This window comes from Canis lupus, chromosome 18 (genome assembly GCF_011100685.1).
Source record: "Canis lupus familiaris isolate Mischka breed German Shepherd chromosome 18, alternate assembly UU_Cfam_GSD_1.0, whole genome shotgun sequence".
Taxonomy (NCBI): Eukaryota; Metazoa; Chordata; class Mammalia; order Carnivora; family Canidae; genus Canis; species Canis lupus.
This window is the reverse complement of record NC_049239.1, coordinates 38,470,102-38,604,254: the sequence shown is the minus strand read 5'-3', so window position 1 is coordinate 38,604,254 and position 134,153 is coordinate 38,470,102. Positions and strand designations below refer to the sequence as shown.

The window sequence follows — 134,153 nt, the reverse complement described above, 5'->3', positions numbered from 1 at the left end:
TCCAAATCCATCCCTACCAAATTAGCTTCCCTGTTACTCACTGAGAATGGAGCTGTGTCTTAGATTGGATAAGGTTTGGAGCCTAGGAGCTGGAGGAAATGGAGGGCTGGCCCACAAGGATGATGACCAATTCAAACCATATTACCTGGTTCTAACCCTGCTGGTTGTTATTCTATCACATACTGGGCTGGATGAAACCGGAAGAGAGAAAATTACAGATCTGCCCAATTGATGTTTCTGTAACTGAGAAGATTCTGGAACCATGTTAAGCATGATGGTGTAAGAGGCAAGATAGTTTATCTTTCTTAAAATAAAAAAAATTATTTTTCTTCCTAGAGTGACAGTCAGTGTAAAATGTTAAAGCAATAACAGTGTTATGTAAATCCCTGCATTTTTTGAGACAAAACCCACTATTTTTATTACATACTGTTGTATAACAAACCACCCCAAAATGTAGGGACTTAAAACAAGGACAGTCATTTTACTGTTACCTCTCACAGTTCTAGGAGTTGACAGGACTCAGCTAGGAAGTTTTCACTTGGGGTCTCTGGTGCTGACAGCCCATGTGGACACTGGATCAGCTAAATGTTCTCTCACTCCCATGATGGAGACTGATGGGAGTCACCCAGAGACTCAAAGGCTGAAACAGCTGGAGCTCCTTGGGCATCTCTCTCTGACTCGCTGAGACCTTTCCACATGGTCTCTCCAGCATGGTGGCTTCAGAGTAGTGGGACTTTTTTACAGGGAAACTCAGAACTCCAGAGGTGCTGTCCTGAGAAGCTGGAAGATGGAGGCTGTACTGGCTTTTCTAAGAATTTTAGAAATCATGCAGGACAGCTTGTAGGGTGCTCTATTAGTCGAAACAGCCCCAAAGTCCTCCAGGTTCAAGGAGAGAGACACAGACTCCCATTTTTTGATGAGGATGTGGCAAAGTTCTTCAAGGATGGAAATATTCTTGTGACCATTATTGGAAAACACGATCTGAAACAACCACTGTCAATATTCTGTTGACTCTTTTCCTAGGCATCTCTTTCTGCATATGCTATTCTACATAAATGGGTTTTCATGATAATGCTATTGTAGTATCTTCTTTGTTCATATTAGACCAATTGTTATATTACAGAGAAAGAAACTGAGGTTGGTAACATGGCTTGTCACACAGTAAGTTAGCTACAGACTCCAAGTCTCTTGATTACAAATATAAGACTCTCTACTGCTTTCTGTGTAGTAGTGAAGGCAGGGTTCATGTGGGAGCTGTGGGTGGAACTGGGTGGATTCTGAGGTATTTGAGGAAGGACTAAGAGGCTAGTTTGGTAACTCATATAAAAGCAAGTGGATTTTAAATTTATAATGAAGACTCAAATTAAGCATAAAAGTTTGAGATACCAGAGAGAAAGGTGGGTGGCTGATTATATATTTCCTCTTAAAGAGGTTAGATTTTTATAAGTTTAGAGAAGAAGAGAAGTCTTATTAGATTGGGGATAAATAAACATAGTTTGGTAGGGCAAGTGGATTGAGATTGGGAGCCAGGGGACAGTTACAAAAGAGGAATACTTTTTTTTTCCCCCCGAGTGTCCATGATATACTAAGAACTATGGTAGTTGTCTGACATACATGTCCATTTAGCCACAAACAGCTTAAGTAAATTAAATGATTTTCCTTGGATCACGCAGTTGAATCACAACTTCCTGAAAAACCAGGATTTAGAACCAAATCTCCTCTTACTACAATGCAATTGTTAGAGGAATTAGATTAAATAACTAGTAATAGTTTGCTCCAAAGCTGAAAATATTTTTTAAAAGAATCGGACAGAGAAAAAGACCACGCTCTTCTGGGAAGCTCTAGAGTATATTTGAGGTAGAGATATCTGCAGCAGACATCTCCATCAACCAGTTGGCATCCAGATTCGCAGAAATCCCAGAGCAAGAGTGGAACTCAGAGTTCATGTGGTTCAATAATGCTTTAGGTCACCTGAGGGAAGTTTCCAGAATATAAGAGCCCGATTCCTTCGCTGGAGTCTGGGTTAGTAGGTGCAGGGTGAACTTTGGAAAGCAAACAGTAAAACTTTGTTTGTAGCCTTTCTCAGCCTCAAAGAAGTCTGAGGTTTGACTGTTGGTCTAATCCCTCTTGCAATAAGTTCCAAAACTGTCTACATGTATGCTGGTTCCAAGAGGCAGGTCAGCTGTGCTGTAATGGTTTTGAAGCGCTTGACCACTTTTATCTGTTTGTTAAAATTGGTTGTGGAAGAGTCCGTATTTGATGAGAAACTTATGTTTGCTGAGATGCAGCTGCACCAGAACAGGGGTAGTCATATACCCTTAAGGGGACTGTCAAGAAAGAAGGCATAATGCCTAAGGAACCCCAGAGCTGAAGTTTTCCTGAACCTAGGTGGTCCACACCCACTGAGTACTCTCTCTCTCATGACCATGAACATTCCAAGTATGGAAAGACCAAGATATTTAGAAGCTGTGCCTGGGAATCATGAGACCTCTACTGTGATGTCATTGTGTATGTTATGTGGCTGTCCTGTACCCTTACTTACAGTTTTCTCAAAGCTTGACAATTGGTATATATTGTGAGTTTAATTGCCAAACTGAACCCAAGACCACTGCAGCTGGTTGAGCAGAGAAGGCACCTGCAAGGTCTGAGAATGTGCATTCCTTTAGGAAATTTCCTCTAGGTAATTCTAATATATACCCTCAGTGGGAAACAACTGGAACCAATGGCCTTATTTTATAGATGAGAAAATAGGCTGAAAAAAGTGAGTTGACATGCCTTACATCTCATAACTACTCAGGGAAGAGTCAGGACTAGACCTGATGCCTTCTATATGTATGCTCTCTGATTTTTCATTGAATGCATTTTCCCAAATGTGCTTTGCATACTGGTCCTATGAACTACTTTGTGATGAATCACGTTATATATGATTAAGTTTAGTTTTTAGAATTGCTGCATGCCATACTATCCTCCTGGAACTGTATACTATACCAAAGGCTCTGAGAAGTACCAAATGTCTCTGAGAAGACATTTTGCTTCATTGAGCTCAGGGTTGCCCCCAAATTATTTGGATGTGGGACCTTTCTATGAACATCTTACTGGATAGTGGTTTTGGCAAAACAAACTTTGAGAAAAATTGACCTAGAAAAATCTATATTGAATAAAGGAATTAGTAGCAACTGTTTTCAAAGCTGTAAAACAGAGACTGTATGTACTACCTTCAGTTGATATTGTCTGAGGTATAAACAATTTTCACCCATTTGTAGTAACATAGATTCGAATCAAGATATGCATTATGCTTGTGACTTACCAAGGGGGTTAGGGCTTTGTTTCCAAGACCAGAGCTATGTGGAAAAGCCCCAACCCCTCAAGGGTTAGAATAGGAGGCAGATCTAAAGCTGAACTGTCACATCAGTGTCACAAACTCTGGGCAGAATCATTCAAATGGTTATGAGGATAAAAAGAATTCAGATGTCCAGGGCATCAAAGACAGGAATGTTTTCTATTAATGAGCTTTCTTAGGGCAACTTTCATGTCCTTGTTCCTCAGGCTATAGATGAAGGGGTTTATCATGGGTGTCACCACAGTGAAGAGCACTGCACCAATCTTATCTCTGTCATCAGGGTGAGTGGATGAGGGGAAGAAGTAAACCCCTATAATGGTCCCATAGAAGAGTAATACAACAGTCAAATGAGAGCCACAGGTGGTGAAGGCTTTCCGTTTTCCCTCCATGGATGAGATTCTCAGGATAGCCTTGACAATGCAGATGTAGGAGAAGAGAATTAAGGCAAAGGGGAAGGTGACAACTGATGAGCCCACGATAAACAACATGAGTTCATTGATACTTGTGTCTGAGCAGGACAGTTTGAGCAGAGGAGCCAAGTCACAGAAGAAGTGTGGGAGAATGTTGCTGTCACAGAAGAGCAATGGAATGAGCAGAAGGGTGTGTGTTAGGGCGACCACGTTACTGAGGACCCACGGAATGACTGTGAGCAAAACGCAGATTCTGGGTTGCATGAGGGTCACATAGTTCAGAGGGTGGCAGATAGCCACAAAGCGGTCATAGGCCATGACTCCCAAGAGGAAATTGTCAATAACAACAAACACAATAGAAAAGTACATCTGTGTGATGCAACTTTCATAGGAGATAGATTGAGTTTTGGTCTGAATATTCATCAGCATCTTGGGGACTGAGGTGGATATGGAGGAAATATCAGCAAAGGACAGATTGGCAAGGAAAAGATACATGGGAGTGTGAAGGTAAGAATCCAAGCCAATGGCCAGAATGATGAGCCCATTCCCGACCACAGTGACCAGGTACATACCTAGGAAAAGCACAAAGAGAAGCTTTTGGTGCTCAGCCTGGCTGGAGAGTCCCAGAAGGAGGAACCCAGAGATGGTGGTTCGATTTCCTTGATGCATATATCTGCTGATCTGGAGAAAGAAACACAAAGTCTTCATGCCCCCAAAGAAAAACCAGTATGGTACCATTTGGCTATGGCCATTGCAAGGAGGTGGAGTTTGTTTTTGGCAAAACAAACTTTTAAGAGACTACTTAATAAGGAACTATGTCAGCAGTGCAGACACTCAGGAAATGCCTTAGAAAGGAAAGACAGCCATCACCATAGACACTTCTCCATGAACACATTTTAAATTTTTTTTTTTTAAATTTATTTATTCATGATAGTCACACAGAGAGAGAGAGAGAGAGGCAGAGACACAGGCAGAGGGAGAAGCAGGCTCCAAGCACCGGGAGCCCGATGTGGGATTCGATCCCGGGTCTCCAGGATCGCGCCCTGGGCCAAAGGCAGGCGCCAAACCGCCGCGCCACCCAGGGATCCCATGAACACATTTTAAATTTGAGCATGACTCTGAGAGTGATGGTTATGTTAAATGTAGTTAAATATAGTTAAATGTCTTAAACCAAGGATAACAGACGAGATGTACTCCATATTCTAAAGATGCTAGATATCCCTGAAAGGAATTACTTAAAAATGAACAGAATGGCCCTATACCCTTCCTCAGCATTCACTTTCATCTTGAAATCTAAGAAGACACAAATGGGAAGAGTCATTGAGTGAAGCTTTTGGGAAGGAGACATGAGGTGGGGGTTAGGAGTGCTTACTGAAATACACCGCCATGTGGGTGCTCCTGCACACTCTCGTTAGGGGGAGGCCGCCAGAAGAGCTGCTCTTGGACAATGTGTGCAGGAAGGGAAGCCAGACATTTGCTTCACTGATGGCTAGATGTTAGGTGAAGAACGGAGAAAGTTTAAGGGGCTTCTTAAGAACCTGAAGACTTGTGTTTGTGTCCCACTTCTAAAGGTGAGAGGCTCACTGGATTAGGCCCTTGTGGCAGGGGTGGGGGCAATTCTGCACCCTCACCACGACATGGCATGAATAGGTGAGTTTCCCACAGGTCAAGTAAGTGCTGTCGGTTGCTGTTGGAACTCCAGCCAAAAAAGTACCTGACAGAGGAGAGGAAGCTGTAGCAGTGAGGTCATGGAATGGCTCTTTCATGAAAGGGGGATCATAAAAAAATCAGGGAGAAAATTCATTGCCCTGAAGCAGTTGTCTGGGAAAGGAGGCCTCTGGAGAACCCCAAATAGTGTCATGACAGAGCATGCCTGCCACATTAAACTCACCCACTGCCAGTCTTCCATGGCAGCAGACTTGAAGACTTTAATCCTAGTACCCACTCCCATTCTTCCTTCCCACTACGCATACTCAGGCTACCTGAGCTCCGGGGGTAGGACCCATGCTTTGAAGCATGTGAAATTGAAGTTTGAAATTGGGCTAGGCTTTTGAATACCTGGAAGTGGGTCTTTAGTACCAAAGTAGAAGTTATCTTTAAAACTAAAATTGACCAGGAAGCTAGAACGACCACCCAAGGTGTAGCCCAGAGCCAGGGAAGGGAGACTGGACCCAGTCTGGTTTCTCTGTGGCCAATTGAAAAGAACAGTGGCCCCAGAGCCAGAGTGTTGGGTTCCTTCCCATCTTTCTGCTCTCCTCGTATTGCCTCCTCTCACTCTTCCTGTTTCTTCACTAATCTCTGAAAAGTTAGGGATAGCCACAACCCCAAATGGCTTTTCCTTCCATGAGGAAGCCAAAACCCAGGAATCCTCCTCCTCTGGGATTCTGGAAAACCAAAGGGCAGTGGATACCGAGAGTAGATCTGAGCAGGTCTCCTTGCCCCTGAGAAGCTTGGCTTACAAATCCGAGAGAGGAAACTTACCTACAGAGGGGAGACTCCCACCCAAAGCTACAATGAGATGAACTGACATACATCTATATCTAAATCTCAGGACAAGACACAGACCTGCTTTAGAGGATCCTGTGTTCACCGAGCCCTGGGTTTGGGCTTGACTAAAATGGCAAAAGGCGACATGTGTAGTTTTGAGTGACAATCTCTAATTTCACCTTCCTCTGCTGTCTCTCCCACTGCCCCCCAGTCCCACACTAATTGTTTTGAGTCCCTGAGGCACTTGTCTATCTGGTGAAGAGCAGCAGTAATGTCTAAAAAGGCCCACCTCTGAAGGATGGTAAGATCTCCGGAAGTTACTGGAATCTAGACCCATTAGCTTAACTGACTGTTGACAGGGTAGCAGGGGAGAGCCTGAGAGCTGCTCTTATGTATTTTTCAGAACCAAACTCTTTGCCCAAGTACAAGTCCTGGTGCTGGGCTCTCAGGGGACATTAAGCTCTTTCGATGTCACTGGGGATCATATCCCTGAAGCATTTTCCTCAAACAGACTGTTGTTTTCAAATCTCAGCCTCAGTGATGTAAATGGGGAATAGATGGGCAGCTCTGCTTTTTTTTTTTTTTTTTTTTGTTTTCAGGTGTCTTTTTCCACTTGTGCTTTCCTTGTTGCTGCTCTTTGGAGCAAGTGAATAGTTTGCTGTGTATCTTGTGTTCTCAGAGATGGTAAATATTTTGAACTCCTTCTGTTTCCTATGTAATGCCTAGTAGAGGAGGAGCACTTAGTAAATACCTCAAGAATTGAGTGAAATTCCTGCAGTAGGGGTTATGACTCCAAAGAGATGCCATCTGTAGTGGAAGGGGAGATGCCTTTGTACCACTTAAATGGATGGTAGTGTTGGAAGGGAATCCCGGGATTCAGGAATTCAACAGTCAGGGCTCTTAGCTGTGACTAATGAATGAAATAAACTCTGGGTTTTAATATTGAAAAGAAACATACTGGAGGCACCTGGGTGGCTCAGTGGTTGGGTCTGCCTTTGGCTCAGTTTGTGATCTTGTGGTCCTGGGAGCCTGCTTCTCCCTCCGACTGTGTCTCTGCCTCTCTCTGTGAGTTTCTCATGAATAAATAAATAAAATCTTAAAAAAAAATACTGACATGATTTGGGGTGGTTCACAGATATACTGAAATGGGCAAACCCCGATATGGGCAGGAGCAAGGAATGCTGTATAGCCAGAGATAGGGCTTAAATCAATACATCCCTTTTAATGCTTACATGTGCCTCCTAACATAGTGCAGGTATTTCTTGCCCAAACCAGGAACACTCCCTCCCTCCTCAACAGGAAATGATTTGACCTATAGACTAACTGTATAGTTATTCACTGGTAATATTTAAAATAACTGGGTAATGGAGAAGAAAGAGAGGGCGAGCTATTATTCTATTGTCTATCCATCTGGTCAGAGCTAGGTAGGAAATGTGGGTGGAACCATAGCATTTATTTCTGCACCTTGCCCATGAGACATAATTATGAGTTCCTTCTTCTACTACTGCTATGGTCTGAATGTTTGTGTCCCCCTTAGATTCATATGTTGAGACCTAACCCCTGGAATGGTGGTAGTAGGAGGTTGGGGAGGTGTCTTTTGGAGGTGATTAGGTCATGAGGTCATCTCTCTTGAATGAGATTAGTGCCCTTAGAACAGAGACCCCAGAGAGTCCCCTCTCCCTTTCTGCCATGGAGAAGACAGCCATCTATGAGCTAAGAAGTGAGCTCCCACCAGACAATGAATCTGCCCATACCTTCATCTCAGACTTCCGACGTTCAGAAGTGTGAGAAATAAAGCTCTGTTGTCATAAGCCACCTCATTTATGATAGTTTGTTATAGTAGCCTGAAATGACTAAGAAAACTACTATCTCAGCATGGGTCTTCTAGAAAGCAGACCTGGGAGCACGAATTTAGATCTTGACATTCTGTTTGGAAGATAGGGAGGTGCAGACATCAGAGGGAAGGAGGCAAGGCTAGATGCAAACAACATGGCAAAATGCTTTACTGCAGGGAGATTGCACATAAGCATGAAGGGACCAAAATCAGTTAGCAGACATGTTCACTCAGCATGTGGGACTCCACTCCAAGGAGATACCACAGCCAGGAGTTCAGGGAGGAGAAAAGGAAGAGATGCTCCTGAACCTTGTTCCTTGTCATCTCTTGCTTCTTGTTGACCGTGGGGACTTGACTCTTCTGAACTTCTAGTCACCCAATTAGGCCCTTCATGGTGTTAAAAGACAAAATTCAACCAAGTACATTTGAAAATCTGATTTGCTTTACTAAGGGATTCATGAATTGAGTGCCATTGCACTAGCAAGTAGAGGAGAATTCTGAGGAGCTGTACAAAATGGAAGGTTTTTAAAGAAAGTAGGGGGATAGACAAGGAAGTTCTTAATAAAAGAAAAGGATTGTTTCAAGGCAAGGCCATATTCCCTTAGGAGGAAGGGCTGGAGATCTTATTGTATAGTTCACCTCATCTTCTCATGGGGAACAGAACCTACCTCACGGATGACCTCATTGCTGCTGATCAGATAATCCAAGATTGGTTTAAAATTCCACTCCTGGAGATGTTGAAACTGCAATGAAGTCTTGGGGCAAGTGACTCCAAAAGCTGTTGGCCTGGATTTGTTTCTACAGGCCCCACAGGAAGTCAGCAACCATGTTCTGAAACATGGCTATTAATCTGAGTCCGGAAGACGAGGGGAGCTTTGTGTTAGCAGGTTTGGTATTTCGGTTCTTGTGGATGTCTGGTGGCTCAGAGGCCTTGGAAAGAGAGTTTGGGAGGCAAGCAGTGTCCTTAGAAATGAGACAGTATTTATAGGGTTAGTGTCTAATTCACCCACCTCTGTGCTACTCAGATGTACTCATGCTGCTTTCATCTCTACATTTCATACCATACTGTGGGGCCTCCATTTTTCCAAGAGAGTAAAAATACTCCGAGAAGGGAAATAGAAGCTCTGTCAGTCAAGAGCAGCATTTCTCAATCTTGTATTCATTATTGCCCAGGTACTGGTTCAGGATTTCTTTTCCTTCAGTGCATGGGGTTCTTGGAGAGGAAGAGGTAGGCAGATGAAGAGTGGTGGGTAGCAAAGCAAAGTTTACTGGACGATAGTACAAAGCTCCCAAAGAGGGAGAGCACCTGAGGGGTTGCTGTTGGAGTTTCTAAGTCTAGGGATTTTATGAGATTGTTGGTGAGCTGTTTTAATCTGATTAACCCTCCATGCACCTGTCACCCAATAAAGTTTTTGTTCACATGCTCATCTACCCATCAGGTAGTTGTTTACTCGACTCCTTTCAGGGTGGTGTGGAATAACAAGATGGGATCTTTTTCCATTTAAGGGTAGTTTCCTCTTAGGATAGGGCCCCTATCCTGCCTTTCTTCTGACTATCCTCCATTAGTATTCTCTTAAAGACCCTTTATATCTTTTATCTTCAATCCTGTCCAGCTCCTATGAAATTAAATACTACAGAATAAGATTTTGTCAGATAGGGATGAGCTTTGGAGAGCCACAAATGGATAAAATATTTAAGATTTTTGGGGTGCCTGGGTAGCTCAGTTGGTTAAGTGTCTGACTCTTGATTTTGACTCACTTCATGATCTCTGGGTTATGAGATCTAGTCCTGCACTGGGTTCTGTACTGGGCGTGGAGCCTGTTTAAGATTCTCTCTCTTTCTTTCCCTTTGCTTCTCAACCCCCATTAAAAAAAATAAAAAATAAAAATAAAAATAAATCTAAGATTCTTTTTTCAGCTCCAAGTACTAATTTTTGCCTACGTGGGGGTGATAACGTCCCTGTGGAGATCCCTGCAAGGAGGTGGTGAGTCTTGATCTCTTGGAAAATTGCAGCAAGAGTGTTAGCAAAACAAGTCACAGTCCTCCTGCCTGTAGCTGGCCCTAAAGGCTCTGACTGAGATTCTTCATCTCTCTTCTTCATCTTTCATTAGATTCCCTAGCTCTTGGCTCACATTTTGGCTGATCTCTGTTGTCTTCTGTTCCCCTGAGGGGTATGAATACTTAGTTGTCCTGACCTTTCAGGTTCTGGTTGTTGTGATTGTTCATTACAGTCTTTCCTCCAGAGTTCAGAATTACCCTGATTCAAGGTTTCAGAAACTGGGAGTCCCTTTTCTCTGCCATGCTGTGAAATTGTGAAGGTAGAAACTAAGGGTTAGCCCTCTCAAAAAAGGACTTAGGAAAATCTCCTAAGCTTCCAACTATATTTGATCTGTTCAAAGTTTATTAATAAAACATTACTTGAGCTTTTCTCCGTATCCTGTTCTTGTTCTGGCCTAAGTATTATGGGGAAGTCTGAGGGCTAACACTCAGGTTCTACCTTCCAGGAGTCTATAGTGGACTTGCAGATAGAAGATGTGATCAAGAAGTAAGATCTTAAAGTTACAAATGGCAGGTGGAGACAAATACAGTGTTTGCTGTCAGATACCAAGCATGGTAGGGAAAATGCTGCAGGAATTCAGAGAGAGAACTATCTGTAGACTGGGGTAATAAGTAAATATTTCATGGTGGACATAAACTAGAGGCATTCTTTTAACATAGGTAGGGTTTATATAGGTGGGAAGACACAGAGAGGGAGTCTGAAGCTGGAGGATGGTATGAGCAGAGGCCAGGCTGTAGGACCATGTATGCCATGATCTGGGTTCAGTAAAGAGACCAATGTTGCTAATATGGAGGCTTCTTAAAAGAAGAGTAAAGTTGAAATGTTGTAACTTGGAACCTGATCCTGGCACGCTTTTAATGACGGGGAAAGGTGCTGCTTTTGCATTTACCATTTCCTTACTAATCATTTCTAGTCACTTATAAATTCTGCAGTGTGGAGTTATTCCACAAACAGTCATGGAATCTAGAGCTGGAGGGCACTGCAAAGCTCAACTAAGGCATCACTCATTGTATAAATGAGTAAATTGAGGGGTGGATGACTTGTTAACGTCAGTTGATTAGTTTTGGCTTAGAACCAAAAGTAGAACCACATTAAGTGGTTTCTAATCCAGTGTTTTCTGGTTATGCTCTTTGATGCAGAGGTAGTAGAAGCAGCAGGGACTTTGAAGTGAGACAGACCTGGCTTTGACTTCTAGCTCTGCCACCTAATGGGTGTGTGACCTTAGGCATGTCACTTAACCTATAAGATCCCCTATTTGCATACCAAAAAACTGGTGATTATGGTCCCGGGAACCTACTTAGCAGCTCAACAGACACTAGGCCCTTCTCTTTTGTTTGTTCTGAGGTGTCAGCAGCCTTGGGAGTATATCTTAAGAGCTCCACACTCCCAGCCTCCTCTTTCAGCTGGTCTGAGATAAACACTGATAAAAAGCACCAACAGCTCAGATAACAAAATATCTCCAGAAAGGTCTGGTTGAGACACGTGTGTTAGGCTCTGGCCTGTGGAGCATGGGAATGCAGAAGATCTGGATTATGGGGGTCAGAGTACCCATCCAATGATAAGTGCCCATTTCATGTGTCAAGCATAAGAGATTCAGAAACAGGAGTGCAGAGGAGACATTAGAATCAAGCTTACAGTGGGTAAAGAAATTGTATTAACAAATTGTGGTATATTCATACAATGGAATACGATTCAGGTATTAAATAGAACAAATTGCTGAAATACACAGCCACCTGTACAAGTCTCAAAAACATCATGTTAAGTGACAGAAGCCAGATGCTAAAGAATACTTACTATATGAGTTCCATTCATATGAAATTCCTGAATGGGCACACTTGTCTTTGGGGATAGAAGTCAGAATAGTGGTCGATCGGCATGGAGAGGGATTGATTGGAAAGAGGAACAAGGCAAATTTCCAGGGTGATGGAAAGATTTTATTATTGAATACAATTGCCCATATACGTCAAACTGAACCATTTGAAATCTATTGCCCAAATATGTCAAACTGAACCATTTGAAATCTATGTATTTTATTGTATGTTATTTACATTTTGATTAAAATATAATAAAAACAAAGTAAGCTCACTACATTTTCCTTTTTGCTTAAAGTGAAATTTGAATTATGTTCACATTGGAGTTCATGGAAAAATCTTTTTTTGCCTTGTCTTTTCTCCCAGATAAGCAAAGGGTGAGATATTAAATCTTGGGTGGAATTTTTGGAAACAGAAGCTAGGAGGCAGTGTGAAGCCAAGGATGCTCTTATAGTAACATCCAGAGAGAAGCTTTCATCCTCCAAGATGGTCTAATAGGAAGTTAGTCCACACTAGACAAGAGAGGAGACCAGATATGTGGCAGTTTCTCAGAAATAAGAAGGGTCAAGATATAACAAGCCAGTGGACACTTACATATACTTACAGGGATTTGCTGGAGGCTTGTGGTCTCATATGTGCAAGTGGAAGGAATCTTAGACATTTTGGAGTCAGTGTTTCTAAGAGCTCCTTGGTCATGGAAAATGATATAAACCTTTGAGAACACATGCAAAAACTTACCAAAACTTACATTGAGGAAGACATGGGCATATCTTATACCATGGGCTTCTTGCATATATTATTCTTCTCCACTTTAGAAAAAAAAAGATTGACTTATAATTGTGTGTTTCTGTTCCCCATAGTTGGTAGCCTCCTTGAAAGCAGGTATCTTATGTTTTGTCTATGAATTCAAGCATATAGCCCAGTACCAGGTACATAATATAGGCTCTTTATCATTCCCAAGTCACCATCCTTCAACACTCTTCTTCTTTATCCCAAATCCCTGCCCTCTTCTCCTTATTTTCATAGCATTTGTCTATTTATGTATTGTCTTTTTTCTCCCTCATGAACATTAGATCCATGGAGTCAGAAACTTTGGCAAATAGTAGATTCTCTCTAAATATTTGTTTAAAAATGAGTAAATGAATGCCCACAATAAATATTTATTGAAGCAATTGTATTATGGCATCAAAGTGTCTTTCTAAAATAGTTTCATAAAGATCACCAAGTATATGATCTGTGGTCTCTGGGGATGGTTACACAACATTGTACACCATCTCTGTTGAGTAGCTTCTTTTTCCCAGTGCTATGATCACCATGCTTTTTCCTGCTTATGAGAGCTGGACTGAAATCAAGAAGAAGCAACTAGAACAAGTCTCAGATTGGAGCTGGTGGGCAAAAAGAGGCTCAGGCAATACCACCATATTTCAAGCTTCTAATTATTTTCATTAGAATCCATAATTTTATAATGTGGTTTTCAAAGTAACTACTAGGAGAGGGAAAAGGAGAGGGAGAGAGGGGGTGAGGAATGGGAATGTGATCGTCATTATGAAAATGTCTGTTGCAATGCTTGATGGAGTGATACTGTAGTTTATTTCTGGCATATAATACCCACAAAGCAAACAATCTGCCCAAGATGTGTTGTTGCTTCATCTCTTTCATTCCATCCTTCTCTTATGTAGCCATCTCTCCATCTGCAGTCATTAGCTGTAACTGGACAATACACACATGCACAAACATACACTCCTTATATGGTTTCCTTGGTCTTCAACATGAGGGAAGGAGAAATTGGAATTCCTAGAGATTTTCAGGAATGCAAAAAATTAAGCCATGTAAAAAGATTCTCGCCATTCTTTCTCCTCTTTACTCATTATTATAGGTATTTAAATTTTAATAATTACAAATATTAGGTGTATTGGTATTTACCAAGTACTCCAGACTGCAGAAAATACTCAAATCTGGAAAATTCCCATGAACATTACTGGGTGGTATCTGTATAAATAAACATTCAGATCTCCCTTTAACTTTAACAGTACTGTGCAGAATCACATGTCAAAACCACCGATCTAAGGACTTATTTGCTTCCAAAATGTGTTATTTCTTGGAAAATCACTCATAGGATTTGTATAAAGTTTCCTAGGCATATACACTTATGAATGTTTATTTTATTTGCGAGGATGATTCACTGTTAGCAGCAGACAGGGCCATGAACTCACACATGGAAACAGCTACCAGCAAGACTGATCTAGTTATGACTCTTTCTCACCCAGTGCTTCTTGTCCTCATTGCTGAAACATAAATTTAACCTTTGACTCTGAGTGTCATGTTTCCTGCTCTTGTTTTGCCCTCAACTAGAGTGGATTCCTCTAAACCAGTAGCCTCTCTGTGTTGCTTACTATACTTTAGTTCTTGCAGGAGAGTTATAATACCTTTTCCAGTTTTCCAAATTTCTCATCTACCTTTTCTGAGAATTTGGGTTTGAAAATAAATAATTGTTTTTGAGAAATGCTGGGAAGAAATTCCCACATGAAAACCCTACTCCCACCACTGTGGCTAACCCTTCCTTTCATGTACTGATTGAATCATAAGAAAGGAGCTGGAGAAATCCAGTGTGTCAAGGTACCAGTGATAAAAAGTTTAAGAAGACATGATTATTCTATATGCTGGCAAGTTGAGCTCCAATAAAAAAAAAATACAAAAAAAAAAAAAAAAGAAGAAGACATGATGATGTTTCTAGCAAAGTTATTTGTAAACACTGTCATTTCAGGGAATGGAAGTGATTCTCATGTTGTACTGCATGTAATGTGGTGTTTAATTTAAAAAGAAAAAGGAAAAAAAGAACTCTAATTCAGCTAAAAACTGTAGAACAAGGTAACTGGGACAGCAGCCTAGGATTTCAGCTGAAAGGACTGATCATCGCTCTAGAGCCTTCTTCCTGATAGAGTAACAGTTCATCTTCTTTTTGGGTTCCAAGTTAATTTTCTATATGATTTGTGACATTAGATAAAAATGAAAGAAGGCATGGAAACACAGTTGGAAACTTTCCTTGTGTTTGCTTTTCCAACAATGCCTCGCACAGTGTGTACATTTAATGATTCATTCTGTCCTGATGTGGCTTGGCCTGCGTGGGTTGATAAGCAACCTGCCAACCAAGGAGTTTTTTTCCTCTCCTCTAGCATTCAGGTAGAAGCAAAGGCATTTCTAATACATTGTTAAAACCCATGACAGTTCCCAGAATAATTAACACTGTGTAGTCCTTTTCCTTATTCCCATGTGGTATCATGTAAAAAATTAAAAGCATCAGGGTGTCTGTATGGCTCAGTCAGTTAAGCATCTGACTTCAGCTCAGGTCATGATCTTGGGGTCTAAGGATTGAGCCCCACATGGAGCTCTGAGCTCAGTGGGGAGTCTGCTTGTCCCTCTCCCTTTGCCCCTCCCCCTGCTTGTGCTCTCTTTTTCTCTTAAATAAATAAAATCTTAAAAAAAAACTAAAAGCAATAAGGGAAGGGAAAAGAAATGTGTGGGAAATATCAGAAAGGGAGACAGAACATAAAGACTCCTAACTCTGGGAAACGAACTAGGGGTGGTGGAAGGGGAGGAGGGCGGGGGGTGGGGGTGACTGGGTGACAGGCACTGAGGGGGGCACTTGACGGGATGAGCACTGGGTGTTATTCTGTATGTTGGCAAATTGAACACCAATAAAGAATAAATTTATTATAAAAAAAACTAAAAGCATCAAAAACAGTAGTTTCAAAGAGAAATAACTGAAACAAAAAGTGCTAGCCTAGGAAAAATATGAAAGGTGGAGGATCATGCTCTGAGTTCTGTGGCAAAATAAATCTATATTAGCCTTGGATTCCTTTCAGAAATTATCATTTTTCTGCTTATGAGAGTAATACAGCTTCATTTTACAAAACATGGAAAAATGAATAAATTATTAAAGAAGAAACTATTGTTTATAATTCTACAGATCACAGATGAGAACCATTAACTTTCTGGTGTTCTTCTGTTCATTATTCTGCACTTATATTTTTACAAAACTGGGCTCTTGTAAATGCAGTTTTATACCTAGCTCTTATCACTTACTATTATAATGATAAGTATTGTCCCTTATTATAAAACATCAATTTATATACAATGGTAAGTATGTTGTAGTCATGTGTCCAACACTGGGAGTGAGATTTTAATATCTTTTCATTTTGTAAATGTCAGCCTTATAGTTTCAGTTTTTGACTTAATTTTTTGGGGTTATGATTTTAGAACAAGAATTATTGAATCAATGAAAAGGAACGTGTTTAGGGCTTTGGTATAATTAGCCCTATGGCATTTAAAAAGGTCATACCAAGTCCTGACATTAATTATAGTACTCACTGGAGGACACTCTCGCTCTTCCTGGGATTGCTAACTAAAGTCACTTTGTGGGCTGGATCCAGACCCTTTCCTGACAGGCCCCAAGCTGTTCTGGAGCAGGTCATTTCTGGTTAAGAACTGTCCTTGGAGCTCTCTTTACCTCATTGTTCCGCAGGGTAAATGAGAAGGTTGGGCAGCGTGATGTCCGCTGTGCAAAGCACAGAAGAAGCCAATTCTACAGAGGGTTGTTTGTGGTCCAGGCACAGGTCCAGGAGCAGGGAACCACCACCTGCCAGCAGGACGTGCTGCGGTGGCAGGACCAGTGGCGCCACCTGCTGAGTGGGTCTGCAAACAACAACCATTCAGAAAGCACAGATAGAAGGGAGGAAGAAGAGCACAGCCATGTGAAGGCCAGAACAGATGGCTTATACAGACATCGAGCAGATGCAGCTTCCACACCACAGCATGAGTGGCTCCCTGTACGTGCTTAGTCAATGGATGCCAAGTCTGACCACTTCCTGACACCCAGGAATGAAAGACAAGGAAGGGCACCAGTCGGGATGTATGGAAGGAAGGAAATTGATGCATTAAATATGCTCCCATTTCGGGCACCTGGGTGGCCCAGTAGTTGAGCGTCTGCCTTTGGCTCAGGTCATGATCCTGGGGTCCTGGGATTCAGTCCTGCATCAGGCTCCCTGCATGGAGCCTGCTTCTCCCTCTGCCTATGTCTCTGCCTCTCTCTGTCTCTGTATCTCTCATGAATAAATAAATAAATAAAATCTTAAACAAAATACACTCCCCTTTTAATCTAAAACAATAATCAAATATATTTCTTTTAGTAAGATATATGTCTCTGTGAATAGATCTTAGCAACCTTGCCCTCATAGGAGGCAGGGCGTCAGAAGGTACCAGGCTTTATTCATAGCATGCATGGGGTGGGGGTAGGGGTCCTGATGGAGCAATTGCCATGATTGAGCCGTGAACCTTTAAAGTAGGGCCAGCAGGGGATCCCTGGGTGGCTCAGCGGTTTAGTGCCTGCCTTCAGCTGGGGCATGACCCTGGAGACCCGGGATCCAGTCCCACATCAGGTTCCTGCATGGAGCCTGCTTCTCCCTCTGCCTGTGTCTCTGCCTCCCTCCCTCTCTCTCTCTCTCTATCTATCTATCTCTCATGAATAAATAAATAAAATCTTAAAAAAAAAAAAAACTGTAGGGCCAGCAGACTTGAGGTCCCGCATTGAAAGTTTTGCCTAAAATTTCCAGTCTTATTCAGAGCGCTTCAAGGAACTAAGTGCAGAGTGGAGACATGGGGACAAATATGGCAAAAGAATGAGCAACTCAAAGTGTGGGAAAGTAAGTACTCTAATTCTGTATTTGTTGCTCAGAGTTCATCGTCATGGCAACCGACAGACAGCCTCCCCAGGCCCCTGGAGCTTCAACTGGCACCAGAGGCTGCTTTATGGAGGACGGCATTCCTCAGGGCACCTTTGACATCCTTGTTCCTGAGGGTGTAAATCAGCGGGTTGAGGAGGGGGGTGACGAAGGTGTAGACCAGGGCAATCTGGCGGTCCTCGTCCACCGAGGAGCTGGAGCGGGGCCGCAGGTAGACGAGGCTGCAACAGCCGTACTGCAGCAGGACCACGGTGAGGTGCGAGGAGCAGGTGGAGAAGGCCCGGCGGCGGCCCTCGGCGGAGCGGATGCGCAGGATGGCCGAGGCGATGAACACATAGGACACACAGATGAGCAGGAAGGGGACGGTCAGCACGAGGATGCCCACCACGTAGAGGACAGCCTGGTGCACGCGGATGTCGGCGCAGGCCAGCCGCAGGACCGGGGGCACATCGCACAGGAAGTGGTTGATCTCCCGGCGGTGCCCGCAGAAGGGCAGGGTGAAGATTAAGGACGTGAGCTGCAGGGAGAGGACCAGGGCCAGGCCCACCGCGCACGCCACCATCTGGGCGCACAGCTTCTGGGTCATGATGAGGGTGTAGTGCAGCGGGTGGCAGATGGCCACATAGCGATCGTAGGCCATGATTGCCAAGAGAAAGCAGTCAGTGCTGCCGAGGGTGACAAAAAAGAACATCTGGGCCCCACAGCCAGCCAGGGGGATGGGCTTCGGGGCCCCCCAAATGTTGGAAAGCATCAGAGGCACCACCACCGTGGTGTAGCAGATTTCCAGGAAGGCCAGGTTGCAGAGGAAGAAGTACATGGGGGTGCGGAGGGAGCTGTGCGTGCACACCACCCAGATGATGGCTGTGTTGCCACAGAGGATCATCAAGTAGAGGAGGAGGAAGAGGAGGAAGAGCAGGGCCTGGAATTCTGGGACGGTGGTCAACACGCGGAAGAAGAACTCAGGGGGGCCGGATTGGTTGAGGACAGGGCTCCTAGCGAACATGTGTCCTGCAAAGGAAGAGTGGGGAAGTGCTGAATCTCCCTCTGCCAAACTGTTTTGTTGTGGGAAGAAAAGCAGAATAGTAAATTTGATCTTTGATTTAGCATTTAGTATCTACTTTCTGATTTCAGCACTTGGGGTGATTCCCACTAGAGAGTATGGAATCTTTGTCCATGGAAATCTCCATAATTGACATAGCTACTCCTCTGTAGAACTTTCTGATGTCAAAGACGTGTAGCTATTCTTGGTGAAATGTCTTTTTTTTTTTTTTTTTTTTTTTTGCTCTGATATTTTACATCTCATTGACAAGGGCTAATTCTTTGCTTGTATTTAATGGAAGAGTTGTGTAGTTGCAGATATTTTCAAAATTAGACAAATGGATGTATTGCTCACTTTTTTTGTAAACATTCTTATTGAAATATACAGAGAAGTTCATGAATAGTAAGGTACAGTTTTTGTTTTTTGTTTTTTGTTTTTTTTTACATAGTAACTACACTAGTATAACCATCACCAACATGAACAAACTGAACAATTCCAGGAAACCTACAAGCATCTTTTCTTTTTTCTTTTTGTGATCATGGTATCTCCCCTGCCAGGTAAGTATCTTTTTTCTTTTTGTATATTTTTTTTATTGGAGTTTGATTTGCCAACATATAGCATAACATCCAGTGCTCATCCCATCAAGTGTCTCCCTCAATGCCTTTTCATCTCCTTTCTACCTCACAAAGGTGAATTATTCTTTGACTCTTGTCACTGTAGATCAGTTTCTGTTTCAATTCATATGTGTAATGATAGAGTATGTATCATATCTTAACTGGCTGCAACACTGTGTCTACAAAAGTTATTCTTGGTGTTCTGAGTACCAAGACTCTGCTTTCTGTTGTTTTATAATATCCCATTTTATGGCTGGGCTATAATTTATTCATGAGTTCACTTCTCATCCAGTTATTTTGGCTCACATAAAACTGGGCAAACCCCTTTTATTCCAATCCTTCCGATATACACTTTTATTTTATTTATTTATTTTTAAAAGATTTTATTTATTTGAGAGGTACAGAGATAGCAACAGAGATAGAACAGCAGCGGGGAGGAGAGGGAGAAGCAGACTCCTTGCTGTGCTGGGACCTCCCCCCCCCAATGCAGGGCTCAATCCCAGGACCCCAGGATCTTGACCCACACTGAAGGCAGATGTCTAACCAACTGAGCCACCCAGGCACCCCCCAATGTGCACTTTTAATATAAATCCTCTTGTTTGCTTATTTTTTTTTTCTAAATTTCCAGTCAGGAACCTAAACTTTTGGACTTGGACAGATGCACATAGTAGGGGACTGTAGGGACTAAGGAATAATTAAGTTGTGGCTGCCCAAGATAAGAAAAGACAATAATGAAATGAAAAATACAATAACAGGATTGAAATAGACATCAGAACACACAGGTGAATAAGAAAAGAGCTTTAAAAGCACCTGGGAAGGGAAAAGTACCTATAGACTAAGCAACTTCAGTTCAATTGAACTCCAAAAAATATATACAAAAAAATACTACAACTTTTCAATGTAATAACCCAAGAGATGATAAAGTAATATCTATAGTTCTAAGAAAAACAAATTGGTGTGAAAGAATTCTGTACCCAGGTTTTAGTGACTTATGTTCAAAAGCAACAGACAGACTTTCTCAGACTAAATACAATGAAAACAATTCCTCAACCAAGACTCCTGATTGCTGGGGGATTAATCAGAGCACATAATCCAGGACTGGAGAAGTTGTAATGTAAAAATTGGATTTGAGAAATCAAAGAGTCAAATATATATTTAACACCAAATGCTTGATGCAAAAAATATTGTTAAAAAATTCTGAGGATAGTTCTTGAAAATATTCATAATGCAAAATGCAAAAATTAAAATAACCCTGCACATTTAAAACCATGAACTGTAGCATTAGGAAATTGATAGGGAAGGATGGGGGAAATAAAATAATCCTGAAATAATTTCCACAGCCTATATAAGGAAAGACTCAAGAGATATTTCATTTAGATGTGACTAATCAGAGAAATACCTATTCAAACATATATTTCTGAACAAGGATCATCAGTAGAATAAAACTCAGCATATCCATTCCAAATGATCTGATTTAAAAAGTAAAGATAGTACAGGGAACAGAAGGCTCAAACAAAGAAAATGTGAGCAAGCATATAAGATAAAATAGCTTAAATAAGAAAAGTAAATATTTAACTTCTGAAAATAAGTTTAAATGAAGTTTGTGTTCTATTAAAGATGGAATTTCATATTTATATAATCCACCAGGTGCACATACAGTGACAAAGGAAGGCTAGCATTGCTTTAGTTTAGCGTGGTGTGTTCTGTGATCTAACCAATGGAAGGAGACAAAGTTAGGCAGGAGTTAGATTTGACTATCTAGCTGAAAACACAACAGAACCAACTGAAAAATTTGGACTAATAAAATATTCATTGGAGTGGCTAGATCCAAATGACATGTAGCAGAGGATCTCTTAACTAATAATCTTCACTGAACTGCTGTTTCAGATTAATCACACTGTTCATTACATCTATTCAACATACTAAATGATGACCATGATATGCTGAACACAAGAGACCTGTTGCTATTTTACTATGTCTGAATTGCATACATGGCAGTTGGATTTTCCCCAAACCAACTTATATTGCTTGTATTTGTGTTGTAATTATGTAATTTTCTCAAGTATTACAAAATCTAAGAGTTGAATGCTTGATAATTATGAGTTGCCAAAAATTTTTGTGGAATAACATATGAGCTGGACCACAATAAAAGACTTAGAGGGAAATTTGGAATAACTTAATATTTATATTGAACGTGAGTCTAAATGTTCACTCTGTTGTTACAAAAGCTAACACTGGAATTAGTAGATAATGTCTGAGAAGAAAGGCTTTGATTTTAGGTGATACAAACTCAAAGCCCCTGGCTTTATATCAAAAGGTTGATAAATAAATGCCCATTGGAATATTTTAAGTTAAAGTAAAATGATTAAGTATGTAGTCCATGCTTTGGATTGTAGGACTTTCTGTTTTCTATCAATGTTAGTTAGAAAATGCCCTTCCCTCAAACAACCACCAAAATGAGTAGGTGAATAATAAATAGGCCAGTGAATCAACCTAGAAACTAACAAGCAGGAACTACTTGAAGAAAACTGCTAAGCTTTGTGTGTGTATATATATATACCTGTATGGAAAACCCAATATTTTAGTGTTAATTGGCTCTGAAGTAACGTGTGACTTCTATATAATTCTATCAAAATCCGTGGAAGAATGAACAAGAGAATGTTAAAAAAAAGTGCCAAAACAGAACAAAATTTGCATCACGAGACATTAAAACATATCACAATCATATGTTATAAAATATATCCTATGTTATATCATAAATCAAAATGGTATCTGCAGAGCACTAGAGCTCCAGCACACTAGAACAGAAAGAACCATTGATAGTAGCCAAGTGTTCTATAGTACTCATTGGGTCAGGCATTAATTTGGGCACTTTCCATTTCTTAATTTATTTCACAATGGTCTTCTAGAAAGGGGTTCTTACACTTGCTTTACATATGAGAAAATTAATGCACAGAGAGGGTAAATGACTTACCCAATGTCACACAGCTAGCAAGTGTTGGAATGACAATTTAAACATGGGCTGGAAAAAACAAAACAAAACAAACAAAGAAAAAAACATGGGCTGGCTCCAGAGTCTCTTGTCTTAATCACTGCATTATATTTCCTCTATTTTTTGCATCAGTTTTATCATCTGTAAAATGGATCTGAAAATAAATGTACCTATTTCTCAGGTTGTTGTGAGACTCGAATTATTTTGCAAAAGCACTTAGAACAGTCAAGGCATAGAGTACACAGTCAATGTATATTCACTATTGTCACTATTCAAATCAGTTAGAGAGGATCAATTTCCTAATATGGACTTAGGGCAATGGGTGAATCATTAAAAAACAAAAAAAGAACTCCCTAATGCGTTATGCATCAAAATTTATTTCTGGTGGACTTGAGATTCAAATATTTAAAAAACAGGAAGAAAACCACAAGATAATGTAGATGAACTTTTTTCAGACCTAAGACTACAAATGATTTGCAAGCAAATAAGCAGAATCCACAAAAATGTTGATATTTTGACAGAATAAAAATTTAAAAGATCTGTGGGTCAAAAATACACTAAGCAAACTGAGTAGAAGATGAAATTTTATATAATCTGGCAAAAATAAATCCCTCATTAGAAAAAAGGAATAGAGGACCTGAATAGGCAATTCAAAAAAACCCACAAATACAAACATGCAAATTCAACCTCATTAATATTCAAATAAACATACAATGAAGCAGAATCAGATACTATTTTCTACTTACAAACTGACAGTGGGAAAAAAAAGATAGTATCAGATACTATTTTCTACTTACAAACTGACAGTGGGAAAAAAAAGATAGTATCTGCTGTTGTTAAAGTTGCAAGGAGAGACACATCCCCAAATATTGCTAGTGGAAGTATAAGGTGCTAGAAAAATTTGTGAAGTGCAATTTGGTGATATGTAATAAAAGACTTAAAGAGATGCATATGCTTTGCTTCAGCAATATTATTTTAAGGAATTTATTCTAATAAACTAACCATGAGTCTGTGCATAAAATTATTCCACTGTTCTATATTGTGGTGAAAACTATCAACCAAAATATCAGTAATAGGAAAAACCTTAAATTAATTGTGGCCTCTCCATGGGATAGGACAAGCAATCATTTGAAAATGATGCTGCAGAAATATACTTAATAAGATGAGGATGGCTCATGAAAAGCAGGTTATAAAAAAGCATTACATCATGATTCCATTAAAAATAATGATATCTGTTCATAAAAATACGAAAGAACATTTTTGAAAATATTAATAATGGATATTGCAGAATGAGTAGGATTGCGAATCTTTTTGTTTATGACATGCTTTTCTGCATTTACAAATTTTACAATGAACATGTGCAATTTGGCAAATATATAGTAAATTAGCAGGTTTCCTTTATTCATTGGTATTTCAACACGGTGTTGGGAAGGAAAGCTGGTAGGGTGTCAATCACATGGATTTTTGGATTCAATTAGATATGGAGTTGAAATCTAGTCCCTTTATTTGCTAATTTAATTTTTTTTGCTAATTTAATTTTATGCTAATTGTGTTGCTTGGTAAGCCTTGGTTCTTTGATGTGTGATTCGGGATGTGAATATGGAAACTTATACGGAATTTGTGAAGATTAAATATTTCAAATATATAATGTGTCTGGGACATAACAAGTGTCCAATGAATGTAAGTGCCCTCCCCTGTTTTTTTCAGGATGGTGAGTTTCCCCTAGATATTTACCCTTTGGTTCTTATCTTTTCCAGAATGGATAGTGAGATTCTTCTAGAGCTGAATCCCTCCAGGCCTTTCAGTTGCTCTGCTAAACTGTGAATAATAAAATGAGCAACAGAGAAAATAAAACAAAAAAGAAAAGAGATTTTAGTGAAATAATTTTAATTATATATGATGAAAACCACATAAGCTAGATCTGGATTCAGGAAAACATTTAAAGATGATTCTATCTTAGTAAGACATGAACCTCAAATGAGCAACATCGTACCTAAATACGAACATACAACATTTGGTGCAAAACATAATTTGGAGATAAAGCAAGACATGTAGCATTTTGAGAGTGATGTCTGCTAGGACAAGTGACTACAGAGTGATTTCAAGGACAAACTCACACACATATCCAAGGTGAGACTATAGCCTATTGAAAAACCAAACACATCAGAATTTGTATTTACAAATTAGGATTTTCCTCTCCAGCGTTCACTTTCAAAGGTTTTTCACTCTACTATTCTGAGAACCTCCCAACCCTGTTACCATCATTACCTGTGAATTCACTCAATTTTGGGTGCTTGTATTCCTTCCTTGGAGATTTGATGTTTAAACACTCCACTCTGGCAGCACCAGTCTGAGAAACATATCAGTCAGGGCCATATTTAGGCTCTACAAGGGCAAGAACATCTGTCTTGTTTACCAGTATATCCCTATCATGATTGATTTGATTTGAACTAAATTGAATTCTTTTGTAGTTAAATGTCATGCCCTTTAAACTTCCTTTCAGAGCCAACACTCAGTGGCTCTTTCTACAGCCCAGTTATCCTGCAATTACTTCAGCTCCACATAGACTGAGGCTTTCTCAAGCCAATGGTCATTTATCCACTACACGTTGAAGGGCTTGGGTAGTATAGATTCAGTTGACAAATGAATGGTGGGAAGGCTAGTAATTAAACTCTTGATGTACTTGTTGAACCAATAAGTTTGATAATGTTGGGAAATTCAAGGAACCACGAAACCCACAGCAAGGTCTAGTCATAGGTTAAATGTGTGCTCATTTATAAAACATACAGAAAGTCAAATCTATCTGGGAATTGTAAGGGGACTCAAGAGTGACCAGTTCTATCCTTTTGTATCCTACATGCAAAAACCGAGGTCTGTCAAGACTAAGCCTGCCCAAAAGCATATGGCTGGTGATGGGCATACCTGAGGCCAGCATCCACATTCAGTGTATTAGTTAGCAGAGACTGGACTCTATATATATCTCTATAGCTCACTTTTTCATTTACATCAAAGGCTACTTAGAGGGTGCAAACATCCAGGCAGAAAGGATAGTTAGTGTGAGTCTGGTACTGCTACTGAAAAGCATGTCCAGACTCAGGTGAGCACTGTGCACACCGGTAAGGGAAGAAACATCTTTTATTGAATATTTTGAGAACTCTTCAGTACATCTTCTGCCCCAAGGTCTTTCCCGTAATGGTGCCCACCACACCATTATCAAGTTAATTATGCTTTTAGGAGATATTTGATCTCCCAACAAGAGTGAGTGTTCTGGTTCTGCGATAGACTAGTAATCTCAGAATTCTAAGTACACTTTAGTTACCTTTTGGAGCTACGGTGAGAATTAACAGTAGTGTGCATTAAATGTTCTGCCCAATTTCTAAGAGTTGCTCTTTTCCCACTCTCTTTACTGCTCTTTCTACCCCGGCTCTACAGAACACTTTCAGTTCCTTTCCATGGTCTTGTTCTGGGGAATTCACATTATCTGTTCTGGCTACTTTGTACAAGAGTATCCCTTCACACTCCCTAGATACATCCCTTTGGAACTCAGCCCAGGTGACATCTCCCCCAGAAAGCTTTCCCTGATTGTCATTTTCCCCCAAATCTAGAGATAGGTGCACCTTCTATGAACCTCTAGAGAACCTCCTCCTCACCCCAACTCTAAGATACTGTGCCCTACCCATAAATGAATCAAGCGAATATTTATTGAGTGCCCATTATAAACTAAAGTCTTGGGCTCAGCTATGTGGATAGACATAGGAAAATTATGACATAATTGCCAACTTCAGCCTCATAAGGAAACAGGGCACATAACAAAAGAATTTAAACATTTGGGACACCTGGGTGGCTCAGTGGTTGAGCACCTGCCTTTGGCTCAGGGGGTGATCTGGGGTCCTGGTATCCAGTTCCACATTGGGCTTCCTGCATGGAGCCTGCTTCTCCCTCTGCCTGTGTCTCCACCTTTCTCTCATTCTGTGTTTCTCATGAATAAAATGAAATCTTAAAAAAAAAAAATTTGAAACATCCTTTGAGGAACTAATTCTTAAACTTTAAGAATTCTTAATTCTTTAAGAATTAAGAAACTCATTCAGAAATGAGTTTTCATGAGAAAATTGAAAACATTGTCACTTCCTTTCAAGATTTCCAATGCATATTAGCACAACAAAGTTCTCTGAGGTCCTATTGTAGAGCAAACAGGTTCTTTTACTTGAAAAATTTCCAACTCTTTTGACCATGGACTATTTCCCCCTCACATAGCACCATTGAATGGTTTAATAATGCTTAGGGTTTAATAATGCTACTTGAAAAAAGTGAATATCATGCTATACTCTTTAGGGTGGTCCCATGGAAGAAATAGTGAAAGAAAAGGCAAAAGACCTATTTTATTATGGCTTTACACTTACTAGCTATATGATACTGAGCAAATCAACCACTTATCAGAGTTATCTTTTCTATATCTGCACAAGTGGATAGTAACAGCCACTCTGATAACTCATTGGTTTTCCACAATTCAATATTGATATATAGGAATGTTTTTCTCCAGTAGTAAAACCTTAGAGGAATTTGTGTCTCTTATTACCATTTTTATTTTTTATTTCTTAAAGATTTTATTTATTTATTCACGAGAGACACAGAGAGAAAGGATGAGACATAGGCAGAGAGGGAAGCAGGCTCCTGGTAGGGAGCCTGATGTGGGACTCCATCCCGGGTCTGGGATCATGCCCCAGCCAAAGACAGAGGCTCAACTGCTGAGTCACCCATGCGTCCCAGTCTTATTACCATTTTTAAAAATCAAATCAAAATCAAATCAATCAAAGGAATAAAGTCTCTTGAGATGCTCCCTTACCGCTTTGAGATTTTCTTCAATCCATCAGCCACCTAAGGAAATTCACTAAAGAGAAGGTTAACTCTTTTGCTGAGATGTTGAGTTCTTGCCATGGAAAATAAGGAGAGCCCACTGACTTTTTTTAGGGTAAAACAGAATGAAGATCCATGGACTTTGTGTTGCACAGTATCTTCTGGAGAGGACAAGTAGATGTATATGATACCTCTGTAATGTCCAGATAAAAACAGAGAAGTGTCCTTTACATACTAAAAGCCAAGAGAAGAGACATCTCTTATAAATTTATGATCAAGGTGGAGCCGAGTGAGAGACCTATACTCTGGAAGGATGATACTATGGAATAATCCTAATTCAAATTCTGAATTCGAAGAGCTGTCTCTTTCTTAGTGATAGAAAATAGATTCTGATACATCCACTCAGAGTCCAGTCTTGCCTGATTTAATCAGATTGTTCAGTGTCCTTTATGAAATGTCTTTAAAATTAATGGGTCCCCAAAGAGGAGGAATTTCCCCCGTGGTTTTCCCTTCAACTGAACCCAAGTAGAAAGAATTTGAGGAAAATTTCCCAAGTTGATCAACTAAGCCAGATTACTGGACAAGTCTTCTAAGTGGTCACTATAGACAATTACTATCTGGGAATTCCATGAGGGTATCCTCATTCCTTACCTGCACACACTGGGGAATTTTTCAATGTTGTATTCCAGACAACCACCCACTGAGCATTGTTGAATGCACACATTCATTTCAGCCTGAGCTCATGGCCCATGTGTGATGCACTAATTCAGCCCTAGCCTAGGCATCTGGGGATCTGGAGTCCAGTTAGTGCTCTGTTGTGTGGTACTTTGACCAGGCAAGTTATGAAGCTCTCATGTGGGCTCCTGATTTGGGATGTGAGGTATGCTATTAAATGGATGTCATGAATCCTTATAGCTCTAAAGTTATGTGAACGGTGGGTACCTTTTTCTTGAGAAGCAGAAAATTTATGAAGGATTTTCCCATAATCATTCCTTCTGACCTTTGGCTTCATTTTCTTTTGTTTGTTTCTTGATCAAGGTTTTTCTCCTGTCGATACTTTCCTACTCATTGAAAGGTGTTGTTGTTGTTGTTGTTATAGTGATATTTCCAACTCTGCCTTACCATGTTTTTCTTCTCTGTTTCTTCCTTTTCCACCTTCCTCCAGACTTCATGGGCTTAAATCACATACTTTCTTATCATTGCTGCCATTAATTTTTAGCCATGTTCAGCCTCCTTGTTTCATGTCCATTATCAAAGATGAGTTTTTATTCAATATCTAACAAATATTTATTGCATTCCTGCGGTCATCCAGGCCCTACTTCCAATCCTTGGGATCCTTCAGAATACAAAACAGACAATGATTTTATCCTCATAGAGATTATGTTCTTGGAGGGAGGAAGACAGATCATAAGCAATAAATAAGAATAAGCTCATTTAATAATGTGCTGGAGGAATGGGTGCTATAGAAAAGAAGCAGAAGAAGGTAAGGGCAATGGAAGAGACAGTGGAAGAGAGTGATGTTGTAGACAAGTGGGATACAAGGGTTACTTACCCTGTGTCCTGGGAAGGCCTCTGCCAGGCATTCAACTAATCTATGAAATGACGTACCAGCCAGGGGAAAGAAGGTAAAACTTAGGGTACAGGCAACTTCACATGAAAAGATCTCCTCTAAAGTCAAAATAAAAAAAAAAATAAAAAAAATAAAGTCAAAATAAGCAAATCAAACTTATCCATAAAGCTCCAAAATATCTAAAGTCCATGTGAATGAAGACAGTTTGCCTTTTTATATTCATGACAATGGAATGTAAGTCTATGCCAGTTCTTATAACTGAGGGAGTGGGCTAGTGCATAGGGAGGTTGCATTCAGATTTTTTTCCTTTTTTCTCCCACACAGATACATTTACTTGTTCAGATGACATCATTCCTACAAACATTTTACACTCTTGCAATAGTTTCCATGTAACAGTATGTCCCCTCCCTCCTTCCCTTCCTTCTTTCCTTCCTTCCTTTTCTTACATTCTTTCTATCTTAAAAGATTTATTTATTTTAATGAAAGAGAGAGACATACACATACACATACACATACACACACACACACACACACACACACACACACGCAGAGAGAGTGCGAGTGTGGAGAGAGGGCCAGAAGGAGAGGGAGGGAGAAAATCCTCAAGCAGACATCCCTGCCCCGTGCAGAGCCTGATGCAGGCTTGATCCTAGGACCCTGAGATTGTGACTTGAGCCAAAATCACGAGTTGGATGATCAACTGACTGAGCAACCCAGGTGCCTCTAAATGTCTTTCCTTTTATTTTTATTTTATTATTTTATTAATTAATTTTAAAAAAATTATTTATTTATTCATGAGAGAACAGATGGAGAGGCAGAGACATAGGCAGAAGGAGAAGCAGGCTCCCTCTGGGGAGCCTGATGTGGGACTCCATCCCAGGACCTGGGGATCACGACTTGAGCCAAAGGCAGATGCTCAACCACTGAGCCACCCAGGTGCCCTGAATGTCTTCCTTTTTAAATATTATGTTCACACTTACACTTTTTGCGACTAATAAGTAGTATTGATATTCCACAATTTATTAAACTATTCCCTAATATTGGACATTTAGTGGTTTTTATTTTTTAGTATTTCAGATAAATACGTAGCTAATTTAGATTGATTCCTTTAATCATCTGAAACACTTACTTATTGCCCCTATACTTAGTTTACAGGGATATTTTTGAATGATTTAGAAGGTAATTATGATATAGTATACACTTCACATTTCATAGGATAAATTTCATGTTGTGTTCTTGCCACAATAAAATTTTTTTAGAACCGCAATAAATCTTTTTAAAATACAGCAAGGGTATTTTTAAAACATCAGGAAAAGTTCTATAGAAATCATTTATGGTATTTGCCAACAATGGTATCTAATTAGCTCAATTATAGTAAGTACATATCAATGATCTTTATAGACTTATTTGCCTTTCATGAGGACTCCTTGATAAAGTTCCAGGTTTTGGAATTCAGTAGAATCAGCCTCAACAAATTCAATACCACATAATCAAGCATGCTCCAGAGTAATTGCAATGACACTGGTCCAAGCTTAGTATCATGAAATCTTCTGTGAGGTCCCTGGCTCCAGTGCAGGGGGAATAGCTTATAACATTGCTAATATTTTCTGAATATTTCTGAAACTTTCTACTGTTTACTCTATGCCAGCCAATTGCAGGAATTTTAAGTATATATAAATATACAAATATATTAAAACTACGGCATCAAGAGAGATTACTTTAAGAGGTGAGTGAAGTCAGAAAGAAAAAGACCAAGGACTGAGGCCTGGGGTGCACCAACATTTGGGTGTCAGGACAATAAAGAATCCAGCCAAGGAGTGTGAGGAGGATGAAAATAAGGACAGGTAAGCTTAATGAAGTACCATCCAGGTATTGGTCATTGTGAATTTGTGATGGTACCAGCCTTCTTTTTTTCTGATCTAGATATCCAAAGCATATTTCAAATGCAACATACCTAAAATTCTTGAACAATTCTTGATTTTCTGCACTAAATTTTATTTTCTCATAGGATTCTCAATTTTAGTAAATAGCATCTCATTATTCCACTTTTACAGGTCACAAAATTTTGGAGTCATCTTTGACTCCCCTCTTCTACTCACATCCCATGTCCAGTCTGTTTAAAATCCTATTGGCTTTGCCTTCAAAGATATCCAAAATATGATTACTTGCCTAGATTGTTACAATAGATGCCTAACAAGACTCTGATCCCCTCTTTCCTCTTTAATAGCATATTTTCTACTCTGCAGGCAGAGTGAATCACTTAAAATGTAAGCCTAATAATGCTTCTACTCTGCTCAAATCTCTTTGGTGGCCTTGCACCTTATTTTGGGTAAAATCAAAGTTCTTACTATGATCTATAAATTGCTCCATGATTTTGACTTTCTGTAATCTCTTATCTTGTCTTCTGTCATATTTTATCTTATCTCCTACCATACCAGTCTCTGTTGCTCTCTGCTTCACCCTGTGTCTCAAGTAACACTGCCTCCTTGCTGTTTGGTTCACTGGACACTGGACACTAAGCTGTTCTGGGAAGAGCAATAGAGCATATTGATTAAGTGTATGGACTCTGATGCCATATTGCCTGGGTTTGATCCCTGGTTATGTCTTCTACCATTGTTTTTTGTTTTTGTTTTTGTTTTGTTTTGTTTGTGTTCCTACCCCCACCTCTCTGTTTAAATGTTGAAGCCTAATCCCCACTGTCGCAGTATTTGGAGATGGAGTCTTTGATAGATAACTAGCTCATGAGGGTGGAGCCATAATGAATGGATTAGTGTCCATATAAGAAGAGAAAGAGACTGGAATTCTTTCTTTCCCCACAATATGAAGCGACAATAGGAAGACAGCTGTCTGCAAACCAGGAATAGTGTCTTCACCAGACACTGGATCTGCTGGCACATTGATTTTGGACTTCCTAGCCTCCAGAATATAAGGATTAAACTTCTACTGTTTCAGCACCCCAATTTGTAGTATGCTGTTATAGTAGCCCAAATTGACTAAAACATATGTATTTTGTTAATCATTTCAATAGATTTAGGTAGAATGAGAAAGGTTTCCTTTAAAATCACTACATCCAGCCAACTGTGGAAACAACCTAGGTGTTCATCAACAGATGACTTGATAAAGAAGAAGTAATGTATATACACAATAGAATATCACTCAGCCATCAAAAAGGATGAAATATTACCATTTCCTTTGATGTGGATGGAACTGGAGGGTATTATGCTGAATGAAATAAGTTAATTGAGAAAGACAATTATCATATGGTTTCACTCACATGTGGAACTTAAGAAACAAAACAGAGGATCATAGGGGAAGGGAGGGAAAAATAAAATCAGACAAAATCAGAGAGGAAGACAAACTGTAAGACACTCAACTATAGGAAACAAACAGAGGATTACTGGAGGGGAAATGAGTATGGGGATGGGGTAACTGAGTGATGGGCATTAAGGAGGGCACTTGATGTAATGAGCACTGGGTGTTATATGCAACTGATGAATAACAGAAGTCTACATCTGAAACTAATGATTTACTATATGTTGGCTAATTGAATTTAAATTAAAAATTAAAAAGTCATTACATTCATTACTACTTTAAAAATTACAATTAAAATACAATTCTTTCACCTCAAAGTATCTCAAACGGCTTAAATTTTTGGTAAATTCCCAAAATAAGGAATTATCTCAGGTAAATTTACCTTTCATTGTTATTGCTAACACCCTCAAGCCTGAAAATGGTGTAGAACTAAACTCTATTTGATGAACTCAGCAGAACATTCTGAGGGAATATAGAGAAGATGGTTGGGGAACCTCTCATAACATCACCTGTGAAAATATTCTCTCCAATTCTCTTCCTTTGTTTTACCTCTGTGTACCCAAAATGATAGTAATAATAATTGATATCATGTATATAGGGCTTATTATAAAACCTGTATTAATTCATTTGATCCTTTAGTGATAGATTTATTGTAATTTCCATTTGATTGAAAATAAAATCAAAGTATCGCGAGTTTAAGTGATTTTTCCCTTGTCACACAGGTAGAAAGATACAAACCCAGGTAGTGTGGTTTTAAGGTTTGTGCTGTGCCACAAATCTTTTTTCATTGCCTATCTGTAAACTTGCATGAAAACCACTACTTTAATTATATAACTAGAGATTATTGACTATAGAAAATCACTGATAAATGAACTTACTAAGAAGTCAATTGCTACCTAAAATGCTAGATGACATAGAGAATATTAAAAAAAGACACAAAAAAATCATCTCATTAAAAACTTCAAACACTGACAAGATAACAAAGTATTACCACATATAAGTGATGGGAAAACAAGAATTCAGTAAGGTAGCATGGAAGTTACTTTTACTCTTCCCGGAAAATAAGAGTTGGTTGGAGGACATGCATCAGAGAGCAGAGGGTCTGAACAATATTGTTGCATACATTAATTGTTTAGCCAATACTTTATTATGGGATTATTAACATATTTTCTTTTCTACATAAAATACTATATAATAATCTTTTTCTGGTTATTTTCTGCTTGCCCCTAATTCTCAACGTCCTTTTCTGCACTGTCTTGCTCCAATAGGCTAATTTCTGAGAACTGAACATTTGGTCAACACTGCCCCCTTGCTTCCAGTTGGGTTTGGCCAATGGGAGACAGGATAAAGGTTTAGGATGGTATGAGCAGGGAGATGTTGGGGTATTTACCTTCCTACTCTCTACTTGCATGCCTGTAGTTCTGTCAATTGTTACTTTTCCCGCCTAAAGCCACAGTTACTCCCAAATGTTTTCTCTCAATAAATCTAGCTTTTACTGATCTCTGATAATACTGTATGCTCTTATGTGCCTGAGGTCTAAGAGTTATCATGACTTCCTGCTATGGCTAGTATGTAAGTGTGTTGCCATCCATGTTGGTTCCTTTACTCATACTTCTCTATATAATCCTCTTATTATTTTATTTCAGTCAGAATTTATTGACTGAGCTATCTCTTTCCAGATGATACCTGAGATGCTGTGTTATACTTGTCACTTCCTATTGTTATGCTCATTTGTTAATTTCCTTTCTAGAACAGAATTACCAAGTAAAATAGTAGAAGCATTTTAAAGGTCTCTGGCACACATAGCTAGATGGTATCCAGATAGTTTATACCATTTTTTAAAGATTACTTTTAACATTGTCTGGGAGAAATCCCAGTGGCATGGAGATTTGCACGAGTTGGAACCAAACTCTTTCCTGAAGGTTGTACCCTCCCCTAGTTGTTCTGGGAGAGGCAATTCCTGGTAAGAACTCTCCCCAAGGTCCCCTTCATTTCACTGTTCCTCAGGGTGTAGATAAGTGGGTTGAGCAGTGGGGTTCCCAATGTGTATACCAGTGAGATGAACTGATCTTGCTTGGGATAGTAGCTGGAGTTGGGGCGCAGGTACATGAAGGCGCAACAGCCATACTGCAGCAGGACCACAGAGAGGTGGGAAGAGCAGGTGGAGAAGGCCCGGTGACGCCCAGCTGTTGAGTGAATCTTGAGCACAGCAGCCACAATGAAGGTGTAGGAAGTGGCAATGAGGAAGAAAGGCATGGCAATGGCCAGTGTGGCTGCCACCAGCACTGACTGCTCATGGACATGGCTATTGGCACAAACAAGACGCATCACTGGTGGGACATCACAAAAGAAATGCTCGATACTCCGAGCCCGGCAGAATGGCAGAGAGAAGATGAAGGCCACCAGTTGTGTGGACAGGAACAAGCCAATCACCACAGAGGCCATGACCAAGCGGACACAGAGAGTTAAAGTCATGGTGAGAGGGTACTGCAAAGGGTGGCAAATAGCAACATACCGGTCATAGGCCATGGCAGCCAAGAGGAAGCAATCGGCACTGCCGAGCCCGATGAAGAAGATCATCTGAGTGGCACAGCCCAGGAGGGTGATGGTCTTCTCTGGCCGTAGGATGTTGGCCAAGATGTGGGGCACCACCACAGCAGTGTAGCATATTTCTATTCCCGAGAGGCTTCCCAAGAAATAGTACATGGGTGTGTGTAGGCGGGCTTCTGTCTGGATGGCCACTACAATTAGAACATTCCCACTGATGATCAAGGTATAAATTAGGCTGACTCCAAGGAAGGACAAGACACGGAGCTCTGGGTGGGAGGGATAGGCCAGGAACCCAAATTCCATCAACAGTGAGCGATTTCCCCAGGTCATTGAGTTAACAGAGTGTTTTCTGCCAAGAGTTATAAAGACAGGAAGAAAAATCAGACCAATATATTATTAGTTCACACTCTGAGCCATATTCTAATATAATAGGTCTGGAGTTAGAAACTTAGAATTATTAGAGCTAATTCTTTCTTTTCTTCCTCTTTCATGAAATCTCCTGACATAAGTATCTACAACCTAATTTCTAAGTCCCAAGAGTTGTGTAAGAATTTCTTGAGAAAAAGAGGCAAAGTAAGTTTATGGTCTTCAAAATGATTTTTAGTGGAAGTGCAGTGAAAATTAATTCTTTCAGTAAATTCACAAGTGTCAAGAATTCTTGAAAATGGGGGTCATTAAGGAGAGGGCAGGAAGCTATTCATTCATTCACTTGTTCATTCATACATTTATTTACACACAATGCCTCCTGAGGTATTGACACATGTATATAGATGTATCACTGAAAAGCTAGTCTAATGATGGAAAATTAAGAAATAAAAAGATGCCCATGGACAAAGAGTTCACATAGGTCTGAGATAGATGTATCAGAGATGAACCTCGGAATACAAAACCTTCCCTCTCCTGGTTTCTCTATCCATATCCAATCAGAAGTGTAGGACTTGAAGGAAACAGGGAGATTTATCATAGGGCTCCTCCTGACTTGTGGCGGTATAGGGAAATGTGTGAACATAAGCTGTTGGAGATCTAAGAATCCTCCCCCTGAGTGTGAGGGTGAATAAGAAAGACACTCAGTCTCCCTCTATTTTTCTTCTCTTCTAAGGAGCTAAAGGGAAATCCAGCTTCCTTCTTGGATTTGCTGTTTCCTTAAAAACTTTGAGATAAACAGACATAACTCTCATAGGGCATCCATTCCACTATTTTCCCAAGATCACCTCATATTCAAGAAGGAAAAAGTGTGATATTGTTTCAATTTGCCTATTTTCAACATTAATTATTTATGATGAGCTTTGAAGAAAAATCTTAATCCAGAAGCACCACTCCAGGACAAATCATCCAAATAGACCCAGCTCTGTGTTACAAGCATAGGGGGAAATGTAATTAGACTGTCACAAATATTCAGAACACCCAGGGCATGAAAAGCTATTCATTCTCTTTTCCTTTTTTGAACTTCAATCATGTTCCAAATGATTTCTAACATCGTCTGTCATATTCAACATTTTATTAAAACATGAGGAGTAGGGGCAGTGCATCAGTGTGTGAGATGAGTTTTGAAATTAAATGATGTGGCTTGTATAATCCCAAATCCTGGCTCTGTGATGCTAGGCAATATCTAATTTCTCTAGGTCTTAGTTTCTTTATTTGAGAAATAGGGATAGTATTTATGCTTAGTTCTGGGGCTGTTGTTTGGAGTAAAAGAGATCATTATGTAAAGTATCTACTGCAATAGCAAAAGCAGCCTAATAACAGATTATTATTTTTTGTAAGTTCAAGGGCAGCCATCTTCCTTGAACTACATTTTCATCTCCCATATCACCAAGCCTAATGTACATATATTTTTTTCATTTTCCCTTTTACTTTTGAGATGATTTCATAATCAAATCACCTATTTAAGAGCCTCATGGAAAACAACATGGTAACCAACATTAGGCTGCATTGTGGAAAAAATGCTGCCATTCAGGAACATAACATGTAGAAAGTTACAACAAACACATCTAGGGCTAGTTTTCCACTTATATTTGCTAGAGGGCTTTGGAATCTGTGTGCTAATGATGACTTTGGAGAATTTTATGATGACACTGGAACTCCAGGATCAGGCCCTGAGCCAAAGGAAGGCAGACGCCCAACTGCTGAGCCACCCAGGCATCCCTGAAATTGACATTTAAAAAAATTCCACAATTTGTGACTTAACTATCCTTAACTATCCTTCCTGCAATCCCTCATCTTTATTTTGTATTGATTAAGTGCTAAGCCCCACATAACAATGGTAATCAAAATGGCACAGTTGTGCCAAGTAGTTGTATATCCTAAACAGAGAGGCTGTTAAAGAATCTGCTGTATTTATATTTGTATTTATGATTGATAATATATTACATATATCTTATATGTTTGCTATTTTATATATATATATATATATGTGTGTGTGTGTGTGTGTGTGTGTGATTAAATGCTGTAAAGGAGCAGTGTGTTATAAGATTATACACCATGTGGCTCTGGCATAGTTTGTGATTAGGAAATTCTGAAATGGCTTTCTAGAAGAAGTAATATTTAAGCTTACATCTGAAAAGCAGGAATTAACTAGAAGAAGAGAGGTAGGCACAGTAATGGGGTCTATATTCTGGACAGATGAAATAGTAGATTTTGTGGCTCAAAGAGAGTGAAGGTTATTAAATCCACATATCATCAACTTGTTATTCCAAGTTGTTACTAAACATGTTGCCTAGGGCAGATGTGAAATAAAAGTACTTTAGCATCATCTCTGGAAATCTGTCTAGGCTGGCATCTGTTCATGAATTCACACCTGCCTCAATGTCTCCAAGTCACATCCCACATCTGTATCTGCATTTTCCTTCTTACCTCTCCACCCAGTCCAGCCCCAGGTGGCAAGAGTGTCGTGGGAAACCTTGTCCATGTGCATTCTGGAAATACAGGGAGTCTACACTAGAGTGGCTCTCAATATCAAGTTTGCATTGTGTAAAACAAGGGGGTTGGTGGATTTGGCAATACCAGGTTGAGGTAGAATCTCAATCTACTATTAATAGCAATGTCACTGGGGAAGATCAACTCATATTAATTTCTGTTTCCTTATATTTAGAAGATGTAAGTAATAATATTCCACCTAATGGAGCTGTGGTGACATTAAATGGGATAAAATACTTAGTAACACTTGGTTTGATGTGTGAAACCTATTAAGTTGCATAATAAATGTTAATTTTTCTCTCTTTTCTTTGAATCTTTTAAAGGAATGATATTAATAATACCTGCTTCATAGCAGAGGATTAAATGAAGTGCTTTTTAAGAAGAGGGTTTTTATGAATCCTGAAGCCTTTTCCAAATTTACGTTAGCTATTCATTCAATATTTTTTAGGCTAAGATTAGTTATTACCATTTTAATCAGAAGAACAAGCCTTCCAAGTGAATTCAGAGAAATGCTGTAAGCGGTTGGCTGAAGGAGCTCTGAAATCCTAGAATCTCTATATGTAAACATTACTTATTTTCTAGCCTGGTATCACCGAGTGCCTGGATTATAGTGACTCTAGAAGGAGGCAGAAAAAGACTTCCTCTTACCTTCATCATGAGAAGAGAAAGGAGTGTACCAAGCCAGTCTCCTTGGTTATGCCCATAAGGGATGGAAACCAGCAGGTGAGGGCTGACTGCTTTGGTGAAGAGAGAGAGAGGAGGACTGTGAGCCTGGAGAACCAAAAGCTGTGGGAGGAGTAAATTGCTCTGCTATTTAGAGTCTTGTCCTATAAGTTCCATCTCCCAGGAGGTAGTTGGATGGTTGTTGATCTCCCTTGTTACTAGATAATGAGTCCAAATCAAAACTGTCCCTGCACTTGGGATCTCCTGTCAATGGAAGAGCTGCTGTATGCTTGTCAAAGTGAAGACCAGTATTAAACCCTTTATCAACATTCTCAGCATCCAGTATAATTTCCTGAGAAATAGGAAGGCTGCTAATCAAGGTCATTTGTGCCTCCTGCTTCAGGGAATTGACTCTCATCCTATTGTCATAGCTGGGCCAGCCCAAGTCCCAAATTATTATCACCCTGGGGAACTAAGACTGTATTTTATATTTTATACGGAAAAAGGGGCCCTAGTAACCTTGGTTGAACATAAAGGAATGAATTGAGGGGGTTACTGGGCAGATATTTAACTTTCCTGTTACTTTTTGAATAACTGCCTTAGTGTGGTCTTCCAGAATTTGAATAAACCATATATTTTCACTTGATGTACCATACAGACTTTCTAGCTTCGATTATGTCTCTGCTCAGATATTACTTTGCTATACTAAACTTGCAAATTTTTAATATCTTTACCTTTATTGCATTTCTCTTTCCCTTGCCTCCATTAGTCTGTTAGATCTTTCACAATGGAACACACAGTAGATACAGTCTTTTTGATAGTTAATAATTACACAGACTTAGGGTACACTCATTTAGAGTTTGGTTCATCATTGATTGATTGATTAAACAAGTATTTATGTAACATGATGTGCCCATCACTGTTGAGTCTGGGAACAAAGACAGATAAGACAAGCAAGATTCCTGCTTTCAAGGAGCTTACATTGTTGTTAGTGAAACAGGCAATAAACACGGTAAATAAGTCAGTTAGATATTATCAGATAGTGATGATTACCATGAAGAAAATATAACAAGTTAAAGGGATAGATAATGATTAGAGGAAGAAGGTCATCAAAAACCTTTTTTTGAGGAGGTGACACTTGACCTGAAACATATATGATAAGAAGTTAGCCATGAAATCTTGGGAAGAAAGCAATTCAAACAGAGAGAAATGCAATGGAAGTAATAAAGAACTCAGAACTGAAAAATAAACAAACAAAAAACAAACCCAGCATTCCTAAAATAAAAAATACTCCTAAATATTCCTAAAATAAAAATTTAAGCATATCCAGGCATGAGGACTTTGGAGATCCTATCATCCAGGGACCTTCATTAAGAAAATGAGATACAGAGAAGTGACCTGATTTGTATAGCATCCAACAAGTCGGTGGCAAAAATAGAACTAACTTGGTTCTTGTGATTTCATCTAATAATGTCCACTGAATATTGAGCATGAAAACTCAGTGGTTCAGGATCCCAAGGGAATTGAGTAGAGAAAGATTATCTATTTTTAAAAGAATGTCACACTGCTTTCAACAACTTAGACTAAAGCTTTAATCTTTTTCTGAAGATTAAAACTAATCAGAGTGAGAATTTTTTGAAATTCAATATAGTTCTAAGACCTAGATGACTGCATATTTTGAAGTAATACTTTATGAGTTCCTAGTGAATAAAATGCTGTTAAAGGCATTTCCTCACAGTTTTATAATATAGAAACATAAATAATGCCACTGTGATTTGAAGTTATATCAGATCCTTTTTTGTCATTTCCTGGGCTTCAGTAGTCAATTTTATGTGTTAACTTGGCTGGGACACAGTCCCTAAATATTTGATCAAATGCCAGTCTGGATATTACTTGTGAAGGTACTTTTTAAAAATTAAATTCAATTTGCCAACATATAGTATAACTAACCCAGTGGTCATCTCATCATGGGACCTCCTTAATGCCTGTCACCCAGTTACCCCATCCCCCCCTCCACCTCCCCTTCTGCAACCCTTTGTTTGTTTCCTAGAGTTAGGAGACTCTCAAGGTTTGTCTTATTTTCCTGAAGGTATTTATAAGGTAGATTAACCATTAAATCAGGAGGATTTGAGTAAAGCACAGTACCATCTCTTATGTGGATGGATCTCATCTAATTAGTTGATAGCCTTAAGAGAAAAAAAAACTGGGCTTCCCTGAGGAAAAAGGAATTCTGCCTCTAGACTAACTTCACATTCAAGTTGTAACATCAACTCTTACCTGGGTCTTCAGCCTGCTGGCCTTCCCTGCAGATTTTGAACTCACTAGACCCACAGTTGCCTGAGCCAATTCCATAAAATAAATTTTTCTTTTTTCCCTCCTCTTTCTCCCCATACAACCTATTGATTCTGCTTCCTGGAGAATCCTGATTCTCAACTGTTGCATAAATGACCTGAAAACTTCCATGTCTGCCCTGAGAGACCAGTGTGTCCTATAGTTGCAGAGCTGAGGTTTCTGAAAACCAAACCCAGAATCTCATTCTGTGAATGGCTGATTTGCAATGCAAATGAGATTCCCAACCTCACAGGGTTTCCTCCTGAAACCCAAAGGCATTAATTGGGAAGGAATGATGTGGATGGAACTGAAGGGTATTAGGTTGAGTGAAATAAGTCATTATCCTTGGAGAAGGATAATCATCATATGGTTTTACTCATACGTAGAATATAAGAAATAGTCCCTTGATAGTCCTTTATAAAATTCAATTTGCCATTTTTTTTTGAAGACCATCTTTTTATTCTTCTGTTCACTTGTAGAGAATATTCCATCAAGTTCCCCAGGCCAGATTGTGAAGTGAAGCTAGGCGGCAGAGGTAGTTTCAGTGTAGACGTTGCCTTTTCCAGGAAAGGGCATGCTGGGGGGTGTGCTGAGGGATGTGAATCACTAGTCAGAGCAGTGTGGGGCTTCTAGGCCTCTTCCACCTCCACCCCTGGGTTTGGTACATGACTAAGTCGCTGGCCATTTAAGGGAAAGGAGGGGAACTGAGTGGGAAAAATTAGAGAGGGAAACAAATCATGAAAGACTAACTCCAGGAAACAAAGGGTTGCCAAAGGGGAGGGGGAGGTGGGTGGGTGGGTGGATGGGGTAGCTGAGTGACAGGCACTGAAGAGGAAACTTGATGAGATGAGAACTGGGTTTTATATGTTGGCAAGTTGCATTTAAGTTTAAAAAAAACTGAAAAAAATAATTGGGAAGGAATGGGATCTTGAAAGTTGGAATGGGGATATACGGGATAATGCTGATGAATCTGGGGCATAGAACCTCTAAATTCTGAGTTTTCTTTGCCAACAGAATGAGCCATACTACTCCCACTGAGGAGATTAATCTTACACTTGTCTGTAATGGTCTCCTCTGAGGGATTTGTCTTGTGAGACACTGCTGGTTTTCCATAGGACTCATTCCCACAATTCTTCTTTGCTTCTAGACCTATAACTAGTCTCAAGTACCCAGTGAGGTACAAGGTCTAACCTATTATGAACAGGTATTGCACTGTAAAAGAGCTACATGATTTTTTACAATTTACATAAATATCTGTGGGAATATGTGTAGAAATGGATATTACATATGTGGGTTAATGATGGTAGGTACACAATGCTGTATCAGGCTGAGCTTAATGACATGGGCCAATCAAAGCATGGATTCTAGATTAATTTTACAGCTTGGGGGATTAGAAAGGGCTCTAACAATTTGATTGTTAGGTGGTCTACACCAAAATGAGTTGAAATACCAGCCCTGTCTTGGTATACCATAGAGAAAATAATTCAAAGGCTTCAGGAGATAGGATATGAGAGTGGATTTGTCATTTAAAACCTGCTTATCTACCCCAGGAGAGTCCAGAAGACACACCCTTCATAATGATAGTGAGAAAAAAATTTGTAAGGGGAGCCCCAGTATTTTTCAAGAGCTGAGTGATTGCTTTTTTCTCTGTCAGAAAACCTTGATAGATGCCTGGGTGGTTCAATCAGTTGACCTGTTTTTGGATCAGGTCATGGTCCCAGGGTCCTGGGATGGAGTATCATGTCCAGCTCCCTGCTCAGCAGAGAGCTTGCTTCTCCTCTGCCCTTCCCTCTGCTTATGCACATGTGTGTAAGCACTCTCTTTATTTTAAATAAATAAGTAAATAAAATCCTAAGAGAAAGAAAGTACAGTAAGATCTGCTGCCACTAAATTGGGAAATGTACAGTAAAAATAGTTGGATCCCAGGGTGGTAAGAACCAAGTGATAGTACATAATTGTGAAAGGCAAGGTGGGTGTGGTTGCCATAATGCACAGAGAGCCAAAGCAGTGGTCAGAATTGTCTGATTACAGAGACCTATGGCCTTGGCTAGTGGATCACAGTGTTCCTAGAAGTGAAATGGTTGAGAAGTCTACTACCTTCTTACTTGATCTGTATATGTGGAGTAGTCTCAGGTCAAGTAAACAAAAGTCTAACTGGAATCATAAAACAGAGAATCAATTCCCAGACATAAGTTAGTGTACAGACCTAGAACCCCTGGAATGAAGGGGAGACTAAGTCCTCATGAGGAAGGATCTCAGTGTGCTGCCAAAATTTATACCATTAAGCTATTCCCCTGAATTCTCCAAACAGACCTATAGACCTTTAGCAAAATGACTACATTGTGAGGAAGAAAATAATCAGAATTTTTAGGACTGCTATACCCCAGCAGTGAATGACACTAGCTCCAGGAAAACCAGAAGTTGCTGGAATCCCTAGTCAGAGTAGGTGCTTCTGGATGCCACTTGATTAATGGATTTTTATTTTTTTTATTTTTTTTTAATTTTTATTTATTTATGATAGTCACAGAGAGAGAGAGAGAGAGAGAGAGAGAGGCAGAGACACAGGCAGAGGGAGAAGCAGGCTCCATGCACCGGGAGCCCGATGTGGGACTCGATCCCGGGTCTCCAGGATCGCGCCCTGGGCCAAAGGCAGGCGCCAAACCGCTGCGCCACCCAAGGATCCCCGATTAATGGATTTTTAAGCCCAAATTTATCACACAGTGTGTCCAGTGGGTCCCTTATCCCATCCTGTGGTTTTCTCCTGGTTTGGGAAGCATACTGGCACTTACTCTGGATATGAGTTTGTCTTCCCTGCACATAATGCTTCTACCTAAACTACATACTTACAGAGTGTTTCTTTTACAGTCATGGTGTTCCATACATTTTTTTTTTCTTAAGGAACTTACTTTATAGTAAATGAATCACATAAATGGGTCCATGTTCATGGTCTTACCATGTTCTGCACCATTCTGAAGTATCTGGCTTCGTGAAGTGAATGACCTTTTAAAGATTTAGTTATGGTGCCAGCTAGTCCTTCCATAACGAGGACTTACAAATCAATGGGTGGAAATGGGAGTGGCACTCTGGTTATCCACTTGCAAAATTATTGCTTTCTGCCCCCATGACTTTAAGTTCTGCTGGTCAACAGGTCTTTGATTTTTTTAAAGATTTGTTTTCTTTATTTATTCATGAGAGACAGAGAGAAAGAGAGAGAGAGAGAGAGGAAGAGACACAGGCAGAGGGAGAAGCAGGCTCCATGCAGGGAGCCCAACGTGGGAGTCAATCTCAGGTCCCCAGGATCATGCCCTGGGCCGAAGGCAGTGCTAAACCGCTGAGCCACCTGGGCTGCCCAGTCAACAGGTCTTTGTCAGGTCTTTGTACTAGTGGGAGGAATGATTCCACCAGGAGATGCAAAAATGATTCTATTGAACTGGAAATTAAGGCTGTCACCTGGCCATTTTGGGCTCCTCATGACCCTGTATCAACAGGTAAATACACATGACTCGGGTACTTGATCCTGATTATGAAGGGGGAATTCACTGCTGCTCCACAGTGGAGGTAATGAAGAGTATGCCCTTAATACAGGAGATCCCTTCAGGTATTTCTTAGCACTACAATGCCCTGTGGTTAAAATTAATGGACCACTATAATACCCAATTCAAGCAGGACTGCTAAAGTCCTGCTAAAGTCCCAGAGCTTTCAGGAAGGAAAATTTTGGTCACTCCACTAGGCAAAGAACCATAACAAGCTGTGATACTTTCTGAGGAAAAAGGGAATATGGAATGGGTATTGGAAGAAGGGATTTATAAATACCAGTTTTGAACACATACCATTTGCAGAAATGAGGACTATAATAGTTGAGTGTACTTTTCTATATTTTTAATGAATATGTTTGTGTGCATGTATGTGTGTATTTTGTCCCTCTCTCATCCTGTTGCAATTTAACATAAAATGTATTAACTTTACATAATAGTGTTTAAGTTACAGAGTAAAAAGGAGAAAGGTGAACATCACCCAAGGACTTTGCATTCTTTTCTGGGGAAAGTGCTAGCAATATTTGGTTATATGCAGGATAATTATATCAGGTGAGCAGATGTATGGCTTTGTTCTTGTCTTTATGAGATCAAGTATGGTTTAAGGAGATGAGTCTGAGTGCCAAACTGACAAGGGGTAGTACTTGGCTAGGCCATAGTATTCAGTCATTTAGTCAAACACCAATCAAGATGCTGCTGTGAAGGTGTTTTTTTAGATGTGATTAACATGTAAATAAGTAGACTTTGTGCAGAGCAGCTTACCCTCTATAATGTGGATGGGTCTTATCTAATCACTTAGGTCTTGAGATAAAAGGCTGAGATACCTAGAAAAGGAAGGGATTCTTCTTCCATTGCCTTCAAACTCAAGATGGCAACAAAGAGACCTGCTGGAACTTCCAACCTGCTGGCCTGGGCTGAACATTTTGGATTTGCCAAACTCCACAATCACATGAGCCAACTGCTTAAAAACACCTCTCTCTATCCTATTGATCCTGTTTCTCCAAATCATGCTGACCAATACAGAGGAGGACCACTAGAGAGTTTGACTGTGACGCTTGATGATCCACTCTTGTTTTCCCACAATTTAGGGTCTTATGTTGGAAATCTGGCAGTTTACTCTCAACACATGTTAATTCTCAGAGCAAACTGGCTCTGCTCCACCTTCCCTAATCTACTTGTACATTCCTGGATTGAAATGTAGGAGCATAGATTAGACCCATCAACAGGGACCTTGTAACATGTGAAAGAGGCTTATAAAGGAAATGGGTAAAATGACCAGGCATTTACTTATCATACTTTAAAGACAAACACAAGAATAAGGCATATTAGGTGAAATTTCCTTATGAATATTTTTCAAGGAATCAATGAAGACCATTGTTTCTCAAGAGGAAAGGCTTCTTCAAAGATAATGATGTTGCTTCAAAGGAAATGTAGACTTTTAATTTGTGGCTAACTGAACAATAGCCTACAGTATCCCTGTCCAGTTTTCAGAGTTTTAAGGTTTCAGAGAACTTAAAAAAAAAAAAAAATGAAAATGAGGTGTAGCAACCAAACATGTCAGGAACAGAGTTAATGAAAATCCAAACTTTGGAGAATTAAATGTATATCTGGCATTTGTATGTAAGAGTTCCCCTGTTGCCACATGCTCAAGCACCTCCTTCAAGTCCCTCTAAAACCTCAGAGACAATTGGGAATTTAATGAAACATAAAATATAGATGATGTTTCCAATGTGAACTCAGCATCTGTGCTGTAAGTATAAAATATGCATTAAATTCCCAATTGTTCCAAACAACCTTAAAATTTTTCCAATAACCAAAGTGAGAGCTAAAAAATATTGCCCTTTAATATTTGTATCCATATTGACAAAACTGGTCAATGAAATCTTTATGTATAATAATAGAAACAATTTATGCGCCTGTTGACATGTGTACTACAATACAATAATAATATCTTGTGCCATGCAAGATTAAAGTGAAATATAATTCTGTCAAAACAATAAAGTTGTATCTAGTAAAAAGAAAAAAAATTAAAAATAAAACCTCAGAGAGCTTCAGATGCTGCTTTGCTACTGATGGCCTTTTTCAAAGCACCTTTGACATCTTTGTTTCTGAGGGTGTAAATCAGCGGGTTGAGGAGGGGGGTGACAAAGGTGTAGACCAGGGCAAACTGGCGGTCCTCGTCCACCGAGGAGGTGGACTGGGGCCGCAGGTAGACCACGGCACAGAAGCCGTACTGCAGCAGGACCACGGTGAGGTGCGAGGAGCAGGTGGAGAAGGCCCGGCGGCGGCCCTCGGCGGAGCGGATGCGCAGGATGGCCGAGGCGATGAACACATAGGACACACAGATGAGCAGGAAGGGGACGGTCAGCACGAGGATGCCCACCACGTAGAGGACGGCCTGGTGCACGCGGATGTCGGCGCAGGCCAGCCGCAGGACCGGGGGCACATCGCACAGGAAGTGGTTGATCTCCTGGCGGTGCCCGCAGAAGGGCAGGGTGAAGATTAAGGACGTGAGCTGCAGGGAGAGGACCAGGGCCAGGCCCACCGCGCACGCCACCATCTGGGCGCACAGCTTCTGGGTCATGATGAGGGTGTAGTGCAGCGGGTGGCAGATGGCCACATAGCGATCGTAGGCCATGATTGCCAAGAGAAAGCAGTCAGCACCACCAAGAGTGAGAAAAAAGAACATCTGGGCCCCACAGCCAGCCAGGGGGATGGGCTTCGGGGCTCCCCAAATGTTGGAAAGCATCAGAGGCACCACCACCGTGGTGTAGCTGATCTCTACAAAGGCCAGGTTGCAGAGGAAGAAGTACATGGGGGTGCGGAGGGAGCTGTGCGTGCACACCACCCAGATGATGGCTGTGTTGCCACAGAGGATCATCAAGTAGAGGAGGAGGAAGAGGAGGAAGAGCAGGGCCTGGAATTCTGGGACGGTGGTCAACACGCGGAAGAAGAACTCAGGGGGGCCGGATTGGTTGAGGACAGGGCTCCTAGCGAACATGTGTCCTGCAAAGGAAGAGTGGGGAAGTGCTGAATCTCCCTCCGCCAAGTTGCTTTATTGCTTGAGTAAAATAAAGGATCACAAGATTTGTTTTGTGAAGAAACAATAGCTCAATTACTCAAATAATCTAGTATGTTAAAAAATTAAAATAAAAAGTAAGTGTTGGGTATTTTGTGATATAAAAGTCGTGAGGAGTAAAACATAGTAAAACACTATTGTATCTAAATAATTCTTTCAAATATTGTATTATAAAGAACAGAAATTTCAGATATAATTCTTAAGACATTCATTATGAAAAATAAGGTTTAATAGCAATCCAGATCTAAAGCCTCTCAATTGATATAAAAAAATATAAGAAATGGGGAAGGGAAAGGAGAGAGAGGAAAGGATGATTAGAGAAAAGTTTATTCTTTATTCTTTAACAATTTAATACTAATCGCTTTACTGTTAAGCACAAAATACTATTTTTCTACATATGTATAATATACATATATATGTCTTTACCCAAAATTGAAGAGAAAAATGAAAGAAGGAAGGTATCATTCAAAAGAAAAAGGACAAAATGGAAGCAGAATTCCATAGAACAAAAATCTTTTAAGCAATGTTGTCAGATGCAGGATGACACATTATCAATTAGGACAATAGATACAGATGGGCATTATACTGTATTAAAACATAAAGATGTTCAGATTTAGTTAAGAAACAAAATATTTTTAAGAGGCAAAAATACAGTGTCACATAAAAACTACCACTCTTTTTATCTGAACATGTTCTGGAAATTCCAAAACATGAAATAAACCACAATCCCCAACCAAAAGACATGACAGGCATCTGATTGTCTCCATGAAAACCCCAATGTGGCCAAGAGAGAAGTTGTTAGGACGTATATAAGGAAAGGTTTTACGATGGCTAGTAGTTAACTGATTTGTACTTAACCACTTGATCTCCTTTCTGTATGTAAAATATCATGTTGAGTGTTCACAGCACACTGAGTTAATTCTAGGTGAGTAGTCTTCATTTCCATACATCTGAGCATTTACATTCCCTCAGTTGAGGTTTTGCTTATCAAGTCCATTGTTTTTGTTTCCAACTGTAATAAGCCAAGTACATTTGATATTGTTCAAATTAATAAAATAGTGTACAAAATATTGAACTATGAACATGAAAAAGATTTTTTTAATGCATGAAATCATATGATACTTGTCTTTTTCTGACTTGAAAATTACAAATGATGACTAATAAGTGTGGTTTAGGTAAGAAAACACTGCAGTTTTCAATAATCAGCCAACCAAAAGCAAACACACAGAAATGGTTTGGCTGGGGGTAAAAAAAATGCAATAATATGTTTTGCATGTGTTTATGGAATTATATGTTAAAAATTGCAAGGAATAAGTAAATTTAAAATTAATTTTTTGGTAACTACTTTTCAATGAACTGATTCGGCACTCTGATTGCTTTGCTGTAGGGCTTTTACTTTACATAAAACACAAAAGTTTTCTCTGTATCAGCAATAAGTAAGTACATTCTAATCCCAATAGCATACACACACAAATATAAAATGTCAATAAATATAATTGTAAGACAAATTTAAAGCAACTGTTTACAGTTGTTTTTGATGAGAAAATTCAATATTTTAGAAATAGTATGTATCTTAAAAATAACGCATAGTTGGTATGAATCTGATAAAAATCCCAAGATAATTTGAGTGTGCATTTGTGTGTGCTTGTGTGTGCATGTGCATGTGCTTCATAATGTGAATTTAAAGTTTATTTGGAAGAACAGCCAAATGAGAATAAGTCGATATTCATAAAAGAACAAGGTTGAGGCTTGCTTTAAATATTAAATTGTAGGGCAGCCCGGGTGGCTCAGCAGTTTAGTGCGGCCTTCAGCCCAGGGCGTGATCCTGGAGACCCAGGATCGAGTCCTGCGTCGGGCTCCCTGCATGGAGCCTGCTTCTTCCTCTGCCTGTGTCTCTGCCTCTCTCTCTCTCTCTCTCTGTCTCTCATGAATAAACAAATAAAATCTTTAAAAAATATTAAATTGTAGCATAAATTATAAGATGTCATATATCAAAATTATATCAATTAAAAAATCAGTGCAGGAGTAGAGAGTTCATAAAACAGAAAATACCCATAAATATATGAGTCTCCAATACATGATACAAGGCAGCATAGCAGAATGGTTAAGAGCATATTTTTTTGCCATCAGACTGATTGAGTTTGAAGTAACCATGAAGATTTTACATAAAGTCTGTGTAGCTCAATTTTAAAATCTATAGCACGGGAGTGATAATGAATGCACTTACTCTATAGGGTTTCTGTGACTATATAGTGAAAATACATTAAAAGCACTTGATATGGTGCTAGTCCCTATAAACATTCAGTAAGTGTTAACTCTTATGATTTTTCAGATAACCACAGTATAGAATAATGGACAAATGTTCATTTTAACATTAATTTCTTGACCCTATACTGAAGTTGATTTGAATAGCCAAAAAGCATATTCTTCAAAAGTGAAATTGTAAGGGAATTAGAAGAGCATACAGTTAAGAACAAAATGAAGACTTTGACTCTGCTAGGTTGGCTATTAGAAAGTAGAATCTACCCTATACTTTTTGGTTCTTGGATTTTGCTCTTTTAGCTTGTATCAACTGCTTTGTAATTTAGTCCAAGACATCGCAAAGACCTACACAGAAAAGATAGATTAGCCAGAACAATTCTGTTGGAGCATCTGATACAAATATCAAACTCTGTCTGGATCTATGCATGTTGGAGAGGGAGGAAATCTACACAGGGTGATGTGAGAAGCCTGAGGAAATCTCTACTGTCCCATACTGTCCCCGTCATATTGTCCACTGACCACTGTGAAGGAAATTCTTGAGTTAATTATTCCTTTGAGAAAACATACAGGCTTTAAAGTCCTTCTGCCTGCGTTTGAATCCAGGCTCTGCCACATGCCAGCTCTCTGGCCTTGGACATTTACTTACTCAATAAGTGAGCCTACAAAGCTCAATTTCCTTAGCTGACAATCTGCAGTGTTCATATGCTTGTTAATAAAAATGTATACAAGACGGTCCCATGAGCAGGGTGACTGGGTGGGGTAAGTATCTTGACTTCAGCTCAGGTCATGATCTCAGGGTCGAGATAGAGCCCGGAGTAGGACTCTGTGCTGAGCATGGAGCCTGCTTAAGAGTCCCTCTTTCCCTCTGTCCCTTCCCCGCTCTTTTAAAAAAAATACACACGGAGTGCCTTGTGTTGTACCTAGCTCTTCCCACCTCTCAAACATTTCTTACTGTAAAATATACATAATACAACATTTACAATTTAAGCCATTTTTTAGTGTATAGTTTAATGGTTTTAAGTATGTTTATATTTTTGTGCAACTATCAACACCATTATTGACAGAAATCTTTTCATCTTGCGTAAGTCAAGCTCTATTACCATTAAATAACTCACCATCTCCCTTCTTCCCACCTCCTGGCAACCACCATTCTACTTTCTACATCTATGATTTTGACTACTCTGGGTATGTCATATGAGTGGTCTGGGGACCATATAGTGTGACTCTTTGTGACTGGTTTATTTCACTTAGTATGTCTACTTTTAAAACAGGGGCTCATATCTTCCCACTGTTCACTCTCTCCAATCAGTTTAAAACTATCTTGTATCTCCTGAAATCATGGAAAGCCCTTCAGCCTGGATGACTTTTCCTTCCATTCTTCCTAGTTACTTTCTGTAGGGTCCTACTCAGGAATCAACTATCCAGGAAGCATTCCTGATTCTCATCCTTTCTGCACTTCTGGACAAGGTGCTGTTTGTATGAACTACTGCAGAACTGTGAGTATATCTCAATGGCAAGACTGTTAATGCCTGCATCAGGCTAAGTAAGCACTGTCAATCAATCAAGGAAGCTAGCTAGCATATACTGGGTGCCTAATGTCTACTGAAATCTTAGTCTCAGCTCTGGGGAAAATTTGAAAAAATATTAAAAAATTATCTGTGTTTAAGCATTCATGAAACATTTATTATTTGACCATAATTGTGAGAAATTTAAAAAAATAAGGGGTTCCTGGGTGGCTCATTCAGTTAAGCATCTGTGTTTGGCTCAGGTCATGATCCCAGGGTTCTGGGATCAAGCTCCAAGTTGGGCTCCCTGCTCAGTGGGGAGTCTGCTTCTCCCTCTCCCTCTGCCTGTCCCTGCTCATACTTTCTTCTCTTAAGTAAATAAAATCTGTTGAAAAAAAATGATCTGTGTTCTTAATCATGCAAGGGAGATTTGATGTTTAACAGAATTTGGGAAATACTCTTCTAAGTATTTAGAATCATATTGGAATCATATTCAAACATAATAATAAAAGCTTGTGCCATAAGGTGAAGGTATTCTTCTAAATTCTTTGCATGTATTAATTCAGATGCACTTCACGACTATACCATGAGGCAGGTAATATGTTATGCCTATTTTACAGATGAAGAACTGAGGTCCCAAAAGATTAGTCTGAGATTAAACAGCTAGTTTAATGGTGGAGTTGTGATGCAAGCTCAAGCATTTTGGATCTAGAAAAGAAAGATCTAAGCTTGAGCCCTGGCTTCACCACTTCCCAGTTACACCATATTGGACAACCTAAGCCTCATTTTACTTATTTGGGAAGTGCAGATAGTTATACCCAAACCATTAAGCCTTTTTTTTCCCATTAAGCCATTTGATTTATTTAACCCTTCTTACATGTACGTTGAAATTACTCCCTTCACTCTAAAGTGGAGATTAGCAAGCTTTTTCTATAAAGAACCAGATAGCAAATATTTTAGGTATTGTAGTCTACATGGGTTCCTTGTGTGTTGTGTATCTCCCTCTGTCCCTCCTTCCCTCTCTCCCTCCCTCTCTACCTCCCCTTTCTCCCTCTCTCCCTCTCTCTCTCCCTCCCTCTCTACCTCCCCTTTCTCCCTCCTCCCTTCCTTCCTCTCTCCCTCCTTTCCTTCCTCTCTTTGTTCTTCTGCTTCCCTCATTCCCCACCTCCTCCTTCTTTCTATCATTCTTTTCTCTTAAAGTATAAAATACATTCTTAGCTCAAGGGCTGTACCAAAAGAGGCTGAATTTGGTCTGTAGTCTAGTTTGCCAACCCTTGCTCTAAAGTATTCCACACAGCAAGTTAACATCAATTAGGGAAAAAACAATCATTAGTTTTTAGAAAGTGAAGTCTCTGAAAATGTTTCCTTACCTCTTGGCAATTCACTGCATTCTGTTAGCCATCAAAGAACACTCATAAAGGCAAATTTTTTGTTTCTGCCTATGGATGATTAAGGCAACTCTCCCAGAATACTTCCTGACCCTCTGTATTCTGTTCTTTAAGGATGAAACGAAATAAGGATACATGGGATCCAGATGTGTATAATCCCCTAGAAATGAAAAGTGACCAATAGGTGATGTCTTTGTAACATCTAGATGTGCATGGGAAAGAATGTGCTGGTGTTCAGGAAGAGTCGGGTTTTAGAAAGCCATTCTCGGGATAGGGCAGGATGAAGAGGAATACAAGGGAAGTAGGGATACTTTGGAATTATTCTAAGCTGGAGTCCTGCATGGAGGACCAGGATCCTTTTCTGCACTCTTCTCTTTACTCAGAGGCCATTCTTGCCTAATTTAGCCAGATGTTTTAGTGCCCTATAGGATGTTTTAAAATAATGGGTCCCCAAGAGGAGGAATTTTCCCCAGTGGCCTTTCTTAAACCAAATCCAACTAAAAAAAAAAAAAACCTGGGAGGAAATTTTCTGGGTTGATCAGCTGTGATAAAGTTAATGGGCAACTCTTCACATGATAATCACAGAAAACTGTCATCTGGGGACCTCAGGGTTGTGTCCTTCTTCCTATCTATCCAATGCATAGGAACTTATGGATAGGTATCCTGGAAAATTCAATATGTGGGAAATTTTCATGCCAGCTCAGGGTTCCCAGAAGTTGTAGACTGCATTAAAACTATCCTTGCCTGGGCAATTGGGAATGTGAATTTTAGGTTGAGCTTTGCCACTCAAATGCTAAGTTACCTCAGGCAAATTTTAAAGATTTTTATATTTGAATTTTCTCATTTATATTATGAGTGGTTGGACTAGATGATGTTTATGGTCCTCTCTCACCTTAAAACTCTACAATTTCTACTTCTTTCTCAAGGAATACAGAACATGTGGAAGAACTGTGTCCCATCTCTTACTTGTAGGTTTCTCATTTCCCCTGTTAATCCCATCCTACAATGGGGCTGAACTCTGCCCCATTTCCATTCATTTCTGTGATGATAATTAATTTGGAAATTACATTTACAATGAGATACCATGTTTGTGCTTATATTTATAATTTCATGCCCCAAGCAATGGGTAGCTTGACTTAGCTATTGTGTATTTGAATACCTTGGCCATGAGCAAGCATGCTATTTTGGCAACCACCCACCTAAGTTACCAGAGCACTTTCAGCCTATCATGAGCAGGTTATAAGTTCTGTCATAACATTTGAGCAAAAGCATGTATTTTAAAATACATGGTATACAGTTTCTATGTATTTAGAGTAGTGGAAGAAGATTTTTCTCATTACTTTCTTCTTAGATGTCAAATGGACAATTACTGATGAAATTTCACTCGATCCAAAAAGAAAAATATTGATAAGGATATCCACTCAGTAAATGCTAGCTAGCTTCCTTGATTGATGGACAGTGCTTACTTAGCCTGATGCAGGCATAACAGTCTTGTCATTGAGATATACTCACAGTTCTGCAGTAGTTTGTACAAACAGCACCTTATCCATGTTGCAGATTACCTTCATTGGGTTCCAAATGCTCTAACCCTCGAATCAGTAAGGTTTATCCCAACTTGAAGGTATGAGCACTGGGTGTTATGCTATATGTTGGCAAATAGAACTCCAATAAAAAAATATATACAAAAGACAAAAAATAAAAAAATAAAAACAAAACAAAACAAAAAAAAGAATTTCAGAAGTGTTTGCCTGTATAATGATGTTGACACACTCATGGTAGAGTTTGGAATTGGAATAAATGATTCTTGATGAATTCATCAAAAACTATATGGAAGGGTTTTCAAACAACTCGAAGAAGCAACTTCTTCATAGCAGGATGTGATGGGAGTAGTCTCTCACATCCACACGTACTCAGCATCATCTCTGCCCCATCCTCCCTCTTCTTTTCACCCTTCACCCACATTCTCAGCAAATAGTACTCCCTTGGGAAAGCCATCAGTAAAATGCACACATGCTACGGCAAAGCACACCTGGCTCTCTCTCGCTAGAACATTAGAAATGGCTACTTTTATGAAGTACTCACAGAGATCACAATATGAAGCCTATCTTCACTGGGTGGGTTAAACAAAGTCAGATGGAGAACTTGGTCTTTGCTATGGTTTCCCCATATGGTCCTTGGCCCCAAGAAGATGTCCTCAGGTGGAGGTAGTATATAAACAAAGGTGTGGGGCAGAAAGTTCAAGAACCTGCAAGAGAGGAGAAATAAGGTGAGGTGCTTATGAAGTGAGAATGGGGCAGAGAGATTCATGGTCCAATTCTGCCTCTATTACTTTTGCTAAAGGTATAATAAAAATAATTTTAAAATTTATTTCTTGACAGTATGCCAAGTGCTATACTAAGTATATAAAATGTATTGTCTCATTAAATCCTATCCCAACTCTAAGAAGTAGACTATTATTATGCACATTTGCAAACATAGTAACTGAGGCACTATTAACATGGTTTGAATCCAGATTGTCTCATATCAAAGGCTTTTAACTATTGCATTAGTACTCCTTCCTCTTTCCCTCTCTTCCTTCTTTCTTTTTTTTTTCTCTTCCTTCTTTCTTTCTTTCCTCTATCCCTCCCTTTTTCTTTCTTTCTTTCATGCTTGCTTTCTTGCTTCTTTCCTTCTTTCTTTCTTCTCAACTACTAGAGCAAGAGACTCCTTCAAAATAGAGAATTCATGAAACAATTTTTCTTATGGTTGTAAGGCTGTTAGTGCTTCCTTTTCTGAATGTTTATCTTTCTAATGAGAATTCCTGAGAGAAAAAAAATGTCTTGTCCTTGCAGTCTGATTTTCAAGGAGTGATGACTTGAGCTATGAGAATTCCATAAGGAATAAAGACTTTCACTGTCATCTAGACTTGAGAGTATCTCGCACTATTATGGTGAGAGCCTTCAATGGATGCTAATTCTTATCACCTCTGCTTTCCTTTCTGGCTATCAGGCCAGGGGGTAGAAAAGATTGAGTCATTATTTTTTTAAAAGATTTATTTATTTATTTTAGAGAGAAAGAGAGAGATAGTGCACAATTGTAGGGAGGGGCAGAGGGAGAGGGAGAGAGAATACTCAAGCAGACCCCCTCACTGAGTTCAGGGCCAGATGCAGGGCTCGATGCCAGGATCCTGAGATCACAACTTGAGCTTAAATCAAGAGTCAGCCACTTAACTAGGCACCCTAGGTCTTTTTTTTTTCTATTCCATAATTACCTGTAGAGGTTCTCTTATAAGGGTTGGACATCCTGTTATTTATTGTTTCTATGTTAGACTCAAACTAATCATTTTTAATTTCTTGAATTTCATGATCACCTGCAATGTCTCAAAAGCTTGCAGGGTGACAGGTGGACTCTATTCTAACATATAAGCATTGGGTTTAGGTAGTGAAAAGGAATATGGTTTGTACTTCTATGGGATGAGGGAAGAAAGAACATTGCAGGGTGATCTGAGAGATGCCTTCTATTTGGGCACACAAAATGAGCAAATCCTGAGTCCTGTAATTAGCTATTAGGGATCCAGTTTGCTGCTAACTCATTTACTCAACCTCAGTTCATTCACTCATTCATTTATCCACTTGTGTAATCATCCAGTCACACATTCCCTCACTCATTAGTTTAATTTTCCACTGAATAAGCATTTAATGGTTCCTATTAAAAATCAAGACTGGTAGAGATGAGAGAGTGGATGTATGAGTTAATAGCAGCTCCCCGGCGTGTGTACAATTCCCATCAGATGCCAGGTCCAGGGATTATCTTTTGACTCTCTCTTGGACTGACTGAACCTGACTGGCTAAGGATATCATTTAATTCTTCTGTGGCTCAACTAAAAAGATTTTCCCTCACAGTTGATCTGAAGTTCAGTGTCTTGTTAAAATCAAAGTCACAGTTACTAGTTTGAGGGAGGGCTTGAGTTCATTCGGCTGTTCCTAATGCTTCCATCTTAGTTCACTCAGATGGCTGTAACAAAACATCATAGATTGGGTAGTTATAAACAACATAAATTTATTTCTTCTCACAGTTTTGGAGGCTGAGAAGTCCAAGTTCAAGGCACTGGAAAATTTTGTGTCTGATGAGAGCCTGTTTCTTGATTTGATTCATAGATGGGTGTCTTTTTTGCAAACTTCAGCACATGGTGGAAGGAGCAAGGGACATCTCTTGGATCTCTCTCTCTCTCTTTTAATTAAAAATTTTTAGAGATTTTATTTATTTGAGAGAGAGATGGTGAGAGGGAGCACAAGTGGAAGAGAGGAGTAGGCTCTCCACTGAGCAGGGAGTCCCCTGCGGAGCTCAATCTCAGGATTCTGGGATCATGACCTGAGCCAAAGGCAGATGCTTAACCAACTGAGCCACCCAGGTACCCCTGGGATCTCTTTTTTAAGAGCATTAATCACATTCAACAGACACTTAAACTGCCTCCTCTGAAACACCCATCTCTTCCTACCATCACATGGGGCGTTAGGATTTAATATATGAAAGTTGGGGGCACACATTCAGTCTACAGCAGGTCCCATTCCCAGAAATAATTTGACAGAAGCTTTTAGTTCCATACATTTATTACACACTTTTATTAAAAAGTTACAGAAGCATCTTTGAGAGGAGATGAATTGCTACATTACTTTATTGATGTCCATGACAGGGTGTTAGACTTGGTGTTAGACATGGTTAAATCAGTGTCTAAACCTGCCTGCTGAATGTGCGACACAGCCCTTGTGACTAATACCCCATAACCAGCCCACGGGGACTTTGAAGGTCAGGGCATGGAGGCTTTCTGGGCACACATTCGCCTTTTATTTTATTTTTCCTATTTATTTCCAATGAGGCAATGAGACATTTGGGATTTGGTGAAGGCGAGCACAAGTGATGTTCAGGTTCATGGTTTGCCACCTTACTAAGAGTTGATATTCACTGGAGCACGTAGGATTCCCAGCTAAGCTTCTTTATTTAAATGAGTATGTAGCACAAAACTTCTAGAAGATAAGGATGACAAGCCTTTCCAGAAAGCAAGGGATTCAGTGTAAGTAGTAGCAATGCATGAACAGAACACATGGCTCATGTGTTGAGTAGCAATGCATGAACAGAACACATGGATTCAGTGTAAGTAGTAGCAATGCATGAACAGAACACATGGGCTCTGGTGCCCTTTACACACCTCTCATGGCCTCAAAGACTAATGTTGTTTAATGTGCTCCTGCTTTGAGCTGTGATGAGCATGGGGATTTGGGGTCTTGAGAATGTCAACACAGAAGGAGATTTAAGCAGTTGCAAGGAGATGTTAGATCAATATTATTGTGATTTTTCATGTCTCCTTGTGTCCTAGTGCTTTAGTTACAAAGATAATTGTGTTATACTGAGAAGACTAGTGGTCCTTGATAAAAGAGAAAACTTCTTTTCAAAAAAGTTTTAATTTTTATTTCTGAGGGAAGGGCAGAGGGAGGAGAGATAGAATCCCAAACAGACTCCCCACTGAGTGTGGAGACAGGGCTTGATCCCATGACCATGAGATCATGATTAGACTGGAAATCATGAGTTAGATGCTTAACCAACTGAGACACCCAGGTGCTCCAAAAGAGAAAAATTCTTCATCTTTGTATCCTTTATGCCCACTACATTCTATTATGGTGTTAAACAATTGTTAGCTGAACTAAACTGGAGAGGGTGTGCTTTGGAGTCGCACAGATTTGGGTTCAAAATTCTCACTTTGCCACCATTTGCCTGTGTCTAAGCTGCCATTTCCTCATCTCTATATGGCCGATGCCCTCAGAGGTAGTGTAGGATCTGAATGCGTTCACATATGCAAATAATGAGCAGACATTGGATGCTAAATAAATATTATCTCTTTTCTTTGGTCTCAGGCTTTGGGGAAGTGACTGCATTTGACAATCTCTTGGTGGCCAGATCTTATCCCTAGATCTATTTAACCCTATATTCTGGAGATGGATTCAGGCAGCAGCATTTTAAAAATCTCTTCTAGATTATTATTATATGCAGCCAAGGTTGAGAAACCCTGTTCTACATTAGTGTTTCTAGGTTGAGTCCAGTGGTTTCCAAACCTAAGCATGCTTTGTAATCACCAGAAGGGCTTGCTAAGGCACAAATAGCTAGACCATACTCCTGGAGTTTCTGATCCTGTAGGTGTAGGATGGGGGTTTCTATAATTGGCACTTCTAAATAACTCCAGGTGAAGCTGATGTTGCTGATCTTGCAATGATACTTTTGAACCACTGCTCCAGGGAAATAATTCTCATAGTGTGATCTGCATACTGGACTCATCTGAAATATAGGTGAAACTTGTTAAGAATGCAGGCAGTCCTCCCTATCCAAACGCTCTTATATGAACTTTATGAGAGGTAAGGAATAGGTAGGGATATATTTTCACCCTCTGAACTATATTTTTCTTTATGAAATTCAGGGGCTAAATAGATTAAGGTCACATAGTATCCCTCATTATTTATACTCACCACTGGCACTTTGCTAAGTTCAGGATCCAGGTATATGTGGATAGTGGGGGATAATTCTACAGATTTCTAGGCTCTACCATAAATAAACTAAATTATATTATCTAGATAGCTCCTGGAATTCTGCATTTCAATGTCTCTCAAGGGAATTCTTAAGAGCATGAATATCTGAGAATCATGCCTCTATACCATGTACAAAAATCATAAAGTTATTTTGAATTCTAGTAATTAAAAATATAATTCTGGTATCATACACTTATGAGATTCATCTGCAAAGCTCTTTAGACAATTTGGTGTGAGATCTTACAGTATCCAGGGTTATAATCTTCACTTTAAGATAGAAGCAACATTCTCTTTCTGGAAAAATATTTCGAAAACCTTTCCTACCCAGTCACATTCCCAAAGCATGAATAGAACCAGCCTTATTTGGGAGGAAACTTCTCAGATAAATTAAAGATGAGAAAGAATTAAAATTAAAAAAATTCTTAGATACTAGAAGTCCAATGGTTTGCTTGCTATTTTTAATTAGTAGGCTAAACCCACTGAAGACTTTGCTTTTCCAACCACTTTCTGAAATGCACTCTTGACCTCTTTGTTCCTTAGACTATAGATCAAAGGGTTCAGCATGGGGATGACCATGGTGTAGAATATGGATGCCATTTTGTCTGTGTCCATGGAATGACTAGAAGTTGGCTGCAAGTACATGAAGATGATTGTCCCATAGAAGATGGAGACAGTGGTCAGGTGGGATGCACAGGTGGAGAAAGCCTTCTTCTGTCCCTCAGCTGAGTGCATTCCCAGGATAGCAATAAAAATGAACAGATAAGAATTCAAGATAACCAAGAGGGTGAAAAGGACATTGAATGCTGCCAATATGAAGAGCACAATCTCATTCATGTAGATATCAGAGCAAGAGAGAGCCAACAGTGCGGGAATGTCACAGAAAAAGTGATTAATTATGTTGGAACGACAGAAGGAGAGGTGAAAGGTGAGGGCAACATGGATGGAAGACTGCAAGAGTCCAGAGATGTAGGAACCAGTGGCCAGTGAGGTATACATAGCACTTGTCATGATGGTGGCGTAATGCAGGGGTTTACACACTGCTGTGTGGCGGTCAAAAGCCATTGAGGCCAAAAGAAAACTTTCAATAGTGGCAAAGGCTGAAAAGAAGAACATCTGGGCAGCACATGCATTGTAGGAGATGATCTTATCTTTTGTGAGAAATCCCACCATTACCTTGGGAGTGACAGCTGAGGCATAAACACAGTCTACAAAGGAGAGGTTGCTGAGGAAGAAGTACATGGGAGTGTGGAGACGAGAATCCAGCAGAATCAACACGATCATCCCAGCATTCCCAACCAGAATGATGAAGTAAATGATAGTGAAGACTGTAAATAAAGGGACCTGCATCTCCAGGGCATCTGTTAACCCCACAAGAATGAATTCAGTCACCTCTGAAACGTTCTCCATCAAAGTCATTCAGGAGTCGTCATGAGAGGCACCTATGAGAAGATGAGCAAACACAAGATAATGCTGTTTGATCACTAGCATGAGAACGAACTGTGAACAGGGTCTTTTGCCCACATGTGTCAGCTTCCTGTCAAGGGCAGGAGCCTGTGTGCAACCAGTTGGGCTGAACACCAGGTAGGGGTGGGTTAAGTGAGGCCAATCATCTAGAAGTGATGTGGAAGGTCACTGGAATGTCCTTGCTGACTGTGCTGCCACAAGGGGACTATATTATGACTCTGGAGGCACATTTCAGCTTGCCTGCTGTATGGTATGCTTTATTACACTAAACTAACAGGACTCCTTCACACTACTTGCTGGATCTCACAAGCACTCTTATTACAAGTACGTAGAAAGCTTAATCAACAGAAAGGAAAAGAAAGTCATTGGCATGTGATAGGATAAGCTTCATCAAATACATTTCCTGTCTCTGAGGGACCCTCAGAGTTGTTCATAATAGTTGAAGATATACAGTGATTTGGGACCCAGCTCTGCTCTTTCTAATTCACCAGGGCCCTTAATCAAGTGCTCCATTTTAACCATTGGACCCTGAAGGAAGCTTTATGATTACTGGCATTTTCTTAGCAACATTTTGGCATCTTTCAGTAACTCTAAAAAAGAAGGAATGATTTTTTGAAAGGTGGAAGCAAAACTTTAGTTGTTTTCTCTTTGTCACTGTCTTTATTTTTCTCCCAGGCTGATGTATTCTATCTCTTTGTCTTTGATTTATTCATGAGGATGGAGAATAAGGGAGATAGAAGAGTCACTTTCATTCTCACCTAGAGACTTTATATCCTCTGCCAAGCTGTGGATGTCTATCCATGTCATCTGCTCTATCTGGCTGTGCTCACCTAACAGCTTACTGTGGGTTTCATGAGAATAAATATGAGAAGCCCTCTCAACCCGAGAGTCTCTTCTTACTCAAATCTATCACATTCATTTCTCCTGGATTAAAAATCCTTCATACTAGGCAGCCTGGGTAGTTCAGCGGTTTAGTGCCACCTTCAGCCCAGGGCGTGATCCTGGAGACCCCAGATTGAGTCCCACACAGGACTTCCTGCATGGAGCCTGCTTCTCCCTCTGTCTGTGTCTCTGCCTTCTCTCTCTCTCTGTGTCTCTCATGAATAAAGAAATAAAATCTTTTTAAAAAAATAAAAATCCTTCATACTGAAGGAAGGATATGATATACCCCTGCCTTTAAGAATAGCCTAGTGAGTGCTTGCTTTGGCAGCACATAAACTAAAATTGGAACTATACAGAGAAGATTAGCATGGCCTCTGCGCAGGATGACACGCAAATTCTTGAAGTGGTCCGTATTTAAAAAAAAAAAAAAAGAATAGCCTAGTGAAAGGGGTGCCTGGGTGGCTTAGTGGTTGAGTGTCTGCCTTTGGCTCAGGTTGTGATCCCGGGGTCCTGGCATCAAGTCTTACATTGGGCTTCCTGCAGGGAGTCTGCTTCTCCCTCTGCCTATGTCTTTGCCTCTCTCTCTGTGTTATTCATGAATAAATAAATAAAGTCTTAAAAAAGAGAATAGCCAAGTGAGAGAGACCTATTATCCAAAAGATATGTTCATTCTAATGTATTCTTAAAGTATTAGAGGTATGTATGTCCAGGGTGCTTTGGAAGTAGTAAGGATGTATGATAAGCCCAACACAGGGACTCAGGAAAAACTCTCTGGAGATGATTACTCCTGAGTCGTGGCTTTGGAAATTCAATAAATATAATAACGCTTATTAGTTATTATAGTAACAAATACTTAGTACTTGCTTTGTGTCAGGAAACTGTTCTAAGCTGTTTACATATCTTAACTCATTTAGCAATTCTGGGAGGCAAATAATGTTATTGCCCCCATTTTACTTTAAATGGAACTGAGGCTGAAAGAAGTTACTTGCCTAAGTAGCAAATCTGGTGGTAGAACTGAGATTCAAACCCAGCCAATATTGTCTAAATTCCATAATATTAAATAACCTTCTAGGGGCACCTGAGTGGCTCGGTCAGTTAAGGGTCTGCTTTGGCTTGGGTCATGGTCCCGGGGTCCTGAGATAGAGCCCCCACATCAGGTTCTCTGCTCAGCAGGGAGCCTGCTTCTCCCTCTCCCTCTGCTCGCCGTTCTCCCTGCTTGTGCTCTCTCTCTCTCTCTGTCAAATAAATAAATTAAATTTCTAAATAAATAAATAACCTTTCTCAAAATAGTGGGTCAAGGTAATGATCTTTCCTGTAGTTCGGGTTCCTGATTTTTCAAGTGGGAGTGATCACAATTTTCATCTTTTGAAATAGATGAATAGAATAACTTAGATCATGCAAAGCACTTAAAATCATGTCAATTACACAGCAGGTACTCAAGTAATTCAAGCTGTTACTACCACTATTACTATACTAGACAGAAGAAACATCGTGGATAAAAGCATGGACCTGTCAGCACAATTGTATAAATAGGCAATTATAAGTAGATACATATTAGTTATTAGTAAAATACATGGAATAATCAAAATCTCAATTAAGGAGTGATGTGCAAAAGTAATTGGTAGAAATGAGATAGGTATGAACCCTAAAAGAATGAGTGGAAAAAATGTATCTGGTGATAGAACAAATACAACCTTTTAGAAGAAGAGCCCAAGGTGACTATTTATGCCACATATAACAGAGGCATATAAGTATAGATAATTATCACTCAGTGATTAGCAACCTAGATAGAATGTAACCTTGGGAACTTACTTATACTCTGCAAACCTCAGTTCATTGTTTGTGAAACACCTCGTTCATATAATGCCCAATATATCTATTTTACACAGCTGAAAAGATGAAATTAAATGATTTATGGAGCCCTACTAATATGATGCCTGACACATGGCATGTATTCAGTGTTAATTCCCCCTTGTTCTTCTCATAGCTGGCTTTGCACATAAGCCACCTCTGTTTCAGCAGCTGGTATTACAAAATGAATAACAAGATTCCCAACTTTCTATAGGAGGTGAGTCAGCTGGCTTTAGAAATTACTCTCCCAAAGTGATAAGTACTTTTATAAAAGTGTGTATAAAGTATTACAAAATGATCGTGAAAGTGCCCAGAATGTGCCAGAATACCCTATTGACAATGAAGTTACTTCCTCGTTCCTCTTCCATTAAAGATTCCTCGATTCTTTAATGTATTGCTAGAGTTTCCAGATTTGGCCCAAATGCACAAACATGCAAATACAACTGTACTTATTTTTGAAAAAAAATTAATATCTGTATTCCACTGATGTACTAGGAATGGCCAACATATTGAACAAATTTCGTATCTATATGGTCTGTAGTTACATTAGGACACAAGAAAGCTCCTTTTGATGCAGGAACTTGAGGTGTAGGGGTGTGGCTATGATTGTACCACAAATACAAGCTCAATTCTATCCTAGTTCTGCTTATAACCAGTTGGGAATAGACTTGCTGCTGGCCATATCTTCTTAATATACAAGATGAAAAAGTGCTGTCTATCTCCCTCATAAGCTGCTCTCCTGCTCTGATGTGACAAAAAATATGCAAGTTCTTTGAAAAGCATAAAAGATGCTAACATTTTAAACAATCCGAGCCATTACTTTCCCTGGTCTATCTCATCTCTTGATTACTGCAGGATATTCAGCCAATAAAACTGAAAGTCTAAACTTTGACATTCCCATAGAAAATGACTTTACACTTGAGATACCCAAACAGATGTTGAAAGTTCTACAACCCCTGAGATTCAGAAAGGGAGCTATGATATTTGCACTGCTATTCCTCTAGCATGTTCTAAATAAAAGAAACAAGAAGGCATAGTCTCCCCTTTTGACTCAGTTACTCCAACCATTCATTGAAGATATCTGATTGCAATCAGTGGAAAGAGTGGTGGAATGAATAACCAGCTAGCAAGGTGTTTACGATCTAGCTGATTTGGCTTTGTTTTCCTCATTTGTAAAATGGACATGATTGGACCTTCTAGAACTACCCTTTCCTTTCTAATAAGTTACATTTGTGCGTTTTCTTGATACTTACTTCTGTCCTAGGATCAGACAAAGAAGAGTACAAGGCAAGGAGTATGGAAAACCTTCATGGTCACACTGGTGACCAGAAGCCCACATCCAGAAAAGTTTAATGCCGGAGAAGCTCGTCCCCACCTGTGGAGCACTATGTTGTGGAACCTAACTTGCGCTCTTACAGATATCAGGACTGAGGCAGTGATCTTTTCACACCACACATCTCAGGGGAACATTTAGTGTTGTGTGAGTGGATATCTCAGGAGGCTCCAGATCCAGGATTAGTCCTCTTGCCCTGAACATGACAGGAGCTCTCAGAGAATAATGTCTGAGAGTGCTTTTGAAGACACGAGGAAATGGAAGCTTAGAGAGATCAGCAAGGCAGCACCATAGCCATGCTGGGCAACAAAAATAAAAACCTCACTAAAATCTTGGCTTAGGTGATATCAGAACTCATGCTGGATTTCTCAAATCTATGTCTTTCTTAAAGGCTTACAGTTGTCCCTAGGAATGTTTTTTATTTAAAAATTTTTAAAAAGATTTTATTTATTTATTTGAGAGGAATGGGGTGGAGGAGCAGGAGGGAGAGGGAGAGAGAGAATCTCAAATCAAGCAGATGCCATACTGAGTACAGAGCCTGACATGGGGCTTGATCTCACAATCTTGAGATCATGACCTGAGTTGAAATCAAGAGTCAGATGCTTAACTGATTGAGCCACCCAAGCACCCCTCCAGAAATGTTTTTTTTTTTTTTTTAAATACTCACTTGTCTTACTGCTAAAGAGCTGGTTTGGGGATATTTAGGGGACTCCTGCCCCTCTATTTTTAGAACTAAAGGTATGGATCCATTCTTTTCTCTGCATAATCATCTTTGACCACAAACAAGCAGCAGACAGAATTATATATCCTTCATAAATGCCTTCCAGTGTTGCTGCTGTAAGTTTGGGCTGTGCAGTCATGGGGCCTGCTTTCAAATTCTAGTTCTTCCATCCGTTGCAGGATGGCCTTGGCCAAGTTATTCAGTCTCTCAAGACTTTAAAGTATCACCTATTAAAAGAAGGATAATACTATATATCCCTCATAGGAGCATCCTAAAGATTAAATGAGATGTCTAGCACATATCAAGAGGTCAATAAATTTAAGTCGTACTACTTTATCATCAGTAAAAATGATACATTACATGGAACAGAAATAGTGGTGCTCAAACATTGCATCTGCTCCCCACATTTCCTTGTCCCCTAGCAAGTAGGTAGAGCCATGAACCAGTTCCGCATAATAGGTCGAAAAAGAAGTGATGTGTGTCATTTCTGGGTTGAAGTATAGAAAAGCCAGTGCCCAATTATGCAATGCCTCTCCCCTGCCTTGATACCTGAGGAGGCTTCTTCTTCCAGACAGTGTAGCTACAGATGGCAAAGCCTCATTGGCTGTGTTTGAATGAACATACTCAGAAAGACTTCATCTTTCCTGCATAACCTGTGAGTCCCATGTAGTAAGAGAAGTGAGAACTAAGCCTTTGTTGTGTTAAATCCCTGGACTTTGAGGCTGATTTGGTATTGCAAATGATATGGTTTCTCATGCCTAATACACATATAATAAACTGTGCATGTTTTGTTGTCTGTGTCTTTTTTTTTAATCCTTGAGTACTGATCCCCTTACCATTATTACCTCTTTTTAAAATTACAGCGTTACTGTTATTATAATTAAGAAACTATAAAATTCACCCCTTGGGCCCTTTGGGTGGCTCAGTCAGTTGAGCATCCAACTCTTGGTTTCAGCTCAGGTCATGATGTCAGGTCATGAGATAGAGCCCCATGTTGGGCTCTGTGCTTAGCAAGGAGTCTATCTCCTTGCTAAGCATAGAGATTATCTCTCTCTCTCTCCCTCTGCCTATTTTGATGTGTGATTAAAGCTAGTGAAGGATGTCCTTAAGGAAACACTGCCCTCTCCCTCAACTTGTGCACACACTCTCTCTCTAGAAATAAATAAATAAAATCTTAAAAAATAAAATTTACCTGTTAAAGTTTATAATCCAATGATTTTTTAGCATATTCAGAGTTGTGTATCATCACCAATGTTCTTAAATTGTTAAGAACATTTTCATCACCTGCGAAAGAAACTGTACTGATTAGCAGTCAGTGCCATTGCCTTCCACCTGCACCCCAGCCCTAGGAAACCACAAATTTAATTCCATCTCCATAGATTTGCCTTGTATGGAAATTTCATATAAATATAATCATACAATATGTGATTATCTCTGAGTGGGTTCTTGCATTTGGAATAACATTTTCAAGGTTTATCCAGTTTTTACCATATATCAATACTCCATTTCTTTATGTCAGATTTTTATCTAAGATTTCAAATAGTTCCTTTCATTTTTGCCAAATGATAGATTGACTTATCATTTTCTAGATGGTGCTTTCTGAAGTATAAGTATTTTAATTTTGATGAAATCCAATGTACATATCTTTTCTCTTGTTGCTTGTGCTTTTGGTTATATATGTAAAAAGATTTGCCCAACCGAAGTTTACAAAGATTTATTCCTGTATTTTCTCCCAAGAGTCTTAGAGATGTAACTTTTATATTCACGTTTATATTTTGGGTTGATTTTTGTATGTGGTGTGAAGAAGGTCCTCTATTTACTTCTTCTTCTTTTTTTTGGGGGGGGGGGGGCAGCCTTAGTGGCTCAGCGGTTTAGCACTGCCTTCAGCCCAGGGTGTGATCCTGGAGAACCGGATCGAGTCCCACATTGGGCTCCCTGCATGGAGCCTGCTTCTCCCTGTTCCTGTGTCTCTGCCTTTCTCTCTCTGTCTCTCATGAACAAATAAATAAAATCTTTAAAAAAAGTTTTATTGGAACACAGCCACACCCGTTCATTTACATATTATCTTTTTATTTATTTATTAAAAATATTTTTATTGGAGTTCGATTTGGCAACATATAGTATAACACCAGTGCTCATCCTGTCAAGTGCCGCCCTCAGTGCCCGTCACCCAGTCACCCCATCCCCCGCCCACCTCCCCTTTCACTATTTGCAATATTTTTTATTGAGATATAATTCACATAAGATAGACCATTTCAAAGTCTACAGTCACCTTTCATATTTTGTAATTATCATATGTATCTTATTCCTGAACACTTCCATCACAGTAAAATTAAACCCAATATACATTAGCGTTACTCTCATTCCTCCTATTCCTTAATCCCCTGTCAATGAGTAATAAAATTTTTGTTTTTATTGGCTTACCTATTTTAGCTAATTCATAAAAGTGGAATCAAACAATATTTGTCCTTTTATGTCCAGTTTCTTTCACTTAGCATAATTTTTTGAGGATACACTTGATTTCATCAGTTGTGGATATTTGGAATCTTTCAACTTTTTGGCAATTGTGAATAATGCTTCTATGAGTGTTATTGTACAAGTGTCTGTATATTTTCAATTCTTCTGGACATAAACCTACAAGTGAAATTATGGGGTCATATGGTAACTCTATGTTCAACTTTTTTTTTTTTTTTTGAGAAAGAGAGCGAGTATGAGTGGAGGAGAAGAAGGAGAGGGAGAGAGAGAATCTCAGGCTCCATGCTCATGCACAGCCTGATGTGGAACTTGATCTCACAACCCTGAGATCATGACCTGAGCCAAAAACAAGAGTTGAATGCTTAGCTGATTGAGCCACCCAGGAACCTCTATGTTTAACTTTTTGAGAATTATCAAATGTTTTCCCATAGCAGCTATACCATTTTTCATTCTCAGCAATAAGATTAATTAGAGTTATTTGTCCACAACCTCTCCAAAATTTGTTGTTCTCATTTTCTTTTTATAGTCATCCTACAAGATACATAGTGGTATATTGTGGTTTTTATTTGCATTTCTCTAGTGACTATGATGTTGAGCATCTTTTTCTGTGCTTATTGGTCACTAGTGTACCTTATTTGAAGAACTATTTAAATAGCATGCCCATTTTTAAATCGAGTTATTTATCTTTTTAATATTGATTTGTAAATGTTCTTCATATATTCTGGATATTAGTCCCTTATCAGATATGTGCATAACAAGTATTTTCTCCCATTTTATGGGTGGCCTTTTCACATTCTTGATAATGCCCTTTGATACACATTGCTAGTTGCATGTGTAGAGTCTTTCTGAGGTGATGGAAATATTCAAGAATTAACTAGGGTAATGATTGCACAAATTTGTAAGTGTACTAAACACCAGTGCATGGTATACTTTGGTGACTTTTACGGTATATGAAATACATGTCAAAAAAAGGGTTTACAACAGGAACCTACTACTGTTACAAGCAAGGAAATTCATGTATCTTAATTGCATTATGCTAAGTGAAAGAAGCCAGACTCTAGAAGCTGCATATTGTTTCATTCCACTTATATGATAATCTGAAAAGGAAAACTCTATGCAGGGGTGGAGGTGGTCAGCAGATCAGAGATTATGAGGGTCTGGAGGATGGGAGGGGTTAACCACAAAGGAAGCAGAAGGAAGTTTTGGGTGGATAGAACTGTTTTGTATATGAATCTGGGTGGTGTACTATATACATTTATACAGACTCTCAGGAATGAGCAAACTGAAAAGTACAACTTTATATTATATTACTTATGTCTTTCAAAAATAGGAAAAGAAGAAATGACAACATACGGCAAATGTATCTGTGTGCTCATTTAACAAATCAAGCAAAGTCCCTAGAAACAGTTTAACTGTTTCTTCTTTAAGGAAGTTGGATGAGGGGCAGCCCAGGTGGCTCAGCGGTTTAGCACCACCTTCAGCTCAGGGCGTGATCCTGGAGACCCGGGATCGAGTCCCACGTTGGGCTTCCTGCATGGAGCCTGCTTCTCTCTCTCTCTCTCTCTTTCTCTCTCTCTCTCTCTCTCTGTCTGTCTCTCATGAATAAATAAATAAATAAAAAGAAAAAAAAAGGAAGTTGGATGAGGAACCCTGGATGCCCTCAAAGGAGTCCTATTCTCCTGAGAACTCCAAGTGTTTAGAAGTCCCTTCTGATTCTTATTCATTAGCCTCTGAAATCCCAACATGGTTCCACATGATGTCATTCTAGAGGGACATACTGTTTGCAGAGCCTCTTTGGTCATTAGTTCGCAATTAGGTAGAATCTAACTTAATACGTGCAGTACTGGGAAGTAGAAAATCAAAAACACCAATGAAAAGAATCAAGGAGAAGCTATGCAGCAGTAGAGATATATCATGTTCATGGATCGGAAGACTTTAATATGTCAATTTCCTCATGCTTATTTACAGATTCAACTTAATCTCAATCAAAATCTGAGGAAGAATTTTAGAAATGTTGACAAATTGATTGAGTAATTTACATGAAGGGGTAAAGCTACTAGAATACTTAAAGTAGTTCTTAAAAAAGAAGAAAGTTGAAATATGCTCCTTACTTTATTTCATGACTTACTTTAAAGCTCTATCAATTCAGTAAGTGTATATACTTTGTCTTTGTATGATTTCTTAAATAGAATTGGTTTCATGTGTTATATGCCATTTGATGAGAAAATTTTAATTTAAAAGATGGTTATATTATCCATTTGGCAATGTAGTTTTCAAAAGATCAATTTTTCTAAAAGTGGAGAATACACGTAGTGAATGAGAAAATAGAAGGAAAACTAGTTGTGTCTATGAAATGTTTTAAAATTCTTTTCTGAAGAAAAAGAATTATATAATAGGTAATGAACTAAATTATCCGTGGTTCAAATATAGTAACTGTTGGACTCAAAGTTTAATTAATTGATTAATTTAACAAACGTTTACTGAGAAATTAGTGTGAACTAGGCTATACTTTATATGCTGGGGATGAAGTTGTTAGTAAAGAAGACAAAATCATTTTTTTACAGAGTGTACATTCTAGGTAGATAGGTAAATAAATAAATGAACAAAAAGATAAATAAAAATAGTTGAGGAGTGATCAGAACCATGAAGAATAAAGCAAGTTTGGAACAGAGCCCGTGGGGGCTGGGGAGTAGATTGACTGTGATACAGTAACACTTAAAGACATGAGGGAAGTGAGGGAGTTTTTCAAACATTGGCAGTAGCAAGTACAAAGGACCTGTGGCAGGAGGGAGCTAGGATTGTCCAGGAACAGCAGGGAACTCAGTGTGAATGATGTGGAGGAAATGAGTAGGAGAATGGCAAGACATGACATAGCTCATCTGAAACTAAAATGTCCTTGAATGAGAGGCACTAGCATCTCATAGTATTTTCAGAGAGAAAAAAGGATGACATCATTATTACTCCACGCATTTATCTTACAAAATTGAAGAGTCAGTAGTCCTATATAGAAAAATTGAGAAATTTCTTTATTATCACTTGATATCCTTTTCTCATTCTCTGGCCTTCCTTTGAAAGTTATCATGTGACCATACTTTTTCTACCTAATGACTTTCTACCTACTTAAGACACAAATATTAACTGCTTCAGGATTTTAGCTCTAGAAAAAGTGTTCCAACAAAAAGTACATATTTTTGTTAAGAAATTCATATCATGTTATTAATTTTTGAATCTTGTAGGAGTTTTTAGAGAAAAAATAAAAAATGCTAGACATCAATTTATTCTGTAATCCACAATCAATTATTTTAACCTTTTATTAAAAACTAGCCATATTCCAGCTAATTTGTTTAACAAAGTTCCCACCTTTGTGTGTATGTGCACACATGGATCCTTGCAGTTGTCTTCATGGGTTTGAGCCCTATTTTACAAATATACTTGCATTAGCATATGGTGGAGAAAAAGTGAACATATGAATAAATTAAATATAATTCATAAAATGCATGATAAGCATGAACATTAAAATTTTAAGGTATTCATGAGTATTCTCATCCAGATGTTACACAACTGGACATGCTAGCTTTTTTTTTTAGTGACAAACTTCAGAGAGGGAAATACCATGTCAGTAATTTAAATGCTGGGCTGTAAACTGTGAGTTTGTGCATGATGAAGATCTGACAAAGATGAAACCGGGTCACTGTGGATTCTACAGCCCTAAGAGGTGAAGCTTAGAGACAGTTTTACCTTCTCAACAACCTTCTTGAAAGCATTCTTTACCTCTTTGTTCCTCAGGCTATACACCATGGGATTTAGCATGGGGATGATTACAGTATAGAACACAGATATGATTTTGTCTGTGTCCATAGAGTGGTTGGAGGTGGGCTGGGAGTACATGAAGATGACTGTCCCATAGAAGATGGATACTGCAGTGAGGTCGGAGGCGCAGGTGGATACGGCCTTCAGGTATCCCTCCACTGAGGGTATTTTCAGGATGGTGATAAAAATGAACAAGTAGGAAATCAAGATAATGAGGAGAGCAAGAAAGATGTGGAAGCTTGCTACAAAGACAAGAACCAGCTCACTGACATGTCTATTAGAGCAAGAGAGAGCCATGACTGCAGGAATATCACAGAAAAAGTGATGGATCACATTGGAATTACAGAAGGAGAGATGGAATGTATCTCCAACATCTACAGAAGCATTCAGAAAACCAGACATATAGGAGCCTATGGCCAGACGAGCACACACACCTGTCGTCATGGTGGTGGTGTAATGGAGGGGTTTGCACACGGCCACATACCGGTCATAGGCCATTGAAGCTAAGAGGTAACTTTCCACTGTTGCAAAGGCTGCAAAAAAGAACATCTGAGCAGCACATGCATTGTAGGAGATGACCTGGTCTCCTCTAAGTAACCCAGCCATGACCTTGGGAGTGACAGCTGTAGAGTAACCAAAGTCCACCAGAGACAGGTTGCTGAGAAAAAAGTACATGGGAGTGTGGAGACAGGAGTCCAAGAGAATCAGCACCACCATGCCCAGGTTCCCAGCCAGAGTGAAGAGGTAAATGAGGGTGAACATGATAAAGAGGGGGATCTGCAGCTCTGGGGTATTGGTTAGTCCCGCTAGGATGAACTCAGTCACTTTTGTGTTGTTCTCCATGGACGTTGTTTGGGAATCACAAGGTGCCTTATAGAGATGAGAAATAAAAGGACAGAATCATAAATAAATTGGGGACTGAAGTGAAATTCATACATATACATTTACACAATCCTTAAATACACAGTATTTCATTATAGTAATAATCTGTACTTCAAGATTCTCCAGATCCAAAATATGGATTAGATAAAATAATTTAAGGCACAAATTATCAGTTGAGTTTCATGCTTTGAAGTCAAAGATCTTCACAGATTATTTTCCAAGTTTTCAATTTTGTAAATTCATAAGCTGAGATGTAGAAAATATAACATCTTGATTATGAAAGGTCTTGAATGAATCTGTCAGTTCAGTTCTCTGAATCAAGAAAATGCTTATATCTACACTTCTTATGGGCCAGGAACTGCTCTAGATACTTTATCTGAATAGTCATTTATTACTTTCAACAAATCCATGAGATTCATTACTTGTTATCCCCATTTAACTTATGAGGCACAGAGCTTGAGTTTACAAAATTATTTTTTAAAAGATTTTATTTATTTGTTCATAAGAGAAACACCGAGAAAGGCAGAGACACAGGCAGAGCGAGAAGTGGGCTATCTGTAGGGAGCCTGATGTGGGACTTGATTCCAGGACTCCAGATTCATGACCTGAGCCAAAAGCAGATGCTCAACTATTAAGCCACCAGGCGTCTGGAGTTTACAAAATTATTACTGGCAAGCTGAAACTTTTGCCCAGGCAGAGTGATTCCCAAGCCCATTGATCTCAACTGAATATAAATCAAATTGAATTTAACTCAGTTAACAATCACTCTATGTCTCCCATGTCCTGAACTCAGAGTTTGGGGTTTCACAGTGAAGTAACAGAGAGAAATGTGCATAGACCATGTGCTGGGATATGGCAGCAGCAGGGTCTCAGACAACCAGCAGAGGCAGTCTGAGGGGTGGGCATCATCTAGAGTAAAGCTTGGACTCTGGGACCAGGGACATGTCAGCCCTACCATTCTCTCCTGAAGAGTCATTGGTACTACCTTAACTCCCAGAACCTGTTTTTCTTCATCTACAACATGGAAATAGTAATGAGACCTCACTCAAGGTATTATTAGAAGAAGTAAATGATACATAAAAGCCAGTAACCAAAATGCCAAGTATTTAACACAGCCTGATCAGTGTAAGGTATAATGTCAGTATTAGGATGGAAAGGTGGCCTTTTTGGTGTTTTCAGAAATGTCAGGGGTGATGTACAAGGCTTGGCTAGCCTCCATCTTCAGTATGGCTTATAGCACACACTTGGTCCCCTGGGATCTTCTGTGTCCTCAGTGTTGCTCAATCTGTCTGTCCTCTGCCTGCCTGAGTGGCTGTTCCAGCACCTGCATGTGAGTCACTGTTTTTGTTTAATTTTTTTCTGAAGAAATTAGCTTGTGTTGAAAGTGTCCCCACCTTTTATTTTATTTTATTTTTTTAAATTTTTATTTATTTATGATAGTCACAGAGAGAGAGAGAGAGAGGCAGAGACACAGGCAGAGGGAGAAGCAGGCTCCACACACCGGGAGCCCGACGTGGGATTCGATCCCGGGTCTCCAGGATCGCGCCCTGGGCCAAAGGCAGGCGCTAAACCGCTGCGCCACCCAGGGATCCCTGTCCCCACCTTTTAAAAAAGATTTTCTGCATTTATTTGAGAAACAGGGAATGCTCATGATGAAGGAGGAGGGGCAGAAGGAGAGAGAGAAGCAGACTCCCTGCTGTGCAGGGAGCCCAACTGAGGGGTGGATCCCAGGACCCTGAGACCCTGACTTGAGTTGAAGGCAGATGTCCAACCAACTGAACGATGCAGGAGCTCCAAAAGTGTCCCTTTAAACTTATTCTTTCTCTCATTATGGTTATCTCACAGTTGAATCACAGGGATCAATGGGTGGAAGTATCTAGCTTGCTGGTGTCTTTAGCTTGTAGATCTATATTTGGGCCCACTATGTGTCTTAATATAGTTTATTTGAATGTAATCTTGTATGTAAGAATCTTCTTTTTAATACTTGCATTTGACTTGGAAGACTTGGAAGGGCACTTGTCACTTGCTAATTATCGGTTTACTGCAGGCCTCCTTAGTTCTTTAACACCTTCACTGGACATGCCTCCCCTGTAGAGTCTTTGTGCTTTCCAACACTGACGATCACAACCACTTGTAAGTATGCTGTGTTCCACAATCAGTAATACCTACATACATACACACAGGGGCCTTTACATTTAATCCTCATGATAACATTACAGATTTTCCTTGACTTACACTAGGGTTAAGTACAGATAAGCACATCATAAATGGAAAATATCATAAGTATAAAATGCACATTATACACCTAACCTATCAAATATCATAGTTTCACCTAGCCTACTTTAAATGCGCTCAGAACACTTACACTAGTCTGCAGTGGCCCAAATCACCACACACAAGGCCTATTTTATAACAAAATATTGAATATGTCATGTGCTTATTGAGCATTGTACTGAAAGTGAAACACAGAATGGTCATATGGGCCCAGAACGGTTGTGTGTTGGTTAGTTACCCACATGACCACGGACTGACAGGCAGCTGAGACTCACTGCGGCTGCCCAGCTTCACAAATCAACATCATACTGCATATCGCTAGGAGGGGAAGATCAAAATTCAAAATTCCAAGTGCACTTTCTCCTGAATGCATATCACTTTTCCACCATTGAAATGTGAACATATAAAAATCAAGTCATCATAGGCCAGGCACTGCATAACATAAACACTATTATTCTCATTTTACCATGAAGGGAACTGAAGCTCTGAGATGCTGCATAAAGCTCTATAATTGCAGTTCATGTGAGGAAAAGTCAAGATTTAAGATTCAAACCCGCTGTGATCAAGTCAAAGGCTGTGCTTTTAGTGACTTCACTGCAAGTATTTATAGATGTGTTAGTAATAATTACAGTGAGATTATGGGGAAAAGGAGATGGACCTCTCTAATTCAATTACAGTCCTTTCATAGTTTAAAGGAGGCTTATTTCACCACATTCATCTTTTCTTTTCTTTTTTTACCTTCAATGAGAAATCAAGATACAGTAAATAAGATAAAATTAAATTAAACCTATTCAATCTGAGTAGGTTTTTTATCCATTTACTATTTATCCATTTACTATTGTTTTTACTAATTTCTTGCAGAAGAGAAACATGATAATGTTTCAGAGGTATCACTAAATTCCTTTCTGATGGAAATTTTGATGTTTATGTCCAGCCTCAACTGTTTTATCAAAATATTTTAAAATTGATTATAACTTATAGCAGGTACAGTTAGGCATAACTGTACCACTGCCCTTGCTTGAATTGCATTTCTCACTAAAAGTGCAGATAGAACACAGAAGCTTACCTTGCTATTGGAAAAGAAGGGGCAGTCAATCCTGAAGAGTGAGTTTGGAATCAGAAATTCAGCCATGGGATGATGCAAACATAATGTGAGAGGTATTCTCTACCTGTTGCTGGTCAAATAGTTCCAAGATCGCTAAGGTTAATGACAGGAAGAGCACAATATGGAGCCAGGAACCCATGTTCGAGTGTTGAATCCACCACGCATTCTTTGTATACCCTTGGAGAAGTTCCTTATCTTATCTCTAAAACAAAACAGAAATTACTTCTCCTACACAATTCAAGGAATAGTGTTGATGAATAGCAAATGAGGGATCCTCTATAAAACACCTGCCTGAGAGGTTGTCATTCTAAAGTCAATGAGTATAATTTTAATCTGAGGTGTTTTCCCTGGCCATGATTGGAGGTTCATGACAAATCCTCAGGTCAGAATTTGGGGGTGAGAGGAGAGTACTGCATGTACTAACAACTCCTAACCTTCAGACAAATAGATGAAGGCCAGAGGGGCTCAGCACATGTTGGGTCCTTCTCAAATGAGGTCACATTGAGTCATCTTGGGAGTTTTAGAGACTAACTCATAGGGATCAGGAGGGAGTTCCAAAGACATGAACTCTCTGGGGATGTCCCCTAGGAGGGCATTTGTAGCTCTTATTTTCCTACTAAAGAATAAATTAAATTGCCTATGGGGACTTAGTTGGATGTGTTAACGGTGCATGCATGTTTTTGTTTTCCCCCTACTTTCTAATTAAAGTGTAATTTATAAACAGTAAGTTTTTTAGTATATTTAAATTATAGTTTGAACAACTGTTCAAAGTGGTCAAATTTCTATGGTTATGGAATCACTAACACAATCATGATGTGGAAGAGTTCCATCATCTAAAGAAAATCTCTGAGCTTCTTTGCCATCAACCCCTTTCCTACCTAATGCCCATGGTGACCACTAAACCTTTTCCTGATCATATTGCTTTGTCTTTGCAAGAAGGTCATTTTTAAAAAAGATTTTATTTATTTATTCATGAGAGAGACAGAGAGAGAGGAAGGGACACAGGCAGAGGGAGAAGAGAAGCAGGTTCCATGCAGGGAACCTGACATGGGACTCGATCCCGGGTCTCCAGGATCATGCCCTGGGCTGAAGACAGTGCTGAGCCACCCAGGCTGCCCAAGAAGGTCATTTAAAGAGAATCTTAGCACATGGAGCCTTTTTGACTCTGGCTTCTTCCAGTTAGCATGGTGCATCTGAGACCCATCCATACTGTTAGCTGTAATTAGTTTCCTAGCACTGCCATAACAAAGTACCACAAACTGAATGGCCTATATAATGGAAATTTATTGTCTCACATTTCTGGAGCTAGAAGTCTAAGATCAAGGAACTGACAACGTGGTTCTGTTGGGTCCCTCTGAAAGCTGTAAGGGAGCATCTGTTTCATGTTTTTCTCTTAGCTGCTTGGTGGTTTGCTGGCCATCTTTGGTGTTCCTTGTCTTCTGCTGCCTCATCCTGATCTCTGTGTTCATCTTCCCATGGTGTTCTCCTTGTGTTATGTCTCCAAGTTTTCCCTTTTTATGAAAACATCAGTGATATTGACCCAGAATTCCACTCTGTTACAGTAGGACCTCATGTTAACTAATATAACTAAGATGACCCTACTTTCAAACAATATGACATTCTGAAATACTGAGGGTTAGGACTTCAACATATAAAGCTCGAGGGACACAATACAACCCATAATGTGTTAGTAGTAAATTTTGTTTTTCATTGCTGGCTATATTTTATTATATGGACACTATAGATTGTTTATCCAATCCCATTTGGGAGACACTGGGTAGTTTCTAATGCCTAGGAATTAAAGTGTATCTAAACAGTTGTCAATTTTTTTTTCCTAAAAGGAGGTTTAATTTCATGTGGGTAAATATCTGATCCTATTGCCTGGAATGTATAATGTTACCCCATATAGCAAATACGTGACTATTGTGGTTAATATAAGGGTATAGACATTGGAGATCATCATGTGTTCATTGGTGTACCCTAAAGACAATAATCATGTCTTGGTCATAAATTTGCAATGAAGTAGAATCTAACTTAATATGTGCAATACTGGAAAGTAGAAAACTAAAAACACCAATGAAAAGAATCAAGGAGAAGCTATACAGCAGGAGAAGAATATCATGTTCATGGATTGGAAGACTTTAATATATTAATTTCCTTGTGCTGATTTACAGATTCAACCAATTAATCTCAACCAATATCTGAGGAAGAATTTTGGGAATACTGACAAGCTGATTGAAAATTTACATGAAGGGGCAAAGCTACTAGAATACTTAAATAGAAGAAGTTGAATTATGCCTCTTAGTTGATTTCATGACTTACTCTAAAGCTCTTTTAAACTGACAGATGGTAGCTACACTTGTGGTGGGCATAGCATAATGTGTAGAGAAGATGGATGTCCATGATGTATACTTGAAACTGATGTAATATTGTATGTCAACTATACTCAAAACAATTTTTAGAAATTTCTAAGAATGAGAATTGCCTTTAGAACTAATTACAAGACCCTCAAGAAATTCATTCTCATTTACTAATTGTTACACTTAATTTTTAAGTCAAAATTTGTGACCTTTAATGCCTGTCTTAATTGTTGATGTGGTTCTAATTGGCATGTGGGCCATTCCCAAACACCTTGTCTATACTTCAGTGAACAAGATCTATTTCAACTGAATAAATCTGAACATGTGCCACAGGCTATGAAGGCAATTGTCAAGCATCCTTAAAAATCTTTTGAGGATATTTTTTCAAAGAAACTATGCACACGTTTACATTCTGGTGTATTTGTTTTAAATTAATGTTATCACTTAATATTAGCAGCGCATAGATAGGTATTGGAGCAAAATAAATTAAGGTGAAGCTAAAAAAAAGTGAAAGAGTAGATACTTAAATCAGTTGAACAGATCAGAGATCCCAAAAGTAAAACCACACAATATAGTCAACTGATTTTTGACAAAGATGCCACAACAATTAAATGGAAAAGTAATATTCTTTTTTTTAAACTTATTTTATTTAAATTCAATTAGTTAACATATAGTGTATCATTAGTTTCATATATAGAGTTCAGTAATTCATGAGTTGCATATAACACCCAGGGCTCATTACATCATGTGCCTTCCTTAATGCATGTCACCCAGTTACCCCATCCCCTCACCCAACTCCCCTCCATCAACCCTCAGTTTTTTTCCTATAGTTAAGAGTCTCTTATGATCTGTCTCCCTCTCTGATTTCATTTTATTTTATTTTTCCCTCCCTGCGCCTATATTCATTAGTTTTGTTTCTTAAATTCCACATATGAGTGAAATGATATGGAATTTGTCTTTCTATGACTGACTTACTTTGCTTAGCATAATACCCTCTAGTTGCATCCATGCCATTGCAAATGGCAAGATTTCATCTATTATCTATCATCTATCTATCTATCTATCTATCTATCTATCTATCATCTATCTCTATATCTACCTATCTTCTATATATCTATCATCTATCTCACATCTATATCCATTCTTCTGTTGATGGACATCTGGGCTCTTTCCATAGTTTGACTATTGTAGTGCAATAAACATTGGGTGCAGGTGCCCCTTTGGCTCACAACATTAGTGCTCAAGAGTTGATGTCCATATACAAAAATAAAGGAACCTCAAAATCTACCTCACATCTGTATTATAGCCATCCACACAGGTGTAAGGTGTGAGGAGGATAACTCATTGTGATCTTTATTTGCATTTTCCTAATAATCAGTGATACTGAGCACCTTCTCATATGCCTGTTGGTCATTTGTATGTCTTTTTGGAATAATGCAAACTCAGGTATTTCGTTGTTTTTTAAATCCAGTTATTTCTATCCTTGCTATTGAGTTGTATTTGTTCCTTATATATTTTGGATACTAACCTATTATTGGATATATGGTTTGAAAATATTTTCTCCCATTCCATAGGCTGTCTTTTTATTTTGTTGATTGTTTCCTTTGTTGTGTAGAAACTTTTTATTTTTTTATTATTTTATTTTATTTTTTTAATAAATTTATTTTTTATTGGTGTTCAATTTGTCAACATACAGAATAACACCCAGTGCTCATCCCGTCAAGTGGCCCTCTCAGTGCCCGCCACCCAGTCACCCCCACCCCCCGCCTACCTCCCCTTCCACCACCCCTAGTTCATTTCCCAGAGTTAGGAGTCTTTCATGTTCTCTCTCCCTTTCTGATATTTTCCAGTTATTTTTTCTCCTTTCCCCTTTATTCCCTTTCACTATTTTTTATATTCCCCAAATGAATGAGACCATATAATTTTTTTCCTTCTCTGATTGACTTATTTCACTCAGCATAATACCCTCCAGTTCCATCCACGTTGAAGCAAATGGTGGGTATTTAAGTTTCTAATGGCTGAGTAATATTCCATTGTATACATAAACCACATCTTCTTTATCCATTCATCTTTCAATGGACACCGAGGCTCCTCCCACAATTTGGCTATTGTGGACATTGCTGCTATAAACATTGGGGTGCAGGTGTCCCGGCGTTTCATTGCATCTGAATCTTTGGGGTAAATCCCCAGCAGTACAATTGCTGGGTCGTAGGGCAGATCTATTTTTAACTCTTTGAGGAACCTCCACACAGTTTTCCAGAGTGGCTGGACCAGAAATTTTTTAGTTTGGCATAGTCTTGAGTTTTGTTTTTAAAGATTTTATTTATTTATTCATGAGAGATAGATAGAGAGAGGCAGAGGCCAAAGGAGAGGTAGGCTCCTTGCAGAGCAGGGACCATGATGTAGGACTCGATCCCAGGACCCTGAGATCATGACCCGAGCCAAAGGCAGACGTATAACCAACTGAGCTACCCAGGCACCCCTGGCATAGTCTTGTTTACTTATTTTTACTTTTGTGCCTGTGTTTTCAGTGTCAAACCCAAAAACTCATTGTTAACACCAATGTCAGGGAGATTTACTTTTGTGTTTTCTTCTAGGTGTTTTATGGTTTCAGATCTTATGTTTAAGTCTTTAATCCATTGAATTCATTTTTGCATCTGGGTTAAGATGCGTGTCCCATTTCATTCTTTTGCATATGGATATCCAGTTTTCCCACCACTGTTTATTGAAGATACTGTTCTTTTCCCACTCTTCGCTCTTTATTCTTGGCACTTCTGTTAAAGGTCAATTGACTGTATGTATGTTGATTTATTTCTGGGCTCTGTCTTCTGTTCCATAGTTCTATGGGTCTGTTTTTATGGAACAGTCATACTGTTTCAATTACTACAGCTTTTTAATATGGTTTGAAATCAGGAAGTATGATGTTCTTTCTCAAGTTGCTTTAGCTACTAGGGATCTTTTCTTGCTCTATGGAGCAGAGTGTAGAGAGGGCACAGGTCAGAGGTACGGCAGCTTCAGGGTCTGAGTCATGAGCACTCCTGGTGCCTGTAGCTTGGTGCTTTAAGTCTGAATGTTTGCAGAGCAGACACGGAGCTGGTATCTGGGGAAGGGCCATGCCTATAGTGAACACAGCACTGGGGTCTGGTGTGTGGACTTGCCTGTTGGAATGGTGGCTTGGGCATTGTAGGTGCAGACACTGGTGGAGAGGCTGAGCAGCTGGGAGGCATGTGCAGAGCTGCTGTGATCCTGGGACTCCAGGAGCAGGCTAGGCTGCATTGACAGTGGTTCTGGTGGCTGAAGGGTGGGGCATGCAGAGTGGCTGTGGATGCAGAGTCTAGAAGGCAGGCACATGCAAAACCACCATGGAGCTGGCATCTACAGCGGGGGTGCCCTGAGCCATGTGGCTCTTGAGCCCCGGATGCTGAACTGTTGGAGGGGGAGCAGCCCCAAAGCCCAGGGGGTACAAATGTGGCTCTTTCTTGGGGGTGGGGCACACAGCACTGTCTCCCTCTCTAGAGAGTCTACAGCTGCAATGGTTGTTGGTTACCTCAGTGGCTTAAGCCACAGTTGTCCTCTGTGGAGCAGGCTCTTGGGTCTGCACTAACAAATGCATTGGGGCTCGCAGGGGTCCTCCGCTGCCAAGACTGTGGGGAGTCCTAGTGGCACTGGAGACCAGGGTAGCACTCTCTGTGTGGCTGACACTGAGAACCCACATCTTTGTTCCTGGCAGGGCTCCAAATGTCTCAGCTGTCTGAGCACAGTTATTCTCGGTGCTTTACTCCACTGTGTTACTGTGGATTCTCAAGCCCTTCCAGGGCTATTTCTGTTCATGGATAGCTAATTGTTGTTTTATTGGGAGGATGAAGTTGGTATCTCATACTCTGCCAATGGCTGATGTCACTGTATAAAAGATTCTTTTATAGAAATTTAGAGTACCCCTAAAACACAACAATAAGAAACAAACAACTCCAAAAAATGTGCAAATGGTCAGAACTTTTACCAGAAGAGAGAGAAATGGGAAATATACAAATGAAAAGATGCTCAATAGAATTTGGTGTTAGAAAAACATATACTAAAACCCCAAAGATTATCACCATGCATCTATTAAAATGTCAAAAAAAACAAACAAACAAACAAACAAAACCCAAAACCCAAGCCTGACAGTATCCAATACTATAAAGATTTGGAGCCATAGGAATAATCAGTCATTTTGCATTGTGGTAATTCAAAAGAAAAACAATTTGGCAATTCCTTATCAAGTTATACATGGACTTGGTATATGACCCAGCACTTGTACCCTTAGGTATTTACCACAATAAACTGAAAGTGCATGTCCCCAAAATGCTGCTTGCAAATGTTTATAGCAGCTTCATGGAGAATCATCAAGACTAGGAGGCAACCAGATGTACTCCCAAAGGTGAATGGTTAAGTAAACTGGTTGAGTGGTAGGTAAATGGAATACTATTCAGTAATAAAAAGATATGAGCTGATGATTCTTAGAACAACATAATTGGCTTTTAAAAGATTTTATTTATTTATTGGGGGAAGAGCAAGATGGCGGAAGAGTAGGGTCTCCAAATCACCTGTCTCCACCAAACTACCTAGAAAACCTTCAAATTATCCTGAAAATCTATGAATTCGGCCTGAGATTTAAAGAGAGACCAGCTGGAATGCAACAGTGAGAAGAGTTCGCGCTTCTATCAAGGTAGGAAGACGGGGAAAAAGAAGTAAAGAAACAAAGGCCTCCAAGGGGGAGGGGGCCCGCGAGGAGCCGGGCTGAGGCCGGGGCGAGTGTCCCCAGGACAGGAGAGCCCCGTCCCGGAGACGCAGGAGCTGCACCGACCTTCCCGGGGGAAAGGGGCTCGCGGGGAGTTGGAGCAGGACCCAGGAGGGCGGGGATGCCCTCGGGCTCCCTGGGACAGTAACAGCAACTCCGCGCCCAGGAGAGTGCGCCGAGCTCCCCAAGGGCTGCAGCGCGCACGGCGGGACCCGGAGCAGCTCGGGGGGCTCGGGCGGCGGCTCCGCGGAGGGGGCTGCGCGGCCCCGGGAGCAGCTCGGCCGGGCTCGGGCAGAGGAAGAGGCTCCGTGCGGAGGGGGCTGCGCGGTTCCAGGAGCAGCTCGGAGGGGCTAGGGCGGCGGCTCCGCGGAGGGGGCTGCGCGGCCCGGGAGCGCGAATCCAACAGCGCAGGACCCGGAGCACAGGGCGCTGGGACACAGCCCAGGATCCGGCCTCCCCCGGGACAGGCAGAGACCGGGAGGGCCCAGGACAGCAAGGACGCTCCTGCCCCGAGCTGAGCAGATCAGCGGCCCCGCCCGGAGCCTCCAGGCCCTGCAGACGGAGTTCCTGCCGGAGCTGAATCCAGGTTTCCAGAGCTGCCCCGCCACTGGGGCTGTTCCTCCTGCGGCCTCACGGGGTAAACAACCCCCACTGAGCCCTGCACCAGGCAGGGGCACAGCAGCTCCCCCAACTGCTAACACCTGAAAATCAGCACAACAGGCCCCTCCCCCAGAAGACCCGCTAGACGGACAATTTCCAGGAGAACCAAGGGACTTAAAGAACACAGAATCAGAAGATACTCCCCTGTGGTTCTTTTTTTTTTTTTTTTTTTGTTTTTTTGTTTTTTTTTTTTGTTTTTTTGTTTTTTTGCTTTGTTTTGTTTTGCTTTTTGATTTGTTTCCTTCCCCCACCCCCCCCTTTTTTTTCTCCTTTCTTTTTCTCTTTTTCTTCTTTTTTTTCTTTCGTTTTTTTTTCTCTTCCCTTTTTTTTCTATTTCTCTTTTCTTTCCTTCTTTCTCTCCTCTCTTTTTCTCTTTTTCCCAATACAACTTGCTTTTGGCCACTCTGCACTGAGCAAAATGACTAGAAGGAAAACCTCACCTCGAAAGAAAGAATCAGAAACAGTCCTCTCTCCCACAGAGTTACAAAATCTGGATTACAATTCAATGTCAGAAAGCCAATTCAGAAGCAGTATTATACAGCTACTGGTGGCTCTAGAAAAAAGCATAAAGGACTCAAGAGACTTCATGACTGCAGAATTTAGAGCTAATCAGGCAGAAATTAAAAATCAATTGAATGAGATGCAATCCAAACTAGAAGTCCTAACGACGAGGGTTAACGAGGTGGAAGAACGAGTGAGTGACCTAGAAGACAAGTTGATAGCAAAGAGGGAAACTGAGGAAAAAAGAGACAAACAATTAAAAGACCATGAGGATAGATTAAGGGAAATAAACGACAGCCTGAGAAAGAAAAACCTACGTTTAATTGGGGTTCCCGAGGGCGCCGAAAGGGACATAGGGCCAGAATATGTATTTGAACAAATTCTAGCTGAAAACTTTCCTAATCTGGGAAGGGAAACAGGCATTCAGATCCAGGAAATAGAGAGATCCCCCCCTAAAATCAATAAAAACCGTTCAACACCTCGACATTTAATTGTGAAGCTTGCAAATTCCAAAGATAAGGAGAAGATCCTTAAAGCAGCAAGAGACAAGAAATCCCTGACTTTTATGGGGAGGAGTATTAGGGTAACAGCAGACCTCTCCACAGAGACCTGGCAGGCCAGAAAGGGCTGGCAGGATATATTCAGGGTCCTAAATGAGAAGAACATGCAACCAAGAATACTTTATCCAGCAAGGCTCTCATTCAAAATGGAAGGAGAGATAAAGAGCTTCCAAGACAGGCAGCAACTAAAAGAATATGTGACCTCCAAACCAGCTCTGCAAGAAATTTTAAGGGGGACTCCTAAAATTCCCCTTTAAGAAGAAATTCAGTGGAACAGTCCACAAAAACAAAGACTGAATAGATATCATGATGACACTAAACTCATATCTCTCAACAGTAACTCTGAATGTGAACGGGCTTAATGACCCCATCAAAAGGCGCAGGGTTTCAGACTGGATAAAAAAGCAGGACCCATCTATTTGCTGTCTACAAGACACTCATTTTAGACAGAAGGACACCTACAGCCTGAAAATAAAAGGTTGGAGAACCATTTACCATTCGAATGGTCCTCAAAAGAAAGCAGGGGTAGCCATCCTTATATCAGATAAACTAAAATTTACCCCAAAGACTGTAGTGAGAGATGAAGAGGGACACTATATCATACTTAAAGGATCTATTCAACAAGAGGACTTAACAATCCTCAATATATATGCTCCGAATGTGGGAGCTGCCAAATATATAAATCAATTATTAACCAAAGTGAAGAAATACTTAGACAATAATACACTTATACTTGGTGACTTCAATCTAGCTCTTTCTATACTCGATAGGTCTTCTAAGCACAACATCTCCAAAGAAACAAGAGCTTTAAATGATACACTGGACCAGATGGATTTCACAGATATCTACAGAACTTTACATCCAAACTCAACTGAATACACATTCTTCTCAAGCGCACATGGAACTTTCTCCAGAATAGACCACATATTGGGACACAAATCGGGTCTGAACCGATACCAAAAGATTGGGATTGTCCCCTGCATATTCTCGGACCATAATGCCTTGAAATTAGAACTAAATCACAACAAGAAGTTTGGAAGGACCTCAAACACGTGGAGGTTAAGGACCATCCTGCTAAAAGATAAAAGGGTCAACCAGGAAATTAAGGAAGAATTAAAAAGATTCATGGAAACTAATGAGAATGAAGATACAACCGTTCAAAATCTTTGGGATGCAGCAAAAGCAGTCCTAAGGGGGAAATACATCGCAATACAAGCATCCATTCAAAAACTGGAAAGAACTCAAATACAAAAGCTAACCTTACACATAAAGGAGCTAGAGAAAAAACAGCAAATAGATCCTACACCCAAGAGAAGAAGGGAGTTAATAAAGATTCGAGCAGAACTCAACGAAATCGAGACCAGAAGAACTGTGGAACAGATCAACAGAACCAGGAGTTGGTTCTTTGAAAGAATTAATAAGATAGATAAACCATTAGCCAGCCTTATTAAAAAGAAGAGAGAGAAGACTCAAATTAATAAAATCATGAATGAGAAAGGAGAGATCACTACCAACACCAAGGAAATACAAACGATTTTAAAAACATATTATGAACAGCTATACGCCAATAAATTAGGCAATCTAGAAGAAATGGACGCATTCCTGGAAAGCCACAAACTACCAAAACTGGAACAGGAAGAAATAGAAAACCTGAACAGGCCAATAACCAGGGAGGAAATTGAAGCAGTCATCAAAAACCTCCCAAGACACAAGAGTCCAGGGCCAGATGGCTTCCCAGGAGAATTTTATCAAACGTTTAAAGAAGAAATCATACCTATTCTCCTAAAGCTGTTTGGAAAGTTAGAAAGAGATGGAGTACTTCCAAATTCGTTCTATGAAGCCAGCATCACCTTAATTCCAAAGCCAGACAAAGACCCCACCAAAAAGGAGAATTACAGACCAATATCCCTGATGAACATGGATGCAAAAATTCTCAACAAGATACTGGCCAATAGGATCCAACAGTACATTAAGAAAATTATTCACCATGACCAAGTAGGATTTATCCCTGGGACACAAGGCTGGTTCAACACCCGTAAAACAATCAATGTGATTCATCATATCAGCAAGAGAAAAACCAAGAACCATATGATCCTCTCATTGGATGCAGAGAAAGCATTTGACAAAATACAGCATCCATTCCTGATCAAAACTCTTCAGAGTGTAGGGATAGAGGGAACATTCCTCGACATCTTAAAAGCCATCTATGAAAAGCCCACAGCAAATATCATTCTCAATGGGGAAGCACTAGGAGCCTTTCCCCTAAGATCAGGAACAAGACAGGGATGTCCACTCTCACCACTGCTGTTCAACATAGTACTGGAAGTCCTAGCCTCGGCAATCAGACAACAAAAAGACATTAAAGGCATTCAAATTGGCAAAGAAGAAGTCAAACTCTCCCTCTTCGCCGATGACATGATACTCTACATAGAAAACCCAGAAGTCTCCACCCCAAGATTGCTAGAACTCATACAGCATTTCGGTAGCGTGGCAGGATAGAAAATCAATGCCCAGAAGTCAGTGGCATTTCTATACACTAACAATGAGACTGAAGAAAGAGAAATTAAGGAGTCAATCCCATTTACAATTGCACCCAAAAGCATAAGATACCTAGGAATAAACCTAACCAAAGATGTAAAGGATCTATACCCTCAAAACTATAGAACACTTCTGAAAGAAATTGAGGAAGACACAAAGAGATGGAAAAATATTCCATGCTCATGGATTGGCAGAATTAATATTGTGAAAATGTCAATGTTACCCAGGGCAATATACACGTTTAATGCAATCCCTATCAAAATACCATGGACTTTCTTCAGAGAGTTAGAACAAATTATTTTAAGATTTGTGTGGAATCAGAAAAGACCCCGAATAGCCAGGGGAATTTTAAAAAAAGAAAACCATATCTGGGGGCATCACAATGCCAGATTTCAGGTTGTACTACAAAGCTGTGGTCATCAAGACAGTGTGGTACTGGCACAAAAACAGACACATAGATCAGTGGAACAGAATAGAGAATCCAGAAGTGGACCCTGAACTTTATGGGCAACTAATATTCGATAAAGGAGGAAAGACTATCCATTGGAAGAAAGACAGTCTCTTCAATAAATGGTGCTGGGAAAATTGGACATCCACATGCAGAAGAATGAAACTAGACCACTCTCTTTCACCATACACCAAGATAAACTCAAAATGGATGAAAGATCTAAATGTGAGACAAGATTCCATCAAAATCCTAGAGAAGAACACAGGCAACACCCTTTTTGAACTCGGCCATAGTAACTTCTTGCAAGATACATCCACGAAGGCAAAAGAAACAAAAGCAAAAATGAACTATTGGGACTTCATCAAGATAAGAAGCTTTTGCACAGCAAAGGATACAGTCAACAAAACTCAAAGACAACCTACAGAATGGGAGAAGATATTTGCAAATGACATATCAGATAAAGGGCTAGTTTCCAAGATCTATAAAGAACTTATTAAACTCAACACCAAAGAAACAAACAATCCAATCATGAAATGGGCAAAAGACATGAACAGAAATCTCACAGAGGAAGACATAGACATGGCCAACATGCATATGAGAAAATGTTCTGCCTCACTTGCCATCAGGGAAATACAAATCAAAACTACAATGAGATACCACCTCACACCAGTGAGAATGGGGAAAATTAACAAGGCAGGAAACAACAAATGTTGGAGAGGATGCGGAGAAAAGGGAACCCTCTTACACTGTTGGTGGGAATGTGAACTGGTGCAGCCACTCTGGAAAACTGTGTGGAGGTTCCTCAAAGAGTTAAAAATAGACCTGCCCTACGACCCAGCAATTGCACTGTTGGGGATTTACCCCAAAGATACAAATGCAATGAAACGCCGGGACACCTGCACCCCGATGTTTATAGCAGCAATGGCCACGATAGCCAAACTGTGGAAGGAGCCTCGGTGTCCAACAAAAGATGAATGGATAAAGAAGATGTGGTTTATGTATACAATGGAATATTACTCAGCTATTAGAAATGACAAATACCCACCATTTGCTTCAACGTGGATGGAACTGGAGGGTATTATGCTGAGTGAAGTAAGTCAGTTGGAGAAGGACAAACATTATATGTTCTCATTCATTTGGGGAATATAAATAATAGTGAAAGGGAAAATAAGGGAAGGGAGAAGAAATGTGTGGGAAATATCAGAAAGGGAGACAGAACGTAAAGACTGCTAACTCTGGGAAACGAACTAGGGGTGGTAGAAGGGGAGGAGGGCGGGGTTGGGAGTGAATGGGTGACGGGCACTGGGTGTTATTCTGTATGTTAGTAAATTGAACACCAATAAAAAATAAATTAAAAAAAAATAAAAGATTTTATTTATTTATTTATTTATTTATTTATTTATTTATTTATATCTATTTATTTGAGACAGAGAGCGTGAGCAAGGGGAGGGATAGAGGGAGAGGGAGAAGCAGACTTCCTGCTGAGCAGGGAGCCCAATGCAGGACTCAATCCCAGGACCCTGAGGTCATGACATGAACCAAAGGTAGATGCTTAACTGAGCCACCCAGGTGCCCCCAAAATAAATAATTTTAAGTGTATTTTAATAAGTGAAAGATTCAGACCCAAATCAGAGGGTAAAAGAATCAGACCACATGTTATATAATTCTGTGCATATGATATTCTGGAGAAGGAAAACCTATAAGGATAAATGATAGTTCAGTTTATCCAGGGGTTAGAGAAGAGTAAGTTGTTGTCCACAAAGAGACAGATAGGGGAGTTTTTAGAGGGATAGAATTATCCTGCATGGTATTGGGATGGCAGATACATGAACGTATGGATTTGTCAAGCCCTATACAATTATACATCACTTCAAGCGAACTTTACAAGTTAAAAAAAAAAAAAATCAACTGGAAGGTGAGAGGGCTGTGGACCAGAATGCAAACTATTACAAAATAAGGCACAGGAAGGGGGAGGAAAAAATAGTTGATATAATGTGTTGATTGGAAGTTATCAACTTCACAGGCTAAAAATAGAAGGAACATTCCAGAAATATTGTACTCTAGTTGGTAAATTGTTGCCCACGGGGGCACTAGTTAACAATTTTGAATGGCTTTACATATATTCTAGAGTTGAAAAAAAAAACTGGAATTGGTCAGAGAAGTAAGCAGAAAGGCTGAAATAAAAGGGCTTATATTAAAGACATCCCTATGAAGTCATGTTTCTCACTCTCTCTTCTCTCTCTTGATATATATTATAGATACAAAAACTGTAGATTTGATAGATTTGTTTGTATACACAGGAGCATACACACACACACACACACATATGTGATAACTATCTGCCTAGACGGCCTAGAAGTGACTCCCCAGTAGCAACAAGAACACCCAGTCCTCAGATCTTTTTTCCTAATTATAATTCTCTAATTAAAAGAAATAGTACAAATCACTGATTTTAGGGCTGAGATAGGAAAAATACAAGCCGAGCCTAGAGCAACTGATCCTTACAGAAAGAAAGAAAAAAAAAAACAACAAAGCAAAACAAAACCAAAAACATAAAGAGAAGGATTGAGACATGTCCGAAGGAAACAGATCACATGGAAGATGCCCTCCATGGCCATGATGGAGCAAGATGAGTAATAAAACAAATAAGAGTATGTAATTATTACCAGAGTGTAGAACAAAGATGCATGAACTCATGCCTATGAAAACCAACAAAGAAACAAAGTAAAAGAAAAGAGACTTTGTTTTAGAAGAATTCTAAATGATATATTTAGGACCCCCTCTCCCCAGAGTGGAGTCTATTACTCAGCCACTTTGAGTGTGGACTGGACATTGTTACCAAGTTACGAAGAATGGAGTATACAACACGGAAAACAAATAACTTTACAGTGAATACAGCAGCAAAAATATCTTGGTGGAATGATCAAGGTTAACATCCTCAGTGATAAGTCACATTGGTAACATACATGCCCTGATAGGACATGGCAAGAAAGACATTTCTTATTCTTGCTCAAAATCTGTAACTCCTGTCTAATCATGAGGAAAAAAAAAAAACAAGGGCAAATTGAAAAACATTAGACAAAATACCTGACCAGTATTTCTCAAAGCTATTATGGTAATGAAAAGCAAATAAAGACTGAGAAATTGTCATAGACTACAGAGCATAAGGACTCCATTCAGTGTTGTATCCTGGCTTGGAACTTTTAGGAGGAAAAGGACATTAATTGAAAAATAATAAAATCTGAAAAAATATTTGAAGTTTAGATAATAGTAATGTAGCAATAGTAATGAGTAACCAAGTTTCTAGGTTTTGACAGATGTATCACAATAAACTAGAATGATACTTTTTTCTTTTTTATTAAGAGATTTTATTTATTTACTTGAGAGAAAGAGAGAGCAAGTACACAGAAGGAGAGGGAGAAGCAGACTCTCTGCTGAGCAGAGAGCCTGACATGGGGCTCGATTCCAGAACTCTGAGATAATGAGGGAGCTTTCTGAGCATTGGCAATAGCAAATATAAAGGCCCTGAGGTAGGAGGGAGCTGAGATTTTCCAGAAACACCAGGGAATTCAGTGGGAGTGAAGTGGAGGGAAGGAGAACGGTGGCAGGACATGATGTCGCTCATCTGAAACTGAAGTGTCCCTGCCTGAGGTCACTAGCCATCTCATAGAATTTCCAGAGGGAAAAATAGATAACACGACCATTACTTAGGGCATTTATCTTATACAGTTGAAGAGTTGGTAGTCCTCCATAGAAAAATTGACAAATTGCTTTATTATCAATCGATCCCCTTTTCTGGTTCTCTGACCTTCTTGCTTTTGAAAGTTATCATGTGACCCTACTTTTTCTACCAAACGACTTGCTGAGGACAAATATTTACTCCTTTAGGATATTATAGCTCTGAAAAAATAGAGGCTAACAAAATCTACCTTTATTTATTTCTTTATTTTTCAATGGTTTAATTATACTAGGCTCCCTTCCAAATATTCTTTTATTTTATTTATTTATTTAATTTTTAAAAAGTTTAAAAAAATTTTATTTATTTATATATTCATGAGAGACACACACACAGAGGCAGAGACATAAGCAGAGAGAGAAGCAGGCTTTATGCAGGGATCCCGATGTGGGACTCGATCTCGGGATTCCAGGATCACACCCTGGGCTGAAGGCAGACACTCAACCGCTGAGCCACCCATGTGTCCCAAAATATTCTTTTTTAAAATTTAAATTCAATTAGCCAACATATAGTACATCATTAGTTTCAGAAGCAGTTTTCAATAATTCATCAGTTGCATATAACACCCAGTGCTCATCACATCACATGCCCCCTCCTTAATGTCCGTCACTGTTCCCCCCTCCCCCCACTCCTCTCCCCTCCTGCAACCCACAGTTTGTTTCTCAGAATTAGGAGTCTCTCATGGTTTGCCTACCTCTCTGATTTTTCCCCATTCAGTTTCCCCTTCTTCCCTTACGGTCCCTTTCACTATTTCTTATATTCCACATATGAGTGAGACCATATAATGATTGCATTTCTCTGATTGACTCATTTCACTTAGCATAATACTCTCCAGTTCCATCCACACCAGTGTAAATCCTTTCTGATTGCTAAATAATATTCCATTGTATACATACACCACATCTTCTTTATCCATTCATCTGTTGAAGGACATCTTGGCTCTTTCCACAGTTTGGCTATTGTGGACATTGCTGCTATGAACATTGGGGTGCAGGTCTACCTTTATTTAAAAATCCATGTCATGTTCTTCATTTAGATTCTTGGAGTAGTTTTTTAAGTAGAGAAATAAAAAATCCTAGATTTTAACTTATACTCTGATCCACAATTAATTATTTTAACTTTTTATTAAAAGCTAGCCATGTTTCAGCTCCCTCCTTTTTTTTGTACTCATGATATTTATTCATTAGCTGCAATGATATATTTACATTACATATCATGTAACATATAACTATTACTGTTTTACACTTTCACATTTAGAAACTGATTCTTCTTAGTCAAATTCTTCTTTTTATAAATTTATTTTTTATTGGTGTTCAATTAGCCAACATATAGAATAACACCCAGTACTCATCCCGTCAAGTGCCCACCTCAGTGCCCATCACCCAGTCACCCCCACCCCCCCGCCCACCTCCCCTTCCACCACCCCTAGTTCGTTTCCCAGAGTTAGGAGTCTTTCATGTTCTGTCTCCCTTTCTGATATTTCCCACTTATTTTTCTCTTTTCCCCTTTATTCTCTTTCACTATTTTTTATATTCTCCAAATAAATGAGACCATATAATGTTTGTCCTTCTCCGATTGACTTATTTCACTCAGCATAATACCCTCCAGTTCCATCCACGTCGAAGCAAATGGTAGGGTGTCATTTCTAATGGCTGGTTTATGTATACTATGGAATATTCCTCAGCTCCCTCCTTTAACAAATTTCCCACTCTTGTGTGTTTGTGCACACATGGATCCTTGCACGCATTCTTTTCATGGGCTTGAGCCCTGTTTTACATATATGCTTGCATCATCGTGTGGTGGAGAAAATGTGAACAGTATGAATAAATCAATTATAATTAATAAGGTTCATGGTAAGCATGATCATTAAATATTTAAAGTCCTCATGGATATTCTCATCCAGATGTTACACAACTGGACATATTCTTTTTTTTTTAGTAACAGAATTTTGAAGAGGAAAGTATCATGTCAGTAATTTAAATGCACTGTGGGCTGTAAACTGTGAGTTTGTGCATGATGAAAATCTGACAAAGATGAATCTAGGTGACTGTGGATCCTACAGCCCTAAGAGGTGAAGCTTAAAGGCAGTTTAACCTTCTCAACAACTTTATTGAAAGCATTCTTGACGTCTTTGTTCCTCAGGCTATAGACCAGGGGATTCAGCATGGGGATGATCATAGAATAGAACACAGATGCGATTTTGTCTGTGTCCATAGAGTAGCTGGAGGTGGGCTGTATGTACATGAAGTTGAATGACCCATAGAAGATGGACACTGCAGTGAGGTGGGAGACGCAGGTGGATATGGCCTTCAGGTATCCCTCCACTGAGGGCATCTTCAGGATAGTGATAAAAATGAATAAGTAGGAAATCAAGATAATGAGGAGAGCAAAAAATATGTTGAAGACTGCTACAAAGACAAGAACCAGCTCACTGACATGTCTATTAGAGCAAGAGAGAGTCATGACTGCCGGTACATCACAGAAAAAGTGATGGATCACATTGGAATTACAGAAGGAGAGCCTAAAAATGTTCCAAGTATGGATTGAGGTGTTTAGAAATCCACAGAAGTAGCAGCCTATGGATAGCCAAGCACACACCCCTGTTGTCATGGTGGTGGCGTAATGGAGGGGTTTGCACACAGCCACATAGCGGTCATAGGCCATTGAGGTCAAGAGATAATTTTCCACAGTGGCAAAGGCTACAAAAAAGAACATCTGAGCAGCACATGCATTGTAGGAGATGACCTGGTCTCCTCTAAGTAACCCAGCCATGACCTTGGGAGTGACAGCTGTAGAGTAACCAAAGTCCACCAGAGAGAGGTTACTGAGAAAAAAGTACATGGGAGTGTGGAGATGGGAGTCCAAGAGAATCAGCACCATCCATGCCCAGGTTCCCAGCCAGAGTGATGAGGTAAATGAGGGTGAACATGATAAAGAGGGGGATCTGTAGCTCTGGGGCATTGGTTAGTCCCAGTAGGATGAACTCAGTCACTTTTGTGTTGTTCTTCATGAGTATTGTTGGGAATCACAGGATGCCCTGTAGCCACAGGAAATAAAGGAACAGTCATAAACAAATGAGATAGTGATGTGAAACTCATTCAATTTTGTGTTATGTGTGCTTGTGTTGTATATACATACACTATTTCATTATGGCAAGAACTTGTTCTTGCAAGATTCTCCATATCTAAAGTATGGAATAGACAATAAATGTTAAGGCACAAATTATCTGTAGAGTTTGACACTGTTGAAGCTGAAACATCTTCATGGATTATTTTCCAAGTTTTAAGTTTTGTAAATTTGTAAACAGAGGTGTAGAGAATGTAATGTCTTGATTTTGATGAATCATCTAGAATGAATCTATCTGTCAATTCAGTTTTTCTGAACCTAGTACATGCTTATATCTATGGTTCTTATGTGCCAGGAACTGCTCTAGACATATTATATGAATATTCATTTATTACTCTCAACAAATCCATGAGATTGATTACTTGTTATCCCCATTTAATTTATGAAGTACAGAGCTTGAATATTGTATTTTTGAGTTTGCACAATTATTACTGCCAAAGTCAAATTTTGCACCCAGGCAGAGTGATTCCCATGTCCACTGATCTCAATTGAATTTAAATTAAATTGAATTTAACTCAGTTAACAATCATGCTATGTCTCCCATGTCCTGAACTCAGAGTTTGGGGTTTCACAGTGAAGTAACAGAGAGAGATGTGTATAGAACATGCACTGGGATATGGCAGCAGCAGGGTCTCAGACAACCAGCAGAGGCAGTCTGAGGGGTGGGCATCATCTAAAGTAAAGCTTGGGCTCTGGGACCAGGGGCATGTCAGCCCTACCATTCTCTCCTGAAGAGTCATTGGTACTACCTTAACTCCCAGAACCTGTTTTTCTTCATCTACAACATGGAAATAGTAATGAGACCTCACTCAAGGTATTATTAGAAGAAGTAAATGATATATAAAACCAGTAACCAAAATGCCAAATATTTAACACAGCCTGATCAGTGTAAGGTATAATGTCAGTATTAGGATGAGAAAGGTGGCCTCTCTGGTGGTTTCAGAAATGTCAGGGGTGATGTTCAAAGCTTGGTTAGCCTCCATCTTCAGTATGGCTTATAGTGCACACTTGGTCCCCTGGGACCTTCTGTGTCCTCAGTGTTGCTCAATCTGTCTGTCCTCTGCCTGCCTGAGTGGCTGTTCCAGCACCTGCATGTGAGTCATTGTTTGGCTTGATTTCTTTCTGAACACCCATGTTTTAGCTTGGGTTGACAGTGTCCCCACTCCCTTTTTATTTTTAGTTTTTTTAATAAATTAATTTTTTATTGGTGTTCAATTTACCAACATACAGAATAACACCCAGTGCTCATCCAGTCAAGTGTGCCCCTCAGTGCCCGTCACCCACTCATCCCCACCCCCCGCCCTCCTCCCCTTCCACCATCCCTAGTTCATTTCCCAGAGTTAGGAGTCTTTATGTTCTGTCTCCCTTTCTGATATTTCCCACACATTTCTTCTCCCTTCCCTTATATTCCCTTTCACTATTATTTATATTCCCCAAATGAATGAGAACATACACTGTTTGTCCTTCTCCAATTGACTTACTTCACTCAGCTTAATACCCTCCAGTCCCACCCCCTTTTTAAAAATGATTTTCTTTATTTGAGAAAGACAATGTGTATTAGCAAGAGTGAGGGGTAGAGCGAAAGGGAGAAGCAGACTCAGGGCTGGATCCCAGGACCCTGAGACCATGACTTGAGCCAAAGGTAGACACTCAACCCACAGAACCACCCAGGAGCTCCAAAAGTGTCCCCTTTCTTAGACTCATTATTTACCTCTTTATGGTTATCCCATAGTTGAATCACAGGGATCAATGGGTGGAGGTTTCTAGTTTACTGGTATTTTTAGCTTGTAGATCTGTGTTTGGGCCCATTACATGTCTTAATATACTTTATTTGAATGTTATCTTGTATGTAGGAATTTTGTTTTTTTTTTCTTTACATTTGACTTGATAGAGTTTAGAAGGTCATTTGTCACTTGTTAATCATTGGTTTACTGCAGCTCTCCTTAATTCTTTCGACAGATATTGGTTGAGATAAAATTAAGACCTATTTAATCAGAACATAACCTATCCATCTTATTTTTACTAATCTCATTTAGAAGAATGGCATGATAATGTTTCACAATTATCAGTAAACTCCTTGTAGATGGAAGTTTTGATACATATATCCAGCCTCAACTCACTGCTTTAGAAATTTATTTCTGTGCTTAAATAACCTGTAGCAGGTATAGATGCCCTATTGGTTTCACTTGAATTACATTTCTCACTAAGAGTGTAGATAGAATGTAGAAGCTTACCTTGCTACTGGAAAAGGAGCAGTCAATCCTGAAGAGTGAGTTTGGAATCAGAAATTCAGCCATAGGATGATGCAAACATAAAGTGAGAAGCAGTCTCTATCAGACGCTGGTCAAGTAGTTCCAAGATCTCTAAGGTAAATGAGAGGAAGAACACAATATGAAGCCAGGAACCCATGTTCAAGTGTCGAATTCACCATGCATTCTTTGTGTGCCCTTGAAGGAGTCCCTTATATTCTTCTTATCTCTAAAACAAAGCAGAAAATTGCCTCACCTATACAATACAAGCAGTAGTTTCTGTGAATAGCAAACGAGGGATCCTCTATAAAACACCTGCCTGAGGTGAATATAATTTTCATCTTGAGGTGCTTTCTCTGGCCATGATTGGAGGTTCATGACAAATCCTCAGGTCAGGATTTGAAGGTGGGAGGAGAGTACGGTATGTACTAACAGCCACTAACCTTCAGACAAATAGATGGTGGCCAGAAGGGCTGGGCACATGTTGGATCCTTCTCAAATAAGGTCACACTGAGTCATCTTGGGAGTTTTAGAAACTAACTCATGGGCATCAGGAAGGAGTTTCAGAGAAATGAGCTCTCTGGGCATGTCCCCCAGGAGGTCATTTGTAGCTCTTATTTTCCTAGGAAAGAATAAATTAAATTGCCTATGGGGACTTAGTTGGATGTGTTAATGGTGAACGCATAGTTTTGTTTTCCCTATACTTTGTAATTAAAGTGTAATTTACAAATAATAATTTTTAATAGGTTTACATTATAGTTTGAAAAACTGTTCAAAGTGGTCAAATTTCTATGGTCATGGAACCACTAACATAATCATGATGTGGAAGAGTTCCATCATCTAAAGAAAATCTTTGAGCTTCTTTGTCATCAACCCCTTTCTTACCTAATGCCCATGGTGACCACTAAACCATTTTCTGTCTATATTGTTTTGCCTTTGCAAGAAGGTCATTTAAACAGAATCTTAGCACATGGAGACTTTTGACTCTGGCTTCTTCCAGTTAGCATGGTGCATCTGAGACCCATCCATACTGTTAGCTGTATTAATTTCCTAGAACTGCCATAACAAAGTACCACAAACTGAATGGCCTATATAATGGAAATTTATTGTCTCACATTTCTGGAGCTAGAAGTCTGAGATCAACGAACTGGCAACGTGGTTCTGTTGGGTTCCTCTGAAAGCTGTAAGGGCACAACTGCTTCATGTTTTTCTCTTAGCTGCTGGGTGGTTTGCTGGCCATCTTTGGTGTTCCTTGTCTTCTGCTGCCTCATCCTGATCTCTGTGTTCATCTTCCCATGGTGTTCTCCTTGTGGTATGGCTCCAAGTTTTCCGCCTTTTTGGTATTTTTCTAAACTGGAGTTTGATTTGCTAACATATAGAGTAACACCCAGTGCTCATTCTGTCAAGTGCCCCTCTCAGTGCCTGTCACCCCATTACCCCCCAGCCCTCCCTTTCCACTACCCCTTGTTCATTTCCCAGAGGTAGGTGTCTCTCATGTTCTGTCTCCATCACTGATATCTCCCATTCATTTTCTTTCCTTTCCCCTTTATTCATTTTCACTATTTTTTATATTCCCTGTATGAGTGAAACCATATAATGTTTGTCTTTTTCTGATTGACTTACATCACTCAGCATAATACCCTCCAGTTGCACATTGAAGCAAATGGTAGGTATTTTTCATTTCTAATGGCTGAATAATATTCCATTGTATACATAGACCACATCTTTTTCATCCATTTATCTTTCAATGGACACCAAAGCTCTTTCCACAGTTTGGCTATTCTGGACATTGCTGCTATAAACATTGGGGTGCAAGTGTCCTGCCATTTAACTGCATCTGTATTTTCTGGGTAAATCCCCAGCAGTGAAATTGCTAAGTCATAGGGTAGTCCTATTTTTAACTCTTTCAGGAACCTCCACACAGTTTTCCAGAGTGGCCGCACCAGTTCACATTCCCATCAATGGTGCAAGAGGGTTCCCCTTTCTCCACATCCTCTCCAACATTTGTTGTTTCCTATCTTGTTCATTTTCCCCATTCTCACTGGTGTGAGGTGGTAACTCATTGTGGTTTTGATTTGTATTTCCCTGATGGCCAGTGAAGCGGAGCATTTTCTCATGTGCTTGTTGGCCATGTCTATGTCTTCTTTGGTGAAATTTACCTTCATGTCTTTTGCCCATTTCATGACCAGATTGTTTGTTTCTTTTCAGTTAAGCTTAATAAGCTCTTCATAGATCTTGGATACTAGCCCTTTATCTGATAGGTCATTTACGAATATCTTCTCCCATTTTGTACATTGTCTTTTAGTTTTCTTGACTGTTTGTTTTGCTCTGCAGAAGCTTTTTATCTTGATGAAGTCCCAATAGTTCATTTTTGCTTTTGTTTCTCTTGTCTTCATGGATGTATCTTGCAAGAAGTTGCTGTGGCCAAGTTCCAAAAGGGTGTTGCCTGTGTTCTCCTCTAGGATTTTGATGGATTCTTGTCTCACATTTAGATCTTTCATCAATTTTGAGTTTATCTTTGTGTATGGTGAAAGGGAGTGGTCTAGTTTCATTCTTCTGCATGTGGATGTCCAATTTTCCCAGACCATTTATTGAAGACACTGTCTTTCTTCCAATGGATAGTCTTTCCTCCTTTATCGAATATTAGTTGGCCATAAAGTTCAGGGTCCACTTCTGGGTTCTCTATTCTGTTCCATTGATCTATGTGTCTGTTTTTGTGCCAGTACCACACTGTCTTGATGACCACAGCTTTGTAGTACAACCTGAAATCTGGCATTGTGATGCCCCCAGCTATGGTTTTCTTTTTTAAAATTCCCCTGGCTATTCAGGGTCTTTTCTGATTCCACACAAATCTTAAAATAATTTATTCTAACTCTCTGAAGAAAGTCCATGGTATTTTGATAGGGATTGCATTAAACATATAAATTGCCCTGGGTAACATTGACATTTTCACAATATTAATTCTGCCAATCCATGAGCATGGAATATTTTTCCATCTCTTTGTGTCTTCCTCAATTTCCTTCAGAAGTGTTCTATAGTTTTGAGAGTATAGATCCTTTATCTCTTTGGTTAGGTTTATTCCTAGGTATCTTATGCTTTTGGGTGCAATTGTAAATGGGATTGACTCCTTAATTTCTCTTTCTTCAGTCTCATTGTTAGTGTATAGAAATGCCATTGATTTCTGGGCATTGATTTTGTATCCTGCCATGCTGCCAAATTGCTGTATGAGTTCTAGCAATCTTGGGGTCGAGGCTTCTGGGTTTTCTATGTAGAGTATCATGTCATTGGCAAAGAGGGAGAGTTTGACTTCTTTGCCAATTTGAACGCCTTTAATGTCTTTTTGTTGTCTGATTGCTGAGGCTAGGACTTCCAGTACTATGTTCAATAGTAGTGGTGAGAGTGTACATCCCTGTCTTGTTTCTGATCTTAGGGGAAAGGGTCCCAGTGCTTCCCCATTGAGAATGATATTTGCTGTGGGCTTTTCGCAGATGGCTTTTAAGATTTTGAGGAATGTTCCCTCTATCCCTACACTCTGAAGAGTTTTGATCAGGAATGGATGCTGTATTTTGTCAAATGCTTTCTCTGCATCTAATGAGAGGATCGTATGGTTCTTGGTTTTTCTCTTGCTGATATGATGAATCACATTGATTGTTTTACGAGTGTTGAACCAGCCTTGTGTCCTAGGGATAAATCCTGCTTGGTCATGGTGAATAATTTTCTTAATGTACTGTTGGATCCTATTGGCTAGTATCTTGTTGAGAATTTTTGCATCCATGTTCATCAGGGATATTGGTCTGTGATTCTCCTTTTTGGTGGGGTCTTTGTCTGGTTTTGGAATTAAGGTGATGCTGGCCTCATAGAACGAATTTGGAAGTACTCCATCTCTTTCTAACTTTCCAAACAGCTTTAGTAGAATAGGTATGATTTCTTCTTTAAACGTTTGATGGAATTCCACTGGGAAGCAATCTAGCCCTGGACTCTTGTGTCTTGGGAGGTTTTTGATGACTGCTTCAATTTCATCCCTGGTTATTGGCCTCTTCAGGTTTTCTATTTCTCCCTGTTCCAGTTTTGGTAGTTTGTCGTTTTCCAGGAATGCGTCCATTTTTTCTAGATTGCTCTTGTATTGGCGTATAGCTGTTCATAATATGTTTTTAAAATCGTTTGTATTTCCTTGGTGTTGGTAGTGATCTCTCCTTTCTCATTCATTAATTTATTAATTTGAGTCTTCTCTCTCTTCTTTTTAATAAGGTTAGCTAATGGTTTATCTATCTTATTAATTCTTTCAAAGAACCAACTCCTTGTTCTGTTGATCTGTTCCACAGTTCTGGTCTCGATTTCGTTGAGTTCTGCTCGAATTTTAATTAACTCTCTTCTTCTGCTGGGTGTAGGATCTATTTGCTGTTTTTTGTCTAGCTCCTTTATGTGTAAGGTTAGCTTTTGTATTTGAGTTCTTTCCAGTTTTTGAATGGATGCTTGTATTGCGATGTATTTCCCCCTTAGGACTGCTTTTGCTGCATCCCAAAGATTTTGTACGGTTGTATCTTCATTCTCATTAGTTTCCATGAATCTTTTTAATTCTTTCTTAATTTCCTGGTTGACCCTTTCATCTTTTAGCAGGATGGTCCTTAACCTCCATGTGTTTGAGGTCCTTCCAAACTTCTTGTTGTGATTTAGTTCTAATTTCAAGGCATTGTGGTCTGAGAATATGCAGGGGACGATCCCAATCTTTTGGTATCGGTTCAGACCCGATTTGTGACCCAGTATGTGGTCTATTCTGGAGAAAGTTCCATGTGCACTTGAGAAGAATGTGTATTCAGTTGAGTTTGGATGTAAAGTTCTGTAGATATCTGTGAAATCCATCTGGTCCAGTGTATCATTTAAAGCTCTCGTTTCTTTGGAGATGTTGTGTTTAGAGATCTATCGAGGGTAGAAAGAGCTAGATTGAAGTCACCAAGTATAAGTGTATTATTATCTAAGTATTTCTTCACTTTGGTTATTAATTGGTTTAAATATTTGGCAGCTCCCACATTCGGGGCATATATATTGAGGATTGTTAAGTCCTCTTGTTGGATAGATCCTTTAAGTATGAGATAGTGTCCCTCTTCATCTCTCACTACAGTCTTCGGGGTAAATTTTAGTTTATCTGATATAAGGATGGCTACCCCTGCTTTCTTTTGAGGACCATTCGAATGGTAAATGGTTCTCCAACCTTTTATTTTCAGGCTGTAGGTGTCCTTCTGTCTAAAATGAGTCTCTTGTAGACAGCAAATAGATGGGTCCTGCTTTTTTATCCAGTCTGAAACCCTGCGCCTTTTGATGGGGTCATTAAGCCCGTTCATGTTCAGAGTTACTATTGAGAGATATGAGTTTAGTGTCATCATGATATCTATTCAGTACTTGTTTTTGTGGATTGTTCCACTGAACTTCCTCTTAAAGGGGAATTTTAAGAGTCCCCCTTCAAATTTCTTGCAGAGCTGGTTTGGAGGTCACATATTCTTTCAGGTGCTGCTTGTCTTGGAAGCTCTTTATCACTCCTTCCATTTTGAATGAGAGCCTTCCTGGATAAAGTATTCTTGGTTGCATGTTCTTCTCATTTAGGACCCTGAATATATCCTGCCAGCCATTTCTGGCCTGCCAGGTCTCTGTGGAGAGGTCTGCTGTTACCCTAATAGTCCTTCCTATAAAAGTCAGGGATTTCTTGTCTCTTGCTGCTTTAAGGATCTTTTCTTTATCTTTGGAATTTGCAAGCTTCACTATTAAATGTTGAGGTGTTGAACAGTTTTTATTGATTTTAGGGGGGATCTCTCTATTTCCTGGATCTGAATACCTGTTTCCCTTCCCAGATTAGGAAAGTTTTCAGCTAGAATTTGTTCAAATACATATTCTGGCCCTCTGGCCTTTTCGGTGCCCTCGGGAACCCCAATTAAACGTAGGGTTTTCTTCCTCAGGCTGTCATTTATTTCCCTTAATCTGTCTTCATGGTCTTTTAATTGTTTGTCTCTTTTTTCCTCAGTTTCCCTCTTTGTCATCAACTTGTCTTCTATGTCACTCACTCGTTTTTCCACCTCGTTAACCCTCGTCGTTAGGACTTCTAGTTTGGATTGCATCACATTCAATTGATTTTTAATTTCTGCCTGATTGGATCTAAATTCTGCAGTCATGAAGTCTCTTGAGTCCTTTATGCTTTTTTCTAGAGCCACCAGTAGCTGTATAATAGTGCTTCTGAATTGGCTTTCTGACATTGAATTGTAATCCAGATTTTGTAACTCTGTGGGAGAGAGGACTGTTTCTGATTCTTTCTTTTGAGGTGAGGTTTTCCTTCTAGTCATTTTGCTCAGTGCAGAGTGGCCAAAAACAAGTTGTATTGGGAAAAGGAGAAAAAGAGAGAGAGAGCAAGAAGGAAAGAAAAGAGAAAAAGAAAAAAGAGAAAAGGAAGAAAAAAGGAAAAAGGAGAAGAAAAAGAGAAAGAAAGGGGAAAAAAAGGGTGGGGGAAGCAATCAGAAATCAAAAAGAAAAAAAAATACGGGGGAGTATCTTCTGTTTCTGTATACTGTAAGTCCCCTGACTTCCCCTGGAACTGGTCCATCTAGTTGGTCTTCTGGGAGAGGGGCCTGTTGTGCTGATTTTCAGGTGTTAGCACTTGGGAGAGCTGCTGTTCCCCTGCCCAGTGCAGGGCCCAGTAGGCGTTGTTTACCCCGTGAGGCCGCAGGAGGAACAACCCCAGTGGCTGCGGCAGCTCTGGAAACCTGGATTCAGCTCCTGCCGTAACTCCGGAGCTCTCCGTGTGCAGGGCCTGGAGGCTCCGGGCAGGGCCGCTGATCTGCTCAGCTCGGGGCAGGAGCGTCCTTGCTGTCCTGGGCCCTCCCGGCCTCTGCCTGTCCCGGGGGAGGCCGGATCCTGGGCTGTGTCCCGGCGCCCTGTGCTCCGGAGCCTGCGCTGGTGCATTCGCGCTCCGGCCCCGCAGCCCTCTCCGCGGAGCCGCCGCCCGAGCCCCTCCGAGCTGCTCCGGGTCCCGCCGTGCGTGCTGCAGCCCTTAGGGAGCTCGGCAAACTGTCCAGGGGCGCCGGTGTCTGTTACTGTGCCAGGGAGCCCGAGGGCATCCCCGCCCTCCTGGGTCCTGCTCCACCTCCCTGGAGCCCCTTTCCCCCGGGAAGGTCGGTGCAGCTCCTGTTCCTCCGGGACGGGGCTCTCCTGTCCTGGGGACACTCGCCCCGGCCTCAGCCCGGCTCCTCGCGGGGCCCCTCCCCCTTGGAGGCCTTTTGTTTTATTTCTTTTTCCCAGTCTTCCTACCTTGATAGAAGCGTGAACTCTTCTCACTGTAGCATTCCAGGTGTTCTCTCTTTAATTCTCAGGCCGAATTCATAGATTTTCAGGATAATTTGAAGGTTTTCGAGGTAATTTGGTTGGGACTGGTGATTTGGGGACCCTACTCTTCCACCATCTTGCCCCTCCTCCCCTATCCCAAAGATTTTGAATGGTTATATCTTCATTCTCATTAGTTTCCACGATCTTCTTAATTCTTCTCTAATTTTCTTATTGACCCTTTCATCTTTTAGCAGGATGGTCTTTAACCTCCATGTGTTTGAATTCCTTCCAAATTTCTTCTTGTGATTCAGTTCTAGTTTCAAAGCATTATGGTCTGATAATATGCAGAGGACGTACCCAATCTTTTGGTATCTGTTAAGACCTGATTTGTGACCCAGTAAGTGGTCTATTCTGGAGAAAGTGTCATGTGAACTTGAGAAGAATGTGTATTCAGTTGCGTTTGGATGTAAAGTTCTGTAGATATCTGTGAAATCCATCTGGTCCAGTGTATCATTTAAAGCTCTTGTTTCTTTGGAGATGTTGTGCTTAGAATAGATGTCTATTGCAGAAAGTGCCATGTTGAAGTCTCCCAGTATTAGCATATTATTATCTAAGTATGTCTTTACTTTGGTTATTAATTTTTTTAAATTTTTATTTATTTATGATAGTTACAGAGAGAGAGAGAGAGGCAGAGACACAGGCAGAGGGAGAAGCAGGCTCCATGCACCGGGAGCCCGATGTGGGACTTGATCCCGGGTCTCCAGGATCGAGCCTTGGGCCAAAGGCAGGCGCTAAACTGCTGCGCCACCCAGGGATCCCCTTTGGTTATTAATTAATTGATATATTTGGCAGTTCCCACATTAAGGGCATAAATATTTATGATTGTTAGGTCCTCTTGTTGGATAGATCCTTTAAGTATGATATAGTGTCCCTCTTCATCTCTTACTATAGTCTTTGGGATAAACACTAATTTATCTGATAGGAGGATGGCTACCCCTGCTTTCTTTTGAGGACCATTTGAATGGTAAATGGTTCTCCAACCTTTCATTTAAAGGCTGTAGGTGTCCTTAGGTCTCAAGTGAGTCTCTTGTAGACAGCAGATAGATGTGTCTTGCTTTTTTATCCAGTCTGAAATCCTGCAGCTTTTGATAGAATCATTTAGCTCATTCATGTTCAGTGTTACTATTGAAAGGCATGAATTTAGTGTCATCATGATACCTGTTCAGTCCCTGTTTTTGTGGATTCTTTCTTTTTTTTAAATAAATTTATTTTTTATTGGTTTTCAATTTGCCAACATACAGAATAACACCCAGTGCTCATCCCGCCAGGTGCCCACCCCAGTGCTCGCCACCCAGTCACCCCCACCCCCCACCCACCTCCCCTTCCACCACCCCTAGTTTGTTTCCCAGAGTTAGGAGTCTTTCATGTTCTGTCTCCCTTTCTGATATTTCTCACATATTTTTTCTTGTGGATTATTTCTTTGGGCTTCCTCTTTCTTTTACAGGGTCCCTCCTAATATTTCTTGCAAAGCTGGTTTGGTGGTCACATTTTCTTTCAGTTTCTGTCTATCTTGGAAGTCCTTTATCTCCTTCTATTCTGAATGAGAGCCTTGCTGGATATAGTATTCTTGGCTGCAAGTTCTTCTCATTTAGGACCCTGAATATATCCTGCCAGACCTTCCTGGCCTGCCAGGTCTCTGTGGAGAGGTCTTCTGATAATCTAATATTTCTCCCCATATAAGTTAGGGATCTCTTGTCTCTTGCTGCTTTAAGGATTTTCTCTTTATCTTTGGAATTTGCAAGTTTCACTATTAAATGATGAGGTGTTGAACAGCTTTTATTGATTTTTGGGGGGGACCTCTTTATCTCTTGGATCTGGATGCCTGTTTCCCTCCCCAAATTGGGGAAGTTCTCAGCTATGATTTGTTCAAATACATATTCTGGCCCCCTGTCCCTCTCGGCGCCCTCTGGAACCCCAATTATACATAGATTTTTCCTTCTGAGGCTGTCATTTATTTCCCTTAACCTTTCCTCATGGTCTTTTCATTGTTTTTCTCTTTTCCTCAGCTTCTTTCCTTGACATCAGCTTTTCTTCTATGTCACTCACTTTTTCTTCTATTTCATTAACCATCATCACTGGGACCTCCAGTTTGGATTGCATCTCATTTAATTGATTTTTAATTTTGGCCTGATTAGATCTAAATTCTGCAGTCATTAAGTCTCTTGATTCCTTTGTGCTTTTTTCCAGAGCCACCAGTAGATTTATAATTGTGCTTCTGAACTGACTTTCTGATATCAAATTTTAATCCAAATTCTGTAACTCTGTGGCAGAGAGTACTGTTTCTGATTCTTTCCTTTGTGGTGAGTTCTTCCTTCTAGTTATTTTTCTCAGTGCAGAGTGACTGTATGAGGGGGGGTGCATCAAGAATATCAACCACAACCTCAGTAAATTTCACCTTAGATGATCCTTCTTAGAGGCGAAAACCGTCCTCTCTATAGCATTCCAGCCATTCTCTCTTTGAATCTCAGGTCGAATTAGTAAATTTTCAGGATGATTTGAAAGTAATCTAGGTAAGTTGGTGGGGCCTGTGACGTGAGGACCTTCCTCCTCCACCATCTTGCCCTCCATCTAAAAATTTTTTTAACTATTTATTTATTTACTTATTTAGTTTAGAGAGAGATACAAAGCACAAGCAGGAGGGGCAGAGAGAAGGGAAGAGAATCTCAAGAATACTTCATGCTAAGAATGGAGCCCAATTTGGGTCTTAATTTCATGACCCTGAGATTACAATCTGTGTCAAGAGTTGGATCTTTAACCCACTATGCCACCCAGGCACCCATCTACTACACATTTAAAGAAAAATGAACACCCACGCTTCTCAGATTTTTCCCAAAAACTGAAGAGGAGGGAACCACCATATTCATTTTACCGGGCCCGTATTATCCTGATGCATTCTTCAAAATATGCATTCTACAAAAACAAAAACTACAGGTCAATATCGCTGATGAAGGTAAATGCAAAAATTCTGATTAAAATACTAGTAAACCTAATTCAACAGCACAGTAAAAGGATCATAAACCATAATCAAGTGGGGTTTATCCCTAGAATTCCAAGTTGGTTCAACATACACAAATTAATAAATGTGATACATTACATAGATAGAAGGAAAGACAGAAGTCAGTAATCATAAATACAAAGCAATACAATAAGACACAGTAAGAGTCTCAATACTTATATGGAGATAATTGACAATATAGAGGAGGAAGTAAAATAAAGGCAGTGAATGGAAAGAAAAAGAAAGGAGACCAACAACTTTTGAGCATCTGTTCTGTTTAAGGCACTGAGCTGTGTTGTGTTCTGGCTTAATCAGTATATATAGTTTTATGAGGCAGACACTATATTTTCCCCAACTGAAGCTCAGAACATTTGATAAACTTGCCATGTATTAAAAAGCTTGTTGAAATGAAATTCAAGTTGAGCTATTTCTGTTTGTAAAACCTGTGCTAATTTTATTTGTGCTAGCCATTTTAGATTGATTTGGGGATTAAGTGAGGGATCACAAGTAAACAACTGTGGAATTAAATTGTGTTAGAGAAGTTTGATGGTTTTCCTCACTAGATAGTCCCTTACTTCTGATTTACTCCCAAGAGCATATAGATTGACTTATGGGGGCACCTGGGTGGCTCAGTATTTGAGCATCTGCCTTTGGCTAAGAGCATGATCCTGGGGTCCTGGGATCCAATCGCACATTGGGCTCCCTGCAGGGAGCCTGCTTCTCCCTCTGCTATGTCTCTGCCTCTCTCTCTCTCTGTCTCTCATGAATAAATAAATAAAATCTTAAAAAAGAAGAGATTGACTTTCTGTATTAGTTCATGTGCTAATAATGCTAGCTGCCATACAGGCCAACTCCAGCATTGCAGTCCCATAGTCATAGAGGTTTTTCTTCTTTGTATACAATTCAATTAGTTGTTCTATGGGAAATCATACTGTGATTCAGTGACCTAGAGTCTCTCTACTCAGTGGTTTTATCATTTCTTGTGGTATGAATTCTCTCTATGGAGCTGATGACAAAGAGTGAGAATGAGCAAAAGATCACATGGAAGTTTTTGTGAGACAGGCTTGAGAATAGCACATGATTTATGCTCACATTTCATTCACAAGAATACAATCACCAGGCCTCAACTTCATGAAAGCTGAAAAATCTAGCCTGCTAGCTGTGTGCTCAGGAATGAAAAGGAAATAGCTGGGAAAACAATTAACTGTCTTTTCCGTTAGAATGAGTATTTGGATCAGCAAATGTCCAGTTTACATTTCCTTCATCCAGAGGACATGTTATGTACCCCCATCAGGAAGACAGCCTAAAATCCAGCTAATCACCAGAGAAGTTCCACAGCCAGGCTAACAGATAGATTAAATTGCCTCTCCATCTAGTCTAGATATGGCTGCTTATGGCCTAACAACTTATGAAATAGAAAGAAAACTTAGCTCATTCTATAGTCACACCCAGCAAATACTGTTAGACCAAGTAAAGAAAATTAGAAAAAAAAACTCCTCTCATTCGTAACAGACAGTAATGGAAGACCCACTGGATAGTGTACAAATCTTGCTGAATTAACATTACAAAGGCCCCCTCAACACTGGTGATGGGGAAATATTCCTTTATGAGACTGGATTTTTTTTTCTCTAGGCATATTTCAGTTTTCTACTGTTTTCTTTGGCCCCTTGTTCCAGCCACTTGAAATTTTTTCCTTATCCATTATTCTTTATTGCCACTTCTGAAACATATCAAACACAAAACTATGTTGTGCACGAAATTAACAAAGGCAGTTTATTCATAAACTTGAAACAAAGGAAACAATTTTCAGTAAGTTTTATTTCAACAGAAATTCAATGATATTAGCAAAGAGTAAGTTCAGTGAGTAAAATGAAGAAATACGGAGTCAGTTTAAAATTGGCAGGTGTTTTATTAAGATATAGTTTTTGGAAGTGGGGGAGATGTTCTAGCTTGTCTTTTGGTATATTTGTCATTGATTGGTTGGCTGCAAGTGGGCAAGTGGATAGTTTGGAAAATTTAAAGAGGAAGAATTTTTTAATGTTAGAGGTAGAGAGCTTTTTGAGACTCCTAATTTCCTGCAAGAGTTAAGATCATTAGCGGGTTCACATTGGTGGTATTGTTCCCTTGAAATGTAGACTTTTTGTAGCTCACTTCCACCAATACAATTTTGAGTTTCTGGAGTTATTTTGATATTCAAGAAAATGATTTTTAAGTCAAGCTCAAAGCTTTATTTTCACAGAAATAACACTATTAAGCTACTGCTTAAAGGGACTTCCATGCAAGTTAAGGGAAATAGATGAACAGTTGAAAACATAAATACAAGAGCTGAGTGTCGATGGTGTCTGTGAAGAATAGAACAGGCTTAGGGGAAAAAGTCCATGGGAAGGGAATGACTATTTTGTAAAGTTCCTTATGGCAGGTGTCTTTGGCCTCCCTGGATTGGTATAATTTAACAAGCAATCTGAAGTAAGTATAAAAATAGCTCATACAGTGGAAATAGCAAATACAAAGAAGCTGGGACAAGGTGAGATGGGGACTGTCCAGTATTGCCAGTAACCAGTGATACGAGGTGAGATGAAGGGCAGCTCAATTAAAGCATAAACTAATAAGTGATATTAACCATTTCAAAACATTTATTACCAAAGAAAGCCAACTATCCTTATTATTTTTTAATGCAACTTTAAAAACAAAATGTGAAGAATGGTATTGAAAAGATTAAGGTAAAAATAATGTAACCACATCTCCTTTTATTTTAATGTGATTATTTACTTTTGGAAACTTCCACATGAATATGCTTTTTTCCCCCAGATCACTCAATAATGGCTAAAACATTAATTTATTGAGATGCTATCATTATTGACATTCTCTGGATGGAATGTGTCAACAAAAGCACATACTTCATTATATAAGCCTCATTAAAAACCATTATTGCATCTTTTCTGCACTTTAGATTATTGGAACTATTCCTCACCTAAAGAAATAAATAATATTAGACAAAATTTTTTTCTAATATCCCAAATATACATTAACATGTAGTTCTAGTGTGGAGTAGATCTAAGTGGGATAAAATACTTTCTGTGGATCTACATCATTTATAGACCACACCTAGAGAATATTTTGCCTTCTCAGCAACCTTCTTGAATGCATTCTTGACCTCTTTGTTCCTCAAGCTGTAGACCACAGGGTTCAGCATGGGGATGACCATAGTATAGAACACAGATGCGATTTTGTCTGTGTCCATGGAATGATGAGAACTTGGCTGTAAGTACATGATGATGACTGTCCCATAAAATAAGGAAACTGTAACAAGGTGAGAAGCACAGGTAGACAAAGCCTTCTGGTATCCCTCACCTGACTTTATCTTCAAAATGGTAATAAATATGAACAGATAGGAAATAAAGATAACAAAAAGTGCAAAAAGCACATTAAAGCTTGAGATAAAAATGAGAATCAGCTCACTGAAGTGTTTATCAGAGCACGACAGAGCCATGACTGCTGGAATATCACAGAAAAAATGATGAACAACACTGGACATACAGAAAGAGAGACTGAAGGTATCTACAACATTTACAGATGCATTTAAGATGCCACAGGCATAGGAGACTATGGTGAGATGAGCACACACACCTGTCGTCATGGTGGTGGCATAATGGAGGGGTTTACACACTGCTATATAGCGGTCATAGGCCATTGATGCTAAGAGGTAATTTTCCACAGTAGCAAAGACTGCAAAAAAGAACATCTGGGCAGCACATGCATTGTAGGAAATGACCTTGTCTCCTATAAGGAGCCCAGCCATGACCTTGGGAGTGACTGTTGAGGAGTAACAAAAGTCTACCAGAGACAGATTACTGAGGAAAAAGTACATAGGAGTATGGAGACGAGAGTCCAGCAAGATCAGTGTGATCATCCCCAGGTTCCCAAGCAGAGTGATGAGGTAAATGAGGATGAATATTACAAAAAGAGGAATCTGCAGCTCTGGGGCATTGGTTAGTCCCAACAGGATGAAATCAGACACCTCTGTATTGTTCTCCATAGATGTGATTTGAGAATCACAAGATGCTCTGTGGTAACAAGAAGAGAACAGAATGATCAATAAAGGGAAGTTGCACAGAAATCAAAATGCATTAGCAATATTTTATTATTGCCATAATTTATTTTAGAATATTCTCCATTTCTAAGCATGAGAATGGCAATGCAATTTAGTGATAGCTTATCCATACAAGAATAGACTTTTATAGAGGAAGGTTCATCACATAACATCTTCCCAACTTATTTTTGTAGATGAGTAAATTGAGTCATAGGAAGGGGTAGTGAGCTGCCCAAGCTCACATACTAGAATGGATTGAATTCGTAAATCAGATCTTTTGGGTCCACTTTCACGTCGATATGTTCATTCAACCCTTTCATTATCCCCATAAGATTGATTAGTTAATATATATATATATATATATATATATATATATATATATATATATATATAAAACAGGTAACTTGGCAACAAAGAGACTGAGTATTCAAGTTTACATGGTATTGACAGGACCGGGATTTAGACACATTCAGACTGGTTCCCAAATTTAATGTCATCAATGAATTGGAATTGATTTTAATCCTATTCAATTTACAGTTAATCATGTATCCATTCTTCCAAGTTCAATGCTTGGGCTGCACAGTACAGGAATCCACAGGTACACATGTATGCACACAGTGAGATAAATGCAACATTAGAGACAGAAACAGTCAACAAATGCTAAAGAAGATACAGAATTGGGTGCTGATGTGCATGTGCATTCACACAGAAGAACTCCTATTTATCACCCAGGAGATATTGTCTTAAACTAAGTTTCCTGAGCTTCACTTTATCCATCAGTAAAATGAAGGTGATATTGGAACATAGCTCCATGTTCCTGTAGTGTTAAGTGAAGTAATCATGACAAACAGTTCACACAGAGTGGGTGTTCAGCGTTATTCTGATGAGTTCTATATGTAATATTACAATTAGGATGAAGCAATGATGTCTGTTGGTTTAGGGACATTAGTGGCAACATGCAGAGCTTTGAGGTGTGAGTGAGTTTTGATGTCTAGGTAGCTTTACTCTGAGTTGTATTTTCTCATGCACTATGTCCACTAAAATCTTTTGTTTCTTCCAGTATTTCTCACTCTCTCCTACATCTCTTATGTTAGTGGCTTTGCCAACCATTCTGTGTAAGAACCCTCACATAGACCTCTATTATTTAATGTCTTCCTTTTGATCCACATGTTAGCCTGAGTTGAAAGACTCTTAGTTTATTTTAGATTCATTATTACTGCCATTAGTGTCAACATTTACTGGTTCATGAATATTGAGGGTTGAAAATCTATGTCTATGGGTTTGACTCTTGCGCTGCAGATCATTCTTGTGCAAGCACAATGTTTAAAACTTTTTTATTTGTATTTGAAGTCTTTGGAGGCACACCTATTTTCTGGTAACTACTGTTTGCTACCATCTTCCTCTTGGCCCCTCCACATGTTACACGTCTGGAATTACCGTATTTATGTTTGTGAACCCATCACTCAATAACAGTATAAGCTATAATTTTTATTTAGCATTTGTTATGTTTTGTTATGACTGGAATGTTCTTATTGGATCTCCATGGATAATCCAGTATAAAATTGTTATCTCAAAATCCTTATCTTACTTATTTGTGCATAATACCTTTTACCCTGAAGAGAATATAATCACAAATTCTGGGATTAGGGTGTGGGCATATGTGGAGCATTATTCTAACTGCCACAATGGAGATGAAAAGAATATATAATAGGTAAATTATCTAGAGAGTTAGAAATTGTTGAAACTAAGACACCTTCATGATTCTCATGACCAACTTTCTGATTGTGTATAATAATCAACAGAAGGATAGAAAGAGGTATCAACTCCTCCAGTGTCACATATCTGGATGAATCCATTCCCAAATCAGATTTATGAGTGTAAGGAACAGCTTTAATTCAGTGCTTATGTGCTAGTTTATCTCATAGTTCGAAAATACAGACAAATAAGCAGGCAGATAGACATCAAACACAGGAAGTTGGGAAATGGTTGCATGAGGGATGGATGGATAGATGGATGAATAGATGGGAATAACAAAAAGGAAGGGATATGAATTGTGTATGTACACACACACACTAACACACACATATACTTATAACCTAATTACAGTTAAGAAAATGAAGGATTTGAGAAATTATGTGCCTTCTTAAAATTCTATACCTAATGTGAAATGTTTAAGATACAAACTCATCTCTCACTAATTTTAATGCCTGTGGCCTTAGTTGTTGCATTGCCAGATTTTCTTGATCAAATAATAAAAGGGCAGGTTATGGGGAAATAGTAATAAAAATGGAGTAAGGATCTTGGTAACTTCATGATGATCCTTCTGGTGTCTTTTTTTTTTTTTTTTTTACTTAATCAGAAACAATTTATTTATTTATTTATTTAATTTATTTTTTATTGGTGTTCAATTTGCCAACATATAGAATAACACCCAGTGCTCATCCCATCAAGTGCCCCCCTCAGTGCCCGTCACCCTGTCACCCCCACTCCTCACCCACCTCCCCTTCCACCACGCCTAGTTTGTTCTGGTGTCTTAAGAAGTGTCATTTCACCCTGTTTGGTTAGTTATCCCTACAATTACAAGTCAACACATAGTAAACAAGGAGAAATTCACCACCAACTCAGAGTACCATCTATCATACTTGCTGAGTAAGCCCTAATAAAAAGTTTTTCTTTTTTTCTAATGCAAGTGCCTGATTTATGATTTGATGCCTAGACATCCAGAGACATCCACTTCAAAGATATCTATCTCAGATATACACATTGCCAGCCACCAGATAAAGAGCCAGCTCCCCACCCCCAGACTCCTTTGTTTTAGAGATCCTGGTTGATTTAGATAACCTACCATCTGGGCCACTTGTTTTTTGTTTTTGTTTTCTCTCTCTCTTTCTATGCTTTAAATTCCCTCTCCTGTGTTTTAGGTTTATCACTAAAGAGTGAAACCAGGATATTCTAGGCCCCTACCCTCCACACCAATAAAATCAGAACCCAGGCCTGCTCTCTATCTCTATCCATGACCTTGCTGTGTGACCCAAGGTGTACCATGAGGTTTCCAGGACCTGTGAGTAATAAACCTATCTCTTTCAGAGTTTCCTGGTGGGTTATTGCTGAACACATCTTGCAGTTATTATAAGAACCACAAAGAAAAAAAAAAAAAAAGAACCACAAAGATCCATCCAGCCACAACCCTGGTTATCAATAGCCTGAGACCAGCACAAAACAATAGGTTTATACCATCCTCTTAAGAAAAGCAGCATGAAATTTCATAAATTCTATAATACTCTCTGCTGATAAAAATGTTTCTGCATTCGAATGCCCATACTTAAGCCAAGGTTTTAGGAAAAGTGTCCAGATAACTAGAAATCAGCTAAAAAAAACTCATGGAAGATGTAGCTGCCCCAGTGCTTCTGCATCAATTACGTTTTTTTTTTTTTTTACAAAAAATATATATCAAAGATAGAAGCTTACCTTACTCTTGAAAAGAAGAAAGAGACAATCCTGAACTGTGAGTCTGAAATCAGAAATTCAGACCTACAATAATGTATAAACAATTTTGGAGCATATCTCTGGTATTGGTCAAAATGTTCCAAGGTACTTGAGACATGGAAAGATGAAAAAGGAGCATGAACATGGAGCTAGGAAAACAAGGTTCAAGTCTTGCATCTACTTTGGATTTTTCTGTGTATTACAAATGTCATTTACCTTACACTGAGTTCAGTTTCCTTGTTTATGGTATAGAAACAATAAAATTACTTCTCTCATGATTTCACAGGATTTTATCTGTGAACAAGGGTGAGTCTATAAAGACCTTAGTAAGGGTTTTTATTTCGACATAAAATAATATAATTATTATCTTAGGGTGTTTCTCCTGGCTGTGGTTGCTGAGTCCTTGCCAACACTCAGTTTGGGGAAAGACTGGTGTGTGTACTATAAAGCATTAGCATTCATTTGGATAAAGGGCAACTGAAGGAGTCTACTCAGTCTACTCTCTGAGTAGACTGGTGGAGTCAGGGTATGATTTCAGATCCTAATGAATGAGAACCAGGAGAAAATTTGTTGGCTTGAAATTCCTAGGGGATAGGTGCCTGTGAGGGCAATCACTTCTATCTAGGGAAGAAGCAATTAAACAGAATACAGGGATATATAGTTTCTTCCTTTGACTAGCACACAGATGCATTTGTGATAATTTTTTTCCTTTCCTCAATTTTATTGCCATTCAATACAATAAAGAGTGGGTTTGACACATTTACCTTTTTAATATTATTGATATTAATAACATAGTCTAAAAACTTGTTTTTTCTGTCTGCCATCTATTTTATTTCACTTTATTCTCCTTTCCGTTCTTTTACTTGTTGTAATTAAATTGTAGGCTACTGGATTTTTAGAGACTGATATGTGAAATCCCTATTTTTTTCTTGTGTTTACAACAAACCAACAATATGACACATTGGCCAAAAATATAAAGAGCAAATTCAGCCTTAATACTATAAGTCCATTCAAAAATTTGATTATGGTCTGTAGACAGACGGGCTTCTTTTCTACCCTGAATTGCCTGTCATGGCAGATGCAGCTAATGCTCTATCCACATACCCCAGGCAGGCACTCATGTGGCTCCAGAAGTGGGAGTTGGGGAGTCAAGAAAACAGAGAAAGGTGGTCAAAGGTACAAATTATAAGATAAATAAGTTCTGGGGATGTGATGTACATCATGATAACTATAATTAACAATACTGATACATATATAAAAGGTTCCTAAGACATTAGATCTCAGAAGTTCTTATCAAAAGATAAGAAATTTGTAACTTTGGGGTAAATCCCCAGCAGTGCAATTGCTGGGTCGTAGGGCAGATCTATTTTTAACTCTCATTCATTTGGGGAATATAAATAATAGTGAAAGGGAATAAAGGGGAAAGGAGAAAAATAAGTGGGAAATATCAGAAAGGGAGACAGAACATGGAAGACTCCTAACTCTGGGAAATGAACTAGGGGTGGTGGAAGGGGAAGAGGGCAGGGGTTGGGGGTGACTGGGTGGTGGGCACCTGACAGGATGAGCACTGGGTGTTATTCTGTATGTTGGCAAATTGAACACCAATAAAAAATAAATTTATTATTAAAAAAAAGAAATTTGTAACTATGTGTGGTCATAGATGTTAGCCAAATATTGTTGCAATCATTTCTTTTTTTCCCCAGTGATATTTTATTTTGTTTTTGGTTTTACTTAAATTCAAGTTAGCTAACATTTAGTATATTATTAATTTTGGGGTAGAATTCAGTGATTCATCAGTTACATAAAACACCCAGTGCTTATTATATCAAGTGCTGTCTTTAATGTCCATAACTCAATCAGCCCAACCCCCTCTACTCCATCAACCCTCAGTATTTTCTCTATAGTTAAGAGTCCCTTATGGTTAGTCTCCTTCTCTGTTTTTATCCTATTTTATTTTTCCTTCCCTTTCCCTATGTTCATCAGTTTTGTTTCTTAAATTCCACAGAAGAGTGAAATCATATGGTATTTATCTTTCTCTGACTGACTTATTTCACTTAGCATAATACACTCTGGTTCCATCCATGTTACAAATTGCAAAAATTCATTCTTTTCGATGGCTGAATAATATTACACACACACACGCGCGTGCGCGCGCACACACACACACACACACACACACACACACACTTAGATATACCACATCGTCTTTACCCATTCATCATCAATGAACATCTGGAGTCTTTCCATAGTTTGTCTATTGTGGACATTGCTGCTATAAACATTGGGGGTTGCAATCATTTCAAATAATTACGTCGTACATCTTAAACTTATATAATATGATATATCATACCTTTTAAAAAACTAGAAAAAACAAAATTTGAAATTGGCCAATATAATTAACCAGATTGAGGAGAAAAAACATATAATTATCTAATTTATTAATTCAGAAAAAATATCTGACAAAATATCCAATGCCGTCATGATAAAAGCAACAAGAAATCTAAGAATAGAAGTGAACTTCCACAAAATTATAAAAAGCATTGATAAAAAGCCCACAGCTAACATCATACTTGAATGTGAAAGAGTGAAATCCTTTCCTGTAAGATCACATACCAGAGAAGTGTGCCTGCTTTCACCACTTTTATTCAAAGTTGTACTGAAAGTTCTATCTAGAGCAGTTACCCAAGAAAATGAGAATTACAAGCATGAGAGACTCCTAACTCTGGGAAACGAACAAGGGGTAGTGGAAGGGGAGGTGGGTGGGGGATGGGGTGACTAGGTGATGGGCACTGAGGGGGGGCTGTTGACGGGATGAGCACTGGGTGTTATACTATATGTTGGCAAATCGAACCCCAGTAAGAATATATAAAAATGAGAATTACAAGGCATATAAATTTGAAAGAAAGAAGAAAAATCATATGATTTTCAGATGCCATGATCTTATATAGAGAAAATCCTAAAGAATGTACAAGAAACTATTAGCTAATAAACTTAATCACCAAACAAAAATAAGCTGTGCTTGAATACGCAAGCAATAAAAAATCTTAGAGAAAATTTACGAAAATATTCCACTTATCACATCATACTTATGTTAAAATATAGAAGTATTTTATAATAATTTTAACCCAGGAATACATTTAACCAAGGGGTGAAAGATTGTACACTAAAACTACGAAATGTGTGGGAAATATCAGAAAGGGAGACAGAACGTAAAGACTGCTAACTCTGGGAAACGAACTAGGGGTGGTGGAAGGGGAGGAGGGCGGGGGGTGGGAGTGAATGGGTGACGGGCACTGGGGGTTATTCTGTATATTAGTAAATTGAACACCAATAAAAAATAAATTAAAAAAAATAAATTGTTGAAATTCAAGGAAGTCTAAATAAATGAAAAGACATTCTATGTTCATGGATTGGAAGTTATGCTATTGTTTAATGGCAATATTTTCCAAAGTGATCTACAAGATTAATGCAATCCCTATCATATTCCCAATGACCAGAAATAGAAGGGTTATTCTAAAATTCCAGGGACCATCAATAGCCGAACAATATTGAGAAGGAAAAACAAAGTAGGAGGACTCATACTTCTTGATTTCAAAATTAATACAAACTTGAAATAATCAAAGTAATTTGATATTGCCTTAAGGTTAGAGACATAGATCAATTGAATAGAATGACACACAAGAAATAAACTGATATATCCATTACCAATTGATTTTTTACAAAGGTGCCAAGTCTAATTAACTAGTAAAGAAGTCATCAACAAATGGTACTGGGACTACTAGATACTCAAATGCACAAGAATGAAGTTAGACCCCTTCCTCATACTGTATATAAAAACCAATTCAAAATGGTTGATTACTAAAATACAAGAGCTAAAAACATAAAATTATCATAAAATGTGGGGAAAGTCCAGGTTTTGGATCTGGCAATGGTGTTTCATGGATTACACCAAACATAAACAACAAAAGAAAAAAAGAGATAAATTGGACTTCAAACCTTTGTATGACAAAGTACATCTTTAAGAAAGTGAAAAGGAAAAAAAAAAGAAAGTGAAAAGGAAATATACAGAATGGGAAAAAATTTGCCCATCACATTTCTGAAAAGGACATAATATACAGGATATATAAAGAACTCAAACAACTCAACAACAGAAAAATCAATAGCTCAGTTGAAAAATGGGCAAGATATTTGAACAGATATTTCTCAAGAGAAGACTTATTAAAAGCCAATAAGCACATGGAATTATGCTCAAAATCATTAGGCATTTGGGGAAAATGAACCAAAACTACCAGATACCATTTTATGCCCTTTAGGATAGCTATTATTTAAAAAAATGGTGCTAACAGGTTGTGGCAAGAATGTGGATAAATTGGAATCATTGTGCATTGCTGGTGGGAATGTAAAATTGGAAAGTTGCTATTAAAAACAGATTGGTGGTCTTCAAAAGTTAAACATACAATTACCATATGAACCAGCCATTCTGCTCCTAGTGATATCACCAAAAATGAGAACAAGTCCTCAAACAATATTTGTGCATAAATACCAATAGTTATGCTGCATTATTAACAATTGCCAATAGGTGACAACCATTCAAACGTACATCAGTTGAGAATGGGTGAAAAATGTGGCATATACATACAATGGAATATTAGTCAGCCATAAAAAGGAAGTATTGATACATACTGTGACACAGATGAGCCACTTCAAAACATTAAACTGAATAAAAGAAGTTAGACATAAAAGATCGCGTGTTATATGATTCTGTTTACACCTATCCATAATAGGTGAATCCATAGAGGTTGAAAACACATTTTTGGTTCCCAGGGGCTGGGGCCTTCAGAGGTACAGGATCTTCTTGGTGAGTGAAAAAATCTTTTGGAATTAAATAGATGTGATGGCTGCAGAACACTGTGAATATGCCAAATACTACTGAGTCGCACACTTTATTTTTTAAATTGTTATTGAATTAAATTGAGTTGAATGTGAATTGATTTTATTATGCTAATCTCACATAAATTAAAAAAGGAGAGGCAGCGGGAAGTTAGACAAATAGGAGGAGAAAGTAATGGGACCACAAAGGCAGATATTGACTGATGGGAATAAAGCCAGGAATGCAGGCAGCCACCTGAGATGAGATCTACAAGGGACAGAGTCTCCCCTGGACACTCTGAAGACTGATACTTTTGTTCCTTCCCAGTGAAACTGACTTCCAACAACTGGCCTTCAGAACTGTGAGAAAATCAACGTGTGTTGTTTGAAGGCCCTGGAGTGTGCTCATTTGTTAACAGCAGCCATAGGAAACTGATATAAAATTTTTATGATCTTGTGTTCAACTGTGAGTTCTCAATTTAATGTGTTACTGCAGCATAACCTAGCGTGTTCTGTTGTTTCTGTTCTGTTTTTACAAACAGACGATGCATTTCTTTGTTCAATTCCTATCAAGCAGCTGTTTATCTCTTAAAATATTTTACTGAGCTTCAGCTCTGCTCTAGGACTGAGTCTTTGTTAGTGACCAGACCAGAAATTGTGCCAGGATGTATAGCACTTTAATTTCATGGGGAAAACAAACAAAAAGAGTAAACACACAAAAATGAATATATGATATTTTGATCATTATGAAGGGAAAGATGTTAGAGATAAATATTTGTGGGTTTTTTTCCATGTAAGTTTGTTCCTACATGGGATCATATTTCATTAGATACTCTTGAGTTCTGTGGAATAGACATTAGTCTAGATTCTAAGAATACATACCTAAATGAGATAACATTTTTTTATCACAACAGCTTGTAATTCAGTATTACAGTTAAACCTATAAAAACAAGCCAATATAATTCATAGCTGCTTTAATAGTTCCCTGGAGAAGTTTGGCAAATTAGATGAATGAAGAAGGATAAGAAAGGGAACAGAAGGGAAAGGATACTAATATATTTTGACAGCTACTCTGTTTCAGGCACTGAGCTGTGCTCATTCAGTACCCATTTAATATAAGTCTATGAGAGAGGCATTAGGTTCCCCTTTAGAAACCCAGAACACTTAAATAAATTTCCCTATATCACAAAGTTTGTCTTGGAATTGAATTCACATTGAACCTATTCTCTCTCCAAACTCTGTGCTAATTTAATTGGTGATAGCCACTTTGGTTATGATATGGAGGCTGAATGAGGATTCACAAAGAAAGCAGTGTAGAATCAAATTGTGTTAGAGAAATTTGATAGTTTTTCCAGTATATATCCTCCGCAGCCCCACAAAAGCATCCACATGGTCTTATGAGAAAGCTCCTTCTATCTGTTAGGCTAAATAATACTAGCTGCCATACAAGCAAACTCCCAAATGGCAGAGGTACAGCCATAAAGATTTTTCTTGCTTGCATATTGTTCCATTAGCTGTTCTGTGGGAGCTTCTTCGGAGATTCAGCTGACCCAGGTTCTTTCCATTTAGTGGTTTTGTCATCTCCTATTTGCCCTCTCTCCTCAGCTGGTGACAAAGAAAAAGAAGGAATGGCACATCACGGGGAATTTCATGGTGCAGACATGGAAGTGGCCTATATGACCTGTACTCACAACTATGGATAAGAACACAAGCATATGGTCACAGCTAACTACATGAAAGGCAGAGAAATAGAGTCTGTGGGTTTTTCCAGGAGTAAACATAGTCTGGAAAATAACTATTCAGTCTTTTCCATTGTAACACTCATGATCATCAAATATCCATCTTAACCTTCCTCCCATACAGGAAATTTATTTTAAAAAATTTTAAAAAGATTTTATTTATTTATTCACGAGACACACACACAGAGGCAGAGACATAGGCAGAGAGAGAAGCAGACTCCATGCAGGGACCCTGATGTGGGCCTTGATCCCAGGACCCCAGGATCACACCCTGAGCGGAAGGCAGATGCGTAACTACTGAGCCACCCAGGCGTCTCCAGAAAATTTATTATCCATCTCCACCAAAGAGACAATCCAAATCCGAAGTAATGAATTTGGAAGTACAATGTCCAGGCTACTGTAGAAGTTAAATGGTCTTCTTCACTTAGTCCATGCATGGCTCCTTATCCTAGCAACTTATGCACTGAAAGAAAGAAGAAAGAAAGAAAAAAAGAAAAGAAAGAAAGAAAGAAAGAAAGAAAGAAAGAAAGAAAGAAAGAAAGAAAGAAAAATAAAACTTTGCTCATTCCACATATTCTCAATAAATAATGTTGGACTAGAGCAGAGATAATTGGGGGAAAAAGAGCTCTAATACAGAACAGACAGTAATGGAAGAGGCACAGATTTCAATTTAGAAACTTATAGACTTGACATTACCAAAGCCCCTCAACCTTACTGATGGGATATGGTTCTTTATGAAGCCCTGATTTTTCTTTTTTGGAAAAACTCCATTTTCCACTAGTTTCCTTAGTACCAGGTCTTATTTATTTATTTATTTATTTATTTATTTATTATTTATTATTGGTGTTCAATTTGTCAACATATAGAATAACACCCAGTGCTCATCCCGTCAAGTGCCCACCTCAGTGCCCATCACCCAGTCACCCCCCCCCCCCCGCCGACCTCCCCTTCCACCACCCCTAGTTCGTTTCCCAGACTTAGGAGTCTTTCATGTTCTGTCTCTCTTTCTGATATTTCCACTCATTTTTTCTCCTTTCCCCTTTATTCCCTTTCACTATTTTTTATATTCCCCAAATGAATGAGACCATATAATGTTTGTCCTTCTCCGATTGACTTATTTCACTCAGCATACTACTCTCCAGTTCCATCCACGTTGAAGCAAATGGTGGGTATTTGTCATTTCTAATGGCCGAGGAATATTCCATTGTATACATAGGCCACTTCTTCTTTATCCATTCATCTTTCAATGGACATGGAGGCTCCTTCCAGAGTTTGGCTATTGTGGACATTGCTGCGATAAACATCGGGGTGCAGGTGTCCTGGCGTTTCAATACCCTGTCTTTTAAATGTTTCTTTAATCCATTATTTTTTAAACCTCTTTTGAAATATATAAAAGAAATAAGTATGTCTAATGCCATATTAACAGAGAGGATTTACTTATAAAGTTGCCACAAGAAAAAAATGTTTTTCATCACTTTCATTCTAGCAGGTGTTCAAGAACATTAGAAAAAAGAGTGAGTTTCTTGAATAAAACAACAACAAAAAAATAGAGGTGCCTGGGTGGCTCAGTGGGTTAAACATCTGCCTTGTGCTCAGGTCATGATCCCAGGATCTTGGGATCCAGCCCTGAGTTTGGCTTCCCCTGCTCAGTGGGAAGTCTGCTTCTCCCTCTGCTCCTCCCAGCCCTGCTCATGCTCTCTCTTACCCTCTTGTTTGCTCATTCTCAAATTAATAAATAAAATCTTTAAAAAATACTGAGTTATTGGATGGTTGGCAAATGTTTTAAGATGTATTTAGGTTAAGTGGGAAAGATGTTCTAATTAGTCTTTAGATATGTTTATCAGTCTTTGTTAGGCTTTCACAGGGAAGGCAAACAGTTTGGAGAATTTCAAACACAGCATTTTTCAATGCTAGGGCAGGAGAATTTTTCAAGATTGTCAATTTACTGCATAAGTTGAGGTCATTATTAAGCGGATGTTAGGGAGAATTCTTCCCTTGACATTTATTGCATTGTCAATAATGCGTTGGGATTTTTTGGATTTTTTTAATGTTCAATAAAGTAATTTTTATATCAAGACTCAAAGCTTTATTTCCAGTAAAATAGCCAGATTAAGCAACTGATCATGAGGAGCTTCCATTTAAGTTGTGGGATGTAGATACAATTCTGGAAAGTCTGTGGGGCAGAAAATTTTATTATCTCTTTATCATACTAACCCATACCTAACTGATCTTAATGTCTGTAGTTTTAATCACTGCATTGGCAGATTTTCTAGATGAACAAGTGATGAAAGGGTAAGCTATAGAGAAATAACTGTAATGATCTTGGTGGTTTCCTGTTGCTCTTTCTGGAATCCACGAAGTGTCATTTCACCCTATTTGGTTAGCTATTCCTCAGTGACAAGTCAACACTCAGTAAACAGTAGGAATTCACCACCTACTCAGTCAGAATACCATCTATCACAGGTTTTTCCTATCCTCTTAAGAAAAGCAGCATGGAATTTCAAAAATATTCCTCTGCACTTTGCTGATTACCAATGTTTTGCCCTGACTCCTGTACTTATGCCAATGTGCAGAAATAGTATTCGAACAACCAGATACCAGCCCCCAAACTCACAGAAGATGGAGCCACCCCACTGCTTCTTCATCAATTACATTTTTCACTGCAAGGGAAGATTGAATCTAGAAGCTTACCCTGCTCTTGAAAAGAAGGCAAAGAGTGCTGAATTGTGAGCCTGCAATCAGAAATTCAGCCCTAAAAGAATGTTATAAATAATGTAGGAGAAATTCTGTCTCATGTCCTGGTCAAGATGTTCCGAGTTCCCTGAAGCATGAAGACACGGAGAAAGGATCATTAACATGGGGCTTCCTAGGAAGCCTGCATCTAAGTAGTGCATCTACCATGGATTTTTTGATTTCTGCTGATCTCAGTTTCCTTGTTTATGATAAAGAGATAATAAAATGGTCTGTCACACAGACATTCCAGAATTGTATCTGCAACTAGCAAATGAGGGTGGATGCACAAACGACCTTAGTGAGGGCTTAACTTTTCAATGTGAGTCAATTTAATTTTTTGTTTCAGGTTGTCTTCCCTGCTTGTCATTGCAGACTCACTGAAAAGATCTAGTTTGGGCAAAAGCTGGTGTCTCCAACAAGATTAGCTTTCAGTTCAATACATGATGACCAGATGGGCTCTGTTCAGCGTCTGGTCCTTTTAAATAATATAATGCAGAATCATGCTGGGATTTCAGGGCCTAATGAATAAGAACATGGAGAAAATTGTACAGGCGTGGAACTCTTGGAAAAGATCCCTGTGAGGGCAAACCCATCTCCTCACCCCACTTATATAAGGAAGAAACAAACTGTATGCAGGGTCATAATTTGGTATGTTGTGTAGCACATACCTATATTTGCAGTCTTGCTCTCTTTTCTTTCCTCTCCTCTATTTAAAAAATTAAGATGATTTTTGGGACACCTGGAAGGCTTAGTCGGTTAAACATCTGACTGCAGCTGAGGTCATGATATCTGGGTCCTGGGATAGAGACAGCCTTACGCTCCCTGCTCAGTGGGGAGACTGCTTCACCTCTCTCTGCCCCTATACCCACTCATGCTCTCTCTCTCTCTCTCTCTCTCAAATAAATAAATAAATAAATAATCTTTTAAAAAATTGGGGTGACTTTTACATACATCAAGGGTGGTTTTGTTTAATTAATTTACATTCATTGTGATTATTGATATTTAAAATATATCTTTTTTAGTGAAGTATAGTTGACACAGAATGTTAATTAGTTTTAGGTGTATAACGGTGAGTCAACAACTTTATATGTTATGCTATGCTCACCACAAGTGTAGCTATCATCTGTCACCACACAACACTATACAATACCACTATGTTCCCTATATTGTATATTTTAGTTCTATTTCTGAGAATTTATTTTGTTTTCTATGTAACATATATTTTATACCCTCTAGATCCAAACATGTTGTTGCAAATGGCAAGATTTTATCTTTTTTATGGCTGAGTAATATTATATATGTATACAACCTCTTCTTTATCCATTCATCTATCAATGGACCCTTGGGCTGCTTCCATAATTTGGCTTTTGTAAACAATGCTGCAATAAACATAGGAGTCCATATATATTTTTGAATTACTGTTTTCATATTCTTTCAGTGAATACCCAGTAGTGGAATTATTGGATCATGCTGTAATTTTATTTTTAATTTTTGAGGAGTCTCTATGGGAGATAGCTTTGGGAAGGTCATGCGATTGCACAAATGGGTTAGACGAGCATAAGGCAGAAAGCTGCCTCTAAAGTGGAAAGACACCTCCCTGGGCAAAAGCACCCAAGATTAGCCAGGAACAAAGCAGAAACACTTAAAACCTAACTTCAGTCTAGAATGCATGTCTCACTAGCTTTGTTGTCACAGATTGTAATCACTATGACATGAATGCCTGCCACCTATTGTTACCTAAATTTAGTATATTTTAATGATTGCCTTGTAATCTTTGCCTCAAACACATACTTCTGATTTTCTCATGAAACCTGAGTGAATAAACCTAATGGAAAAGCACTGCTTGGGGCTCTTGTCCATTCCTGATATTAGCCTCTCTTGTTATCATTTCTGCATTTGCTCCCTTGCTGGCCAAGAAAGAACTTTTCAAGCCAGAATAGCCTGCAACAAACCTCCATACTGTTTTCCACAGTTATTGCACCAGTTTAGATTTCCATCAACAGTGCATAAAGGTTCCTTTTTCTCCACATCCTCACTAATACTTGTGGTTTCTTGTCTTTTTTATTTTAGCCATTCTGACAGATGTGGGGCACTGTCTCATTGTGGTTTTGATTTGCATTTCCCTGATGATGAGTGATGTTGAGCATCTTTTCATGTATCTGTTGGCCATCTGCATGTCCTCTTTGGAGAATTAAGTTTTGAAGTTGAGCGGTGTTAGTCTTCCAACTGTGTTCTTCTCTTTAAATATTGTTAGCTATTCTGGATCTTTTACCTCTCCACATAAACCTTAGAATCAGCTTGTCAATATCCATAAATAACTTGCTGAGACTTTAAGACATCAATGAATCTGTAGATAAAGTTGGAAAGGACTGACATCTTGACAATATTGAGTCTACCAATCCATGAGAATGGAATGTCTCTCCATTTATTCAATTCTTGTTTGGTTTCATTCATCAGCATCTGAGTTTGGTATTTTTTATTTCATTTTTAATGTTGTTATCTTGTTAAATTTATAACTATTTGATTTTGGAGTGCTAATATGAAAGGGTTTGTGTTTTTAATTTCAACTTCCACTTGTTCATTGCACATATATAGGAAAGTTTTTAAAATTTATTTATGATAGTCACAGAGAGAGAGAGAGAGAGAGAGAGAGAGAGAGGCAGAGACACAGGCAGAGGGAGAAGCAGGCTCCATGCGCCGGGAGCCCGACATGGGATTCGATCCTGGGTCTCCAGGATCACGCCCTGGGCCAAAGGCAGGTGCTAAACCGCTGCGCCACCCAGAGATCCCTATATAGGAAATTGATAAAATTAGTATATTAGCTTTGCATTTTACAACCATGCTATAATCACTTATTAGTCCCAGGAGTTTTTTTTTCTATTCTTCTATATATCTACATAGATAATCATGTCATCTGTGAACAGAAACAGTTTTTATTTACTCCTTTTCAAGGCTCCACATCCTGAGATTCCATTCGTATAACACAGGGATGGAGGAAGGCTCAGTGATTTCCAAGAGATGAGGGAGTAAGGACTAGCTGTCTATAACAGAAATGGAAAGGGAAATTTTAGGATGATAAAATATCTCCATGGTACAGTGCTGGTAAACACATGACTTTGCATTTGTTGCAAACACTTAAAAACTACACATCACAAAGAGTAAAATTAATATATACCAATCTTGGTTTCTTAGTTTTACAAATATCCCATGGTAATATAAAATTACTCTTTAGAGGACTCTAGGTGAGAGTTGTAATCATTTTCTATGATTGTTGTAGCAAAAAACACATAACCATAAACTTGGAAGCTTAAACAACATATATTCATTCTCTCAGTCTAGAATCCAGAATTCCAAAAATGGTTTCCCTGGACAAAAGTCAGTGTGTTGGAAGAGCCATCCTCCCTCCATAGGCGCTAAGGCAAAATCCGTTTTTTGCCTTTTTCATCTTCTGATGGCACTGTCATCCATGGTGTGTGGTCATATCACTTAATCTACTTCCAAGGTCACATTATCTACTCTTATGTTATCTGTGATCAAACCATAAGTATACATGGGATTTCATTTATGGTACACAAAGAAAATCTGGGATAAAATTCTTAAGTTAATAACATCTGCATAGTCCTTTTAAACTACATAAGTTGACCTTGGAAGGTTCCAGGAATTAAGATATGGATTTCTTTGCAGGCCATTTTCCAGACAGCCACAGGGTTACATTGACTATTCTGCAACATTTGGAAATTTTCTGTAACTTTCAAAGAGTTCTAAAATTAAATGATTATTTAATATAATAATTATAAATATTTGCAATAGGAGAAACATCACCATAAAAGCAGAAGTGAATACTTGTGTTATTCTACAGTGCCCTCAAGTAGTAGCATGAGAATATTAGCATATTAAAGCACAATCTTACAAGTACTGAAATAGTAAAACCTCCTATTATCTAGAGATAACAAATTAGATGAGGGTACTCATTCGTGTAGATAGGTTTTGTATAGTATAGAGCTCTCTGAGGATCAAAATTAAAAGCACAAAAGTTGCACATTATACTAGCATATAGTATATATATAGTATATATATATATAGTATATAGCATTATACTAACAACTAGCATATTGAATGGGCATTATCTTTATTATTGACAGATATTGCCATGTTTATATTCTACATAGATACTCAGAATTATTTCAGTTAATTATATTTCATATGTATGAAGTTATTTCCAAATACAATTAGATAATAGTCCTTAAATAATCTCATATTTAACATCTTTTTATGATTTACCAACTAGTACTTACTTGATATGCTACTTGCCATTTAATGAGACATCAGTGCTAAGTGAAAACTATGAGATTATTTCAGATGATTCACTTGATTAGGAGATCCAAGAAATCCCTGTATCCAAACATTGGAGTGCATGCACTCAGTGAAAAATGTAGATAAAAATATTTCAGTAAAGCAGAAAATCAGCTTTGCTTCTTGAAATGCAGTATACATCTATCTAAAAGGTTTATGTTGTGGATGACATATTATAGCCATCAATGGTTTAATGATCCATCATATTACTACAGTGTGACTCAAAGCTTAATTATTTTATTCATTCATATATTAAGAATCTACCATGAAACAAACACTCAGTTAGGTACTGAAGATAGTGTTGTAAAAAAAAATAAATAAAGCCAAGGCTTTCAGAGAATTTAAATTCTAGTTGGGAGACATGAATCATAAACAAGAAGACAAAAAATATACAAAGGATGAGGGTTTATAAAGATATGAAGAATGTCACAGAGTGAAAGAACAGTGTACATAGTGAGTAAAAGGGGACTAGTTTATGAAGGTGGTCTGGAAAATGTTGTGTAATAGAGTAACATTTAAGCAATGACCTTAATGGTATAAGGGAACATTCTACACAGGGAAAAGCAAGTACAAATGCCCTGCAGGAACATCTTTAAAGTTGTCAGATTGTGAAGAAATAGGAAGAAGATCACATGAATGAAGTATGGCAAAAGAATGGGGAGTTTCCAGAAAATAATTTAAATCAACAAAGGAAACGTGAAATACCAGCATTAATCATTCCAGTGCATTTCTAGAAGGAAAATGTACATTACATGACTGAAAAGTGAAGTTTTTAGTAGTGTGAGAATTGGAGAAATAGCTAAAGAAATTGAAAAATGCTTTTAATCTTCTTCCATCTTTCTCATGCTCTGGCTGTGTTTTACCTTTTGAAAATTGTAAAATGGGCATGATAGTTATATGTAATGGCTCAATTAAGACAGAAATATTAATTCACTTAAGATACTATATGTATGTATCTCCCAATAAAATGAGCCCCCCAAATTAGATCCTTTTATTTGATAGTATATTACTTTCACTCTGAAGTCAGGACTCTTAGAGTAGATCAACTAAAGAGGTGAAAATATGGGACATAAATTTCTATTCTAATACATAAATTAAATATTTAAATTATGATTATTAAAAACTGGCAACATTCCATTTAATTTTGGGAATTTGCCTACTCCAGTGTGTATGTATCCTCATGGGCACATGCATACACTCTGTTCACGGTCTCATTTGTGCCCCTATTTTAAGTGTTTCTGCATTGATGTGGTAGAAAAAAAATGCACACAAAATAAGTGAATAAATGCATATACTGAGTAAAATTGTTGACAATTAAGCCCAAGACTTCTTAGCCATTCTTTTTCAGGTTTATATTTCTGCACATAATCTTTGCTTTTTTTTCAGTATGAGAGATATTTGAATAAGTTAGAATATCACTTCAGGAACTTAATTTCACTCTGGCTTTCATGTAAGTAGATTAGTGGATATTGCTAAAATCACAATCCTAAAGACAATTTTGACTCTAAAACAATCTTCTTGAAAGCATTCTTGACCTCCTTGTTCCTCATGCTGTAGACCATAGGGTTCAGCATGGGGATAACCATAGTGTAGAACACGGATGCCATTTTGTCTGTGTCCATGGAATGGCTGGAGCTGGGCTGTGTATACATGAAGATGACTGTCCCATAGAAGATGGACACTGCAGTGAGGTGGGAAGCACAGGTGGCAATAGCCTTCTGATATCCACCAGATGAGTGCATATTCAGGATGGTGATAAATATGAATATGTAGGAAATTAAGATAACCAGGAGAGCAAAAAAGATGTTGAAGCTCACTACATAAATAAGAATCAGCTCATTGACATATCTATCAGAGCAAGAAAGAACCATGACTGCTGGGATATCACAGAAAAAGTGATGGACTTCATTGTTCATACAGAAAGAGAGACTAAATGTGTCTCCAATGTAAATAGAAGCATTCAGGAAACCAAAGATATAGCAGCCTATGGCCAGACGAGCACACACACCTGTCGTCATAGTGGTGGTGTAATGGAGGGGTTTGCACACTGCTGCGTAGCGGTCATAGGCCATTGAGGCCAAGAGATAATTTTCCACAGTGGCAAAGACAGCAAAAACGAACATCTGAGCAGCACATGCACTGTAGGAGATGACCTGGTCTCCTAGAAGTAACCCAGCCATGACTGTGGGTGTGACAGCTGTAGAGTAACCAAAGTCTGCCAGAGACAGGTTACTGAGGAAAAAGTACATGGGAGTGTGGAGACGGGAGTCCAAGAGAATCAGCACGGTAATCCCCAAATTCCCAACCAGAGTGATGAGGTAGATGAAGGTGAACATTATGAAGAGAGGAACCTGCAGTTCTGGGTCATTGGTTAGTCCCAGCAGGATGAACTGTGTCACTTCTGTCCTGTTACCCATCAATGTTGAGGACCACAGATGCTCTGTGGCTAATGAGAAGAAAGAAATGAGTGATAAAGAAACTTACATTGAAAAGTGTATATACAGTATGTGTTATTTATCAGAGCAATAGCTTGTATTTCAAGATTCTCCAGATAAAATGTTAGCTTGACCACAAAAGTTAGTGCAAAAATTACATATAGGTTTATAAACTGTGGACTCTGAAGTATGGAGCATCTTCTCATTTCTAAAATGTTATAAATTTGTAAAATGAGATAGAAAAAATTAAATAAGTTGATTAAGATAGCTTGTCCAGAATGAATACAGCTGATGATTCAGTTTTCCCGGTCCTAGTAAAAGCAGATACTTGCATGTTGCTCACTTGCCAGGAAATACTGTAAACACTGTAGATGTACAGACAGTCCCCAACTTAATGATGATTTGACTTAATGATTTTTCAACTCTATCATAGTGCAAAAGTGATACACATGCAGTAGAACTCATGCTTCAAATTTTGATGTGGATCTTTTTCTGGGCTAGTGATAGCTGGTTCAGTCGTCTCTCCTGATGCTGGGCAGGGGCAGTGAGCCTCAGCGCCAGGTCAGCCAGGCGATCATGAGGGTCAACAGCTGATACATTTACAACCATCCTGTACCAGCACAGTCATTCTGTGTTTCACTTGCAGTACTGTATTCAACAAATTCATGAGGTATTCAACCCTTTATTATAAAGTAGGATTTGTGTGAGATGATTTTTGCCCAACTGTTCACTAATGCTAAGTGCTGGAAAGTTGCTAATTAGGAGAGGCTAAGGTATAATGTTCAGCAGGTCTGATGTAGTAAGTGAAATTTCATCTTATATTTTCAATGTACAATGGGTTTCTTGGGACCAAATCCTATTGTAAGTACAGGTAGATCTGTATATTCATTACATCATTTCAAGAACATTATGAGTTTGGTTTATTACATTCATGTAAATTATGATGCACAGCGAGGAGTGCCTGACTGGCTCAATCAGTAGAACCTCCTCTTGGGGTTGTGAGTTTTAGCCCCATGTTGGGTGTACAGATGACTTAAAATCCTCAAAAAAAAAGCTAGAGGGAAAATAAACTATGATGCACAGAGGTTGAATAATTTTTTATATTTCAAATGACTATTAATTGAGAAGCCATGCTTGGGATCCAAACCAATATCTGAATCCATGCTGAGTGGTTCCTAAAGTGATCTTCTAAACTATATTTAAATCAAATTTAAGTTAATTCAATACAATTGCTTATTGTTGCCATTGGTCCAAATTCATTTTTTGGGGTTTCCCAGTGAAGTATCCAAGAGATACACACAGAGTGGATGTGAAGGGATACTGGAGCAATAAGAGCCAGGACAGCCACCAGAGATAATCTGAGGGGAAGGCACAGTATTGGGTGTAGAGCTTGGGATCCAAGATGAAGTACATATAGGCTCTACTACCATTTAATAATGAGGAATCATTAGTCCTAAGCTAACTTATCTGAACCTCCTATTTCCATGTCTAGAAAAATAAAACAGTAATGAGATCTACATTATAGTATTGTTATGAGAATTAAATAAGATACTGCTTAAAAAACAATAAAATTGGGCAGCCCAGGTGGCTCAGTGGTTTAGCACCGCCTTCCGCCCAGGGCGTGATCCTTGAGACCGGGAATCAAGTTCTGCATGGGGCTCCCTGCATGATGTCTGCTTCTCCCTCTGCCTGTGCCTCTGCCAATCTCTCTCTGTGTGTGTCTCTCATGATTAAATAAATAAAATCTTGCATGTTGCTCACTTGCCAGGAAATACTGTAGACACTGTAGATGTACAGACAATCTTCAACTTAACAATGATTTGACTTAATGATTTTTCAACTCTATCATAGTGCAAAAGTGATACACATACAATAGAAACCATACTTTAAATTTTGATGTGGATCTTTTTCTGGGCTAGTGATAGCTGGTACAGTCATCTCTCCTGGTGCTGGGTCAGGCAGTGAGCCTCAGCTCCAGGTCAGCCAGGCGATCGTGAGGGTCAACAGCTGATACATTTACAACCATCCTGTACCAGCACAGTCATTCTGTGTTTCACTTGCAGTACTGTATTCAACAAATTCATGAGGTATTCAACCCTTTATTATAAAGTAGGCTTTGTGTGAGATGATTTTTGCCCAACTGTTCACTAATGTTAATACTAGAAGCATGCTTAAGGCAGGAGAGGCTAAACTTAATGTTCAGTAGGTGATGTATTAAATGAATTTTCATCTTATGATATTTACAATGTACGATGAGTTTTTTGGGACATAACCTTATTGTAAGTACAAAAAGATCTGTATTTTCATTACATCATTCAAGAACATTTTGAGTTTTATTTGTTATAACATTCATTTAAGCTTTGATTAACAGAGGGATACCTGGCTGGCTCAGTTGCTACAGCCTGTGGCTCTTGTTCTCAGAGTTGTGAGTTCAAGTCCCATGATGTATATAGAGATTACTTTAAATCTTAAAAAAAAAGTTGGGAGTAAAGTAAATTATGATGCACAGAGGTTGAATAATTTTTTATATTTCAAATGACTATTAATTGAGAAGCCATGCTTGGGATCCAAGTCAATATCTGAATCCATGCTGAGTGGTTCCTAAAGTGATCTTCTAAACTATATTTAAATCAATTGAAGTTAATTCAATACAATTGCTTATTGTTGCCATTGGTCCAAATTCATTGTTTGAGGTTTCCCCGTGAAGTATCCAAGAGATACACACAGAGTGGATGTGAAGAAATACTGGAGCAATAAGAGCCAGGACAGCCACCAGAGATAATCTGAGGGGAAGGCACAGTATTGGGTGTAGAGCTTGGGATCCAGGATGAAGTACATATCAGCCCTACTACCATTTACTAATGAGGAATCATTAGTCCTAAGCTAACTTATCTGAACCTCCTATTTCCATGTCCAGAAAAATAAGACAGTAATGAGATCTACATTATAGTATTGTTATGAGAATTAAATAAAATAATGCTTAAAAAACAAAATCTGGTTGATTAGCACAGTCTGATGAGCTACAATATTATTGTTAGGATGGAATGATTGTCTTTACATTGCCCTGGGGAAAATGGGTGGTGTCTTGCAGGGCTTCGGATGTGTGTGATGTACGAAGTCTTGAAGAGTCTCTTCAATGTGCCTTTTCTCACATGTGAGGGCCTTGGAGGTTGTCTGTGATCTCTGGGATTTCTTAGTCTGTTTTCACTTCACCCAAGCAATCAGCTGTCCCCAAAGATCCATGCAAGCCTTCTTTTGCTTAATTTCTTCCTTGAACTCTACACATTAGTTGGTTGGGAGTCCCCCCTGGAGAACTTACTCCTTCTCTCATGACTGCCATCTCACAGCAGAATCAGAGATCAAGGGTTGACAGTTCCATGTCTGTCTTCCCTTCAGCCTGCAGATCTATATTGGTGGCAAGCCCATGTTATAAAATATTTCATTTGAATCTGTTCTTCCATAGGAACAGTGCTACAAATCTCTTTACTTGCATTT

The 134,153-nt window shown here is 39.1% G+C and overlaps 8 protein-coding genes, 1 non-coding gene and 1 pseudogene across 9 annotated transcripts; 1 reads left to right on the top strand and 9 right to left on the bottom strand.

Moving 5' to 3' along the window:
• OR1S1P (olfactory receptor family 1 subfamily S member 1, pseudogene) lies at positions 3,481-4,419 on the bottom strand (annotated as a pseudogene).
• OR10Q1 (olfactory receptor family 10 subfamily Q member 1) lies at positions 17,723-18,682 on the bottom strand. Its single transcript, XM_038564472.1, has one exon. It carries the CDS (start codon positions 18,680-18,682, stop codon positions 17,723-17,725), a length of 960 nt encoding a protein of 319 aa, XP_038420400.1.
• A 15,313-nt stretch (positions 18,683-33,995) lies between these two features.
• On the bottom strand, positions 33,996-34,940 carry OR10W1 (olfactory receptor family 10 subfamily W member 1). The gene has a single exon (NM_001388879.1). The coding sequence runs from the start codon at positions 34,938-34,940 to the stop codon at positions 33,996-33,998; it is 945 nt and encodes a 314-aa protein (NP_001375808.1).
• An 11,154-nt stretch (positions 34,941-46,094) lies between these two features.
• Positions 46,095-47,054, bottom strand: OR10Q2 (olfactory receptor family 10 subfamily Q member 2). Its single transcript, XM_038564471.1, has one exon. The coding sequence runs from the start codon at positions 47,052-47,054 to the stop codon at positions 46,095-46,097; it is 960 nt and encodes a 319-aa protein (XP_038420399.1).
• Positions 47,055-59,303: 12,249 nt separating this feature from the next.
• Positions 59,304-60,257, bottom strand: OR5B32 (olfactory receptor family 5 subfamily B member 32). The gene has a single exon (NM_001388588.1). It carries the CDS (start codon positions 60,255-60,257, stop codon positions 59,304-59,306), a length of 954 nt encoding a protein of 317 aa, NP_001375517.1.
• Positions 60,258-61,499: 1,242 nt separating this feature from the next.
• Positions 61,500-61,605, top strand: LOC119864329. The gene has a single exon (XR_005373715.1). It is a non-coding gene; the product is annotated as a U6 spliceosomal RNA (small nuclear RNA).
• A 9,670-nt stretch (positions 61,606-71,275) lies between these two features.
• OR5B33 (olfactory receptor family 5 subfamily B member 33) lies at positions 71,276-72,220 on the bottom strand. The gene is given in 1 exon segment (NM_001388587.1): positions 71,276-72,220. A coding segment is annotated over 1 exon segment (945 nt).
• A 21,062-nt stretch (positions 72,221-93,282) lies between these two features.
• Positions 93,283-94,228, bottom strand: OR5B35 (olfactory receptor family 5 subfamily B member 35). Its single transcript, NM_001388586.1, is given in 2 exon segments — positions 93,283-94,099; positions 94,101-94,228. Coding segments are annotated over 2 exon segments (945 nt in total).
• A 15,813-nt stretch (positions 94,229-110,041) lies between these two features.
• On the bottom strand, positions 110,042-110,989 carry OR5B31 (olfactory receptor family 5 subfamily B member 31). The gene is given in 1 exon segment (NM_001389181.1): positions 110,042-110,989. A coding segment is annotated over 1 exon segment (948 nt).
• An 18,712-nt stretch (positions 110,990-129,701) lies between these two features.
• Positions 129,702-130,640, bottom strand: OR5B3 (olfactory receptor family 5 subfamily B member 3). The gene has a single exon (NM_001389167.1). It carries the CDS (start codon positions 130,638-130,640, stop codon positions 129,702-129,704), a length of 939 nt encoding a protein of 312 aa, NP_001376096.1.
• Between the last annotated feature and the right edge of the window lie 3,513 nt (positions 130,641-134,153).

Coding starts and splice junctions, on each gene's coding strand:
- OR10Q1 (XM_038564472.1), bottom strand. CDS start 18,682: ATGTTCGCTAGGAGCCCTGTCCTCAACCAATCCGGCCCCCCTGAGTTC.
- OR10W1 (NM_001388879.1), bottom strand. CDS start 34,940: ATGACCTGGGGAAATCGCTCACTGTTGATGGAATTTGGGTTCCTGGCC.
- OR10Q2 (XM_038564471.1), bottom strand. CDS start 47,054: ATGTTCGCTAGGAGCCCTGTCCTCAACCAATCCGGCCCCCCTGAGTTC.
- OR5B32 (NM_001388588.1), bottom strand. CDS start 60,257: ATGACTTTGATGGAGAACGTTTCAGAGGTGACTGAATTCATTCTTGTG.
- OR5B3 (NM_001389167.1), bottom strand. CDS start 130,640: ATGGGTAACAGGACAGAAGTGACACAGTTCATCCTGCTGGGACTAACC.